At 42.7% G+C, this 144,179-nt stretch overlaps 2 protein-coding genes across 6 annotated transcripts in view; one reads left to right on the top strand and one right to left on the bottom strand.

Moving 5' to 3' along the window:
• LOC114067106 (transmembrane protein 271-like) overlaps positions 1-3,474 on the top strand; it is a 5,822-nt gene extending 2,348 nt beyond the window's left edge. The window contains exon 1 of the mRNA XM_027902364.1: positions 1-3,474. This exon is cut by the window's left edge and continues 2,348 nt beyond it. The gene's annotated coding sequence lies outside the window, so the exon portion shown is untranslated.
• A 36,890-nt stretch (positions 3,475-40,364) lies between these two features.
• PIGG (phosphatidylinositol glycan anchor biosynthesis class G) lies at positions 40,365-120,807 on the bottom strand. 5 transcript variants are annotated; one of them, XM_027901964.1, is made up of 13 exons: positions 120,560-120,807; positions 117,108-117,313; positions 115,935-116,144; positions 114,263-114,451; positions 112,597-112,735; positions 108,861-109,073; positions 101,282-101,499; positions 98,320-98,601; positions 91,401-91,858; positions 84,045-84,236; positions 76,219-76,528; positions 67,664-67,827; positions 40,365-40,659 (listed from the first exon to the last, which is right to left on the bottom strand). In XM_027901964.1, exons 1-13 carry the CDS (start codon positions 120,717-120,719, stop codon positions 40,428-40,430), a joined length of 2,973 nt encoding a protein of 990 aa, XP_027757765.1. In that variant the 5' UTR covers positions 120,720-120,807; the 3' UTR covers positions 40,365-40,427. The 5 variants fall into 5 exon arrangements, 4 of the variants coding, with proteins under 4 accessions (XP_027757765.1, XP_027757849.1, XP_027757927.1 ...); XM_027902048.1 differs by lacking the exons at positions 67,664-67,827; positions 76,219-76,528; XM_027902126.1 differs by lacking the exons at positions 40,365-40,659; positions 67,664-67,827; positions 76,219-76,528; positions 84,045-84,236 and adding an exon at positions 90,706-90,992.
• Between the last annotated feature and the right edge of the window lie 23,372 nt (positions 120,808-144,179).

Raw genomic sequence — 144,179 nt, 5'->3', positions numbered from 1 at the left:
GCTAGGATATGGCAGTTAAAAAGGAAGTCCAAATGTCATACACATTCCTTTTTGTAAACAGGTTCTGTGTTTTTAATGCAAGGCAGGATTTCTTTTTGTTTTGCAAAGGTGAAGGGTATAATTCTATTTTGTACAACTACATGGTTTACCTTGTAAAGAGTTCCATTTTATCTGTTACAATTCATCAATCTGGTAAGCTTGAATAGTAGAAGTTTTATTTGAAAAATATATATATTGTAAACAGCCTTAACTGGTGCAGTAGTCACAGTTTTAAAGGAGAGGGAAAAAACCATCTTGGAAGACATCTTCCAAATGTGTTCTCAAAACAGTATTTATACTCTTATTTTAAAGTACGGATTTTTTTGTTTGTTTTGTTTTGTTTATTTAAAGAAAGGCCACTATGATTTCTGAAGAGGGGGAGGGGAGATGTAATGGGATTGTATTCTGTTAACTCTTCATGAACTCAGAAGTATTAAAAAGGTTTTCTGCAAAGAGAAAAAAAGTGCTAAATCCTCCTTTTGGATTTTGCTGTGGAATGTCACTACCAGATAGTATAAAAAAAGTACTAATCAAAGAAAAGCAGGTATGGCATATTTTATAACATCATTTGAGAACAGGCAAAGGCTTGATTTCATGTCGCACAAAGAACCAAAAAGCAGCTCTCTTGGTTGCATTTGGTTCAGTACCCCCTCCTCCAGTTACATCATACTGAAATGAAGTATTACAAAATAACCTTTTTGTTAATCCTGTGTTTGGAGCCTGCTGCATAATGCCAGTGTATCAGCTACCCATAGAGAGAGGGGGAAAAGAGAGAGTGAGTTAAGGGTATGCAAAGTTACAGTCTATTTCTGTGGTTGATGGAAAATTATTTTGAACTTTTTAGCTGCAGAGAGGCTGACGTAATTTGCAGCCTTAGAACTGGAGAGAGAAGATTTTAGCTTAAAATATTCAAATATCTCTGCACTGTTTTGTTTTTTAAAATGTTTTGACTTGCACACTTTGTATAATCTAAAATGCAGAATGCCTGAGAAGTCTCAAAGTTGCAAACTGATGTCTGTGAAGCTCACAATTAAAGCTCTGATCTAGAGAAGAGAGTAAAAAGCAGCAGTTGCCAATTTGCCAAGTAGTTCTAAATAGAAATTTAAAATAGAGCTCCTTTTGACCAGCAGATTTCCTGGTGTGGAATGCCAGTCTGAAACATATGCCCTAGCTAATTCCCATTTTAGTACTGAAGACTGGTTTTATGCTGCCTCTCTGCAGATGCATCTCCTTAACCCATTATGGGAAAGGGACTGGGAAGTCCTGTAATCTTTTCCTGTAATATTGATTCAGGCACAAGACCGATTCTGTAATGTATTGCCTATGCAGATGAGATTTTGCAAAATCTCTAAAGCAAGGAGGCTAAATGCTTATGTAGGTCTCTAATTGGATGAGTTTATGAGACAGCATAGCACCCGATACTGAATTAAATGGGAACTGCTAGACTGCACGGTGATTGTGAAAAGCAGACCAGCTAGGTGCCTAAATACAGATGCAGACATGTAATAATGGTTGTTGGTTTTTTTAAAAATTGGCTATACACACTGTAGTTCATGGAAGTTGTATCCTAGTTTTACTTAAGGAATTGATTTTTTTGACATAAAAAGACAACATTTTACTTAAGATAACTATTTTAGGAATTATGAACTAGACAATTCTGAAACTCCAGATGTTCCAAAGATCAGTGCTCAGGGAAATAAATGGAAAGTCAAGAAAGCTACCTATTATGCTCAATTGTTTAAATGTAAACAATTTTAGACTATGGATTTTTAAGATTGTTAAATTCATAATTTTTTTTGTGTGTGTATGTGTGTGTACATGCCTGTGTAAGTGTGTTTGTGTTTTATTTAAGTCTTTCCAGAATGCCATTGAATTAGAATATTTATTTGTTGCTCAGTTTTAGTTCCCAAATTTCTACTTTTCTTCATTTGGGCTTTTATCCCCTGTAATAGCTTAATTTAGTGGTGGACAGATTGCCAGAGTAAAGTCCAAGTTGGACTCCCACAGAAGCCAGTAGGCATCATTTCATTGACTTCAGTGGATCTGGGCACAAATTATATGTAACACCTACTCTAAGTAATCTTCAAACTAATCTTGATCTTCTGGCATGACAGGATGCAGCAGTGGCATATTATTTCTCAGTTATTTGTGGTTTGTATGGACAGCAGTATTAAGGGAGGTCACCTATGGCATTATTCACATTTTTTTAAAAGCAGGAAAAAAAAATTGGCAGGCAAATTGACCAAACAAGCCATGTTTTCTTAAAGATGGTTTATCAGTGTTTCAGGTATCTGGTGACTAACTTTTCTGATAAAACACCACACGAATTTATTTCTCAGTGAGAAGAAACTTCTAAATACAGGATACAAGATGAAGCTTCACAAGCATGATTGCAGTATTGTGAAGCTGTTTTTAGTAAACCTGAATCATCATTCTATCTTCTGAGCAATAATGTTAGAGTGTATAAACTATACTGTGCTGAAATTGAAAATAGGCTGGGTGTGGGAAGCATTGAAGCTTAGGTTAATTACCTGACAGGACTCATACTGTCCCTTTTTTTACCATTCTCTGTCACATGATTGTCAAGGGGAATGCAAACCTGATCGATTCATGTCACTGGAGGATGTTAACTGCAAGGCTTTTGCCTTAACTAGCAAGACCAGGGAGAACAGAAGAGAAACATCATGTATGTGCTATCAAGTCTCCATTTTGCCTAGCTGAAGCACTGACAAGACTGCTTTTTGCCCCTTGGCTTGCTGTTTTAATTCGCTTACAGCTTTACTCTCATCTGTTCAAAGGGAGGGAAGAATAGACGCAATACTGCTGTTTTGGTCACAGTGGAGCACTGATTTAGTAGCAGACTGCTCTCAGCTTTCCTGTCCCTTCTGCAGGTAATGGGGGACTAGTCAAGGGATGAAACAGTGGAAAATCAAGCCTGCTGTCTTTGATGAGACAGGATTTTCCTTCATGTGGAAAAAATGTATTCCCACCAGCCTATTAGCAATTCACATGAATTATTTTCACACTCCAACATCCTTGCTTAAATCTGTTACTTATACTTTGCATTGTAATTGACAGACAGAATATACATAAATCTGAAAACAGCTAAAAATGGTGTTAGAGGGAAATTGTATTCAAGTAGTACAGATTTTACTCAAAAGTTTGATTTTACTGTAGGACTTCTTTGGTTCACCAAAAAGCGCTATGGTGGCTGGTACAACTTAGATATATTTCAGACATAATGTTTAATGATCAGAAAAGGTTTCTGAATGTTCACCTGAGAACGGCAATCTGTTTCTGCTTTTGGATATAGTACCTATGAAAACCTTTTCTTCATTTTGCCATTTAATCCAAGATTGATCCTCAAGAAAATGTCAGTAATTGATCTTGTAACTTTAGGATCAATAAAATAAGTTTTAAAGCACAGCATATCCTGTAAGAAAAGCCTAATGCTCTTCATTTCATATTCTTTATTTTCTTAGATGGATGTCTAGTAGTACAACTGAAACTAGTATTTGATTACCATTTTCATTACAAATACTTGTTTTTCAGGGACTTACAACTAGTACAAATGGAACCGTGACATAAAATTCCAGCTTTTACCATGAAATTGTAAGTCAGATATTTCTCAGTTACAAGATGTTAAAATATTTTAGGTTAATTCTGCTGCTAAAAATCTGTTAATTTCTTATGATGGCACTCTTATAGTGTGCTAAAGTTATCTCTTCTTAATACAGGCCTGTATTTCCAATTAACATACATAAGGGTAAGATTTGAATTCCTCATGATCACTGTCCGATTATCTCTCAGTAATTAATGTGACTAGTGCTTAGTACATGTTCCAGAATCAGCAACAGGTGGTCTAAATAACAGTTTAGCAGGTAATAGATGGTCTCCAGGAAGTCCACAGGCTAATGGAATGCTGGACAAGAAAACTTCAAATTCCTGTTGCAACAATTCAGCATACAGTGTTTCCTGCCCACAAGGAGGCATTGCCCAAACAAGGCAACTAGAAGAAATCTTGAGAGTTTAAGTTGGTTGCATGGAATCTGTGTGTTCTCATTCTTAAAATATCAGTTCTGAAGCTCTCCCTGCATAGCTTTCAAAGAGTGAAATCGCCAAACTGGTGTTCTAATGACAGGACTCAAATAACTGCCTCACTTTCTGCTGGCCAGCTGTGCCATGTGCTTTCTGCCCAATGCTCAGGCACATGGTGAAGTTCAGCTGAAGTTTATGGCTGTGTCACCCTGATGTCATCCAAAATAGTCTGTAACTGAAGATCAAGTCTTTTAAGAAGCCATAGGACTCTATAACGTGTATTTCCTTTACAGGAGAAAAAAAAGTCCCGCTGTCCTCTTTCATTCCTTCTTCAGACCCAGCTGCCTTAAACTTCCATGAGGTTACTTTGTGGTAGGAGAGGAGATGACAGTGCAGATTGCTGCTACTTCTGTCATGGAATTTTAGGTGTCTGGAAGACCTCCTTAAGTTTTATGGGAGGAAACACTTCTAGTGAAACACAGGTACTGACTCATTACCAGAACTCAGAAGAGTCAGTGTCCTGAGTGAAACTATCCAGTAGAGGTATTCCCATAGTAATACAACGTAGCAGAATCTCCCAGGGTTTCACTTACAGAATTCTTCTCCTGGCATGGGTCTGTTTAATGGGGAAGTTCATTTCATGATCTTTGCAAATGAATCATTTGTTTCACTACAGCAGGTAGGATTTAAGCACCTACTAAATACCTCAAGCATCTTCACTAGTTGGTCTCCTCTGTGGCCATTGTTAGCAGAGGATAAAGTGAAGTGTGGGAGGAGAGAAGGCTTATCGTGATCCTCTTAATGGGTTCAGAGGACTAAACGTTCCAAAGCATTCATTGGTTTTATATTAAGATTTGAGAATGGAAGAATACCTATAATATCTAAAAGGATTATTTCCCAGGGTTTATATTTTTGGAAACCTAATACTTGGGTTTAGAGAAGGTTCTTTCACAATTTGCTTTTTCTCGCAGGTTCTACATTTTAAATGAAAGCTTATCTCACAGAAATACTCAGTGAAATCTCCAGGCATTTAAATTATTAAATTTAGGGAGATTAAGTAGAGCCATCCTACAAATTACTGAGTGCCACCAGTTCCTGTAGAGGTCAAATAAGGAGTTTGACACATGGTGCGGGTGAGGCCTTATGTGCCAACATCCAAATTTTGGCATTTCCTCACAAATGAAGGATTAAAATGAATGCCTTCGCAAGGGATTGTCAGTCATGGATCTGAGTAGAGGCTGGTAGTGGTAGCTCTAGGTCAGATGGCTCCTAGAAACAGGGAAAGTCTTACCAAAAAGAGCTCATGCTTTCACTGGAAAGGAGCCACTGAAAAAATTCTATTTCCTTGCTTTTTAGAATATTTACCATTTCCTGAATGACACAGAAGCTACTGGTGTGTGCAGATCATCTAAATTAGGCTCCTGGGAAAACAGAGGAAATGGAAATACAAGTGTTGAAAACTACCTAATCTGTCCAAAATCTGTTGATGTATAATCAAAGGCTGTGTTAATTCCAGGACCAGAACCTCCTTCCCTGAGCGCTCAAAATTACTAGCAATTGAAAAAATTACTACCACCAAAAAGAGACTGGGAGATTGAAAAAAATCGTACACTGCTTTCTGATCCATTTTTTTTGCTCTAAATCAAAAGGAAAGAGATCCTGATACAGCTCTGTGTGAAACTACTGCTAAGAAGTATGGTTTGTTATGCTGAATGGAACATAAGGGTGCTTCTCTCAACAAATTTGGAGCAGATAGCTGCACAGAAATGTATTTGGCTAGCACAGAGACTTCCTCTTCAGTAAAAATCCTTGGAGAGCTACCAGAAAAATGTTGAAAGGCACCATCATCACCCAGGTTTACCTGGACTGTTGAGCTTCGTGTTCCCCTGCTCAGTGTACCTGTGTTGTCTTCTCAGTGGGAACAAGCAGCTGTCTCTTGTGAAACCACTGAGTCAGAACCTACTGGATACGTGCAAGGAACTTCTGAAGCCCTGGAAATGAGCGCAGTGTGGCACAGTGTGTTCTGTGCGTGTGTTGAGAGAAGGTAAGGCGGGTCGCACTGCAGCCCAGGTGAAACGCTGTCCTGCATTACAAGAACGAGGAAGACAGACTACTGTCACACCTCCAAGGCTCCAGACTTGTTACACAGTGGCACTGGGTGCGGCAGACCTAGGTTGCATTTGTGAAACTGCTCCCGGGTCGCTTTTTTTCTAAAGCAAGATGTTCAAGTCAAGTGGAGGGGTGGGGGGGAGGGGGGTGGGCGGGAGGAGAACTCTCTCTATCCCCCTCCGAACAAAACAAAAGGAATCCCATTGCAGACTTTTCACAACAGTTCTGTCTTGGGTTCAGTATTTATATTCTGCTCCCTCTAGCAACTCCTCCAAAGGAACAGCATGCACACAGGCTTAGGATGGCAAAGTGCACACTCTTTGTTTCCTCTGTGCTTAGGGGGATAGCCTATTAACAGTGCACTGAATTACTCATTCAGCTGGTGGGGCAGTAATTAGAAGTGAGCAACAAACAATGTTTGCCACATTACAAGAGCCGTGAGATGCTCTGGGCTGCCCTTTGCTGGAGGGCTGTGGCAGTTCTTACCTGTTTGAGGTCTGCAAGATCCAGAGGTCCAAGAATGAGGATCCCAGCTGGAAGTTTTCCTGGAATGATTTGTCTCAAAAGTCAAAAAGCGACCCTGTTTCAGTAAATACGTCTTGGCATCCAAGCATGAAAAGAAAAAAAGCATAAACAGGGCAGAACTGTTCATTCATTCATAGTTCATTAATTTTTCATCAAGGGCAGCAAAAAGGCAAACATTAGTGTTAACATCTCAGATCCAGAGAACTGTTTCATTGTAAGAGGTTTTGAAGCTGAGTGATAAGGAAGCAGCAGAATGTATTTACACCAAAAGAAAATGGATATTTCACAATTCTGCTGTCAGACCATTCATAATGTTAGCAAAAGCTACCAATAGCAAGAATTTCAGCTTGCCTTATACATGCAGCTGTAAATGCTTCAGATCTCCAGATGACTATTCAAAAACTTGTACACATGACTCTACTAGACTTGCAGTCTGGTACCTACTGTGTTTGTAGCTGCGTACTGGGAGCTTTCAGTCTTGTGTATGTGTGGCAAAAACACGTATGTTGGCTGTGGAGACAGGGCCATCTTCATCTTTCCTACTGCCGCTGCTGAGACAAGCTCACCCATTATGTTTGGCTCTGCAGTGGAGCATAAGAGCCCCCACTCAGCCACTAAATCTCAGCACAAGTGCAGGCACTTCCAGCATCGTGGAGCCACATCTGACCCTTCCCCAGTGACACTCCAGGGTGGGCCCTCGCGAAACCTTGCAGTTCTGCGGGCAGGAAAACACCAGCACATGCTTTTTCACAGGTCTCACGAGGAAAAGAGGCAAGCTGGGGACTGTTAAGGTCTTCAGCTGCTCACCTTAAACTGGAGACCAGTGAGATCCTCACTAGCAGAGCCTCAGTATGCCGTGGGGTACAGCACACCAGAAGGTCAGGTGCCACAAGAAATACCTTTCCTCCCTGAAGGAGGTATTGCTGTCGCAAGGCCACACAGAAGAAAGACTAAAGCACTGATGTCCTTGACTTACAGAGTTGTCCGATTTGAGATACAGAGGGCCGTGGTGCTGTGCTGTTGTCCCCAGGCCCTGCAACTCCTCATATAATGCACACAGATACATGGGGAAGTAGGGAGAGTGCAATGAGAATCACACATTTAACCAGTTAAACACTGGATGGACCAGCCAAGGGGCAGGCATGGAATCGTAACACAGAGGCAACCTAATCCCCATTCTGGAAAATTTTGGTAGGTAGGGATTTTGTGGGGAGAAGTTCTAACTGCATCAAGTGGAAAGAACACCCCTCTCTACAATGAAATTGTCAGGGTATTTCTGGTAAAAAAAAAAAAAAAAAAAAAAAATTCACCTTGTTACAGCAGTATGGAAACCCAAAAGAAATTCCCAAGTAAGGTAGTTCAGGAGGAGAAATCCAATTTAAACCCACACAAAGAGAGTAGAATCTGATCTCTTAAAATTTCACACTTCTTCTTTCTTTTGGAACAGTCACGTCATTTTGTTCTTTACATTTTCAGCTTCAGCTCTCAGGCAAGATAGAAGCTGGTAGGAGGCAGACACTGATAAAGGCTGTACTGGCAAAGTGTCAGGTAAAGGGAAACCATTTTTACATTTCTGCTCTGACAAGAGAGGACAATATATTCTAGCCTGGAAGCTTAGATGGCAGAAGCAGCAGTGATTAATTGCTCTAATTAGGGCTCCAAATAGGAAAGAGTGAGTTTCCTGAGCTATTGAGTGCTAAATTTCCTCGCTTCTATGAATAACTGTATTGCTCAGAGGAGATGGGCATCAAAATGCATCATCAGAATAAACATTTACCCACTTCAACTTGGAAATACCACTACAACCTCAACACAAATAACTAATGCAGAGAGACAACAGGCCATTTCAGCACCTGGGAGGCAGCATAATAGCCCAGTTCTTCTGCTTTCCTAAAGGGATTGATAAATCATAGAATCATAGAATCACAGAATACCCTGGGTTGGAAACATCAGTGACTTCCAACCTGACCTTGAATACTTCCAGGGATGAAGCATCCATAGCTCCTCTGGCTAACCTGTCCCAGAGCTTCACCACCCTCACAGTAAAGAATTTCTTTCTTATATGTAATAAAAATTTACTCTCAGTTTGAAGCCATTCTTCCTTGCCCTACCACTACATGCTGTTGGAAATCACCTCTCTCCATCTTTCTTGTAGGCTCCCTTCAGGTACTGGAAGGATGCAATTACGTTACCTCGAGGCCTTCTCTTTTCAGGCTGAAAAATTCCAGTTCTCTCAGCCTCTACTTACAGGAGAAGTGCTCTATCCCTCTAATCAACTTGGTATCCGTCCTCTGGACCCGCTCGAACAGGTCAACATCCTTCCTATGCTGGGGACCCCAGAGCTGGATGCAGAGCTCAAGTACTCAAATGCTTTGCAAGAGAAACTGTACCGAAAATGGGTGAGTTGCTACCACACCACCACTTGCTGATTTCAGTGAACTGCCAATTTCTGCTGGCCATTTCAGCATTAACAGGAGATTTTTCTGCAACAGGGCTGGTACCTTAATCCTTTTGTGTTCTTCACTGATGTTTATTCCCTTTCACCCCCACCTGCCTTTCAGCCAACACTTTGTGCCACCAGTGGATAAGTGCCAGGTCCTGATTCTGACCTCTCTGCTGTGGACAGATGGAAATAAAACCACTACAGTCAATAGGATTACACCAAAAACTACGTGTTATCTCCAGAAGGAGAGAAGATCATATAAAGTGCTGACTGTCAGCTTTGCCAAATGCATTATGGGAAATTCTGATTACATTTCTTCAGAAAAGAACTGGAAGATGTTTAGCGAAATAAAACCTCAACGTTTTTGTTGGAATATATCCTCCACAGTCCCGGACTCATCCAGCTTTAGCAACACTCTTCTGTCATATGCAGAAAAAGCTTTTGCTTCAGCTGAGTCCAGCTGCTTCTTATTGACAATCAGATGTACTGGCACAGAGAGCATCTAATCTGGATTGTGGCCATCTACAAGTAGCTGGATACACACAAATAATAACGGTTCATCACTGCACGCTGATTTATATGAGGAGGGCAGTGAGGTGCATATGTCCATTATTTGTGTTTCAGTCTTTGTTTGAACTGCTCACTTGCCTGGCTAATAAAATGCACTGATAGAGGCCACCAGGAGAGGAGGAGCTTAGCATAGATGCGTGCCAGCAGCAATTCACATTCAGCAAGTAGAAGACTCCTTTCACTGCCTGTGCCTGTCAGAGAGTTTCTACAGTGCTACATCATTAGAGAGCCCGCCATCAGGGCTGCAGAAGATTGCAGGCTGGTCTTAGAAGTGTTCCTACTGGTGATGGAAAGCAGAGCAGAAATACTCAAAGCAAGTCTCACTGCTGATTGTACCCTCTCATTTGTATGCTCAACACTCTTCCAGTAATGAATCATCAGCCCAAGTTCTGCTCAGCTCATCATGGCTGGAAATGCTGCAATAGCACCAAACTGGGTGTGGGGACACAGCTTCATCTCCAAATGATCAAGTGGAATAGATGCTGAATGCCAATGAAGCTGGCAAAGTTATACCCTGCTGACATAATACACAGGTATCCATAGCAGAGCTGAATTGGGGAGAGAGAAACCATGACAAGGTGTCTGCAGTGCAATGTGCATCAGTGGTAAAGCAAACGTTATTCACCTTTAGAGTGCTCTAGAAAACAGCAGAATTACCCAGCTATGTCCCTGCTTCCTCTAGTGAGGAAAACTTTTCGTGTCAAGACAGGGGAAAGCAATGTAACCCATGGGGAAGGCTCCATCCCTTTCCTACCATCAGGACATTTGGGGAAAAAACACTATGTTTTAGATAGAATGCCTCATACATTCCCAACCAGAAAAGCAAACCTTGTTCCAGGTGTCTGCAGCTCTTACCTGAGCACAGTGCCTGGCAATTACACCCTGAGGAGCAACAGAAAGGAGCTACGAGTGCCATGGACACCTGGGATCAGCTATGAACTCTTTCCCAGTGATCCTGTCTCTGGAAGAAGATTCACCTGTGCCTGCCAAGAACAGGGATTCTTGTGCCGTACGTGGAGATAACAGTGTTACATGGTCATTTCTTTAGAGACTTTATGAGGAGTGAATGAGGAGGGGTTTTTGTTAACAGCTCAGTTTCGGTTATAGATGTGTCAGCCTGGCCAAGTGAAACAAAGCTCAGTGCTGGAAGATCTGGAGGGACACACCAACTCTCAGATATCCTGCCTTCATCTGAAATTGAACACATGCAAAGTTCACCTTGTCTTGGTGCCTTTCAGGGGAACAGCATCAGGTGAACAAATACCAAATGCAGAGGAAATTAAAGATGCACTGATGCTCTATATAATAAAGAGAAGGCATGCCTAAGCCCAATTTCAAAATTAAAAATCTAAAATCTATCTCGTAAGGTGACATTTACACATGGAACCATTTGTCTTTCATGTCAGTGTTGTCTCAGTTCCTAAAGGACTTTAGGACCTTCTTGTTTTAGAGGGTTGCATTATGTCTTTGAAAGCTTTACTGTCAAGGAAATTTGGGATCCTTTATAAATCTAATCCTGAGGGAACATGGAGGGTATAGTTTCCTGTTTTCTTATGATCCACTTAAAGCAGAGCCATAAGAGAAACAATGGCAGGATCCCATGTGTCATCTTCAGAAACACAGAAACATTAGATTTGGGTGAAGAGATGATTAAATGGAGATAGAAAAGGAGAGAAGGAACCTGAGAAGGTGGATTTTTAGGAGAGCAGGGAGAATGCAGAGGTCACAACAGTTTTATTCTGTAAGATACACAGACTTGCCCTGCATCTCAGTTAATGACTGGAGAAGAATTTCCTTGCTCATGGATCAACCACGTGGTTCCTTAGACCATGTCTACTCCTTTTCCTCAGTTCCAGAAATTGCAGCCTTTCCCATTTTTGCTGCCTGTGGAATGAGGTAGAGGCTCTCCATTCCATTACAACCAGGACAGATAGTGCTCATGGGCCAATAGCCCTGAACAAACACATTTGCTTCAGGAATTAAGACACTTGCTTTTCCTGCTATATTGTTGCTAGGGAGCTCCTGAGGTTCCCCTGGATACCGTGCAAAGTATAATAAAATGCTGTAGTCTCTCTGAACTGAACAGTAACTGCTATCATCAGTTCCTTTTGCCTTCTCTCATTTTGCCTTCATTTGCTTTACTCCTGATTTGTCCCCAAAAACAAGGTGGTGCCCAGGGTTGGAGTAAACAAGAGAGCAATAAAACCATGTGCATTAAGCCTTGCCCGCTGTGCAGACACTGAAGCAACACTGAAGCTGTTGTGCATGTCAGCAGCTTAGCCCAAACCTGCTGGGAAAGTCAGGGATGTGCTCAAGGCTGTGACCTGATGTTTACGTCAAGCCCAGGTCCTCCTTACATAATACAGCAGCATTTCCAGGGTGCACCCACGGCACATCCTTGCCTCTTAGTCACTCTCCTTGCTTGCCTGAGGTATCTGCTGACCTGCACCTCAAAATGCATGTAGTGAATTAGTGTTTGAGATCAAGGCAAAGAAACCTTCTTGTGAATCACCTGGACCCATGCTTTGCCTGTGAGGACCCAGACTGGGGAACAGCAGGTCTGAAGCAGGAGAAAAAATGTCACATTGGCTGGAATTATGAAGTAAAGCCAGGAAGGGGAAAGTGCTCCAAGTACAGCTGCGTTTTCTCTGCCAGCAAAATTTGAAGATAGTTTTCATCTGTTGGGTTTCCAAATGAGCCAAGATTCCAACATGCAGGATTACTGAAGTCTTATTCATGTACCTTTCAGCTTCCTGGATATCTCATCGTTTTTCTGTACCCCCCAGTATCTCATGTTCAAATCATACCACCAATCCTATCTGCAGAACCTGCACAATGGAAAAACTGCCTGGCCAGAACAGCAGGTACAGACAGCCACTGTATCAGATCTAGCTGAGACCACGTACCAAGGGTGATTCATCATGTCAGCTTAAGCAATAATAAAAAAAAAAAAAAATGTCTGCCCAAGGCTCTCGTTGCCCTAACATATCTCAGGTATACTAAAATCTCAGCAATATTAAAATAATTGTATCAGCCAGCTACAAAACCTCCTTGATACTCTCCCGAGGCCACTCAGCCCTTTCTTGAAGGCAGATAAGCACATCTCGAGCCTTTCAATGGAAGGCATACTGCTTACCCTCAAAGCCTGTGAAAAAATAATTTCCTGGCTCTCTTCCAGGGGAAGTGAACTTTCTTGGAGTCCCCAGGATCAGCCTGGAGGTAAATCAGAATGAAAGGTGGCGTGATCCCTCATTCAATGGATTTTTCTACGCCAGACCAGAGATGTTGACTTATACTTGAGCTTCTGTTTTTCCTTTGCTTTTCATCTGCTTTTCCTTGACCTGTGACAGGACTTCCTGCAGTTTTCCTTTTGCAGCAACTTGTCCTGCAGAAGAGTGACACCAGCCCCCACCTTGGGACTGGAGCACAGAGCCCAGACCTCAGAGCACAAGTGGGGTGAGGCAGTATGCTCTGTGCCCAGCTTCTGTCTGTTTGCTAACCATTGCCCATAACACCCTCTGAGCTCCCAGTGGCACTCCAGAAGGGGTGGGCTGGTTTGCCTGGCAGAGAAGGAAGGAAGTACCGGGTCACAGATCCCAGCAGGTCCTTAGCTACTGGTGTCTCTCAGCAACAAAGGCAGCCGCTGCAGCAAGATCACACTGCAGTAAAGCTCAGCAGAACATGTGGGAAGATACCTTTCCTCCTCAGGGGCCAGCAGGCAGTCAACCCCGAGCTCAGGAGGAGACGTCTGCCTACTGCACTCAGGTCTGCCTCGATCTCTGGCAGTGTATTCACCAGTTCAAAGACTCAGTGCAGCAACTGAGGTAGGTTACCCAAATCCAGACCAACAGTTATCCAAAATCCAAGCGAGTTATTGGGAGGATCTGTTGACATCCTGGAAGGCAGAGAGGACCTGCAGAGAGACCATGACAAACTAGAGGGCTGGGTAATCACCAGCCATGAGTTTTAAGTTTAGCAAGGGAAAGTTCAGCTCTGGTAGACACAGGGTTATGGGACAAAATCTTCTATTTGACAACCAGAAGAAAATAGTCAACATCTGCATATTCACTGCATCTATATTTACATCTTCACTACATAAGTAGTATCTTTCCTCATGAGTAGTATCATCCCTCAAATTGAGATAGATCCCCAAATGACTTATCCTTCAAACTGGGATAGGTCCCCAAGCAATCTATTCCTCAAACTGGGATAGTTTCCCAAATGATCTATCCCTCAACAGTCCTAATCCAATCTTTCTGCCCCAGCCCTGGCTGTGGGAGCCTTGCACTTGCTGGAAGTCCTTGGCCCAGAGCCTCTTTTCCCCTTCATCCCTCACCTTTCCAGACTGATGTCACATGGTGACTCGCTGTTGTCATGAGGTGACATGCTGCTCTGCACTGGTGTCAGGTCTGTCCCCACGTCCTGCTGTGGGTCCTGAGGTTTCGTGTTGATTGCGTTGCAGTGCCCCGTGCTTGGGATGGCTTTGGAAGTCTTGGGGACACTGCATGGGGACATCACTGGCCAGTGAGATGTCAGGGATACCTGGGGTGGTGTCCAAATCCATGGGCGTGGTCCTGTCTGGGGGGCTGCCACTGTCCAGGGGTGTCCCTGAGGAGTTGGCTGACACCAATTTCAGGATGGTGATGGAAAAAAAAAAAAAGGCTAAAGTAAAAAAAAATATATATATTTAAAAAAAAAAAATCTGTACAATGAACTGGTTTTTTATACTTCCCCACAGATCACCACTGGTGAAAATGGCTCCTGAGAATACAACACCAAGAATTCCCTGCAGAGAAGGAAATCCAGGCAGGTCTTTTTAAGTGTGATTAACACTCATGTCAACACTGCCCTGATCTTTTCTCGTCCTTTATCACCCTCAGCCTTTCACTTCATCTCCCATTCCGTTTGCTCAGCGAGGCTCATTCTTGATCTGTGTTTCCAAGACGATGCCTGAGACAAGGCCAGGAATAATCAGTAGTATATATACAGCATCACCTAACCTAGGTATGTGAGCTGGAAGCATATACCCTGCAGTCATTAGGCAGAGATAAAGGCTCTTTCGAAGCACAAAGCAAGGCGGGAACCTAATTTAGTTGCGCTGAATTGCCCTCTGGAAAAGAACAAGGTGTTTGACGATAAATCAGGAAGATAATCTCTCTAGATAGTTGAGGACATACCCAAAATGATGTGGCATGCAAGCTCACAGGCACGCAGTGCTGAAATGGAGACTGGCTGCTCGGCACAACGTTGATGGGGAGCTCACCTGTGGGATGGGGCACTGCTCTGCTCAGGCATAGCTGTGGTCTCCCAGCAGCTGAGAGCAGAGGTCCACTCACAGCCCCAGCCCCTGGGATGTCCAGCAGGTGCCCATCCGTGGCCGAAGTCCCTCAGCATTTTTATTCCCCTGAACTCTGGCTCAGGGGAGGCCTGTGCTGCAGCACGTGTCATCATGCAGCACTTGGAGATGAGGCAAATCAGCAGGCAAAGCTCCGATCCACTCCTGCTCAGCGGCTGCTCAGAGTGTGGTTTCCATTACTGCCTGACCCCCACGGGCAGGGAAGTGGAGTAATCCAGCTGCCTAGCTAAAAATAGGAGAAGAGACTTCCCTTTCTGCCTTTGGCCTGTTCAGTGAAAGCTCTCCACGCTGATTCAAGCCACTTTAACAGCTGTCTACCTCTTTCCTTCCCCAGATCTGACCTGGTATTCTCTATCCCTAACTTTCACACACAGTCTCCCCACCTCTTCTCTGCCACGCCCTTTCTGCTTTCCTCTGCTTTGACAGCTGCATCCTATCCCTGCAAGTTCACCTTCCCCATCAAAATCTGTAGTGGCACATTCAGGGCATCACACACGCACACAGAGTGTATGTGAGACCACCACTTTGAGTACAGACTCATTGCTGCCATGCCCTCTGATGGCGGCAGCTGGCAGGAGTCTAGGTCTGCTGTAGGCATCTGGGCTGGTGGCTCCCAACCTCTGCAAAGCTACAGATCAAACAGGGAGCCAAAAGCAGGATCCCACACACAGCACCTGCCCTCCTGTGACCAGCACAACAACGTGGGGTTAGCACTGGAGAGCAAGGCTGAGGGAAGCGGACTGAGGCATGTGGTAGCTTGAATCAAACTGAGTTTACAGTAGCTGTGCTTTGACTAATTTTGCTTAAATCCTTGGGTTTGCTCTGCATCAAAATTAATCCAAACGAGATCATAATCTGGCCCTGCATGTGTTGCATGGTTTTTTTCCTTGTGCTATTGCATCATGCCTTCCAAAAGTCTTTAATTGTGCTTGAAAATACAGTATCTGATACTAAAAAAATTCCAGTGGTGTATCCAGCAAAAATCCTGTGGCCAGAATCCACTGCTCTGTGAAAAGACGAATAGGTCTTGGGCATTGGGTTATTACAAAGTAAACTGCTTGCCTCCAGGGAGGCTGAAGGATGATCTGTGCCTGAAAGCATAGGACTAAATGTGCTGACGGCTTTCTTTTAACTCCCTTTTATGATTTAAGGTGAATGCCTGTTTTGTCCCTGTTTACAAAAGTTCTGGGCTAAATGTTAATGAATATTTGGGAATGAAGTTACTGGAATGATCTGTGCCCTCCTCACCAGCTTTGGCACAAAGGAGTCATCATGGAGTTTCCCAGTCATTAGAGTACCCAACATCAAAATTTGTAGGCAGGAAGATAACTTCAGAAGTCAGTATTCTAATCCCAAAGCTACCACATCGTTCTTATAGAAGGAGTACTGATCACTTTTACGGAAATTAATTCACTCTTCTAATGTTTTTCAATATTATCAGAACTGGGCTGTACAACACAAAACAACACGAAACAAAAAAGGCAAGTTTATTGTAGTCACACTGACATTGTTCTACTGAAAGTATAAATCACAGCATGTTTATTCCAGATCTGTCCTGTTCCTTTGCAAAAATTGCTGTGAAAAGCAGAATTTACACTAGTTGAAGCAAAGCAACTCTGGTGTAGGAGATGCATAACTACACTGAAAATATATCTCCCAAAGGGAAAAAAAACAACAAACCTACAACTTGTTGTTAGGTAATTGTAGATACACGTCATGAGACGTGTTATCTACCCAGTGACTGAATGGCATTCATCCCTCCCGAAGGTGTGAAGGTAGAGCTGCTCCCTGGAGTAGCTTAATGGTTTACCACATCTCAGGAGAAAATTAAAAAGAAAATTAAAAATCAAAGACTCTGTGTGGCCTCTGTGTTGCTGATTCCTTTAAGGCAAATTTCTGGAGTCTCCCATAAAAATGGTCCCCCATGTAACTATCCAATAGGTTTTTGCTGATTTTGGAGGGAAAGGAGTTTTCTGAGAGAGGCTTTCTTTTACTTTTACTGGGTAAAAGAAACATTTTTACTGGAACCCCTAGAAACCCTGGAATTTTGTCAAGAGGTTAAGTGTTTCTTTTGATAGTTTAAAATTCAGGAATCACATAAATATGGCTTTTGATCTCAAAGTTTCTATTCCTTCTCATGTACATGAAAATTTGAAAAGCTTCTTAAATGTCCTTCCACGTCTTCTCCCTACCCCCAATCTCCCACCCCTCAGAATAAAATAAGGAGAGAAAAAAAAGAGAGACCCACTATGATTTTTATATCTCTGTCGTAGTATTTTTGTGCCATTGTAACAATATTTCTTGGTGGAAAATTTATGAAAATTTGTTGCTACCATTAAACTTACATTCCTTGATAATAATTCAAGATATTAAAACAGATTTTTCCTTACATGAAAAAGACTGGAGCATTTAAATTAGCCTTCAAGTATTAGATAGAGATAATTTTCTCTAATTAACCATTCCAATTTCTTCCTAAATTACTTCCCCCAGTAAGTCAAAGATATTTCCCTGCTTAATTCTGCTGCTACTGAATCTAAAATAAGTCTACACTCAGTTTTACCTTTCATTTTCTGCTACAGTGGATCTAATAAAGCACCTGATTCACAGAACAGAATGCACAGTGCTTTGGGGGCTGAGGGGAGAGGTTGTCCAACCCATTGGTTTCAGAGAGTAATTAAAATTTACTCCCTCTCCAGCTCACAGAGGATCAGAGGCATTTTGCAAGCTCACTCTCCAAAGGTCAGCAAGGAGAACTATGACTGGAAGTAATGGGACGATGCTTGAGGTGAGTGAGGTGCTATGGGGATCACAGAGCTGGGAAAATGAGCAGTAAACCCTCCTGCTCACACGAGGTGACCTGGGGCTTGGTGCTGCACAGGTGGCCAAGACAGTGGGGCCAGGGAAAGGACAGGTTCCCTGGGTGAGGACAGGCCACACAGACTCCAGGTGAGAGCAATAGCTGGGGGAGGTGGCAATGGTCGTGGAGTGGCAGAAATCACTGCTCTCACTTCGCAGAGCAAGAGCGTCACTGAACTCTGTAGCAGCCCACCCACAAAATAGGAAAAATTCTATTACTCAACATAGCTTGGCTGTCAGAGATGTCGAGAACAGGATTTTAGGTGAATTGCCAAAATGTCACCAAATGTCATCTCCCATATTATCCCTGTCCGGTAGAGCATTTGTCACTGGTCAAAGTCTGGATCCTGGAGCTGGGTGATCTGTGATATGTGGTCCCAGTGAAGCCTTTCCTCCACCTGATTTATAGACTTCACATGTAAAAGGGAGATCTTAGCCTCAGGGGGGAAGATAATCTCTCTCATTTTGTGAAGTAGAGGTTTTCAACAGCCTGTTAACCATGAAAGCATTTTAATCATTCAGTCTCATACATCTTCCCCCCAAACAGGCCTGCTGTGTTTCTCCTCATACAGGGTTTTCCATAAAAGAAATCATGTCCATGCATAGAGAGAGACTTTTTAAAAGGGCATGCAGTGGTAAGACAAGGGGGAATGATTTAAAACTAAAAAAAAAAAAAAAAAAAAAAAAGGAGAGATTTAGATTAGGTATTAGAAACAAATTCTTCCCTGTGAGGGTGGTGAGACACTGGCAGAGGTTGCCCAGAGCAACTGTGGATACCCCATTCCTGGTTGACTGGAACTCTGAGCAACCTGGCCTAGTGAAAGGTCCCTTACAAACCCAGACCATTCTATGATTCTATGGCTCTATGTCCAGCTCACTGCACAGAACAAGTCCCACCTTGGACAAGGCTGTGTAATGATTCCCTGGTGTCCTGAGTGACTTTCTCTACGTCGTGTGCAAAAAGTTCAGCACATTCATTTCAGTGTGTAGGACATGCCAGTTCATCTGCAGTGCACAGACTTTAAATTTCTGTGTAACAACTCTGACCAGGCTGCTGAACATCTGGAAATATAGGCAGGCATCCAAAGAAGGAAGATCTCAGCCAAACATCATTTTCAGCAAAGATGGCATATCTGGAAGAGCTGGAAGCGTAACAGTTTTATGATCCCTGAGACAACCCAGAAGTGAAATCTCCTACTCACTCATTATAAAATCAGTTTCTCTTACTACAGAAAGCAAGTCTTTCTGAATTTTGTTACAGCATTTCTTATAGAGGACATCAGAAGAGCGATCTCTTTCTTTTATCCCTGCCCTGCTCAGGTACTAACTCTCTGATTTTCCTTCCCATCACCACTGGCCTGACTTTCCTTGCCTTGTTCAAAGCCAAAAGAGTCGCTAAAATTTTTTCTGCTGATTCAAGCCCTGAGCACACACGCAGTCTCCAGAGAGTTTGTCAGGGAAGGATTTGCCTTTATCCAGTCCAAAGCTGTTTAGATTGCAAACTCAAGAGAGGCCTCTGGAGTCAATAAAAGGAAGCTGCAAGTGTCCCCTGAGGCCTGCTGTGTCCCAGCACTTGCTGCCTCCTCCCTGCCTGGTGAAGAAGTACAGACATGAACAGGGAGGTGGGGAAAGATGGTTGCCACCGTGGGAAACATTAGGAGTAAAGAAAAAGAAAGATAATCACAGGAGCTGCAGCCAGTCTCTACCCACACTCCAAACATCAGGGGAAACGTGGACAACAGGGAACATGCTTTCCTCCAAAACACTAATATGGCATACACAGCTGTGGGGCTACTGGATCACCTGGGTCTGCAGCTCCCAGGCTGAAATGTTTGTGACAGTGGGATAACCAGTGTTAGAACTCTGGTTAGAAGAACATTACAGCTTTTGGTATTAAAAGCACCCTCCTTATTTTCATCTCTGAGGACAATTGACAACTGAGTGTTGAAAAGGGGGAAAAAATTTGGTATAAAAGCAACTTGTATCACACATGCAAGTAGTCTTCTCATCTACCTCCATGGAAAGAAAGGTTGAACCCAAACAACTTTGAAAGTTTTTTCCTGTCAAACAAAAAAGTCTCCTCTTTAGAGCACTTCAGTGTTACAGTATATTTCACAAAGAAGAGCAGAATATCCCTTCCTAGGGAGAAGCAGTTTGCTGTTAACAAGTGCAGTGCTTAGTGGGGCAGAGCTCATGGAAAATCTGTGTGCTTTCCCTTTTCATTCAAAAAGTCATAGAGTGTCTCAGAGACAGTATCTACTACGTTTGTAGCTACTTCCACAGCTGTGAAAAAGCTGTGCATAGCTGTCTGAACACCAGAGTTAGTCCTTGGCATAACAGTGAAAATTCAGCCATTCAGCTAGCAAGGAACCCCCTTCTGAGATTTTGTGCAAGGTCTTATAAAACATTAATAGAGCCAATCACAGGAATAGCAGTGAAGTAATGCTTCAGTGCAGCTGTAGACAAGGCCACATCAACAAACCAAGTCCAGGCTCTGTCTTTTTTACTCCCAAACTCTGGTCCCAGATTCTTAGCAATGATTTCATTCAATTTAACTCCCTCCTGGAGGAAACATGCAACAGCTGACAGGTCAATTTTTCCATTATCCTCTCCAAACAGACAGACAAGCATTCTCGGGTGCCTTGTGCCCAGGACAGCTCCCTGTGATCATCTTACAGATCTCCACCCTCAAAAGGTAGCCTGTTTCAGGGGCCCAAAACAGAGCATGAAATCCAGAGGGCAGGAGAGTTGTCTGCCATGAAATACGGATGTGCTTGTCCCCAGTAGGAGAGACACAAGTCTCAGTCAGCTTGAGATGCTGTTTCTTTTATGAAGACCACCTAGAGAGGTGGCAACATAGACAACCCAAACATGCATGCTACCAAAACCAGGCTTTGACTTTATGATCATGATCCTACATGTCTTGCCCATTCTTCTTCTGTCCATGGCCTTCCTTGACTAGGCTTAAGAAGTGTTTCCTGCATAGCCTCTACCTCCCTGAGGTAGTATGGAGGAAAGAGGGACCTGGCATCCAGCTGTGGCCCTTTCCCCTCTGTTTCTCCCTCTCCCTTGTGCTTTCACCAGCATAAGTCAAAGCAGCACAGACTTGCCTTGCACTTGGATCAGCCAGGTTTGGGCAGAGGGTGTTTGGGCACTGAACTGGCTCCCAGGGCAGTGATCAGAGCACTAAGCCTGACAGAGTTCAAGAGGCATTTGGATGATACCCTCAGGCACAGGGTGTGACTCTTGGGGATGATCCTGTGTAAGGCTAAGGGTTGGACTCGATGGTCCCTGTGGGCCTCTTCCAACTCAGCACATTCTGTGATTCTGTGATCTGCAGTAAGTCATTGTGGGGAAGAAGACTGAGCCCCAGTGCAGCCATCCACAGTACTGCATGACCCCATGAGTTAAAGCAAACCCACACTGCCCTGCCAGGCCTCCCCACGTGAGGGGAGGAATTGCTCCTCCACCATCTCCACCTTCCATCTGGCAGGAGTGCTGAGGTTCAAGGGCAACTTTTGTCATGCTGAATATGGGCTGCCTTCTCTGTTGGCAAGACCTTTGTCCAAATGGTTTGTCTGCATCCAGCTCATATGGGTTCCAGGTTCTTTGATATAGTGACTTATCCCTATCCAATACAGCACCACATCCCACAGTTGCCTGGCTCTGTAACGTGGACATCCATATCCCTTGTCTTCCTAGAAACATGGGCAGACCTATCAGCAATGGGTGATGTGTTGGCACACATTCCAGGCCATGTCAACAAGTTTTGTCCCATTAGCTGTCAGTCTGAGAGGAGTTCCTGGGCAGATGTTACCAGCATTCCCACATCATAATTGGCTGAAATATGCAAAACCAGCCAGAAGAACCTCCCGAACAAGGGATTTTATCCAGGGCAGAGTAGGACTTTGGGCCCCAGCTCTGCACCATGTTTATGAAAAGCAAGGAAGAGGGGCAGTGGTTCCACAGCCACGGCCTCACCACCACAGAAGAGCGGCACTGCAGGGGGGATCCATACTCCTGTCCCCTTGCCATGACTGCTGTGCCAGGCTGCAGCTGTTCCCTGGGCAGTGACACAGCCCAGCAATTTCACATCATCATGTGAGTGCTGAAGTCCTTACAAGGAAATTGTATCCTCCAGCATCCACCTCATTTTAGGTTCCTGCATCATGACCAGTGCATATGCCTTGAGCACCTGGAACAACCAGAATTTGACCAGGCTGCTGGTCTCCAAACCTGTGTCATGCCTTCATCCAGCATCTATCTGCAGCAAAGTCACAATCACTGCTGTAAAGTTCAAGGTGGCTCCTCGCAGAGTGAGAGGAAAAGAAGGCAGATTAACATTCCCTCTCTGTGCCTAGCTGCTGGAAAAAAACCTCAAAGGTATTTCCAGATGTTTAACGTGGAAAGGGTCTGTCCCAGCTCTGTCCCACAGTTGTGTCCTGCCCAAAAGAAACAGGAAGGGTGCCTCCATGTGTTGTGAAAGTGAAGCTGTGCTTGGAAACCTCGCCTGGGTTCCCTGACCTGTCATCAAGGAGTGTTAATAAAAATGACCAGTCCATGATCACAAATAGGACTTTTCTGCCTCATTATCGTTTTCTCCAGGGCACCTATTTATTGCACATTTAAAAATTTTGCTTAGTACTAATGTGAGCCCAAAAAAGCTCTGAGGCGTTGGGATATCAATGGCACCAGGAAACATTTTTTAGACAAAAAAATTGTTTAGTGTCTTTTCATTTAGAGGGTATTTTGACTACAATTTCCACAGTGATGTATTCAAACACCCTCTCAAGATCCATTTAATGTGGGCCAGATAAGGCATGAGCATAATGGGTTTCAGTTTGGTTTGGATTGATTTTACTGCCTTTCCAGCATTCTTTTTTGTTAACAAATGTCCGCTGTATGAACTTTTCAAACTAGAAAAGTATTTTAACACCTGCCAGAAGCTGTTTGGCTCCACTGCTACTCAGGACACTCTCAGAAGCCTCACATTCCATTAGATAAATATGGAGGAACTGTTGCAGGGCACTGAACACAACACAGACGAACTTGAAGGCTGATGCAATTTCTTGTAAGGAGAAAACCACAGGACTCACCCTTCATTTCTAACAGCATATCTGTCAGCTCACTGCATAAAGAAGAGAAATTAATTCAGTAGACTAGGGATCATTTTTTTTTTAATAAATGCAGATCAGATATATTTTGTTTTGGGTTTTGGATGAATTTTGTGCGTGTGTGACGTGTGTGTTCACATGTGCATGTGCGTGTCATGTGTGTTTGCATCGAATTTCTTGGCTAAGTAGCAGCAACTTCTGTAATGAGGTGGACTTAGAATGAGCTTCACCACCACAAGCAGTGGACAGAAAAGTTGTCCTTCAGGACTGAGCAGTCAGAGAGCTATGCCTAAGCTGATGACTCCAAGCAGCAGGACAAGCAAAAAGGAAGAGCATCACTGCCCTGCTTTCCCAGGGTTGTGCATTTGCCAGCTCCTCCTGCCTGCACGCAGAAAAAGTGTGTCAGAGCTTGAGGGTGTTACTGCACTAGCTGGAGCTCCTGCCCCAAATCAACTGGGGACCCAGAAGCTCCCTGGGGTTTTCAGAGAAGAAAATATTAATGCTTCCAAAACCACAAGGCTCCCATGGGGCAGTAGGGTGGCCGAAGCCATGTCTGATAGAAATTCATCCCTCTGCATCTCCATCCAGTATCATGTGGCTTTCTCTAGCACCTACCCCTCCATCCAAAATGAAGACACTCTGCTGTGGTGGTGATGGTGGTGGTGGTTAATTTCCCACTGAAAAGAAAATATCCTCCAATGTACAAAAAGAGAAACAATAAAACCAACTATATAATAACAAATAGCATCATTATTTGCTTTGAACTGTCTGAAATGAGTATCTCCATGAAGTTCTCAGATCACAGAAGCTGACTCTTAAAGTGAATAACTTTTAAATCTGTTCTGTATGCACCGATATCAGTAATGCTACAGCAGTGGTCTGAGAGAGGGCACGCAGAAACACTTAATCCTAATTCAGCACACATATATGGTGTCAGCTCTCTACATTTCCTACTCTGTATCTTTCAACCGCAGAAGTCACATTATGATCACTTCCAACTCTAGGAATCTTATTTTGGAAATAATCACTTCAAAATATGTTAATGCTTTAAGCATCCCACACAGAACTGGTTGCTCTGAGTTCTCCATTATTCTTTTAGCATAGTGAATGCACACTTAATATTTCCTAATAGATACTAAGAAGCTCAAGGGAGAAAAGGCTTCTAAAATAACTCATGCTATTTTAAGAGGATCCAATTTAAACAAGTGCCAGCTAAAATATTTCTGGATTGAAAAGTTTTCTACAGTAACTTGCAAATGCAAAATCAGTCACCAGGACAGTTCTAGCTGCTCTCTCTTTTGTCACAGCCTGATACTTATGGCCAGTTAAAAATTCCTGGTTTGAAAATAGAAAGGTATGGGATGAGCAGTGATTTTTATCCAAACATTTAAAAAACGTGTTCATGTCTCCAAAACACAGCTTACAGGTAAGATCAAAGGATAAGTCTATGCAGGAGTTGGTGCAAGGCTCGCCAGAGCAGCTGCTGGAGGAAAATGAGCTATAACTTCTGAACACAGGATTGATGGTCAGGCTCCTGCCAGCTCAGGTTGTGGTCAAACACAGACTTTTATGTGGATCTCATAGATCTTGTGCTGAAGCGCCCCAGACAAGTGCATTTGCAAGATCAAGAACAGAAGACCCAATGCATATATTTTTCATCCTGGCTCCCCCTTTAAATTCTCCCTAAAAAGTGAAATGAAAATTACTTCGTGGTGTGAAAGGAGGAAAAACTGGACCTGAGCATAAAAAGGAGGTGAAAAATAGATATTAGATGTACAAATCTATTGGATGGTTTTGTTGTTTTGTTTCCAAATGGTTTCTACTCAAGCCTTTGGGAAACCTCATAGTCTCTGCCCCTCTGAAAGTCAGGCTGCAGATCTCAGGCTCCACGTGAGATTCCTAGTATCAGCCTTTAAACAAGTAGTTTCCAAACTCCGGGCTTTTGTCACAGCTTCATGTGACTCCAGTTGTCCTCACCGTGTCCACCCAAGTCAAAGAATCTGTTGAAAGAAGGTATGGACATCCAGGTGTGAGTCATGTGCCTAAATGCCCAGGCAGTCAGGGAAACGTGACAGGTTCTCTTCAAGATGTGCTGCTCCTGCAACGCTCCTGCCCCCACAGCAGTGCTGGGCTGGGCCAGCGAGAGGGCAGCCCCTGCACAGTGCATCTGGCTCCCTGGCCACAGGCTCATGCTCATGCTCTGAGCAACACCTCCCCTCAGGCAGCAGCTCGCCATGTCCCTGCATCACTCCCTAAGCTCCCCTGCCCCTTTTCCGTAGCTCGTTCCTTCTATTTAGCTGCTTTGCTCATAACACCCAAGATTGGTCCCTCTGGGGCAGAGGATGAATTCTGTAAGTGGAAGCAGCAGGTAGAATTGCCTGTGTCGAGCAGCAAACAGGGGGAAACAGCTGCTTTAGCCCCAAAGAAGTGGCTGTCAAGCAGTGACAGCCCCTTCTTGGAGAGATGGAGACTGTAGAGGTGTCTAGCACATTAGCTGCCATACAGCAGAGCTCAGCACACAGGAAGACTTGAAAGCCTAGAAACTCAACAAGATCAATTTCACCAGGGGTGGGGGAGCCAAGGCAGAGCACTGAATAAGCACCCACATGCATCACTTCTTCCTCTGGCTCAGCTGGGCAGACAGAGCATGAGCCATCAGGGAAGTTCACACACTGCTGCTTTAAATAGCAGCTAATCCACAAAGTCCACGACTCAACAGAAAGCTGCCTGAGGAAAAACATTCAACAACCTGCAAATCCCAAATTAATTCATTCTGATTGCTACTGCCAAATTATCTGAAGTGGATTAATGGCAGCAGATAGCAGACGACCAAACATAAAGGCTGGGTTTTAACTTGTTCAGTTCACCAGAAGACATCACAGCACAGTCTCCATGCAGGTAGTTCCAGCTGCTCCAGTCCCTGAAGCAGCCTTTTTAAGGCAGGAGGCCAGGGGCTGGGGCCATGATTCCACAATGTGTGTGGACATGCATCTGCTTTCAAAGACATGTTGAAAATCCACAGAAACCACCCTGTGGAGACCCAGGGCTGAGTTTTACACCTTCATACCGTTGCAGTGCAACTGCCTCGGCATAAGCAATGCAACCTGACCTCATCCACCGACGGCTGCAGAGGTTGGCCTTCTCACCAAGGACCTCAGACATCCCCATGACTTACCTGCCTGGTCAAGCTGAATTGGTCAGTGGTGTGTGAGGACCCCAAAACAGACCTTTGTGAGGCAGGAGCAACAGTTACCTCCAGGCGGTGCTAGTGCCCAACATCATGGGTATGGGGTTTGTCTTCCCTCACAACCCATCTGTGCCAAAATTCCACATTCTGAAAAATAAAATCTCCTGACCCAGCACGTAAACACACAGGAAAACAGTGTTGTCTTTCTGTAGAGTGGACACTAGCCACAGAAATCAGAAGCTCCCCATCTTCCATTTCAGTTGGGAGTCTCATCCTTTGGCACACCTTGGCTCCTGGAATCAATGTCCCCAAGTTGCTGCATGCTCACCTGTCAGCACTTCATCTTTTGTTGGCTGCAACTCAGAGAGCAGCATGGCCAGAAACCTGGTCCCCACGGGATTAGACACTGCAGATCCATGCACATCTTCAGGTTTTAAACAGTCCACAAGCCCCTTGAAACTCTGGGTTGCTTTTCTTACAGGTTTTCTGTCTGGACAAGACATAACCCTTCTCACTCCACACAAAGTTAAGAAAAATTTTTGCCTTTTCTTCACAGATTCTCTTTGAGGTCTGGTCTTCATGTCAATAAAAGAGTCTCCAGAAGTTGGAAGGAACCATTGAAATGTCACTTCTCACGCACCAGAGGAGCAGACACAACAGAGAAATCATTCCTGTCTAGAGAATTACATGAACATGGACCTTCAGAAGTCTGGATGAGTCTGCTGACCCCTATCTCAAAGGACACCAGTCTCAAGGAGCATGAGGTGAAAGCTTCTCATAGAGCTGCAGGAATTGCCAAGCCCGTCTCTCCTACACATCAAGTGGGAGTTTCTAGGGCTTTGCCCAGCCACTTGCAGTATAGTAATCTGGCTTCTTCCACAAACCCTTGCAGATGGCCGCATCAGAAGTTGTCATTAGTCGTGGTTTCTGGAAGGTGGCACATATTTTTCTTTGGCTTCCCACCCTGCCTTTTACCACTGATATTTCACAGGTATATCCTTTGTATACACATGCACACAAGAAGAACTTGCCTGATTTTTGCCTCAGCTAACAAAATTTATCCTTCCCCCTTGAAACCTTGACTCATTCCACTCAGCCACATTACAAGAAGTCATGTCCTTTCCAGATCTGGCCTGCAGAAGCTGCCTTTGTGCACACAGACACGTTACCTGGATGCCTGCAGGTCACACCGCAAGCTGTGCTGGGGGCAGCCCTCCTTGTTTTCCCAGCAGTTCTTCAGCTTCCATAAGTCATGCAAATATTCACAGCACCCAGAGGAAGACAGCTCACTGACTGGTGGGGAGGGGACTCAGCTCCAGTGGACACTCAGCTGTGTCATACAAAGGAAAAGATTGTCAGCAAAGAGGACTGTACTGGGTTTGAATGTCGGCAGAGGGGCTGCAGGGGTGGCTTCTGTGAGAAGCTGCCAGAAGCTTCCCCCATGTCCAACAGAGCCAATCCCAGAATGGACCCACTGCTGGCCAAGGCCGAGCCAATCAGGAATGGTAGTGATGCCTCTGTGATAACATACTTAAGATGGGGGAAACAAAAAAAAAAAAATCAATTTGGGCAGATGTAATTGTGGCTGGAGAAGAGCAGAGTGAGAACATGTGAAAAACTCTGCAGACACCACGGTTAGTGGAGAAGGAGGGGGAAGAGGTGATCCAGGTGCTGGAGCTGAGATTTCTCTGCAGCCTGTGGTGAGGACTGTGGTGAAGCAGCTGTCCCCCTGCAGCTCACGGAGGTCTATAGGGGTGCAGAGATCCACCTGCAGCCCATGGAGCACACCAGCACTGGAGTAGGTGGATGCCCAAAGAGGGCTGTGATCCCATGGGAGGCCCACTCTGGAGCAGAGTCTTGGCAGGGACCTGCTGACCCATGAAGAGAGGAGCCCATGGTGTAGTAGGTTTTCCTGGTAGGGCCTGTGGCCCAGTGGGGGACCCACTCTGGAACAGTCTGTGCCTGAAGGACTGCACCCCATGGAAAAATGACCCACATTTTGCAGCAGTTTGCAATGAACTGTTGCCCGTGGGATGGACTCATGATGGAGAAATTCATGAAGGACTGTTTTCCATGGGAGGGATGCTGGAGCTTGGGAAGGACTTCTCTCTTTGAGCAGCAACAGAAACAATCTGTGATGAACTGACCAGAACCCTCAATCCCCATCTCCCTGCACTGCTGGGGAGGAGCAGGTAAAGCCTGAGAAGGAGGGAGGACTGAGAGACATTTTACTTCTCATTATCCTGCTCTGATTTTGGTTAGTTAATATCCCCAAGTTGAGTCTCTTTTGCCTATGTGGATATTTGGTGAATGACCCCTCCCTGTCCTTAACTCATTAACCTTTCATTTTATTTTCTCTCCTACATACTCTGACTGAGTAAGTGCTCCTGACTGCTTAGAACTGGTAGGACTCAGTCGCCTCATCTTGTCCATGCTCTAATTAGAGAATATGATGGAGAAAGAACTGCTACTGCCAGTCTTCAAGCCCATTTGGTGGTGACTGATCTCCAAGTTTTCCACATCCCCCTAAAACCATAAAATGAGCACTGGGAATTTGGGCTCGACTGGGGAAGCTGAGGATGGGTAGAAGCTCATTTTCCTGTGAACACATTAGTCAGACACGGCAGGGAAAAAAGGGTAAGCTAATTCTTCCCCTTTTGCCCTCCTCATGCCTCCTCTTTGCAGGACCAGAATCTAGAGCAGCTGTAGTTTCCAGACCTCATCAGTAGCCAGACTCAAATACTCAAGTTTTTGTAGATTTCATACAACAGACAGCAGTTATGAAGAAGAATGCACAAGAGGATGAGTTTGATCTCTGTCATTTAATTTGGATAAGAATTTAATTTGTTATTTAGTGGAAGAGGATCACTTTAGTGGAAGAGGACACTTCCCCCCACCACACTCCACGTGTTTACATACCAAAAGGAAGTAATTGTCCTGTGGAGGTACAAGTACAACACTACCACCTAAAAGAGCTTTTTTTTTTTTTTTTTCCCCCTCTTGAAGCCTAGTTTGGTTTCTTTCAACATATAGCTGTGTGAAATGCAGAGGATGAACAAACACATACACAGAAAGGCATGCATAAAGCTGTGAGATGCACCTTTGAAGAGACATGATAGTGGTGTTCCCACAACCTGGCTTGTGTGCAGCTGAGTGGTGCAAAGACCCAGAAGCTGCAGTAGTTGTAGCAAGAGAGAGTAGAAGCTGCCTGAAAGCTATGAGTGATGTCACAGAACTAAGCAAAATGAGCAAATATACACTTCCGTTTGGAGTGGTCCTGCATGTTCCTTGGGGAGGTTGTGTTCAGAAAACAAGGAATTTCCAGATATATTACCTCTTCACAGGTTGCTATGTTTTTCTTTCACCATGAAAGCCCATGAAAGCAAAGAAATTCCCAGCCACTTTCTAGAGTTTTGCTTGGTCCTTTGTAAAACAAGCTTCCCTCCTTCATTCACAAGCTGTGGGCGGACCTTCCTTTAGATGTTAGCTTCAGGGAGCAAGAAACTCTGTGAAGCAGGAGCCATAAAATGAGTGTTTTGTAAAACATTCATGCATGAAAAAGGAAATTGCTCTGTACTATCAGCTCTAGCAATGCTCAGGGTATAATGTCTGTGGATTTTTGTACATTACATTTACAGCTTTCCCACCCTTTTCTTACTCTTTCATAGCATGGTTTGGCTCAGAAGGGACCTTTAAAGACCCTCTAGTCCAGTGTCCCTGCAAAGAGCAGGGACATCTTCAACTCCATCATGTTGCTCAGAGCCCTGTCCAACCTGACTGTGAACATTTCCAGGGATGGGCCATCGACCACATCTCTGGGCAACCTGTTTTTCATCATCCTCACCATGAAACATTTCTACTTTATATTTAGTCTAGGTCTCATAGAATCATACAATATTTTGAGTTGGAAGGGACCTTGAAGATCACTCAGTTCCAACGCCTCTGCCATGGTCAGGGATACCTTTCAGCTGACCAGGTTGCTCAGAGGTCCATCCAGCCTGGACTTGAACGCTTCCAGGATGGGGCATCCAGGGGTTCTCTGGGCAACCTGTTCCAGTGCCTCACCACCAACACAGTAAAGAATCTTTTCACAATTCTAATCTACCCTCTTTTAGTTTAAAACCATTACCCTTTGTCCTATTGCTACAGGCCCTACTAAAATGTTCATCCCCATCTTTCTTACAAACTCCCTGTAAGTACTGAGAGGCTGCTGTAAGGTCTTCCCAGAGTCTTTCCTTCTCCAGGTTGAACAACCCCAACTCCCTCAGCCTGTCCTCACAAGAGACACGTTCCAGCCCTCTGATCATTTTTTATGGCTCTCCTCTGGATCTGCTAGGCAGATCTGCTTAGGTCCAAGTCTTTCTTGTACTGTCCTTCTACCTCCACTACATCAAGACACATTGCTCTGAACACATCTGAAGCTGCAAGGATGATCATGACAGGATCCCCTGAAGTGCTGACTAGTCAGCAAGCAAGGCTGAAGATTAATAGGCAACGCAAAACACTACGGGCTATGAGACCTCAGCACCCTAATATTGTAATATGGGATGCTGCTTATAAGAAATCCTCCAACGTAGAACAGGTTAAATCTTCCACAAAATGGAGAGGGAGGGTGCCCAGTAAAACCAGTCAGTTTGAATTGGCAACTCTTATAAGTGCTACTGGTCTTCAGACTAGACTGATTTTCCAGCACTGGTCATTTTATCCAGCCTATGTTTTCATATCCTCCTTTATTTCCTTTGTGTTTCAATTCAGGAATAGAGTCCATTGAATTTAGCCACAAGCCCTCTACAAACACCTTGAAAACAAATTTCCACACAGCTTTTTCACGTTACCAGCCAACAAGTTGAAGGGATCACTGCCTGACAAGGGATTCATGTGCTTAATTCTTTTTCCTCTGTTCATTTGTTTCCTGGTGTTCTCTACGGCCCATCTGGCGGCCTCCATCTGATTCCAAGCACTCCATCCACACTGCTCTTCTCCTGCCTGCACCTGTTCTCACCATCCTTATCCTTCCCTCCCACCAAACCACTCCCTTCTACGACCAGCACTGCTGTGTTCTTCACCCTGTATCCATCTGCTGGATGCAGACCCCAGCCTTGAACACATGAGTTACTGGATGTGTGTCTCATCCCTTGAGAGGGCTTTCGCATTTTCGGGATCTGGAGCTTTGATTCCCAGACCCTTGAGTCAGAGAATGCATCATTCTCTTTGCACGATCAACAGCACTTAAGGCAATTACACTCAGAAAATAATACTCAATATGCATATGCCTACATAAAAGCAGCATGACACTGACAATTCAAATGCAGAATTAAGACTGATTTGGCCTTTATTTTCTAAGAGTACTTAAGAAATCTTAAGCAGTACAGCATCAGGCAAACAAAAGACTCCAATGATGGCAACTGGAAATTATTTGAAAGTTAGGGCTCTCTTGGCAGTGTGAGCCAAACTCCCCTGATTTCAGTGGGAATGGAGCTAGGCCACGAAACGATAAAATCAAAAAGCCCATTCCAGGGAAATGGTATGTTTAGAGGGTTTTTCTTGGGATGTCACATGTAAAAATACAAGAAAATCCAACTGGACTGATGAAAAGAATCCAGCAATTCAATTTAAGCATCTTACAGCAGGTGAAACACTTCCAGGGAAGTTACACTTTCTCTGTATTCCACTGAGACATTTTCAAACTATCACATACCAAAATACAGACTAATTATAATCTTTGCATCAAAGAGAAAAAAACTGCCCAATCTCTGAGCTTTTGTTTCATCTAATCTACGTTCACTGCACTCCTCATGCAAATGAGCACATTTGTTACAAATGGAGTAAAATTACTTTGCTGATCGTCTAGTATTTTATCATCTGAGTCTTGGGCTTTGAATATTTTGTTTGTGCATACCCGCGTTGCGGCTGTAGCTAAATAGGAAGGGTTCTCAGCGAATTTTTTTGCACCGCCAGGTGATTCAGAGCAGGGGGGACTGCACCCCCCCCGCCCGAGCTGGATGGGGGAAGACTGTCCCCAGCGTCTCAGGACATGCTGGAATGGTGGGTCCCTGAAGGGGAGCATCCCAGGAACTCAAGGGATGGGAGGTAGGCGGCAGGCACATGCTGGAACTGCCCTCCTGGAGCCTTTTCCCAGAGCCCACCCTGCCTCATCTGCGGCATCAGAACAAGGTCTCCCTGACCCCAGCAGGCCAGCCACAAAACCAGCATGGGACTTTCCTTCAGGCGAAGCATCCTTCCAGGTTTTGTTTTGAGCTAGAGGAGAGGTGATTAGATAGGTAATATTTTTCTGCTGTTGTTGTGGGGCTTGTCTGTTCATTTGTTTGTTTACTTCTGGGGGTTTTTTGGTAAAATTGTTATTTTTCCTTCTTTATTCAGACTCCTGGTAATTTTTACCTTGTCTATGCTGGAGGGAGGGGAATTTAAAAAAAAAAAAAAAAAAAAGAAGAAGAAGAATAAAAAAAAGGAAGGTTCATCCCATCAGAGGTCTCACCTCCAGAACATATTGCCATTAAACCAAGACAACCTGTCTCCTTGCCATGGTATAGCACCTGGTATACTTTCAGTATCCTTGTGTTTGCCCTGCAAAATTCACCCCAGGGCAGGCGAGCAGGCTCTACACAAGTGTTATCCAGGAAACACGAAAAGTCTGACCTTTGGCTTTATGTCTCTGCTGATCTGCAGGCCAGGAGAGTACAGTGTGTCCCTTCTGGAAGTAGACAGCCCCCATTCAGGTCCCCACAGCACTTTGTGAAAGAGAAAGTCACCGTCCAAGTCCCAGGCAGGCTGTGTGACACGCCTGGCTCTGTTTCTGTTGAGATGGGAATCCAGTGCAGGCAGTGTCACATACCCTGTCAGATGCACCAGTGTGGAGGAAGGATGGAAAGGGTGACTCATTTCTATCCTGCACTTGTACTCAGGAACCAAAACAGGCAGCAGCTGTCCAGACTCCACCACAAGGACGCTGAGGCACAGCTGCAGGTGTTGGCCATGGCCTTCATCAAAACCTAGAAAAATTCTGCTTCTGAGGCACATTTGCCTGATGACTCTCTCTCTGAAGAGTAAGAAGGACCTTGTAGTAGCTTCTTCATTATGCATTTAAAGACCAGGGAAACTAGCAAAGCCGGGACTCAACACCTATTTTTGCCTAAAGCCTACGTGCATGAACTGGTCAGGCAGCTGCTGTTATATGGATGGACACTAGCTAAGTCCTGACTACCCAGTCTTTGCAGAATCACAGAATTATTAGGGTTGAAAGGCACCTCTTGAGACCATCTAGTCCAACCCCCCTGCCAAGGCAGGGCCTCCTACAGCAGGTTACACAGGAATGTGTCCAGGTGGGTTTTGAACATCTCCAGAGAGGAAGATTCCATGATCTCCCCAGGCAGCCTATTCCAGTGCTCTCTCATAATCAACATAAAAAAGTTCTTCCTCATCCTGAGGTGAAATTTGTGTTTTAGTTACGGCCATTGCTCCTTGACCTATTGCCGGGCACCACTGAAAAAAGTCTGGCACCATCCTCTTGACACCCACCTTTGAGATATTTATTTGCATTATTGGGATCCACGCTCGATCTTCTCTTCTCTAGACTAAACAGGCCCAGGTCCCACAGTCTCCCCTCATAAGAGAGATGCTCCAGACCCCTACTCATCTTTGTGGCCCTCTGCTGGAACCTCTCCAGTAGCTCATTGTTCTTCTTGCCCAGAGCCCAGCACTGGGCACAGCACTCCAGATGTGACCTCACCAGGGCTGAATAGGGAGGAGGATCCATTGACCTCCCTTGACCTGCTGGCCACTCTCTTCCCGATGCACCCCAGGATCCCACTGGCCCTGTTGGCTGCAAGGGCACACTGCCAGCTCATGGTCACCTTGCCATCCACTAACACTCCCAGGTCCTTCTCTGCACAGCTGCTTTCCAGCAGCTCGGCCCCCAACTTGTCCTGGCACTTGGAGTTATTCCTCCCCAGGTGTAGAAACTACATTTGCCTTTGTTGAACCTCACTAGGTTTCTGTTTATCCAACTCTCTAGCCTACCAAGGTCCTCTGAATGGCAGCACAGCCTTCAGGTGTTTCAGCCACTCCTCCCAGTTTCATTTCATCAGCAAACTTGCTGAGGGTACAGTCTATCCCTTTGTCCAGGTCGTTGATAAACAGGTTGAATAAGAGTGGAGCCAGTGGGGGACACCACTGACTACTGGCCTCCCACTGGATCCTGCTACACTGATTATGGGCCCTCTGAGCTCTGCCAGACAGCCAGTTCTTCATCCACCTCACTGTCCTTTCATCTCACCCACATTTCATGAGTTTACCTATGAAGATGATAGGGGAGACAGTGTCAGAAGCCTTGTTGAAGTGAAGGCAGTAGAAGGATCATGCCCTGAGATCTCTGTTCGTGACACATTGCTGCTGTTTAGCTGAGATGTGTGAGAACTCAGAATATCCTATGACCTCTGCTTTGCTCCAGGTTGCTCCAGGTTTGATTGAAACAGTCAACTGAAACAGGTCAGCAGTATGAATAAGATCACATACATTTTCCTTCCTTATGTTCCCCATTCTCCCCCACCAGCAAAAATCTCTGTAAGATGTTGAGATGAAAGCATATTGGAAGTCAGCTGTTGTGAGCTTAGGTGTAGTTGAACTATTGCTCCCAGTCAGGTAACTGTCTTGATTGTTATAGTTGGGGTTTTTTGTTTGGTTGGGTTTTTTTTGTTGTTGTTTTGGTGTTTTTTTTTTTCTTTTTTTTTTTTTTATTCTGGGGTTTTCATAAAAGGGATGCATTTTGGCCTGCTCAGGGAAGCTGCATCTGTTAAGAGGGCAGATGGGATGAACAGCACCTAGGTATGATTCAGCAGCATGTTTTCTTTAATTTGATCTTATGTCCAGCTACCCAAAGGATCTACAGACGAACCCTGCTCAACAACTGCTGTACACAAATGGTGACAAACCAACTTGTGCCAAACCAGTAAGCCTGAACAACTGCAGACACTACACCACACTCCAATGCTGTGTGACCACAGACTCAGTTTTTTGAGGTAACCACCCCAGACAAACAGCTTTTGCAGGTCAGCAAAAGCTTGAGACCAGCTAGGGCTATTTTGACTTACTGGGAAATTCTACAGCCTCCGAAAACAGCACCCTTCATTCAAGCAGCTTTTTCTTTTTTTTCCCTTTTTTTCTTTGTCTATTACCTGGAAAAGTTAAGTTCAAGTCTTCCAGGCTTATCTTATCTTATCAGCAGAGATAACCAGCTCTCAGGGTAACAGCTGCAGGGTCTTCTGAGTGTTTTGGACCTTGTGTCTTCCTGCTGGTGACCAGTGCACCAAACACACAGTACTGGGCGCACCTTTGCTGTGTGAGCTGTGCTGTGTCATGTTCTGCATCACCAGCAGTCTTTGCAATAGACATCACCCAACAGGCATCACCTCTCCTTCCACTGATGATACTTCTATATCTAAGGTGTAAATGCACAGCTATATAAAATAAAACTGAAATTAACAACAGTTTTCAGCTGTGATGCTTCTCTCTTCCAGAAAAATAAAACATGACACGTTTTATTTTCTGTTGGTTAATTTATTTATATTTTTATCATGAAATCAGTGACAAAGCTCTTTCACTTCAGGAAGTAGCCTAAAAAATTGGTCAGTTAGAAATGGCAGAGACAACTTCAAACACAACACAGAATGCTTGAAAAATGCTGCTTGGAGGAGCCCTCTGGAGCTCACACAGTACAGCTTCCAGCCAACAGCAGGGGCAACTAAATGAGGCTGCTCCAGTGCTGGAAGATCTCACTGGCCCCCATCCCAGCAATAAACACCCAAGTGAGAAAAGGGGCCCCTTTGTGACCTCTTGGCAATGTCCCGTATTGAAACTTGTGCCTGTTGCCTTTGTATCTCTCCCTGTGCCCTTCCGAGAAGAGTCTACCTCCATTATCTCCTTGCCCCACCTCCTGGGAGCTGACTGCAGCCAAAAAGTCTCTGATGCTTCCTCAACCCCTGACTGGAAAAAGGCACAAATCACAGTGAACTTTGGTAATTAAAGTCATGGTTACACAAAGGTCTGGTGAGGGTGAGATGGGAGAGAAATGCTGAGGATCTCTGCTAACCTAATTGCTTAACCAGCAATTTATAGTAATTTATTTAGGCGACCATCTAATTACCCACTAAGAAATTAGACAATTGTCCTTGGTGCAAAGCCCACCAGGATTAGTCAAAGAAACTCCTCCCACTGAAGACCTTGCAGACTGAAGGAGCACAGGTCTCATGGGATCCACAGAGAAAATCAATTCAGGATTCTGTAAAACCTATGGCATGTTTTTAAGGGGCTTGATAGAACATGTTAGTCATTATGTAATACTTAGGGAAAGTACCAAAGGTAGGGAAAAAGAAGGTTCAAGACGGCTCAGGAAGGAATAAATGTGGGAAAGTAGAGGCCAATGTGGATAAAAAGGGCTGCCTCAGTATAAACAAGCTTCTGTTTATACTGAACAGTCAGTGCTATTTCTCTGTGGGAGTCCACTTCATCACTACTGTGTGCCCCATCCTCTCATCAAACCCTACTTCTTTGTGAGTGCACCCTCTGCTCTTGGCAGGTACATGTGAACACCAGTGAACTTCAGTCTGGAATCAGATTGACAAAACTTCTCTCAGTGAGAGAAGAGGTCTGGATACCAGTAACAAGCACAGCTCATGACCTCTGTGGTTCCCTTCTCTGGGTGCCAGCAGCAAAGCGGGCCAGTGGGATTTGGGCCAGGTGCTGGACAAACTATCTGTGCAAATGAGTGTGTGTGTGTGTGTGTTTTTCCTCCAATACTGATCAGCTGGGGAACAAGATCAGGCTGTCAGGGCTGCTCACAGTCTCCCTTGATGCCCACTGGGTCTCCAGACCTGTTCACCAGCCCACAGGCCCCATCCTGCACCATGACCAGCCAGGGGTGTTTGCTTGGATGGTACAGCAGGCGGTCAGCAGCCCTTTTCTCCAGAGCTCCAAGGTGCCTCCAAAGAGTGGTCCTCCCCCCCAGCATATACACCACTCCTCCAATTTGGTAGCATTTCCAGATTTGCCCTGGTCTTGCCCTCCCCTCATCCAGCTTGAGAAAGATTTTAAATTGCTTTACCCCTAGCACTGCACTGCTGTTTATCAGCCCCCTGGGGGACCTGAGACCACTGAAGGCAACCCTCAGAGCTCAGAGATCCAGTCCAGCTTCAAGCCCATTGATCCACACCTCAACACGTGGCCACCAAGCACCCAATGCTAAAGGCCTCGATAAAGTTGTCCAGCATCCAGTGCTCTTCCCTTCTCCACAGAGTCTAGGTGCAGCAGCCTAGCACACATGCCTTGCCTGCTGGAAAGGCTGGGGTGCACCCTGTGGATCTTCCACTGGCTTATACAGAGCCAAGAAAAACAAGGTGGGTTTTTTTTTTCTAGAGAGCAGAAATACAGATATACAGAACCTGAAATATGAATAGATTTAATTTTTTTTTTTTTATTAAACCTGAATTCATTTACAAGAATGAAGCTCGAGCTTCATCATGCTCTGACTCTGTAGGACTGATGACATGTTACCAGCTTTGAATGCCAGTGAGCTGAGCTGACCGAGGGTGACCTAGTAAGTCTTGTAAAGGAACCTACAGACCACTGTAAGTGGCTGAACCTGGCCCTGACCAACAGTGAGGGTGTTGAATGGAGAAATTTAACATGTCAAAACTTTCTCCACACTGAGAAAACATTCCTGCTCAGAAGGTATTTAAGGAGGCGTCTGTGCCCATGCACAGGGTGCACTGCCAAGGAAGCTGCAGCCCAGGCTGATCCCACACCAGAGCAGGGACTACAGATGAGTTGGACAGAAGGAACTGGCATGCTCAGAATGGCAAAAAATAGCATCCCTGCTTCCCACAGCACTTGTATCCTTGACTGAGGGTCTGGAAAATGCAGAACATGATGTGGGGAGACTGGATGAGAAGGGAGGTGGAACAACCAACTAGTGAGGTAAGAATTTGTGTTGAGACATTTGCATTCTCTGTACATTCAGATCAAATGCCAGAATTTTATGTTGATTTAAAACAAAACTATTTTTACATAATTCCCCGGTTAAAGTCTGTTTGCCTGTGGCCAGAACCAACTCATTCCTCCACTGCCTGAGTTTGGCATTGCTATAGCCCGTAAGCTGAGGAAGCTACAACTTCATTTGCCTATGCCCAAAGAGAAGGGGTGAAAAAGAATAAAAATGGCAATTCTGAAGTAGAAAATACCATGTATCACCTAAACTGTGAGTTAACCTAAGACAGAGGCATGGTGTCTTCGTCTTCCTTCCTCTCCTGGTCTTGAAGATCTGAATAACACAGTTTTCCCAGGACCTTTTATTTTAGCCCAGATGCAATCTGGACATCTTCCAACTTCAAAGGAGAAATTATTATTTAACTAAGTAATCTGAAGAACTGCAACCTTAATTCACATACAGTATTTAAAACTCCACTATTTGATAAAGTGTCCAAATGTACTAGAAGCAAAAAATATCAGAAGGAAGGAAAAGAGGATCTTGTGAATGTCATCCCACATTGTTTTAGGATTCTGTACACCAGAAGTGACTTCTTCTTCACCCCTTCCATCTCTTTATTAGCACTCTTTCTGTCTGAGCTAAACACAACCTGTTTGAATGTTAGGGATAATTGCCTAGGAATTAACTAAGTAACCAAAAAGAGAATATGTTGGTAATGCCCACATGGTTGCTCACCAACAGGTAACCAGAAGAATACTGAGAATGATAAAAATGGTATATTTGTACTACATTCACATACCATATTTTGCAGTGAAAAGTGATTTATTAGTATTTAATTTTACATCTTTTAACAGCTCACAGTGAATGGCAATATGTTGCCAGGGTACTGAACTTTGTGGTTGTTCTATAGTTGAAAAAAAATTCATTATTAGTGTTCAAGACGGCCTGTTATTAATACATAAAAACTAAAGGCCTACATTTTGAGATTTGCTTTATCTGAAATATGAGATGCAAAGTGTATCAGTGAGTCTAACAAATGGGCTATCAGCTATACAGGTCTTGAAAGCTTTCTTTTTCCAGATTTATGACAAAAGTTAAGGTTCTCTCTATGCTTCTCTTCTGCTATGCCTCTAATACATTTAGACTAAATCCTATCAGCTACTAACATGGACAAAAATATGAGGCAAAGAAACACACATTAAGAATATTGATAGTCAGTGTAGTCATCGACATATATCTTCTTGACAGAAGCAAGGAAAACAACATTGTTAGGAATTAATTACAGCACATTCAAGTGAGATGGCTAAACTGGTCACGGGGGGAAGGTGATGCAAACTGCAAACATATCTTTTATTCTGCTGGTAACTTAGTCCATTAAACTATTTTCCTATTCACTGCTCACAACTCTCTACCATCGTGTGCAAAACAAGACCAAATGTTCAGCATGGCTGCCACCAACCTGATTTAACATTTATACACTGATAAGAAGAAACACAACATTTTAGCAGTGGATGGACTCCACAGAAGATTCATTACTTTGTTGGACCATAAGCATTTCTTATTCAGTGCCTGAAGTGCGGATCGAAATCCATTACAGATAATGACTGCACTCACCTTACAAAGAAAATGCTGCCTTTAAGTAGCAATGCTTCCTGCCCATGCAAAACAAGCAAAATCTCTTACCTGGGATATTTGTGCAATAATAATTTAGTCATAATCTAAATGCATCCCCTAGAAACAAAACAAACACAAAAATCCCCTGAGGCTAACAGACAGAATATCTTGTGAACAGCACCAAGAAATCCCGAATATTTTTAGGATCCTGTAGTCTAAGAAGGTAAAAAAACCGTATGTGCAGAAGATTTTCTCAGTGCCCACAAGGCACTGTTCTGTATTTATATTAAGATATACATTTTAAGGTTCAAAAAATGTAATATCACCATTCTGTTATTTGGGGAGCTCTATAATGGCAGCTACAGAACATAAGTTATCAAAAAACTAGTTCATTTCAACTCAACATTTTTAGAGCAAACTCAATTTTAACACAGGACAGACCCTGCAAACCCTGATCTTGACCCAAACAAACAAGGATACTCTTCAGAATTCTACACAACAATTTAAAGCCTTTATTTTCCTTCTTCCATTCCGGTGGCACCGGGCCTCGCGGCGCAGAACGGGCACGCCGCGCGCGCCTATTTCCAATCCTGCGCTCTGTGAAGGTGGTTCTGATCCATGGCTGTGAAGAACAGGCAGACAGCGGCCGTGATGAACACGTGCACTCCCTCGTACAGCAGTTTTGGAGAGAAGACGCTCCATATGAACAGGTGGTACCGCAGACCCGTCACCAGAACAACGTAGGCGGCAACCGGAATCGAGCGCATCAGGGCGTAGCAGAAACAGCCGTGACCCACCGCTGCTGAATTCCTGGGGACGAAAACAGAGCACTTTATCTTATCCCCAGGCAAAATTAGTAAAGCTCCTCCACTCTTGGGCAGTATTTCTCAACACAAGGAATACTCACAGGTCTAATACTTTGTGTTAGAAGGCTGATGATTGATGCGATTATGTAACTAATAAAGCTTGTTCTTATCCCCTCTATATATGCTATAATGTGTAAGTATGTTAGGTGTGAGCATAGCAACTCTCATTGCAGTAAAGGTATCCAGCAGTTCACTTCACGCTTTAATGGTTCTGGGCTTTAATATATTTTGTTCTAGTTGTTGAAGTCTATATTAGCCAGTTTCAAGATAGCTGTGTTTCCTGTTGGCCTTCCAGTGCCTTTCCACAGAATCTGAATGTTAAGAGGAAGAGAACAGACTTCAGTTCTCTTCACGAAGCTTCCTAGCCTGTTCAGTGGGTCACCAGATGGAGTCTGTGCCCCTCGTAAAGAGCACAAAACTTGCCAGAGTACACTGCTGCCCACAGCCAGTAACACTGTACAAAACAACATAAAAATCGTGCTGCTGGAAAGCTTTGCAGAGCTAGCTGGCATAAGGTTCTCCAGGGAATACCACATTCTCAGGCCTGCAGGAGCAATACACGGCGTTCCTGTCACAGCCGCTTTAGCTCAGCTGGGTCCGCTGTATCGCAAGAAACACCTGCCCCACATGCGACCCACGTGGTCCAAAACTGCCACACTGATGTTGTGCTCTGGTGGGTGGCAAGAGTCAGGTGAAAATGGAAGCGAAAGGGTTTTATGCACTCTGATTGTTCTCCCTCTCCTGAGGTGCCAACTCGCAGCGACGGTGCTGGGTTGGCCCCTGTCCAATTTCCCCAGACCACATCTGCAGAGGCTAATTCAGGCCAAACTCACATGGTTACCTGTTCAGACAAAGGGAAGCAATAAAGGTATTTTGCTGGAATAATAAGAACATTTTCCTCTCCCCGTCAAAATATTTAACACCATCAGTTCCCAAAAGAACTCGCTGGCAAAATGCAGAAATGTTTTACACTGAGGTCCTGATCTGAGAATCTGTTCTGCTCCTCCCAGTTTTTAATTCTGATCTTGTTCCAAGTAATGAAAATTTAACATGACTAGCACTTCTGTGAGATGTAAATTAGTCACTTATGACTAAGTTAGCTACAGAATGCAGTATTTTACATAAACCATTAAATTTCTTATTCTTTAAATAAAAATAAGTAGGATACAGCCCTGTTTTCCAGTGAAGCCAAGATTTAAATTCCCAAGGCTTTCAGCGCAAGGAAGAACAGGTCGTGTTGAAAGCAGAGTTGAAAAACCATCTAAGAGCAGCAGGCATGAATGACTCCAAAACATACCTTCAGTTCACAGAAAACTATTTCCCTTGCTGTTTAGCCAAGGAAACTACGACTTGGGAGTGAACTAGGCTCCTCCCTGCTTCTGCATAACTATCTTAGTCTTTAGTGAGCTTGTGTAAAAAATCAGCTTTACATCTAATAACTAATTCTGTTGACAATGATTTAACAACCTGCAGTTCACTCAGTCTTAGCTACTTTCATGCTGAGTGAAAACAGTATTTGTAGTAAAAAAAGTAGTTGTTGGATGCCACAGCGGAACGGACGTAGGAAATGGCTTTTGAGTCACACAGGCAAACAGCTAATTTTTAAACCACTTTCTAGAGTCAAAAAATGCACTTTAGACCATCTAGACGAAGGCTATCAGTGGTTGTGGCTATCACATTTATTGAGCTCAATGATGGGGTTTTAGACGGAACACGAAAAGTGAGTGCCTACAGACTTACACATCCAGGTCTTTCAAAAGCCTTGTATTTCAAAATTAAATTTCAGTTCATATATTTTTCCCTAGTTTGTGCTCACCTAGCAACACATTTAGTGCTTTATGGTGAAAAAGCTCCTAAACATAAATCAGTGGTGTTTAAAATTTTTTAAATGGCTATTTCTTAACTATGAAGAAACTCTCTGGAAGCTTATTTTGAATTAAATCTCTAGGTGTTCATTTCTTTGGCTCAAAAATTAAGTAAACGTAATATTTTAGATATTTCATTTTATACTGAAATGAGAGCACACAGGGATCTTTACTAATAACACTTAAATTTTGCATTTTCATATTCTGGTTACTGGCAAAGTATCCCCAAGTCAATGATACAAAACATTCTGATATCATCAAAATGATGGACTGTTTTTTGCTTATATAATGGCTTCACTTCCAAAGGGTCTCATTTCAGCACTCATTTCACCTCTCAAAAAAACATAGACAGCTACCAGCAGAGGGAAATCTTGGCCAGTTTCACAGTATAATGCAGTGGGGCAATTTAGAGAAGGCAACAAAAGCACACTGTACCCACAAGGTTAAACTGTCAATGGGGTTTTCAATAGTAGAACAATTAGGTTTATTTTGGTGAAATTAGGTTTATTTGGTGAAAGGTTTCACACGTGTTGTTCTTGAAACAGCACTGGAATGACTGAGCACAAGCCAGCTAGAACCTACTTGGCTGTTCTGACGCTACAACAACAACTTACTTCTTCAAGCACATCCCCATCCTTTCTTTTTGCTTCAGCCAGGGACAAAATTCACTGAACAGCTAAGAGTAATGACTTTGCGAACTCCTTCTGCTCATTCACTGCACACAGTGACCACAAGGAACCAGGCCACAGGGAAGGCAGCAGCCAGGGAGCAGCCTGCTTTTGATAATATCACCATGACAATACAGTTAGTTCAGCTGGTTCCTGAGTTATTCTGAACGGAGTCACCAGAAGAACACAGAAAGCTGTCTGTGGCATGCCACTCGTGTATCCTACTGTTCATGGTCTGGATCAGCCAGTCATGAATAACCTTGCAACGCCTCAGTGCTGTTTCAATAAAAATAATGGAAGACCACAGGACAAATCTAAGGCATCAATCCGTAAACGCTCCATACCAAACTGCCTCTTCAACAACCAAAGCCCTTCTTTATTTAAAGGAGAAGAGCACAGAGAAATGTAAACTGTACACACTACATCCATGTTCTGACAAAACCAGCCCAATTCTAAGGCCTCTGCACAGAAAAGCAGTAAAAAAAAAGGAATAGTCAGCCTAATACTGAGCTCCTTTAGCAAGTTCCCCTACGAGGACTTGAATAAGAAATCCAAGTGTTAAAGCTAACAAAGCATATCCAAACTTCCAGAAAAAACAAACAAACAAACAATTACTTTGGAGAGACTTTTGATGCAAAGAACACTACAGATTCACACCACTAGACATGCCATTTTTAGACTGAAAGCATCAAGTATGCTCTAGAGCACATATTGTCTTTCAACAAAAATCATCTCTTTTAATTGAATCCTAAATACACAGAAAAACCGTGCCCAAGAAATTGTGCTATTAATAGGTTTTCTGCTTCTCTGAATATCCGAAATCCTGATTGCCAATGTTTTGTCAACAAATCTTTCACCTCTCAATCTGTCTCTAAGGTACCATTAGAATGGATAAGTACAAGGCTTGCAAAATGAAAAAATTATGGTGCCAAAAAAAAAGAAAGAAAAATAACTTTTCTTGTGAAAACGTATCTCCCAGTTATATAGAATACATGGCAGATGGTGGTAACAAATTTTGTAGTTTAAAAATCAAGCAAAAAGCTCCATAGACGGCTCAAAAAAATGCATCCACAAGGAATTTTAAAATACACTGCTTTACAGTGTTCCAACCCTTGTTCCAACCCACCAAATCAAACAAACATTTTAGAAACATGCAAGCATATGAGCAAGGAATACCCTAGAACTGCAATTTTTCTAGAATTGGAGGAGGAGGATTGTTTCTAGAGGGTTTCAGCTGAATACTACCGCCTAGATAATCCCTTATTACTGAATTTGCCTATTTTAAGGCAATTTTTACTGTATTAACATTTTTTCCTGTATTAAGTGGCACTTTCCAGACATTCTGCAGTTTCAGCGTGCAAGATGTCCCTTTTTAGTGCTCACTGAAAAATAGCTGGCATTTTGTTAATTTGTCCTGTACATATTAATAAAGGGTTGCAGTCAGAAACAAACCCTTGTAGCACTCCAAGTGTCTGCAACATCTTGGAGCATCTGCAATCTGTATGAAATTTCTCTGATCTAAGCAAATACCCATCAGTTTAGCAGCAAGAACAAATTTGCAGCATCTCTCCCCCATGTCCCACTCTCACCTAGTTTGATTCTTACAAGGCTTTTTTAGACTACAGCACAGAATCCTGCATTGTCGGGAAAGACACAGTTCCAAAGGAACCAGGAGTCCTTTGGAAATTTACACGATCAACTCTGGCCCCTGAAAACCATTCTGAACGAACTCCCTAAATTGCACATCTATCAAAGATTTATATTAGACTGTAAGTAGAAATCCAATTACGCTGGCATTGGGCCAGAAGGCCTGAACAGCCACTTTGAATGCCTACTATCATCATTTAATTGCTCAGGTAAGAAATCAACTGTATGTTTAGTAAAGGCTTCTAAAAGCACTTTTCTTGGAAATTGCGCTCATTTCTCCAAATACTGATCCTGTGGCAATCAACTTAAAAAGTACTGGAAACTCTCTGCTTTGCAGCTTCACTTGGTTGGTCTTCACCTTCCTGTAAAGAAATGAGAAACAGCTCACAAGCTCAAATATCTGAGTCTTTTTCAGGACTGCAGACAAAGAAACAACTAAACTGCACTCTAGGCAACAGGGCCACGCAATCTCTAGGTTTCTTCACAAGAAGCTACTCTTTTTCAGTAGGTAGCTCTGATTCAGGAAACCAGCTTTCTCCATGTAAGCTATGATGGCTATTGCTGATTTCCAGCCATTCTTCAAACACAGGATTTGCATGAAATCCCAGGTGCTATGTTTGATATGTTTTTCCTCACTACCCCTGTGGTGACCCACGCTGGTATCTATGCAGTGACTGTTCCTGCCTGTTATCATGGCTCCAAGCATTCCCAGAAGTCTCTGTTCAGGTTATCTTTAGCATGTGTTGTTCTGTTCAGGTCCAATAAAAAAAAAAAAAAAAAAAGAAGTAGAATCAGTCTATTTATGTTGTCACTGGCCCAGAATTTAATGCAATAAGATATAACTAAATAATCAAAGTTCCTAACAAGCAAAATACAAATAGTAAGTATTTCAAAGCATAGGTATTCCATTTTCTGCAAGCATTCTTCCAAAGTTCACTTAACATTTCGGAAGGCTTTTGGTAGAAAAAACCTGAACCACCTTTACATTAGCATCATACATACAAGGAATAACAATCACATTTATAACTTGATTTTGTGTTAAGGTGCATCTGTGGCTCCTGGCCCATCTTTTTAAATAGTTACTAGCATGGAGAAATGTGATCATCCCACTCTACTCAGGGCTTGTCAGGCCATACCTGACAAGTATGTTCATAGTACAATGTTCAGTTCTGGCCCCCACCACTCCAAAAACACATGAACAGACTGGAAAGGGTCTGAAGGAGGACTGGAGAGGATCAAAGGGCTCTGCAAGGTAAGACTGTAGGAGTTAGGTCTTCTTCTCCATAGAGAAGGCTCAGGGAGACCTGGTCACAGCATTCCAGTATTGAAGTACTTAAAGGTGGCTACAAAGAGGATGGAGCTGCTCTCTTCGCCAGGTAGTACATGGAGAAGACAAGAGGCAATGAGTACAAGTTGCACTGGCAGAGATTTCATCTCACTATAAAAAAAAGACATGTTTTACAGTGAGAACAACCAATCAATCATGGAAACAATCTTTCCAGAGATGCGGGGGAGTCCCCATCGCTTCAGATCTTCAACATGAGACTGGAGAGGATGTTGGAGGATCTCATGGAGTCTCCCCCTTTCCCATGAAAGGCTGCACCAGGTGATCTTTTGAGGGTGTTTCCAATCTGGGTTGCTCTCTGATTCTGTGAAGCAATGCTCACTCTTCTGCACTGAGGGCAGAGTCAATTCTTTTTTCTATTTTTCCATTACAGTAACTATTTTTAAACTTGTGACAACTAAAATAACAGCTCTCTCCTCAACTTACTCCTGCCAGTCCAAAACCACAAACGCTCGAGAAGAATTTGTGAACTTCAAGAAAAGGTGTGAGAAAAGGAGACAGAAAAATCCTGGATAAATACAGAAGGACAGTACCTGATGTACAGTCCTATCCACAGCTACCAGAACCAAGGATTCAGTTACGGTGGCCACAGAACAGAGGAGTATGGAAAACTAATGGTGAAAAAGTAAAAAGCCTGTAAGAAGAGTAGAACAAGGCCATTGACAGCAAAAAAGTACAGGTTACATCCAGAAACGTGTCTTCAGTGAAGAAGCATGGAAGCAAAAGTCTACAAATACGTATCTCCTTCTGGAATTGTTCCTCTGAATGGCTTTGCTTCTGCTTGAATAGCAGCATAAACCACTGAGAGGCCAGCATCGATAAGCAGCTCTTAGGAATTTAAGAGAAGAAACAAAGTTGGTACTATGCTCCATTTCAGAATTAAGAGGAAGGAATAACCAAAGCACTGAAGAGAAAGGGGGGACAATTTCTTCAGTGCACTGTGTATACTTCATGCACTGTATCAGAATACTGCCCTCAACTCTCTTCATAACTTTTTCTGGCACAACGCACAGCAGATTCATCTTCAGAGACTCTTTATTCCTTGTTGTGCAATGAAAGGTCTTCCGGGATTACACAGGGATACTCTTAATAAGCCCAAGTATCGTACACACTTTTTACTTTGGCAAGTTTAAAGGAGTGTTGGACTTACAAATAATTTACACGAAGCTGAATTATTAAAAAGAACAATACTCATCACTGCCATAAAGACTGTAGAGCCCCACACACTTTCTCTTGGGAAAAAAAATGGATTACAGCAGGATCTATATACCCATATCCTAGAATCTCTGCAAAGGAGGAGACAATGCCAACACTGTGAAGCACAAAAGGAACAGTAAACAAAAATGGTTTCATCTTGGCAAGAAATTAAGTGCAAGACCAATTTGATTTCTGAGGAAGATACCTTGGTATAGTAGCTGCAGACCCTCTTCCTCATTGGACTCAAGCTGAGAAGGCAGACAAATCAGCACAGGATTTTTCATGCCATAGTTTGGTGATACTGTAATAGTAATCTTGGCTCTGACACAGAAAACGTAAAGCAAACAGACAGGACACAACTTTCAGAAGACTGTAGATGTTACTTTGCACTCTGAGTACGTTCAGTAGGGCCAAGGAACTTAAAAGACAGCTCTGAGGAAAATGTGGACATCACCTTCTAGAGAGAGAGAGAGAAAAGGAGACAGAAAGAACGAGGGTAATAGCAAGGGAAGGGGAGAGCTTGAGAGCAAAAAGGGGGGCAGGGAGCAGAGACAGCAGAGTGCAGGAGTGGGAGAGCAAGGGAGAGAGGAAATAGAATGAGAGGAAGAGAGGGGTACAGGGAACAAGCAGGGTGAAAGAGGAGGGAGAGAGGACAGAGGCAGGAACAGAGGGAATGCAGGAGAAAGAGGGAGAGGTGGATCCAGATGGAGATACACAGAGAGAGAAAGAGAGGACATGGGGAGAAGTAAAGAAAAAGGGAGAGGCAAGAGAAGAGGGACAGAGAGCAAGAGTGGAAGAGTAGAGGTAAGAGAAAATAAAAGAAAGGTGGAAACCCAGAAAGGAAGGCTAAGGAGGGAGGCAGACACAGAGGGGAAGAAACACACACAGGGAAAAGAGTGAAGGAGGGCAGGGAAGAGATAAAAGGTTGGGGGCTTTATGCAGAAAGAAGGTGTGGAAGCCAAATATTGAAAAGAGGAGACAGAGACAAAGATGTGGGGTGAAAAAAACAGGGGAAAGGGCAAGAGAGCGACAGGAAAGGGAAAAGACAGAAGGATATGGTGGGGAGAAGACAGTGGAGAAAGAACCTTCAAAGAGAGAGAGAAAGAAGGAGAGAGATAAAGAGAGACTGACAAAAAAGGGTGAGGAGAAGGCAAATGGGAAAAAGAAGGGTGAGAGAAGAAATAAGAGAGGGAGGAGAAGGTGGAAGACAGAAAAGGAAGACAGATAATGAGGACAGAGAAAAAGGGACAGAGAGGGGACAGAATGGAAAGAGAATGGGGAAAATAAATATGACAGAGAAAGGCAGAAGAGAGGGAGAAGTGAGGGAGAGAGAAAGCAATAAAATGAGAGAATGAGGACAGGAAGGAGACAGAAAGAGGACTAGTAATAAGGGAAGATAAATGGAAAGAGAGGGAATGGGAACAGAATGAGAAAGACAAGGAGGAGGAGAAAGAAACATGGGGAATGGGAAAAAGAGTAGAAAAGGTGGAAAGAGAACATGCATGAAGGAAACTGCATGTACAGTGGAAATAAGAGAAGGAAACTAGAGAAAGTGGACAAGTGAGAGGGAGGGACAAGAAGGTTGGAGGGAGAAAGAGAGGAAGACAGAAGAATAAATGTTGGCCTGATACGGAGATGAGGTGAAGACAGGTTGAGAAAGAAGGGAGCCCAGAGCAAGGGGTAAGAGGGAGAGCTAGGAAGGCACAGAGAGAGGGGCAAGGAAGATAATGGATGGTAGTGCTGTGGGTAGCATGACATTGGGAGAGACCAAGAGTGAGTAGAGGGAGTGTGAGAGAGATGAGGGGACTGAGGGGAAAGGAGAAGCAAAAATGGGAATGAAAAAGAGAGTAATAAAGAGGAAGATACAAAGATGGAGTGGGACAGCAATGGCAGAAAGAAAGAACAAGCAAGACAACAAGACATGCAAAGAAAAGAGGGCAATAGAGTGACAGGGACTTGGAAAGGGGCATGTGGGATAGACAGAGTGAGGAAGAGGCAAAGAAATATAAACAGAAGCAGGGTAAAGAAAGCAGAGTGTGACTGAGAGAGAAAAAAGAGTAGACAGAAAAAAGTGAGCAAGGAATAAAATGAGTCAGGCAGAGAAAAAGGAAAGCAAAGGTAAGACAGCAAGCAAGAGGGAAAGAAGAGTGAGAGGGAAAGGGCAAAGCATAGGCAGAGATTGACAGGGAGTGAACAAGAGAGAAGGATGCAGAAGAAAAGACATAGTGGGTAAGACAGCGAGGATGACATGATATATAGAAAGAAAATTGCTCAAGAGATGCACGAAGAAAGCCCAGGACAGAAAGAAATAGCATGAAAGAGAAAATGTGCACAGGAGAGAAGGAAAGCCCTCACATGCAAGTAAGAGGGAAAGAACATGACAGAAAGAAGAAAAGGCACAAGAGAGAGGGAGTACAAGATAGAAGAGGAAAATTACACCTAAGACAAAGGGACATGTGCATACATGAGAAAGAAGCACCCAAAATTAAGGGAAAGAACACACAAGAGAGCAGAACCTACACAAAATATATAAAGTGGACAGATAAGAAAGTGTTAAAGACAGAGCATGCATGAGAGATGGGACGAGAATGAAAAACAAAGTGTGTACAGAAGGTAAACATGAGATACAGAGAAAGCCTGACAAAGAGAAAGTGTGTAACATGAGGGAAAGTGTTAACAAAAGGAAGTGCAAGGCAGACAAAGAAAAAGTGAGAAAACCACATGTAAGATACATGAAGTGCAGGGGAATGTGAAGACAGGGCATGAAAATGGGCAAAGGAAAAGGGGGGGGGACATGAAGAGACAGCAATTGTGGTAAGGCATGTGACAGAAAAAGGGTAAATGTGCCTAAGAAAAAGAAATCAAGGGAGAAAGAGCAGGAAAGTGCATCGATGAGAGAGGGATGGTGAAAGACAGAGAGGTTATGTACTGTGTGCCAGAGAGGAAGAGAAAGCTCACACATTAAAGGAAGAGTGAATGACAGAGAAGTGGTTAGAAGAGAAAGGGGAGGAAAGACAAATCAAGACATTATTGAAGAGAGTGAAGAGTGTCCAAGAGAGGAATAGATGCACAGGACAGAGATAAATCACATAAGAGAGGGAAGGAAACCTCACACGACAGGGAGGAAGAGAAAGCATGCAAGAGGGAGTGAAACAGAGCGAGAAAGATGTTCAAAAAAGAAGGAAACTATTTGAGAGGGGAAGTAGGTAGAATAGGGGAACATATGTTGAATGAGAGAGATCGAGAGAGCATGAAAGTGATAAACATGCACAGCAGAAACAAGAAATACTTGTGCAAACAAGAGGTAAAGTGTGCGTGAGAAAGTGAAAGAGCGCATCAGAGAGGGAATGTGCATGATAGAGCAGGACACTGAGTAAGGGAAAGCACCTGGGAGAAATATGACGAGCATGAGAGAAAGATGAGAAACTTCAGACACCATAGAGAGAGAAGAAAAGCATGCATGCAAGAGAGGGAAAACTTGAGAGAAAGGAAATGAATGGGAGTGTGAGGAAAAGAGAGAGGAGAAGCACACACAAGAGAGGAAAGTATACATGGATGATCAAGGAAAAGTTCATTAGACAAAAGAAAAAGCACAAGCAACAAAGTAAAAGCATGCACAATAGGGATAGCATTCCAGAAATTGAAAGCATTAACTAAAAGGAAAGCGATGGAATGTGTGAAAGAGGGACAGAAAGCACGAGCAAAAGAGAAGAGGGGAAGTGAAAGACCAGGTGAAGGCGAGGGAAGAGAGAGGCAGTGTGCATAAGGGTAGAACAAGCAAGAGAGACTGGGAGACTGTGTAACAGAAACTAAATGTGGTAAAGGGAAAGCATTAAAGACAGTGAAGTATAAAAGAAAAACAAAATGTGTGAGAGAACTCACAAGAAAAGGAAAAAAAACGTAAGGAGTGCAGTAGGGATAGGAAAGAGCACATGCAGAAGAGTAGGAGCCAAGCAAAGCATGCTAGGAAGGGAAGCCCTGTGAGGAAAGTGCGAGAAAGCAAGCAAGAACGTGAGAGAGGAAAGTGTGCGATAAAGAAAAGGAGGCAGGGTGTGAGAGATGTCTGATAGGGGGAGCCAAAGGGACAGTCAGGGTGGGAGAGGAGGGACAAGTGAGAGAGGGGTGAAGAGAGTGCATGAGAGAGAGAGACCCCGAGAGAGACACAGTGACAGGGGAGGAGCATGTGAGAGTGACAGAACCTGTGTAGGTCAGTGAGTACAAAGGTATGTGAGAGGCAAAGAGAGGAAGAAAGCAAGAGAGGAAGCGCTGAGAAGAATTTCAGAGGGAAAGTGAGGGGGCAGCAAGACGAATAAAATTATGGAGGAGAGGAATGCAGAGAGAGGGGGAACTAGCAAGTAGACAGTGAGATGAATGCCAGTGAGAGACAGAAAGCAGCAGTGAGAGTGACAGAATGTGCAGGGGGTAAAGCGAAGTGAGAGACGGTGAAGCACACGAGTGAGGGAGAAACTACAAGAAGGTGAAGAGAGACGGCATGATGGGAGAAGAGCATAGGGAAGATGGGGAAAAACAGGAAAGGGTGCGTGACGGAAAGGAAAACAAGAGGAAGGGAAAGCAAGAAGAGATAATGAGAGATCAAAAAGGGACAGCACAAGAGAGGGAGGAAAGAAACACGGGCAACTGACAGCAGAAGTCAGAGAGGAAGTGCAAGCACAAGAGAACTGTGTGCCTTGTAAAGCAATGCAAGAAAGGGGGGCAGCAGAAGAGCAAAGTTAACACAGAAAGGGCAAGGTGTGCAAGGGCAAGGTGACAAAAGAAGTGAGACAGACACAGAAAGCAAGAGAAGGGATCAGTGTGCATTAAAGACAGAGGGAATGCATATTCAAGAGAGAGGACGTGAACATGCAAGACAGTAGTAAGGCCATATGACAGAAAGGGAAACATACAGAGAGAGACAAAGGTAGAGAAGAGCAGCAAGTGGAACAAGGACTGAGAGCAATAAAGAGTGAAGTAGCAAGCTAGAGGGGCAAAGCCTGCGCCAGAGACTGAAAGTATAAGTGAATGCAAGAATGCAAGAAAGAGGAAAAATGTGAGTAAGGTGGGAAAGCATGAGAGAGGAGGTTAGTGAGAAAGACATTACATGAGATAAAAAGGGAAACAGCAAAGCAAAAGCAAACACATGCAAGGGAAGCAAAGCAAGAGAGAGTGAGCACAAAGACAAAAAACACATGCTAGATAATCAAACACCATGATGGCAGGAGGGAAGATGTGTGTGAGAGAGGGGATATGAGGTGGAGATGGGAAAAGTGTGTGTGAGAAAGTGTGAGGTGAGGGGAGCATGAGATCGGTAAACAATACTAAGTTCAGGAGAAGCAGATGACAGAGGGAGGCACTGCAGGGGAGTGGGAGGCAAATCATGTGCTGCTGGGAAAGTGTGTGAGGAAGAGGAGGCAAGTGACAGAGAGGGTGGGAGTTGAAGAGAGAGGTAGGGGAGAACTGAGGACAATGTGAAAGAAGGAATGAGATGAGAGGGGGAAAGCTAGAGGAAAAAAAAAGAGAGAGCAAGATAGAGAGAGAGTGCCAGTGATAGCAGAAGAGAGGGAAGAATGACACTAGACAAGACAAAACGCATGAGTGACATTGCAAGTGCAAACAGGAAGGGTAATTGTGTGAGATAGCATGCAAGAGAGGGAGAAAGACACAGAAATGAAGAGTAATAGGACATGTGAGAGAGGGGAGTGCAAGAGAATGAGCAGCAAGCCAGGAAAAGCACACAGGGGAGATAATGAAAGCATGACAGGCAGAATTCATGTGAGAAGGGAAGCACATGAAAGAAAGGGGGATGCACGCAGGAGGGAGGCTGTTGAGACAGACAGGCATAAGATGCACCACACAGAGGTAAAGGGCATGACTGAAAGAGGAAAAGCCTGTGGGAAGCCTGCAAAAGGGAGAAAGTGTGAGAGACTAAAGTAGAAGTGCAGAAGAGAGAAAGAGGCAAAGCATCAAAAACGCAAAGCAAAAAGGGATAGCAGGAGGGGGAGGAAGAAAAAACACAGGTAAACATGCAAGCAAGAGGAAAAATGCAGTCAAAAGAGAGAAGTGTGTGAGAGAGAGATGAAGCACAGAGGAGAGGGGAAATGCAAGATGGAGAGTTGAGAACAGACATTGAGACGAGAAGCAGCTGAGAAAGCATAAACATGCAGGACAGCAAAGGTACACGAGAAATGGCAAACAAGTTAGGTAAGAGGGAAAACACTAGAAAGAGGGAGGTAAGGTGGTCTGAGAAAGAAAATAGGGAGGTGTGATCCATGACAGAGAGATATGCAGATGTGATGGCAGAGACATGAGGAGTATGCCAATTAGGGACAGGGAAGGGAGAGAAGGCAGGGAGAGGGAAAGGGATTGAGGTGGGAGAGCAGTTGTGGGGGAGAAGGGACCACAGAGAGGGTGGCAAGAGATGCAAGGGGTAGCATGAGAGAGAGAAGAAAAGCCCACCTAAGAGATTGAAAGCACAGGCAAAAGGGAAATCACATGAGGAAAGCAGGAGCAAGCAGGAAATCACATCAGAGTGAGGGAAGTATGCCAGAGAGAGCAACTCCACGTGAGAGAGGCAAAGCGAATCCACAAGAGCTGGAAAGCATCTGAATGAGGCAAAGCATGAGCACAAGAGAGGCAAAGTGCATACTGGAGATGAAGCATGTCAGGTGGGGTGATCAGGACAGGGGGAATGCTTGAGAGAGAAATCTGGGGGAAAAGGGGAGAGCAAGCACATCAGGGGGAGAGAAAAGGCATGACTGAGGCAATGGGAAAACGATAGAGACAAAGAGGGAGGGATAGCAAAGGGAAAAGAGAGAGATACTTAGGGAGAAGTAGGGGTAGCAAGCAATAAGAAAATGGACAGCAAGCAACAGAGGTAGGGAAAGCATGAACAACAGGGAAAATGCATGCACCAAAGTACAAAAATGTGCCCTAGACGGAAAAGCACCCACAGGGGAGGAAAGAATGACAAAGAGAAGAGGGAATGGTGAGAGGCAAGTGCAGAAGAAAGTAGCAGCACTCAAGAAAGGCAAAGCATCCAAGAGAGAGAGGAAGGTCATGACAGAGGTAGTGTGAGAGAGGCAAAGAAAGTAAAGAAGAAGGAAGAGCACATTAGAGAGGGAAAGTGAATGGGAAAAGTTAAAGCAAGGAATGTGAAGAGAGATACAGACTGGGGAGATGGGAATGTCCAAGGAGAGACGGAGTGAGGGGGAAGGGAGAGGAGGAAAGAGGAACCAGAGATTGAGAAGTGAAAGCGAGAGAAGAAGGAGATTGAGAAGAACTGACTGTGGGAGTGAGGGATAGCGTGAAAGAAGGTGGGGAAGCACAAGACACAAAGCACGAGGGAGGGGAAGGTACCAGCAGGAGAGAAAGGGATTATGCAAAAGAATGCATGCTAGGGAGAGGGGGAGAAGGATAAGCAAGTGCAAGATAAAGAAGCAGCACATGCAGGGCTGAGACACTATGGAGAGATGCAAAGTGCATGTGACAGGGCAAGGGCACCTGAGAGAAGGCAGGCTAAGAGAGAAGCAAGCATGTGACTTTGGGAAACTGTGGAAAGGAGAGAAAGTATGCCAGAGAGGAAAGTTTATACAGGCAAAAAGCATTTGAGTGAGAGGGTAAAAGAAGGGGGAAGAGAGAAGAAGTGAAAATAGAAGGAAAATAAATTGAGATGGGAGGGAGAGAAGAGTGTGTGTGGGGGGAGAGAGAATGGGAGAGTGTGAGAGTGAAGGGGGCAAGCAAGATAGATATATGGATAGTAAGGGTTAGCAAGGGCTGGCAGAAGAAAGGAGGAAAATCACAGGAAAAGTACAGGAGGCATGAGCAAAAGGAAAACTGAAAGAGGGAGATATGAGCATTGTGCAACAGGGAGAAAAGCATGCAGCATGAGGAAAGAGAGGCAAGGCAGAAAAGGAAAAAGCACAAGAGTGAGAAGGAAACACAAGAGAACAAAGAAACAAACAAGAGTCGAAGCACATGAGACACAAAAGGATAGCATGAGAGTGTTAGAGTGTGTGTAAGGAACTGAAATGCATCCAAGAGAGACAGGGACAGTGAGGGGCATGCTGTGCATTAGAGGAAGGGATAATGAACCACAGAGAAGGGAAGGCATGAGAGAGAGACTGAAAGCATAAATGAGAGAACATAATACTCAGTAAAGGACAAATTTCAGAGATGGACAAGTGTGCAAGGAGTGAATAAAACACAAGACTGAGCAGCAGAGCAAAAGAGAGGGAGGGAAAGTGAGGAAGAACAAGGAAGGGACAGGGTAATGGGATTCAGAAAGATGAGAGGGAAAGTGAGGGAAAAGGGCAACATGAGAGAGGGACAACAACACATAGCAAGGAATAGCACAAGCAAAAGAAAGCGCAACTGGGAAAGTGAAACCAAAAGAGGAAAACTACAAAAGCAGGAACATGTTAGAGAAAGAGGAAAAACCTATCAGAGAGAGAAGGAAAGCACATCTGAGAAAGAAGGGGAATTTGTGGCAGAAGAGAGAAAAATACGTAAGAAAAGTGAGAGAAAGAGAAAGCAATGGGAAGACACCAGGGAGGAAAAGTGCGGAACACTGAAGAAACAGAAGATAGAAAAGAAACATTCAAGAGCACAGATGTTCACAAGAATGTAAGAAATAAGGAAACCAAGAGAGAGGTGATGCACGTGGTGAGGTAACATACGTCAGAGAGAGTAGATATATGTTTAAGGTTGTAGGAGAGGGGAAGGGTCTGTGAAAAAGGAGGCTGATCCGAATGGGAGGGAAAAGCACATCTACAGGAGGGAGACTGAGTTTCTGTGAGAGGGGAGTAACAAGGCCCAAGAGATGGGGAAAGGTTTGGAGGCCAGAGGGAACTAAGTGAAAAAGTACATTGCTAGGAGGGAAAACATATCTAAGAGAGAGAGACAAATAGAAGGGCAGAGAGAAGGAGTCCAGAGAAAGCTCAAGGCAAGCAGAGACAAAGAGGAAGAAGCTAAACAAAGAGAAGAAACATAAAAGTGAGACTGGGGGCTAACTTGTGAGGGGGGAGAGAGAAATACAGCTGTGCTTTGTCTTAGCACATCTAAAACAAAGGGAAAGCCCAAGAGACAGGTGGATAGGAAGGGGAAGAGAGAGTGGGATGCTGAGAGCAAAAAAGAGGGAGGGGGAGTAACAGAGAAATAGCAAGTAGTGAAGGGAAAGCACAGGTGAGAGATTGAAAACATGAGAGAGAGGGAAAGTGCTTGCAAGGATGTGGCAAGAGGTGGGAAAGCACACAAGGAATGGAGAAAGTGCAAGACGCAAAGCTAGGCAGAATGCAAAAAGTGAAGCACAAGAGAAAACAGATCATGGGAGAAGCAAAGTGAGTGAGGGAGAGAGGAAAACACCTCTGAAAGAGAAGGAAAGCTGTGGAGCAGGAACACAACAGACAGACAAAGAGCACATCTCAGGGAGAGTGAAAGATAGAGGAGACAGAGCAGAAGAGATGGAGGTAGCAAAGGAGAGAAGCCAGAGATAGACGGAGACAGAGACTGATGGTGAGGGGAGAGGTGAGAAGAAAGAGATGGAGAGTGAGATGGAAAGTTCAAGAGGGAGAGGAATGGTTGGGGGGTGTGATTGAGAGGGAGGGATAATGAGCAGAAGAGAGAAGTATAGTGAGACAAAGAGTGGGACAGCAAGTGAGACAAGGAGGATTGTGAGAGACAGAAAGCTTGAGGGAGACAAAGTGCTAACAGAGAAAAACCAAAAGGTGGAAATGCATGAGAGGGCAGGAAAGAACATGAGACACAAAAGCAAGGTAGAATAGGAGAATAGAGTGCCTAAAGTGACGCACTGACAGCAAAGCACATAAGACAGCAGCAAAATACAAGAGGTAAAGCACGAGCACAAAAGACTGAGGAGAGAGAAAACATGCATTCATGCAAAAAAGAGAGAAAGGCAAAGTACACCCACACGAGAGGCAATGCGCAAACGAGGGAGCAGCAGAGCACACGAAAGGTAAAGCTCACGTGAAAGGCAAAGTGTGTGAGAGAGAGGCAGCATGTATGCAGAGAAGACAGCATGCACAACAGAGGGAAATGTACCTAAGGGAAGGGAACACAAGAGGCAAAGGGTAAAGCACAAGGGCAAAGTGACAGAATGAGAAAGGGAAGTACGGAAATACAAGAAAAAAAGCACATGAGAGAGGTTCAGTACAAGATAGAGGTGAAAGGCAGGAGAGGCAAAACATGAAGGAGAAAACAAGCATCACGTAGCAGGGCAAGTATGAGAGGAACATACGTGCAAGAGGTAGAGCATATGGAATCATCTATGCTGGAAAATATCTTAAGATCTTCATCTACAACCATTAACCCAGCACAGCCAAGTCCACACCTAAACCATGTCCCAAAGTGCCACATCTACACATCTAAATATCTCCAGGGATGGTGACTCAACTGCTTCACCGGGCAGCTTGTTCCAGTGCTTGGCAATCATTTCAGTGAAGAAATTCTTTCCCAATATCCAATCTAAACCTCCCCTGGCACAGCCTGAGGACACTTCGTTTTGTCCTATCATGTGATACGTGGGAAAAGAGACCGACCTGCCTTGCTAGGGCTTTCTGGTAGTTGTAGAGAATGGCAGCCTCCTTTTCTCCAGGCTAAACAACCCCATTCTCTCAGCTGCTCCTCATAACACCTATATCCCCACCCCTTCACCAGCTTTTTTGACGTTCTTTGGGCACGATCCAGCACCTCAATGTCTTTCTTGTAGAGAAGGATCCAGAACTGCACACAAACTTGAGGTGCGGCCTCACCAGTGCCAAATACAGAGGGACAATCCCTGCCCTGGTCCTGCTGTCCACACTATTTCTCATACAGGCCAGGATGCCATTGGCCTTCTTGGCCACCTGGGCACACTGCTGGCTCATGTTCAGCTGCTGCTGACCAGCACACCCAGGTCCTTTTCTGCTGGGCAGCTTTCCAGCCACTGTGCTCCCAGCCTGTGGCACTGCATGGGTTGTGACTGAATTTTAGGACCTGACACTCGACCTTGTTGAACCTCATATAACTGTCTTGGCCCATCAATCCAGCCTCTACAGATCCCTCTACAGAGCCTTCCTACCCTTCCGCAGATCAACATCCCCACCCAACTTGGTGTCATCTGCAAACTGACTGAGGGTGCACTCGATCCTCTCATACAGATCATTGATAAGGAAATAGATGAGGAACAGGCAAAGCACAGTAGAAAAAGGCAAAGCACGTCAGAAAGAGGGAAACACGGGTGCAAGGAGAAAGAGGGGGGAAGCCTCAGGGTGAGAAGGAATGTGAAAGGGGGAGAGAAGTGGGAAGAAACAACAGAGAAGGGGAAGAGGAATACGGGGAGACAATGACAGAGGGAAGAGAGGAGTGGAAGCCACTGTGTGTGTGGAAGGACTTAAGAAAGCTTCAAAGACATAGACAGGAAATCCCTGAGGGAAGGAAAACGCAAATCTGAGGGGGACGAAGATCAGGTTCAAGACAAGCCAAAAGCAGGGTATGGCTGGGAGAAACTTTACAGATTTAGAGGAAAAGCTATACAGACAGAAGGTACAGAGAGCAAGTGGGAAGGAGAAAGCACAAGAGAGATTCTGCAAGCTTAAGAGAAGGAGAGTTCATGAAAGAAAGAGAAAGTCTGTCAGAGACTGGAAGCATACAGAGGAGAGAGAAAGTAAGATACAAAGAGGCAAAGTGGCAGTGAGGGAGGGAAGGGCTAGGGGAAGAAAAGGTATGCAAGAGAGAAGAGGTGGGAGAGGAGAAGAACCCAGTTAAAAGATTCAATGTGTCACAGAGGGAGAGCGCAAGGAATCTGAATTTGAAAGTGTTCAAGTGTGTGCACAAGCTGGAAGATCTGTGAGACTTGAGAAAGCATGCAAGAGAGGAGAAAAGCTACAGAAGGGAAAGGAAGACACAGAAAGGAAAAACATGAGACGAAAGATGCACAAGACAAAGTCACACATGAGACCAAACATGCACAAGAAAGTAAGCATAGGAAAGACAAGCACATTCAAGTGAGAAAGAGCATTCCCATGTATGCAAGAGGGGAAAAGTGCATGCACAAGGAGAATGCATGCATGAGAGCAGGAAGCATGCAAGGGAGAAGCTGCAAGGAAGTGAGAAGCACCCAAAGAGACTGAAGAGTGCCGGCCTAGGGAAGAGCATAAAAGTGAGGGAAGCAGGCAAGAGAGAGGGAGAGATGCATGTGAGAGAAGGTGGAAGGCTGTAGGAGAGGGGGAGAAGTGCATTGGAGAAAGTGGAAAGAGCACACAAGGCAGGGAGAATGCACATGTGAGGAGGAGAAAGCATGACTAGGAGAGGCAGAAAGTGAGCATGAGAGAGGGGAAAAACATGATGGATAGTCACGACAGGAGGAGTCTGAGTGAGAAAGTGTGAGAGGAGGAAAGCCCATGAGGAAGCACAAGATGGGGGTGGGAAGCACGCTTGCAAAGGGACAGAAGCATGAGAGGGACAGAAGTGAACTTGAGGAGGGAAGCACGAGAGTGGGGAAGCCTCTCTCACAGGAGAGAGGAAAGCAACTGCAAGGAGAGGAAGCATAGATGAGTGAGAGGTGGGAAGGTGTGCACACAGAAAAGGCAGGGAACATCCAAATATGAGGGATGATGAAAGTATGGGCATGAGAGACAGGGAGCGTGCACAGGGAGGGCAAGTGTCTGTGAAAGCAAGAGAGAGGAAAAGCTGGGGCGGGGGGTGCAGAGAGAAGGCAGGTGTAGTGCAAGACAGAGAAAGACAGAGAGAGAAACTGGGATAGCAAGACAGAAGCATGAGCAAAGGTGTAAGAACCCTGTGTACCAGGTTTGGCTGGGACACCTCATGTGCATGAATAAATACGTACTCTTGTAATTCTATGCTTTCTGTCCTGGTCTCTCTCCTCAGTCTACAGGGAACAGTCTTGTCTTGCCACAAGCGTGAGAGGGAGAGAGGCAAAGCATATGCAAGTGAGAGGCAAAGTATGAAAAAGAGGCATAAAGTGTGTCTAAAAGAGAAGGGAAGCTTGGGGCAAGATGGTGTAGGAGTGGTGAGGGGATAGCGAGAGGGATAGGGAGGACACCAAGCAAGCTAACAAAAGGGATACTGAGAGAAAGAGAGAAAGGATAGCAAGCAAGAGATTATGAAGGATAGTGAGTCAGAGAGAGAGAGAGAGAGAGAGAGAAAGAAAGGGAACCCACACAGGAAAGTGCAACTTCATTTTATAGCAGCACCAAGCTTCACAGCCCTTCCTCTACTATCAGCTGTGTGGACTAATCAAAATCTTCTTAGATGCCAGCACAGACAAACCTAATCCCTTTCATCAGAATTTACTAAAATTCTGTACCCTTACCTACAGTTTTTGAAAATAACATGCCCCATGACCTCCTGTTATCCTGCAGTTCTGATGAAAGTTAGCTTTCCTCTGTTATGTTCCAGTAGCTATGGCTCAGAAAAAATGGGAAGGACTGCTATAAGTTTATTTACAGACACAGAACTTAACCAACATTCCTTTCATTATTTTTTCACCTTTTCAGTGTCTTTTTCAGCCTTTCTAGAGTCCTTCTGACTAGACTGTCATTACTCTTCAAGGATACTCTGTGTGCTTACCATTGGATCAAAAAATTTCCCCTAGGTTACTCATGCCCAACGTTGTTAATGTTGATTCTCTTAATATATTCAATAAGCTTATGTGTGTATTAACATTTAATGAACTTTTTTGTGTCAGCAGCATTCGGAAACCTAATCATACAGGATGGCAGAAAAATATTGTCTCACAAGACAGAGGTTCCAAATAAAAATAAAGGACAAATACAGCAAAGTGATACTGCATACCTGCAGTCTAGGTAGAGTAAGAGACAGTCTGCAGCTCTACAGATGCAATGAAAACTGGAAGACTGTACTCTCAACTAAGCCATACGCTCTTAAGCATAGTTCTGTAAGTCACATGAACACCAGAAGAGCAAGAGGAAGAAGACAATGTAACCATGACAACCTCAAATCAGAGCCTGGGCAGAAACAAGAAAGATTTTCCGAACGCTATCAATTCTTTACTACCCACAAAGAAAAAGTGATAGACCACTTAAAAAGTGGTCCATGGAGCAAGAGGGTGATGTTTGTTTTGCAAACGACTTTGAAGCAGCTAGTCATTTGTTTATAACAGAGGCATCCCTACTTTGGTGGATCCCTTTCTAATAAGAAAATACTTTTCAGTGCTAAAAGTCATAGATGCCTGAAGGAAACCTCAAAGGAAAAGTTAGTGTCTCCCCAGTATGACAAAGGAATGAATGAAGAAGTATCCATCACAGAGCGGTAACTAAGTCTAAGAGGATTCTTCAGCCTACAATGGCTTCAGCCTACTTCATCTACAATGACAGTATCTAAGGAAATACTCTTCCAGCTTGTGGCAATAAAACCCCAGCCCAATTTTATCAAATCACTTCCAGTTTTCCATGCACATCAACAAACAAGTAAATAATTTCTTCTGCACTGGTTTTATTTATTTAGAGAGTGGGGCTGCTGGCAGCACAATAGATAAAAAGAATTACCATTCTAGAGAATGCAGCAGTGAATATTCTTAGCTGTAAATATTTTTTTCAGCTTTAATTAACCTAAGAAGAGGGAATGGAGTGAAACTCAAAGATTAAAAAAGTACTTGTATAAAATACTGAAGGGTTCACTGAAAAATATTTGTATCATTCCTTTGTCTTTAAGGAAGGTTGCACTTTCTGCCTAGGACTCAAAAAAACCAAGTATATTGAAACACTGCATGTCCAGCTTATGTCAGAAAGAAAAATATTAATGTTAATATATTAACATGGATTGTGAATGGGACACTCAATGGATCAAACATGAGGCTAAAAATGGCAAAAGCTGATATTAACTGCTGAAATTCCTTTAGTTAGCATGCCTTCCTAATTGTGTATAGATCAGTTTTATAAAAGAATTCATTGCGAAACTTTAGTTTGCTTTGCTGGAATTCTACATTAAGAAAGTCAAGGCATACCATTAAAGTTATGCAACTAATTAACACCCTCCTATTGGGCATAACTTCCGTTTTCAATATCTGAAAGCCATTTACTAACATGAGAGCACTGTTACAGCTTTGATCAGCGAGGAAGAAATGCCAACAGGCATCCAGCCTTCAATGCCAGGAAACAGCCACCTGTTCACCCTGACACTTAACTCATTAAACCAACTGGAACACAGGTTCCAGTGCGCAGGTAATCTAAAAACTATCATGATGCCCAAAGAGCTGGAGAGTTGTAATTACAGAATACTGTGAACATCACCCACATAACAATTTTGTTTGGGTAGGAACTTGAAAACTGAATCCATCTGGAGTGTACTGCACAGTGAGGTCATATAATATAGTCCAGATGATCCAACAACATGGCCCCTTTCCAGTCAAGGATCCAAAAATTACTAAGTTCTACTTCATATCAGACCAACAGAGTAGTCACTGTAAAAACTACCCTTTACATGAATGAGGTGCTCCCTGGAATTTATGCAAGTCACACACAGAACACTTGGTTAAGTTCAGGCATCAGTTTAATCAGTACTCCCTGTCTCAAAAATAGTTTCAAGAGTTATTGCACAGTTTCCATGGAGACTGAACCTAAAGAATTCTTCTTTCTATTTCTGTCTGTGAAAATCCCATCACATTTAAGCTGCCAAGTTTCTCAGGAGAGCCTGAAGGATTAAAAGTGGCAGTTTATATCCATGTTAGTGTCTATCACATGCCACTTAATTATTTTGGAAACATATTTACCTTTCCATATGAGGAAAATAACTTATAGTTTCACATTTTTGATCAGATGGAAGCAAATTATTTAAGGACTTCCAACTACATTTCCACAGAAAGTGTATTATCTGAAAACCTCCTTATTTTCTATTCCATCTTACCCTACTGGCCAAAAATATATGAGCTACACGTGTCTAATGCACTTTCACCTCACAGGTAGGCTCTTAATGTCTCTCACTGCATGCCCACAGGCAAACTGATGCAGCCTAGGCTAGGGAAAGTGGACAGTCAGGTGGAACTAAAATTATTCAGATACCGCACGAAGTCCACCTGCAGGCCAGTCACTACTGATCAGCAGGGTGTCACACTGGGGCCAACACCGCTCAGTGTCTTCATTAATGACCTGGGTGACAGGGCAGAGTGTCCCCTCAGCCAGTCTGCACACAACACAGAACTGGGAGGAGTGGTCTGTTCAGGAGGTGGGTCTGCAGATGGGTCTGCTGCCACTCAGAGGCAACTCAACAGGCTACAGAAACGAACTGACAAGAAGTTTAACAGAGGGAGATGCCAAATTCTTTCACCTGGGGAAAAGTAAACCCATGCACCAGAACAGGCTTGGGGCTGACCATCTGGGAAGCAGCTTGGCAGAAGGCATATGTTACTCCTGCCAGACAAAAAGCTGAGCACGAGCATGCAATGTTCCCATGAAACAACCCAGGGCTGTAGTGGGAAAAGTAGAGCCAGCACGCTGAAAAAGGTGATCTTTCCTCTCTGCTAAGCAGTGCTGAGATCACATCTGGTGTTCTGGATCCAGCTGTGGGTTCCCCAGTACCAGACAGACATGGGTGTACTGAAGTGAGTCCACAAAGATGATTAAGGGGTCGCAGCATCTGACATATAGTGGGAGGCTGAGAAAACTGGGATTGTTTAGCCTTGAGTAAGCTCAGTAGGGTTCTCACCAATGTTCATAAATGTCTCACAGGCAGAGGTGAAGATGATGACTCTTCTCACTGGTGCTCAGTGAAAGGATGAAAATTAATGGACACAAACTGATAAACAACAAACTCCCCTTAAACACCAGTAAACAACTGGTTAACTGCAAGTGTTGCCATACACCGGAACACGTTGCTCAAGGAGGCCCTGGAGTTTCCCTGTTTGCTCTACCTGGCCTTCCTTTGGACAGGAGGGCTGGACTCCAGACTCAGGTATTCTGTGGTTTCATAAATGCAAAAAGAAGAAAGAGGGAAAGGTATACATGTGTACCTGCCCTTAGGAAGTGATGCCCAATGGAACAATTTTCATCAAGAAGCTCTGGTAAGCCAACACAACTGATGCAGCTATAAATAACATGGGCTCTGCTAAGTGGCTGGAATAAACAAAAATAGCCCTGAAGTCAGTTTTCTCTGTCTAGGTCAACCTCGTCTTTTAGAGCAACAGCTCTAAAAGAGGCTGCAGGATGCTAGGCTCTTTGCTAAGAACAGTACTGCTGTGTAGTTCTGGGCACGTCCACTCATCTCAGACCAGGATGCGTCAGGAATCCTGACAACATCCTGTGGCAATCTAGTGGGACCCACTAAATGAACTCCACAAACAAGGCCAGATGATTCTTTCACACCTTCCCATCTGGAGGAAGCAGGGAAAGGATCTTCATCTTGCTCTCAGGACCTTAAAAAGGAAAGGGTTTGAATTTCTATGACCAAGGTACATTGCAACATCCTAAAGCGTCTACCAGTTTTTTAAAGAAGTTCAGTTTCCCATACATTTAAGAAAACATATGAAGCAGATGACCCTCTGCCTTCTGCACTTCCAGCTTTGGTTCCAATGAATATCAACAAACCAATGGGACAATAATTTGGACAGCAATGACAGAGCACGAGAGTAAAATAAAAAGCATACAGACCAAGTTCTGAGCAGCTTAACATACCAATTTAAGTAAGTCCCAGGAGCTAGAGATTCCAGTCCACTTTTGTGCACTGTTTCATAGAGGAAACAACCTTACCAGTTGACCCAAAGGAATCTTAAAATGGCCAGAGACACAAGCTGCTCAATGGAATCTACTTACATAAGTGATGTGGGTATTACAGGCCGTAGCTACCCACTTGAGCGCAGGTTAAACCAGCACTGTACCTGGCAACACTAATAGCTGAGCTTTTAATCTGCAAAAATTCAACCAAGAAAACATCAGAACAACAACCAACACCACAGCAGAGGCATATGATTTGAAACAATATCAAACAAGCACAGACACTCAAAGATTTTGTTACAGAAAGTTTTTCATTATTTTGTTAGAAGAGGTTTCAAAGAACATGCTGTATGGTATAATTTTCTCTTCATTGTATGTTAGTGTTCATCACAGTCTGCTGTCTAGGTTTTAAACAACATTAAAACTGCAGCTCTTTAAATTATGGGAACTCTAACTCTTTCCCCCTCCCTCCTCAGACAACAGAATGAGCCGTTTACTCTGCTGTGCTCAGAGTCCTCCAAGCACAAGCAGAAAGTGTCAGTTTCAAGGCACCTACAGTGTAATAGTGAAGAATGGAGAGTGGGACTGCCAAAAAAAAAACCCCAATATGACAAAAACATGGCTGTGAACAGTGAAACCATACAGAACTATTTTAAACAAAGCATGGCAGAGGCATAAAGAGGAAAAACAGGACATTAATAGAATGCAAGCAATAACCAGGTTCATGGATCACATATTTCCTAGAAGACAAGTGGCAGCACTTTTTCTATGTACATGAGCACCCTTCTTAAAGAGAGCTGAAAGAATGGAGGAAACTTGGATAGCTTGGATACTAGAAAAATGTAATGATGGAGCAAAGGACTAACTAAAGCTAAACTGAGGATCGTTAGAGTTAAAACTTAGTCTGGTGTCAAGTCACTAGGTAGCAAGGAAAATTCAAGAGAAAGATCTCTTATCTCTTAGGATAAAGACATCAATAATTAGTGTATTTCACATCTACCCCTCCTGAAGCAAAAAAAAAAAAAAATACCTGAATGAACAGAGAAAAGGCCAGCTTTCAGAAGTGTTATACAACAACACCAGTACTTAGAAGATGACTTCAAGCTAGCTGGCCTCAGGCTGAGAGGTAATGTTCTACAGTGAGTCTCAGTCCCCGCTAAGGAAGGCATTACTAGAACAATACAATGACCCAGCACTGGGCTGCATAATTCCACAGCAACCAAGCAGAGTGCTGGACATCTTCAGAGACCAACACAGCGGACAGACAAGTCAGCCAATAAAGGTTAATCACTGCGGATACCTGTGAAAGGTGCCTGTTAATACAGAACGACGGACACAGTGACTGTGCAGTGATTTAGCCTGTTAGAACAGGTCCCCGCTGGCTCAAAAACCTCCCCTAGACGATGCAACTGGGCGGGCTGGGGATCCCCCTTACACCTTTAATGAACACACACCAGCCAACCCAAGTTCACAGTGAAGGCACAGCCCAAAACAAACAAGCAAAAGACAAAAGTCAAAAAACAAAAAGCACTGACATGATGAGACTGGATGACACTGTGCATAAAACGGAGTCAGAGGTTCACAGAGTATGACAATGCGTAAGGCAAAAAGCTGTGATAAACTAAATACTGTCTAAAATCCCACCTGCCAAGCCTACTGCGACATTTTCTTCATCAATAAAAAAGGAGTGCATTTCAATTCCTCAGATAACAGAGAAAAGACTCTGAGATAGTAAGAATTTAGTCACTGTCAAATGTTATTTCTGTGAAACTATATCAAGTTTTTGAATTTGGGCACTGATACAATACAATACAGAACTCACAACTCCTCTGCCTATTTTAACATACTGCATCACTTCCTTTGAGTACCCTGAATGATAAATTAAAAACAATTTTAGAGAGTCCAATTGGATTTTACATGCACACTCTTAAATTACCTAGCATTTTTCAACTGTCTTCTTAAAACTCTAATGCACTAACTCATTTTAACTTATCCACCACACAAGATACCCAAAGCACAAATATTTTATCTACAAATGACTGCAATAACCAGTAACATACAATAATATAAGTATGTTTTATTCATAAAACGTTGCATGTCACTATGTCAAAGAAGGACAGACATTCAAAGAACATCACATTAGTTAAGTTTGAATTCTATACTTTTAAATGTCCTTCTCAGGTGTCTGACTTAATAGGTTCCAAGAAGAACGTTTTTAGGCAGAACATGCTGTCACAACAAAACATAATAAAATTTTAAGTAATTTAGCACAGCAAACTGAGAATGCATTCAAAGAAAAAAAAATTAGTGAAACATACATGCATATTCCCAGTGCGAAACTTCTGCAGGTAAAAATGAAACTGGAAGGGTTAGGTGATACAAATCCATACCAAAAAAAAAAAGAACATGCATTTTCTTAATGGAAAACTTCCAAGGGAAAAAAGTTACGTGAACAAAAACTGTTTCTTTGAAAAAATATGCACTTTGTGGATGGTATTTATATCTGCAGTACACAGAGGAGCATTACTTTAGTTCAAAGCATGATTACCTGCTAACTTCAGAACTTAAGTAGCACAGCAGATGAATGGCCCAAAGAAAAGGTCCCGCGTATGTTGCAAATGCCGTAAGGAAGATAGCTGGTATCTCCACATAGCTCTCTAGTCCCACAAAGCCTGCTGAAACATCCACAGTAGCAATGCCATTTGAATTTCCCTGAAAACAGAGATAAAATTGCAAATATTCAAGTATCCCCAAAGATACACTTAGAATACATTAGAATAATATTAATTATTGCACCATTTTAAGACTTACTCTTCAAGCCCCTTTATAGTACAGCTATATTCTTTACATCTGAATTTTAATAAAACAGCTTACCAAACAAATGCTTTTATTTAGGATTTACAGACTAATGAAGGCATAAACAGCATGCTATTTTGCATATTTTGTCTGCAAATAAACACAACTATTGTTTAATCAATTACATTTAAAGCAATTTAAAGAAAGCACCTACACTTGCTGATTTCAGTTGCACTAATGAAAAAAAAAACATTTTTCATCACACACGCTTCAAACACAAGATTTTAGGCCCGCTGCCTAAAATTACACCACGAAATAAGTATTTCTTGCCCTTAGAGACAACAGGACTCTAATTTAGAGCTGTAATGGAACACTACATCGCCCACCTGCCTGCCTCACGGCACAAGTGTCTGCACGTAAACAGATTAAGACAGGAAAATTTAGAAAGGTTGCTGCTATCCGAGTCTTATATCACAAAAGACTGCACTGAAAGAGACCAAAAGGCAGCCTAGATAGCCTGAATCATCAATAAAAGACATTTAAAACTTAGTAAGCGAAAAAGAGAAGAAACATACAGAAATTAAAATATCAAGACTTGTGTATTTTACATAGTTTTCCAGTGACCAAAACCACTAAACAACAAGGAATAATATGAAATTGAAGGAAGTGTTTTTGACTGAAAATTCCCAAGTATTTAACTTTATTCAAATACCTAAAGTACCCTGTGATTAAGGCAGAATGGCCAGTTGCCCCAGCAAGGTACCTCACTAAGCAGTCACTAGGTGACAGAAAAAAGAAAAAAAGGAAAAAAAAAAAAAAAACCACACCAAAAAACCTGTTCCTGAAACAGCTCTAAAATCTAAGAGGAGAAAGCCATCCATGTTGACAGAACCTTCAGAGTTCATTATGAGCAGTCACTATCCCCGTGGATCCTACCATGAAGATATCTTCAACATGTAAGGGGAGTCTGAAGATGGAAAGAGGGCAGTAAGGTATGAATTTTACAAAGACATCATACACTAGAAAAAGCTTGCCTTATGACCATCAGTCTTCCTCATTTTGACTTTCACCATGCACCGCTGTAGTAAATTACAGTTACACTGCACCGGTGTAATAAATTACTGTTATGCATTTAATGTAATTTTCAGCAATGACAGAACCAAATCAAAGAGTGGTGAGCAGCTATCTGTGCCCTAGAACCTGTAGATGAGACTGGAAAAGAAAGCTGTAAATTAAGGCTACTCCTCAGGTTCAAGGGGTGTAGACCGAGGTCATGGCAAGAGCTGAAAGCACTTTCAAAGCAGGGCAGGGTGCTGCTCCTCAACGAACAAAGGTTTGTCAGGGACAGGCAGGGAGAGAACACGCTTTCTTTTCCCCCAGTCCCTGTCCACAGCAAAAGGTCTTTTCCCCACCAGAAGTTATTTTTCACTCCCTTCCCCCTCTGCATGATGAGTGCAGAATAGAAAAGCTGAGACATCAGGAGATCGTGCTCATGTCATGAAGAGCTGAGACGTCTCTTCAACACTGTTTACTCCACCTTGTTCTACAGCTACATCAATCTGAACAAAGACAAAGACAGAGGGAATGAACCTGGTGTAGAAGCAATCCAGGTAGTCAAGGAGAAGGGCTAGAGCACTCTTCCTTCCTGGTTTCTTCTTGGCCTCACTACCTTCCCAAGGAGAGTACATCTTTTCGCCCTATTCTGCAGTGCTGCATTTATTCTTGCTCATTCTCGCATGCAGTGGGATGGGGACATGCCCCAGAATGCCAAGGTTCTGCTGTCTGCAGACAGACCCTTGCAGGTTTCAAGACCCCAAGCAATCTGGTTGGACCTCACAGCTGACAGTGCTCTGAAAACAGGATGGAAGTATGGGCCTTCTTGAGTCCTCTCCAGTGTAAATCATCCTACAATGCTTTGAAATCATAACAAGAGAAAGCTACAAGGCATTTGAAAACATCGCTCAGTCCATCTCTTTACCTAGAGGAAGACGAATTAGATATAAACTAGATATAAATTAGATATAAATTATTCTAAAAATGTACAAAGCTATTCTGTTTTCCTTCAAGGATAAAAAGCACCAGAAAGCATAAACAAGTCTTAAAGGTTTTGAGACTGTATTGAGACTGTATTTTAATTTCTCTTGTTCTGCAGATATGCTGCAATAAGGATGGGAACAAACCCACACAAGACTAATAAATAAACATGTGGAATTTTTGTTCATTTATACGCTTTCACCCAAGGTAATGAAAATATTTTTAAGACATATTTGCTGCAAAATAGATTTTTTAGGAGCTGCTTTAGTTAAGAGAAACCACCAACTTACCTATTTCTATTCTCACTGCATTTGAAGGGTAAGTGGCAATGATAAAGATACAGCGTACTTTCGAGAAGTTACTAATGAGAGATGAGATGCGGACGACAACTCAAGAGCTTAAGAGAACACAATCAACCATTCAAGCTCATTGAAAAATTCAAGAGGTTCTCGAGCTTGCAATAATATCTTGATAAATAAGTAGCATTCTGAAAAAAATTATTAATTTCATATATTTTTGACAATACTGGAGTATTTTTAACTTTAAACTTTTTCACAAAGTGATAAATAAAGCAAATACTCTACTTATTAAAACAAGATGAAAAATTGGTTTTACCCAGTTCCACATAAATAACACAGCACCTTATCCAGACAATCTCTAAAAACTTCCAAGTATGAAGACTGTACCTGTGTGATTGAACAACCTTTTCCAATGCTTACTATTCATAAAAATCTTGCTAAAAGGCTGGAAAAATGAGATAATGTGTAGTCTTCCCATCTTAAGTTACAATTGTTTAATAAATTTGCGTTTTAGGTTCAAACTGTGAGAGAGCAGAAAAGGCCAGCTAGTTCTGCAAGGGAAATGAGCATGAAAACAAGGCAGGTGAGAGCAGTAAGTCAAGACTGTTCAGTGGCAATGTCCAGGTCAGGGTTGGATCTGGAGACGGTGATCAGGGCCAGATGCAATCCAGGGATTGCAAGCCTGTAGTGAAAAGGCAGGTCCAAGATTAGGCCAAACAGCCCAGCCACCATGTTCAGGTCTAGGTCAGGATCAAGAAAGTACAAGACAGGTACAGACACACCTGCCCACCCAGTTGTGGTACAGCACAGAGAGTAAAGCATCAGATTAAAGCAGCTCCCAAAAGGAAAGCAGTGTCAGGCCCTTCTAGCTTTTCTCCCAACAGCTCTCTGCGAAGGAGATGACACTGAACTCTCCTAACTAGAGAGAAGATGCAATCAGGGTCCTGAGACAGATGAAGCATAGAACGCAAAACCAAGTGTAAGGTCAAGGCATTTGTTTCCAACCTGCCCTTAATTTGGGGTGTTTCTTTCCTACTTATGTTCAAAATAAAAAAATTACCTTCCACACCCACGCACTTCATTTTTTACCCCACGTTCATCAGTTGTACCAGTTGATTAACGAAAAATAGCATCTGCTCCTACGAACCTTGCTTACTCAGTACACTTAGGATTTTCACAGCTCTCCTTCCATAAAGTCTTGAAGGACCCTATGGTATTTTTTTGGAAGAACACTGCCTTATTCATTAAATACGCTATCCTGAACAAGGCTATTTTTAGTCAGTATCATATTCAAAAGGCCAGCATTTCCATTCCACACTCAGCAAGACAGAGTTACTGCTTTTGTCATTACGCACCCCCTTGTCTACCAAGATTTAATAAGGCTCAGCAACATGGGCAAGAAGTCTCATTCTTTTCCTAATCAAACCAAGACATGTGCAAAAAGCAGTCCTCCAACTCTCTCTCCTATTTCCAGATGGAAGCGCTTCATATTTAGTTTATATTTCTCTTCTCCTGCCTCATTTAGCTAGCACAGTTTAAATTTAGTATCCAATCTGATCGACATCAACAACAAATTTCAGTGTGAATCATAAACCTGCTATCATTTTTATATGCTACATTAGATCTTTATGACTGCCTGGAAATTAAAACCCTAGCACCACTCCAAACCCAGTCAGTTTCACGGTGACAGCTCTAGAAACCACAAAACCTGAGGGAAAAAATGTTGGGGAAGAATTTAAATCTATGCCAGCAGCGCACATGATACCTAAAAATACACTTGTGCTTCCTTCACGTCCTAGAATTCCAGCATCAAAAATCAGCCATTCAAAACGTAAGGCCTCAGTGCTCATGGTCGTGGTCATGGACAGGACAGGTAACTGCTAAATCTGGTGCAGCTGCACATCACTCAGTAGGAATGGTGGCACTTCACTGGAAGGCACAGAACTAAGGAGGGGATCTGTAAGCCATCACCAAGCAAAGACCTTCCTGGTTTTCCCACAAGGTAAAGGGAAAAAGATTAAATGGCTTATTCAGGCAATTAAAATCTGTTACTAAACCAGCACAGGCACTTTCAGAGTTCCACCTTTCATCGTCCAGTTAAGGAAAAGCTGGAAAATCGTACAAAACCACATGAAATCACCTCTGGCTTCACCCAGGGTCACTTGCCTATGGTATGCCTGAGATATACAATGGATATACTTAGAGTTTGACTGCCTGCATTTGTCACAAGAGGTGTGTGCAAACAGGAAAACTGCACTGCCATGAGAAGAGACTGTTTGGAACACACCTGAAGGGGAAGTTGCCTCTTTGTGTTTCGGAGAGGGCAGTCCCGGTGCAGGGGATAGATTTTTTTTTTCCAAAACTGGTATAGAAAATGGTGCAGAAATTGGTAAATGTTCACCTGTTGTATACCTGGTATGGATCTTGCATCTGTAGTTCAGTGACTGACAGTTAATTATCAAGATATAATTGTCAGTTAATTATGTGTCACTAATAAAACAGTAAGACACTTCAATCCTGACTTTAAGCTACACAAACTGAGCAATTTTTTCCTTGCAACAAGTCATTCTGAACTCAAAGGAAAGGGAATAAGAAACTTAAATGTATACATATTTAAAAAAAAAAAAAAAAAATTAATGAAGCAGTGGTTGTCAGCTTTTTAATTTTACCTGGCAGTGCAGATCAGAATGCTGCATAGTGAGTAAAACAACATAAAAAGGTCATGAAATGAAACATAATTTCTGGAGGAAGTTTCTTCTATTCTTGGATCTACAGTCCCAGACTGGAAAAGCTATTCTGAGAATAAATTGAGAGAAATTTACCAAATGAAGAGAGAGCATTAATTAGATTTTGAGGGGCCTTTGTAAAATCCGTAATTTTATGAACTACCAGCTCAACCATTCTGCTTTTCTATGCTAATATTCTGTACATCAGATAACTGCTTTCAATTGTGAACAGCTAAAAAACCTCTCCCTCTAAGCCTTGTATGATTTAATTTGTTTCTTTGCATGCCTCCAGAACAGTTGTTTTGTCAGACAATAAAAGAACAAAGGTAACATCCAAAAACTGGTATTTTGGGCAAACTCTTAATCTCCATTCTAAAAAGAGCATCTAATGTAAATGTACTTACAACACTTTTAAAAGAGAACTGAAAACTTGTTCTCTAAGGAACAGGGGGTGTGAAAGAAAATCCCATCTGTCTGGACTCTTAAAAGCACTTTTTCCTTTAGCAGAATTGATTTCTCTATTTCTGAAACATCTCTAAGATGTTTTGAAAACAGGAAAAAAAAAAAAAAGAAATAGAGATAAAGAGAGAAAATAGAGAAATAGGCCCCAATCACAATTATTCTTTCTGTTCTACTACAATTTGTTTGCCATTTTAATCCGTCTTGGACATGGTGACTGCACACACACACTCCTTAGTTTTCCAAGTAGACAAACATAAAAACTATTTTTTTGTAAAAGACTGTTTCCATGTTCTTCTAAAATCAATACATTTTTAAAAACTCCTATGCTAAAGAGAGTTAAGAATTTGTCAGAATTTTTGCTAAGCTGTTGCTAAATCACAGAGTCACAGAAGATACTGAGTTGGAAGGGATCCATAAGGACCATCGAGTCCAACCCTTAGCCCTGGAAATGGAAAGACATATCAAGCTCTAAGAAATCATTTCTGGAAAATGAAAAGCTGTTCCAAATTTCAGGTAAATCCTTCCAGAAAAGTTATTCCCAAATTTTTGGCATCACTTAGCTCAGAGAAGATACAAAATTTAGCCACATTACACTTCCATAACAGAACCATTTTTTCAGGAAGTCCTTATTTTCTATTCCATCACACCATACTGGCTGCAGATACATGGGCTACATATATCTAATGCACTTTCACCTCACGAGAGTGTTTAAGACCATCTCTCATCAAATCCCCAGGGAGAAACTGATGCAGCCCAGGCTAGGAAAGTGGATAGTCAGGTGGACTTAAAATTGCTCAAATGCTGAGCTCACAGGGTTGCCATCAGCAGCACGAAGTCCACCTGGTGGCCCATCACTAGCGATGAGCCACAAGGACTAACACTGGGGCTGATACTGTTTAACATCTTCACTAATTACCTGAACGATGGGGCACACTGTCCCCTCAGGAAGTGTAAACACAATACAGAACTGGGAGGAGTGCTTGATACAGCAGATGGGTCTGCAAATGGGTCTGCTGCCACTCAGAAACACCTTGACTGACTAGAGAAATGGACTGACAAGAAACTCAGGAAGTTCAGCACAAGGAAATACCAAATCCAGTACTTGGGGAGAAATAAAACTATGCCTTTCCTCACACTGGGAACTAACTGTATGGAAAGCAGCTTGGAAGAGATCACCTAGTTATTTGCCCCTTGTGCAGAGCCTCACTAGCTGGTTGAGGTAGATGCTCTATTCCTTCTGCTAACCCAGATCACATTTGGGTGCCTGGGTTCAGTTCTGGCCTTGAAAAGCATGCACTGGAGAAAGTCCACTAAAGCACCACACAGAAATGATGATGGGAAGAAGGAATCTGTGATACAAACAACTATGTAGAAGAGCTGGGTCTGTTTACTCTCAAGAGACGAAAGCTCAGGAAGGATCATAACAATGTGTATAAATACCTGGTGAGGGGGTAGTACAGAAAATGCAGTCAGACTCTGACCTTCTAAGTCACTCAAGAGTGACTAGCAAAAGGATAAAAAGCAACACATGCAAACTGAAATACAAGTTCTGTTTAAACACCAAAGAAAGCTTTTTTACTAGCTAGGTTGGTCAAGCACTGGGACCAAATGCCCAGAGAGCTTGCAGAGTCTTCATCCTTTGAGATATTTAAAATGGGGAGTGGACATAGTTCAGATCAACCTAATTTATTTGACCTGCTCTTGGATGGGGGGAGGTTGGACTCAGTGTCTCAGTACCCTTCAGCCTCCTACCAGCCACATGAAGAGCTGCTCTCAGAAGGCCATAATCAAAGCTGACTGGTGAACAGTAACATTCAAAGCATGCAAAAGCCATTCAACTAGGAAATGTTATGATCTCTGAGCAGGAAAACTGGGTAGGAAGGGAAGAATCATGATGATCTTACCAGCATCAGCAATATCCTATCTGGACATGTACTCCCAGAGCAAAGTCAAGCCAATCCTCAGTCTGTAGTTACAGAGTAGGACATACCCTAAGCCTGACCACAGTTTTAACATCCACAGCCATGGCTTAGAAGCAAAGTCAACACAGGTCACACCTTGAACTTTTGCAACAAATACAAAACCTCTCCTCCCAAACCAGAAACAACCTGATTCCCAACCTAACAAATTTAACTCTAGATAGCCTGCTACACTGTTTCCAACATTATTACTGCAGAAAGATCGTGTTTAATGATAAAGGTCCTTTCCTTCCACGCTCAGGAAAGTTTTTGTGGAATTTCAACTTAATTTGCAATGCAAACAACTATGTTATAGAAATCAGCAAGGCTCCTCAGGAAAGAAGATACAATTTGATATAATAAGAAAGAAAATTAGTTCTGATACTGACAAGAGATACTACATGCCACAGTCTTAAACTGCATGTAGGTCTATTTCGATCCAGCTAAAGGCTTGTAATGCTCAAGAATCAGTGACAAACAGCCATCTGCCTTTTACTGGTATTAATCAACTTGGATAATAACTTTTAATTAATTATCACCTGAACAATATTTATGAGGCCCATTAACAGACCAAAATCATGCTGGTATAGGTATCTGATCCTTGCAACACTTTGGAAATCTATTTTGAGGATTAGACATCAAGGTATGCATCTTTCCTTGATTCTAAAAACACAACGTCAATAAAACAATTAGAAATTACACCCTTCTGAGAACTGACTAAACTCTTCCACCCTAATATTTAGTTAGCATTTTATTTACAATGGCCAACACCTCTTTGAAAAACTATCCCCCCTCCCACCTCTGCAGCACAGAGGGTATTCAGCTTACCTGAAAATAGAAGAAAGCTTGGCCAAACCAGTAGTGCATGATAGTAATCTGTGCCGCATCGAACTTCAGAGGTCTCCAAATGTATTTTGTCATCATTGTCTGAATCAGCAGGCAAAACACCAAGACTGGCAAATTGTGGGGTCTAAATAGAAGGGCTGCTAGTAGAACCAATCCGCTATATACTTCCCATAATCCTGTGCTCTTCGCGCTGGAGTCTGCAGAAATAACCTGTGACTTTAGTAAATCTTTAGTGCCAGTGAAGACTATGCCAAGAACAAAGACATAAACAAAACGAGCTTCAGTGATCCCCCTAAAGAGAAAATAAAATTGGGAAAAAAAAAATAAAATAAATAAATAAAATAGAAAGATGAGTTATTTACCAACACCTATTTCACAGAGCCTTTCAGGGGAGGTCAAGACCAACCAGTTCTGCCGAACAGATCAAAATCTAATGCTGGTACTGGCCAACTTCATGAGAGAGTTTTCTCAAATACAAAAACCCTAGGAAGGGTTCATACTTGAATTAAAACAACTCCAAATCAACTTTAGCAAAGAAAAAAGCTTGAACTAAAAAACTAAACCAATCTAAACTATAAAAATAAAATTGTATTTCACAGATTTCACAGCATATTCTGAGTTGGAAGGGATCCACAGGGATTATCAAGTCCAACACTTAAGTCACTCTCCCATACAAGGATCGAACAACTAATGTAACCAAAATAAATTTCCACTAATACTATTCAAGATCTATATTCATAAATATATACATATAAATATGTCATTTATAGAGTATAATGAATGTTAATAAAAAAATACTCCGCGAGATATGGAAACTATTTCAGAAATTAAATTGACTTAAAAATTCCTCTATCTTTAAAGCTGTTCAGCGATTTTTCACAACCCATTCACACAAACATGTTTCTTTTTAGCCCACTAAAACAACAGTGATAGTATTTGAAGATCCTTATTTCAGTCTGAAATCTTTGCACACTTCAGGTAGACCTTACACAGCTGCATAGATACACATTGGTGCTGGCTTATAACAGCACATTTTTACCTTGTTAAGTGCACAGACTTTTCAAATCCATTTGAAAAGCAATTCCATTACAAAAAAAAAATTGAATGTTTTAAGTAGTAAGTGTAATTGGCATTTATGCTATTTTCCACCTATTAATTCATTTGCCTCCTAATTACCAATGGAAGGCAGCTTCTGAATAAAACATAGCATGTAGTCCAAAAAAGCTGGCAAGGACTAGTAAGCTTTAAAACTGACCTGCTATTCTGGAAGTGCAAGGTCTGACAAACTAAGAAAGTATAAGCAAATATCCATCAAAATGTGGTGACATTCTCATGTTTTCTGGGCAAAAAAAAAAACCCAGATCATATTAGTGTAGGCTAGGCTAGCAATAATCCATTGAATTCACCAAACAAGCACATGAAAAAAATCTGTGGTTACAGATCTATTTTATCTTGCAAAAGATAAAAATGCACATTATCTACACACTTTATCTGTAATTTAATATACATTATCCTTAGGTTTCACAGGATCACAGATTCAGAGAACAGGTCAGGTTGAAAGGGACTACAGAAGGTCCTCTGGTCCAGCCTCCAGCAGGTTGGCCCTCAACCAGGTGCAGGACTCTGCATCTGCCTTTATTGGAATTTCAGAATATTCTTCTCTGCCCGGCTCTCCAACCTGTCAAAGTCCTTCTGAAGGGCTGCACAGCCCTCTAGGGTACTGGCCACTCCTCTCAGCTTTATGGCACTCTGGGATCTGCGTTCAGCCAGTTCTCAATCCACCTCACTGTCCTCTCATCCTGTTCACACTTCCTGAGTTTGCCTATGGGGATGTCATGAGAGACAGTGCCCAAAGCCTTGCTGAAGTCAAGGTAGACAATATCCACTGCTCTCCTCTCATCCATCCAGGTAGTTATCTATTGCAGAAGGCAATCAGGTTTGTTAAGAACAATTTACTGTCAGTGAATCCATGATAACTACTCATGATGACCTTTTTTTTATCCATGTGGGTAGAGATGGCCTCCAGCATGAGGTGTTCCATCACTTTTCCAAGGATTGAGGCAGCCAGTGAAGCCCTCCTTGAAGACAGGCCTTCTTCCAGCCCTCAGGCACCTCTCCTGATCACCATGACCTTACAAAGGTCATCACGAGTGGCCTCGCTGTGGTGCCCTCCAGCTCTCTCAGCACTCAGGGATGCATCCCATCAGGGCCCGTGGATTTGTGGATGTCACATTTGTGTAGGAGTTTTCTAACCCAATTCTCCTTGACCAAGGGAAAGTCTTCCTTTTAACATTGCTTTACGCTGGTCTCCTGGGTCAGAGATTCCTGAGGGCTGGTCTTGTCAGTGAAGACAGAAGTGAAGAAGGTGTTCAGTAACTCTGCCTTCTCTGCATCCTCTGTTACCAGCGTCCCCCGTCCTTTTAGGGATGGGCCCACGTTATCCTTTCTTCTCCTTTTGTCATTGATGTATTTGAAGAAGCCCTTTGTTTTGTCCTTGACATCTTTGGACAGATTTAATTCCAGGTGGGCCTTGGTCTTCCTTGTCTCATTTCTACCTACTCGTGACAACCTCTCTACATTAATTCCAAGTGACCTGGCCCTGCTTCCTTCTCCTGTGTATTTCCTGTTTACACTTCAGCAATGACAGGAGTTCCTCATTCATCCACATGGGTCTCTTGCTCCTTCTCCCTGATTTCTTGCTCATCAGGATGTGTCATTCTTAAGCCTGATGGAAGTAATCCTTGAACATCAACCAGCTGTCTTGGACCCCACTGGGCCTGTGGGATACTTCCAAGATCCCTAGAGAAGCTAAAGTTAGCTCTCCTGAAGTCCATGACTGCTTGCTGCCCTGCTTCCTCTTCATCCAATAGTGAATTCCACAAGCTCATGGTCACTGCAGCCAAGGCTGCCTCCAACCTTCCCATCTCCCTGTTTGTCAATATGAGGCTGAACATCCCTGTGGGATCCTCCACTACCTGTGTCAGCGAGGTGTCATCAGTGCTCTCCAGGAACCTCCTGGACTGTTTGCTGTATTTCATCTCCAGCAGATGTCAGGGTTAATGTCCCTCACAAGAACCAGTGACTGTGACCTTGAGGCTGCTTCAAGCTGACTGAAGAAGTTCTCAATCTCTTTCTCCTCTTGATCAGACAGCCTGTAGCAAACACCCACAATGTCACCCTCACTAGTCTGCCCTTTTATCCTCACCCATAAGCTCTTGATTTGTTTGTCATCCATCCCAAGGTAGAGCTTGATACATTTCAAGTGTTTGGCTAACACAGAGGGCAACTCTGTCACTCTGCCTTCCTGGCCCATCTTTCCTAAACACCGTGTGGCTCTTCAGGACAACATTCCAGTAATGTCAGCTATCCCAACACATCTCCATAATAGCAGTGACATCAAAGCTCTGTGACTGCTCACAGATCTCTGGTTCCTCCTGTTTGTTCCCTACACTGCACTGGTGTGTAGGTTCTATATAGAAGTATTTTTCATATAGAAGTATTTGATTTGTGTCATTATCCAAGTGGGGGGTGCAAAGGGACAACCCATAGTCCTGTCCTGTGGTGATGTATTTGGTTGCTTGTGTTTGCCCAAGGTATCCCCTCCTAGGACTCCTTTTGCTACTTGTGTGGTTGCTATAGTCCTCCCCTTCCTTTCCACACCTTATCTCTGTCAAGCCCAGCTATGTCCCTGTCCCCCTTGAAGTCTAGTTTAAAGCTCTCTCAAGGAGTCCTGCTAACTCCTCAGCTATGATTTCCTCTTTGAGATTGGTGGGCAGGTGTTGCCAGCAGGCTCAGTGTCATATAAACTAGTCCATGACCAAAACCCTCAAAATTCTGCTGGTAACACCAGTTTCAAAGCCAGGTGTTCATCTGCATGATTTTCCTGTTTCTTGCCCTATCGATCTCTGCAACTGGCAGGACAGATGAGAGAACATGGCTTGTGCTCCAGATCCCTTGACCAAGGCCCTGAGATCCCCTGAGATCTCTATTGACTGTCCACAGACTTCTTGTTAGAACATTGTTGTTATCTGCCTGGAAAACCAGTAGTGGGTAATAATAATGGCTGTACCAGGCTGGGAAGTTTCTTGGTGATGTCCCTTACCTGGGCCCCTGGGAGGCAACACACCTCCCTATGGATTGGGCCAAGTCAGCATACCTCCATTCCTCTCAGAGAAGATCACCAGTACTACTACCCTTCTTTTTCTATTAATTGAGGAGGTTGTGATGCAGGGGATGAACTGCCTTGCCCTAAAGCAACCTCTTCCACCTGGATGGACCTTCATTCACATTCGCATTTCTCTGGTCCTCAGATTCCAGGGCCTCTTATCTATTGTGGAAGAGATAAGGTAGGTCAACAACCTGGGAAGATGAGGTAGGTCAGGAGGACATTCCCCTGATACTCGAGCAGAAAGCCATTTGCAGTGCCCTCCATCCCTAAGTTCCTTCTGGCTGCTGGCGAGAGGGTGGGAGATCCATCACCTCTTGTGAAGTGGATGGTGGCTCTGTTGGTCCAAGGCATGGCAGAGTGCAGCTCCACCAGTCAAACTCTTGCTATCAGTCACTTTTTACACGAGTAATGAGTGAACACGGTCTCTTACAAAGTTAATATAATTCACTCAGAAGTGAGGACTCTTGAGTCATCAGGACTTAGTAATATATGGAGGATTAGACCAGGACTCTACAAATAGTAAAAGTATAGTTATACTCATCTAAGCAGTGTAACTAGCTGACCACAACAAAACTCCACTAGTCAGAATTTCTAAAAATAAGTTTTATCAATAAAACATAATAATTTTATCAAGAATTAAACTTTAATTATTTTTCAATCTTTGGAAGGTCATCACCCTCAACCAAATACTGAAAAATAAGCTTGAATTCAATCTTCCTTTTCACAAACAGGAAAGAAAAAGCAAAAGGACAAGTAATAAGCAAGAGCATTTTCACATTCAGTTTTCTTTTTGCATCCACAGAACCAAGAAAAAAAGGCAAAACCACCACACAATACTGATGTGGCCCTCCTAAACCTGAATACAATACACTGTTCTGTGGTTTAGGTTTCAAAGGTTCACATTTATACCTAATGACCCTTGTAAAAAGGCTTTACTATTTTATTCCTTAAACAGCAAGCCTTTGTAAAATCCCTATATGGCCCACTGGCCTTTTCCTTTAGGGGAAAAAAAAAAAATAAAAAACAGTGAAGTTTAGAGAGTTCTTCTGTTTCTGGCTAATGCAGAAACTCAGTGCCCTTTTTCAGTGTCTCTGATAACTCTGAATATTTATATTTCATGGTAATAATTACATCAAATATATTCATATGACTTAGAAATAAAACTTTAGGAATCAGCTTTGGGTATAGGTCTATTAAATGAGTTAAGTGAGAACAGAAATTAAGCAGTTGATCCAAATTCAAATTAAAAAAAAATTTTTAGCAGCAAATGCACTACTATTATTTTGTGTTAGTACAGTATATACTCATCTTTTTCATTTCTCAAGCTATAATTTTTAAAAATAACTGTGAGGAAAACTTAAAGCCAAATTATGTCTTTGCATTTTTTAGTTTAGAGGTTTTTGTTAGGGTAAGCCACAGAATATGTAGAACACTTAAATTGCCTCTTCTCCCTCATCCACCTTCCAGCAATTGTAACATTTAGAGAAAATCTGCAGTAAAGGGTACAGAAGGGGACTGTTTCAGAGCAAAGAGTCTCCATCTTACAGAAGGATGAATTATGCATGAAAAATGCAGTGGCTGCCTACAGCTTTTAATGATATTACACAAAACTACCTCTACCTTGCACCTGGATCAGGAGCTATCCCAGATCATGAATGCACTAACAATAACTAGACACATGTAAAAGAAAGCCCTGAGTTTGTTCCTGGTGGCATTTTAAGTAGGCTTTTACCAAATATACCACATCAGGAACATAACAGAGATGACTTGGCATCACTATGTCGACACTCCACCTATCATCTGAAACCTACTAAGTTGTGTCTACCATCTTTTTTGATGTGCTGTCCTGGGAGTCTTGCTGAAGGTGAGTTAATCATCTTGGGCAAACCAGATCTCTCTCTGTCAGGCCTCGTACTTTACACCTGAGGAGCCCACGTGCTAGCACGAGTGGTGGCTGCAGAGGACCAGGCTGGAACAGCCCTAGGCCAGCCTGTGTTGTGAACTGATAGGTACCAGGACAGAGAGAATGTTCTGACCTGGCAGCAACAGACACATGGATTTGTTTTGGATTGCTTGGTGTTCTGCTTTTATGAAAGGCACCATGGTATACGGGAGGGAGGTAGAACCTCTCCTCAGATGGGACCCGTGTGCCACAGTGTGCCATGGGAAGATTCTTCCGGGGTTTATATAAAGCTCTGACACAATTTAAGCAAATCACCACGTGAACTATTTATTTAAGGTGAAATAATATAAAAAGCCCTTATGCTTTTTGTAGTAATGTGATCAATGTGCTGACTACAGAATGACCAGGTTTTAAATAAATGTTTGACTTCAGTATTGAAGTACTCCACTTATTTCTCTAATCGCATTTTATTTGTGGCTCAATTGCTGTATTTAATGTTCTGTCCCACGATGCAGTATTTTAATTCTTATTGCAAGGACAGTCTTATTCTCTAAGGATTTTACCCAAACACAAAGCAAAACTAGAGATTACACTCAAAAATCAAGCCTGTTTCAAACACAGAGCCAAATCCTGCAGACTAAGTAAAGATTATCATTATTTTCTCATGCAGCAGAACTAACACACAATGTTAACACTAGGATACAACCAGAACTATCTTCAATATTTGGAGAGAGACTGTATGTAAATATATCCAGACACACATATATCCAAATATTTATTATAAAACATGCCATGTTAGCAAAACTGATTTTCCATATGTCCTAAGGTCTTACCCTGAAGGGCTTTTTCTATCTCTGCACATCTTGTGAAGCTCCAGTGCCTGACTAAGCAGCTCCAGCAGAAACCATTTGTGTCCATATGAAATTCAAAATGAGTGCCAGAGGAAGTTTATTACATCCAGAAGACAATGGTTTCAACAACGTCTCTTCCATTATCTCTTCCCCTTCATCAAACGTTGTAACAGACTCTGGAAGTTTTTTTACAGCTCTCTGAAATTTAGCCAAACGAGAGGCTGCAGAGCCTCAGGTACAATCCAACAGTGAAAAGTATGATAAGAAAACTGAAACCACTTAGCCACGTTCCAGAAGGGGTCACTAGTAAAAGAGCTAATAGCTTCCTTGTAGTTACAGACTAGCTCTCTAAGAAACTTAACATCAGCCTAAAAATCCTTAGTATGCACTGTGCTGTGCACATGAGACCTCATGAAGGACATGGTTACATCTTGAAAGCCCAGATACTACAGAAAACTCAACTGGAAAAACAAGGTATGGAAAAGCAGCTCTCTGAACTACTGCCTAAGCATTTCTGAAACTAAGAAGTAGCTAAATGAGCTTGGCATGTGCTCTGCTAAACATGGCAAGTCCATCTAAAACAAGAGGAGACGGTGCATTTGGAGTCTCATTTTAGCAAAAATATAGGGTATGACTACTAGATTTTCCTCGTATTAATTTATATCTGACTGGCTTCTGATCTGTCACAGTCAAAAGACACTTAACTTGGGCTTAAAATTAAGCACACGCAACAAAAACTGAGTGCTGGTCACCTACACAACTAGAGTTCCATTCATAACAATGTAATTCCAACCCAGACATCATGTCCCCTCCACCTTCACCCCCGGATATCCAAAGTGTTAACACCTTGCTAGAAAGAGTGTTACACATCTCTTGATTAACTTACTTTGAAATATCTTTGCCACCATGTTGCCATGGAAATATGACATTTCCAACAGCTGCCCGGTAACTGTAGACTCCCAGGAGCCCGAGTGCCATAGCAATTTTTGAAACCAGGGAGCATCTTCTTTGAACCAGAAAGAAGATCATAAGTAGGGAGACTACAGCCAAGAAGGAGAGTTCAGGTTTGTGTTCAGAGCTGGGAAAAAAGAAACAAACAAAAAACCTCCTTTAAAACATAAATTAGAGCTAAACACATTAGCTACAGCAGCGTATTAATCAATTAATAAACTGTATCAATTAATGCAGCACCGAATTAATCACTGCACTGATATTTGTTATGAAGTTGCTGAGAGGTATGGTAAAATATTTTAGTATTTCTAGAAAAACAGTTTTATTAATAAGGTTTTCTATTCAGGTATGCATATTTAAAAGCATAATTATTGTGTTCCACCATATGCTAGTTATTCTGTTAATTATATAAAAACTGAGCTGCATATTGCATCATGAAAAAGGGTCTAATGCTTTTAAATTATGGTTTTGTTGTTTATACATTCTGAAACAGTACACTTGGTTTATACTACAGCATTTTATTTTCCATCAAAATGAAAAAGATTTTTGCATTGCCAGATTAGAACTATTCTGTCTTCTGAAGTAACAACACACGTATTTGATTTGTTTAATTAATTTTAGACACAGAACACACTACCTACCCAGAATGTTATATATATTTATAAATATACTTACATAGTTTACAACACACATATACAAATTCATTAGCACAATGTGATTCCCTAATGCAGCTACAGCACATTGTAGTATTTAAGAGATAAAGGCACAAAATTTGCATCATTGACAGAGACTATTAGAGGTACAGTTTGTTTGTTCCTCTGCATCCTAGATAGAGGTAACACTCATTCCAGAATCAAGGGTATTTCCCCGAGCATGCTGCCAATGTCGTGTATTTAAATTTTCAGTAGTATGAATTAGTGCTGCAAAATCTAATGGGGTGAAGATCTGCACCCAATCCGTACCACAGCTACCTACACACTTGAACAAAGCCCACTGCAGTCCAAGAATTGCCAACCCATGCCTACTGCAAATATTCCCAGTATCCCAAATGATGTAAAACCACTGATTTTGTTAGATTTACCTTCTGTTAAGAACATCATGTGGATGGACTCCATCTTCTGCCTTCCACATTGAAGATTCCAAGATAAAAAAAATCACTAACTTCAGAAAACTAACAGTGAGCCTGGGCTGTCATCTGCGTTAAATACCATCACACTTGTGAAACTCCAGTTTTATCTCTGATTTAATAAAATTACTATACTTCAAAGAGGATTACTTTCCTGTTCCTAGTATTTGGTGTATCATGTTTGACCAATAGCTGTTTCAGCTATTGCACTTGGAAAGTCACAGAGGAAAGGTTATGGGACAGAAAAAATGCCCTGCTAATCCTCCGTGCAGGACCCAGTCAAGTAATTCATAGAACTTAACAAGACTCCCAAGAGACGCACTGCTCTCTGCAAGCCAGTGGAGAAAAGTGAGAGGAATAAGATCTAGAACACCTTGGGAGACAAAATGAAGTCTTGATGTTTCTCCTCACAATTCTTCTTTTTCTACATAAGGAGTCAGCAGAAGAAGTGAATGGATTCCTGCAGCAACCCATGAAGACAGTGAAAGCACCATCTCTTATGATCAACACATAATTAACTTGGTAGCCACCTTTCAAATATACATTTTTGAAAATTTTAAGTTTTCAGGTAGTAATCTCCTTGGCTACTCATTGTATGAGAGCAAGTCACATCACGAATAAATAACATCACGTCATCATAATTTTATCTCTTTATCTAAAAATGAATACACTTTTGTCAAGAGACTCTTGCAGACAAAGCTAACACAGCAATAAAAAAAAATTTTAAAAAGCCATTTCTGTCTTTAAGAAGTAACTGCTATTGCCATTTCAAGCCAGACACTCACTAACAGCTGTAATTCTTGCAGTGAACATCTGAAATCATACTCTAATACCCTCCCCCTGAAAAAATAGGGGCACAGCAAAGGTATATTCAAAGACATACATTCTCAGGCATTGGAATGGCCTACCCAGACAGGTGGTGGATTCACCATCCCTGGAGGTTTTTAAGCAGAGATTGGATGTGGCCCTTAGTGCCATGATATAGTAATTGGAGTTGGATCAGGGGTTGGACTTGATGATCTTGGAGGTCTTTTCCAACCCAATCTATTCTATGATTCTATGATTCTATGACATGTGCACATCAGTCACATGGCTTTGCATTCTTGACTGCTAACACAGGGGTTAGATACAAATCCGTCCAGGTTTTCAGGTAACAGTCCTCTGTGATTTCTTTTGGGAATTTTTTTGAACCATATAAATCTGCTCAAAAAAAACCTATCCCAGTGTTTCATAGTGTCTGCTGAAGAAAGAAGAAATGGATTTATAGCAAGTGAAGTTAGATCAGCATAAATCCTCCAGTTAGTCAGCTAAAAGCACATGTAATTAGCATGTATTTTGAAAGGGGATGGTAGATGCTCAACACAGACACAGAGACTTCAGTCATTTAGCAAAATTCTGAATTATTTTGATAGTCTACTTAGAAATGCAAGCACAAACATGCTACTCTGATGTCAGCCGCAATGTAGTGGGTTTTGCCCAAACCACAAAATGAAGAACCAACAGCTTCCCGAGAGAAAACCTGGTGAGAGGGGAAGGAAAAAAAGATCACTTTGCCTGTATCTTCTTACTGTAATATCTTGTGGTCTAAAGTCATACTTCTGGTAACAGAACGAAGGTTGAAGAAATTTCCTTCCACTGCTTTGACCTCACCTCATTACTGCAAATACAAGTAGAGTGAAAGGAATTATAAATGCGCATGACTAATAGTGAAGTGGATAAGGCCTTTTTTATTTGTTGACTTTCATTTTACTGTGTATAGCTGAATATGCAGGATTCACAAGGTATGCTAGCTTCAGAAGAAGGGAATTTGGGGATGGTTAAGTTATTAAGTTATTAAGATAATTAAAGGAAAATATTAGAATCTTCCCATGATGGTGCTTCTTGTCACTTCTCTTCAGCTGATGCTGCCATGTAGCAGCTCTGAGACCTTTCAAGTATCAGTTCTGACCAAGATCACCAGCTAAATGAAGCTAACTAAATACCAACTAATTAAAAAGAAAACCTGACTTCCAGTCAGATTTAAATTATATTTTCTCTTCCTCTACTTATTTTCTTTTGCTCCTTTTCCCATCAAAGTATTTTTTCCTCTTTGTAGCAGATTTCACAGAGTCTGTCTGCAAATAGCAAAGAACATTTTCCTTATTTCAGCACTGCTGAATGTATCCCCAGTAGCCAAATTCAACACACTATAGGCACATTGATTTTCTGTGTTTTGGTACTTATATTTTTCTGTGGACAAACCTGGACAACAGTCTCTCTGTCTCAAATGCTGAGGCCACTAAGCACTGTCCAGATAAGCAAAATATTAGTCTGAGTATGAGCACAGATGTCTAAAAGGTCAATAAAGGGGAATAAAAAAAGAGGGCAGTTTGTTCATTAATTCATTTTAGAGACAAAATAAAAGACTGGCTAGAAAAAGCCTGAATAGCTGCAACTCAAACTAACAAGGGTACCAACGACGTGAGTAAGGTTCTAAATACTTATTAGTAAAAAGGGAGCTATTAAGACATAACTATGCAAATTAAACTCATGCTAAAAATAAAACAACAATCAACCTTACAGACTAGCAATGCATTTCGGGAAGAGGAATAAGTGCTTTATGAAACTCAGCTTATCACTAACTTCTAATTCATGCTGTTAAGGAAAACACATCACCTCAATCTTGATCAAAACACTTAGGAAACAGACATCTCTACCACCCTGTTCTCTTGTAAAGCAGAAGGAACAAAAACATTAAAACCTCTAACCAAAGAAAATGCAAACGTGTTTGCCAAATAGGAATTCACTGACACTTTACAAACCCCAGGATGTGTAAAGATTTAGTTGCATCATTGACTGATCTTCCTGAAGCTTGTCCAGTGAATGACAGAACTCAAGAACTCAACTACCATCCCATCACTTGAGTCCAAACTCTGTATACTTCAAATGCTGCTAATCTTTTAAACCTATAAAACAATTAAGTATACATCAGCATGGTGACATATCGTATTCTCCTGCTAGGCTAAAAGCTGTTCCATTGTTAAAGTCAGGATATAGCTCCACAGCAGCCCAAACCAGGTTGTGCCAGGGCTGCCAGGGTTCTGTTCTTTCCCCTGCTGCCTAAACATGTCAATGAAAGGGAGAATGCTGAAGTGTGAGAGCCCTAATCACATACACTCTTAGCTTGCCACAGCACTCTGGGCTCCAGCATAGTGTTTTTAAGCCCCCCAAAATACAAGTTTGTGAATCACTGCTTCTTTCTCAACCATATCTGAAAGGCATGCAGGTTCTTGTAAGGAATGCTTGACAATGGCAGAAAGAAAAAACTGTTTACATCTGCAGCGCTTCAAAAGATGCAGATACTTCCACATTCTGTTTCTACAGTAATTCCAACAACAGCAGCGTTGACTTCCCTTCCTGCATTCCTGTTACAAGCCAGCCCATTTGCCTATGAAGCCTGATGGTCAATCAGGCTTGTGATCCAACAGAAAGCCAAGTGTTTCCCATGCCATCTTGAACTATTTTTCCAGCCACATCTATTCAGTGATTTAGTTCACCATACTGACATGCAAACAGGTGAAATACAGGGCCAGTGAGGGGAAGAGTAAGAGAGCAAGTACCTTGCTTTGTGTGGCAAGAGCTCCTCCAATACACTGTTACAGCCAAACAATCAGTCACAGCCTAAGACTGTAGATGTAGAACCTCACCCAAGCAAATATGCCCAGTGTGAGGCCACAATTTGATAGAGAACACAGGGAGCAATTCATCTGTAAAATTCTGAAGCTTTTTGGCTTTTTGATATCTAGCTGCTGTATTTCAGCCTCACTGAAGGGGGAGGCAGACAGCTTCAATAAGAGGGTTGTGATGGCTTTATGAAGGAGAATACTCAATCAACCTGACAGACTTCTGTGATGAGGTGACAAGCTCAGTGGAAGACTGTAAAGCAGTCAGGTGGACTGAAAACTACTCAAATGCTGGATTCACAGGATTCCCATCAGAAGCGCAAAGTCCACCTGAAGGCCAGTCGCTAGCTGTCAACCCCAGGACTTCACACTGGGGCCAGTAGTGTTCAGTGTCTACATTAATGACCTGAATGATGGGGCGGTGTCCCTTCAGGAAGTCTGCACACAGCACAGAACTGGGAGCAGTGGCTGACAGAGCAGGTGGGTCTGCTGACACTCACAGGTCCCCCGACAGGCTGGAGAAATGGCCCATCAGGGATTTCACGAAGTTCAACGAGGGCAAGAGGCAACTCCTGCACCTTGGAACGAAGAGCTACACACATCAGGACAGATGGAGGCTGACCCTCTTTTCAGAGGTGGTTCTGAGCATCCTGATGAACTCCTGACTTGATAATCAGCATTCAACATGCCCTTGCAATAAAGACAGCCAACAGCATTTGGAGCTGCATCATGAAAAACATTACCAGAAGACTGAGGAAGGCCGTTTCTTCCCCTGGTGTTCAACCCTGGGTCCAGTTATGTATGGGTTACTCAGTACAGAGAAAGATAGGGACATATTAAAATTCACACAAATTCCAATTTATAGGGACAAAAATGAAATGCAAAAATAGCCTCCTCCCTCCCTTCTCCCCACTCCTTCCTCAACAACAACAGCAAAACCCCAGAGGAAGCCAGAGCAGGTGTACAAAGCCCTGGGTTTACCTGAGTTGGTTGCTTGGAAGTTCCTGACAGGTAGTAGGTGTTAGACCTGGGTATATAGGATTTCCCAGGATTCCCCACCTTTTGTTATAAATCAGGAAGCCCTGGAGGCACCTGCTGTATCTGCAAGATATGTTCTACCTGCGCTATCTCCCTGAGGCCCTACAGCCTGAGGTTGGAATAGGTTTTATTGCTCTACAGGCATACCTAGCACTGTGAAATCAGAGGTTGGAGCACATTAAACTGAAGCAGGATCTTTGGAAGCCAAGTCCCATTGTGTACAGAACTTTTAGAAAGCTGATAACATTTCCAAGAGTCAGTAAACATTCCCGGTGCACCACACGAGTAAAAGCACATATCTGAAACAAACACAATTTTTTCAGCTGCAGGAGTATCAGGTCCTTGCTCCATGCCTTTGTGGCACCAGCACATTCCAAAGAAAAGGCCTGACAGTCTGAAGAAAACATCTGGCTCAGGATTAACTGTCAAAATTCTCACAGTCGCACCAAATCACGCCTCATCCTGCTCACACACTGGCTTAGCTCATATCTATCATGTGGAGCTGATGGAGAATATACAACATTCTCTCCTCAATCCCTCGCCTCATCTCAGGAGCAGGAACGCACAGTGAGACCTCTGGTACAGAACAACAGTGCGATAAATTCCCTCCTAACTCGTGTCTTTCAGCACTCATGCCTGTCACAGCAATTAGCATTTCATCTCTGAGGCTGCCAATAAACAACAAGCCTCATATTGGTCCATTTGCTCATGTCGTTTTTAATGAATGATGAATGACATTTCATCCATGTGTTGTAAGATACTGGCGAGAAATCTATTTATCTTACGCAGCACAGCCTCTTCATCTGCTGCCTGCAAAACCTTGGCTGGGAGGTCACAAGGTATTGCCTCTCCATCCACCAACTGAGGTACAGAAGACAGTTCAAATCTCATGTACTTTTTATCGCTGAATAAAGACTGTAGTTCTGCAAAATACTAAGAGGTATTAGAAAAAACGAAGCTCTTCTCTGGTGTACTTCAAGCTACAAAAAATTCCTCTTCTTGTTTATCATATTACACTTAAAAAATTCCTTTGGTTTTCCACCCACACGTTAAAAGCCTGTGATAGACAAGGAAAAATTCTACGTGAAGCATCTTCTCCTGTGACTTCATAAAGCTCGGAATTATGCAGAACCTTCATCTCTTAATTTCAAGGGTTTAATTCTATTAAGCGATTTTTAATTTCTCCAACCAGACACTCCTGACTTATATACAGAAAATATTTACTTTTTGCTTCTAATAAACCTATCGTGTATAATTGGCATTAATTAGATAAGTCATGGCATGGGGCAAGGATTATGAACTACTGATAGTACACGAGGAATTTTACCTCACTATTTATCTGCTTTGCACGTTTGCAGCACCTTCTAATCACAGATTGCATGGAAACACATATGTACTCCACCAAATGAAACACACATTAATTTTCAAATAAGGCAGAAGGAGTGACAGTAAATCAGATACCCACCTTGTCAACCAGTGCCCAAAGTCTGGCCGATGAGCCCACTGGACACCTGTCTGATTCAAGGATCGAAGCAGCCGACAGCAAATAAGGATGACCCATGGAGTTGCTAAGCTTATCCACTTATACGATCCTTCCATGAATTCAGATGAAGACGTGGCCTTGTCCAATTTTGAACCACCTGCTGCTGGAATGTCTATATTCTTGCACTCAGAGGTTTCCCCGAGACTATCAAAATTTTGCTTCACATTGGTGCTATGTTGAAGGTCACACTCTTTTAGAAGGAAATTATTTCTACAGAGCTCCTGACACAGCACCAAACAAAGCGTATTGATAAGAAAATACCAAGTCTGATGCTCCTCTTCTATGAAACTGCTTGCCCCCAAACTCAAAACATGGCCAATTGTTCCAGCCAGAATCAGCACATCTATTTCTGACCAACTAGAACTGGACACGACTGGATTCTGAAAACAAAAAACAAAACAGGAGTGGTGAAAGGGTATAAAAATCTATCTTGTGTAAGTATTCATACTGTGCTTACAGCAATTTCCTCTAAGAAAACAAAATAAATAATGAGACAAGTTATTTCTATCTTAACAAATCTCAAAAACTTACACAAGAATCATTTCAGTGTAGCATATTTAGCATAGTAATAATTTTTATAATTGCATTCTGTTTAGGGGATGAAACTTCTCTATGAATAATCATCATAACTGTACAGATTCCCTACCACCCTGTGACAGAAGGTTCTAAACAACTTCACTCCCTGTTGCACATTTGCGGAAGCAAAAATAGAAACCATGCAGAAATCAAACTTAAGATATAGATAATAAGCAATTTTCTAATAGTTTAAACCTGTGATATCCTCAACTCAATACAGTGACAGCCTTCACTACTCAAAATAACAAAAGTTGCTGTCTGATGGCACCCCTTAACCTTGCCTAGCTTAAAATGTGTCTTTCATCATAAAATCTACTTTAAACCTCATCCATCTATTATTTACTTCACAGACTGTGCCTATCTAAAACCACAATATTTTTTGTCTAATGCCTCCATTAGTGCAATTTCCTGTTCTCAGCGGATAATTGGAATTGCCTCATCATCACTACCCCCGATGATAGGGCTAAAAAAAGAGCGTAAGGGCATGTGGAAGTTGTTGAGAGCACCCAGTTCATTGATGTTATCATGTAGAGAACCATTCAGCACACAGGGAAAGCCATAAAAAGATCACACAGAGACACAAACATGATAAGTAACCACTAAGGGAGACCACAAAGATGACCAAAACTCTTCAGCCTTTAACTGACAGGCTGTTAGGAAATCACAGGCATAGCTCTGAAGAGCTTCAGTCTGGACTTTATAACAGATAAGGGGTGAGTGACAGACCATGGGTATTATGGATATCTGACATCTGGCCAACTCCTTAAGCAATGATTCAGGAAGTTGTTACAAGTGGGGAAAAGGGGGTGATGGGGAACAGGATAGAAGCAGAGAGCAAAGTGAGAGAAGAAAGGGAAAAGGAGCCAGTTACACATAAGCAGGAGCCAGTCAGTGCACTCTTCTGACTGAGCCTGGTCACTGTTGTCCATCCTGTCTTATTAAATCCTTTCCTATCTTTGCAACTCCCACCTGTGAGTGATGCGAGGTGCCGCTGCAAACAGCTGGGAACAAGCCTGCATGTCAGCAACTTGAGCCCAGAGCAAGTAAAAGCAAGTGCCAGCAGCTGGAGCAGGATCATGGATCATTGGACCCATAATCTGCAGTGCCAGTGACCGCAGCACATGGCTGTCCATGTGACAGAGTGACTGGAGTGGGGACCACTGGTCATCAGGACTGTGAGCCCTCGGTGCCAGCAGCTGGAGAGATCAGAGTGCATGCAAGACAGGTCAGGGTGTCAACAACAGGAAAAGTGACCCTGGATCACCAGAGGCAGGGACAGCTGGGCTCCAACACCAAAGCAAGACAAACACTCCAGCCCTGGAGGACACCAAAGCCAGTAGGAGCTCCTTAACACACCTTAACAAGCATTGTTACATACTTCTGAAGTATTTTGAGAAAAACACAGTCAAAATCATCCATTACTGTTTTATTTTCTCAATTTTTGCTCTATTAGAAAATATCACAAACTACTTCTTAAACTGGTATTTTAAGCACATGATAACAATTTAAAAGCCAAATCAAAACTACTGCATGCCATTTTTACTTCAGAACAAAGATCTCTGAACCTACTGTCACGTTCATTTCTTTAACCGCATATTTCAACCACATCATCCTCCTACATTTGACCTATGAACAAACTTTAAAAAAACATGGTGAATATTCACAGAGACAAAATTCACAGAGGAAATACTCTCTTAAAAAAATGCACAGTGTACTACAATTCCTGAACTGTTTCAATCATAGATTAGAAGAATATCGAAACTCACTAATCTTGGAGCAGGTAACAAGAAAGCAGGTGTAAAAAATACAAGTATCTCTGAGAGTCTCAGGTGCAAGTCTCACTTGTTTTTATGACTTACAGTTTATGACAGCAGCATATGTACTTTTGTTTAATAAGCAGGACCATGCAATATGGAGAAGACAACAAACACACTGATGCAAAAGCCTAGTTAACCCTCTCTGGAATCAAAATTTTATGAAAGAATGCAGGAGGTATAGTTACAGTTATCACCTATTCACAGCCCTTTCATTTCCTCTGTTGTTAAAGAATACACTACACCAAATTCACTTCACTTAAAAAAAAAAAAAAACAACCAACTACCCACAACCAAAAAAAGTCCCCATAAGGTTACACACAACATAATAGGGGGAAAAATATTAATAAACTGAAGAAAATGTCCAGGGCAAATCTAAATTTACTAGTATTTGAAATTTCTTTGGTACTCAAAAGACCACTCTGGTTTGTTTAGTACTCTATTCTGAAAAACAAATACCATAAGCTGGTATTTGGAATAAAAGGACAAGGTATTCTGCGCAAAGACCAAAGAGCATGAAATTCACAAAGCTGAGACAAGAACAGTACATGACTGAACTACAGAAAGTTTAAATTCCAATAATTCCATCATGCTGACCTTAAAGATCTTGGCTAACTAAATAATGAGCATGTAAGTATTATCTGCTTGAAGAGACAAAGGAATCTGAGATCCTCAATAAATGACAATGAGCAAGTCTTTGATATGATTCATCTTCTTTATAAGACATAACAGAAAATCTATGGAACGGTTGGTCTCTTGTATCTGGTTGCTGCAGCAACTGGTACGAAAACTGAAGAAGTGATGCTTTATCAATAAGGAATATACAAAACTCTCATGAAAACAATGGCACTAGTGTGAAATGTCCCAAGGTCAAAATCTGTATTTCCTGCCTGCTTGTCTCTCACAACTCCAGTGAAAAGAGAAAAAAACTACTCCTACATTCACATCAAAGGATTAAAATCCAATGCATTTACTGATAAACCACATTTCAGATCAGAGTTAAATCACTACGCAAAATCAAAAATTAGGTTGCAAATTACAATCTCATGAGCCTCAATAATCTAAGAAATTCTGAAGATATCTCCATCGAGGTTTTCTAAATATACTGGCAATCCCTTATACATGAACTGTGCTTTATTAGGTATGAGTCTGGTGTCATAAACAGTCTGACCTTAGAATATTTAAATTGTACTTAGTTCTTAGATGTGGTTTAAAGGCACAGAAATGCAGGTCTTACTCTGCTATTCACAGCTTGTCTTTCTAGCTGCTGAACAAGTCCAACCCTCAGGAACTCAGCAGACACTCCAGACACTGGAAGACCTGTATGATTCTCACTGATATCTCGGCAATCAAACTTAATAGAGAATCTTTTGCTCAGAAATTTATAAGTCCCAGGCTTCAAATCTAAGCATATGATCTCCCAAGCCAAGGCAGCTTTAACAACTGATGTACCAGCACTGGCAATTAATAGAAACTGACCTCTTGCCTTGTCTTTGAACATATCTTGCTGGCTCACAGAAATGCCAGTACATAAATGGTAAAATATGTGAAACTCTGACCAGTAAATTTTGAAACTTCTTCAATTTGAAATAAAACCTCCTGTAGTCTATCTTCTGCTCAGCTCAGCCAGACCCATCACAGCAAAGTACTGCAGATGACACTTGCTCCTACATTTTCAAAGCAGTTTAGGACCATTCTTGAAAGCTATCTGGTAAAGACAGCACCCAGTCACCTTTTTCCTCCCTCAAGTCAAAAAATGCCAAAAAAGTTTTAGGTGTAACTCCATAAAAATGTATCACTGTTCAATTAATCAAGAATATCACATAGGGCAGGAAACCCAAAAATATTGTAAGATGAATAGGGTACTTCAAAATAAACTGAAAGTGGAACCATTTCTTTATGCACTAAAAAACCACTGTAAGTCTGCATAATGAAAATTCTCAAGAACTGTATTTGACAAGCTCTAACTTTTGTGGTCTGGTTTCAAAAAAACTTAGTTTTTATTTCTATCAGAAACAGAGAGAAAAAACCCACAACTAGTAGTAGTAAATATGATACTTATGTCAACTACCAAGCAATTACAGTGAGGCTATGAACAAAAAGTTAAAATTTTTGATGATTTTTTGGAACTCATAAAGGGCTGCAGAACTATTTAAAGCCTTAAGTATCATTAAAAGAAGGGACTGGTGCTGCTAGAAACATAGCAATCAGAATATATAAATAACAGTCAGGAAGCAGATGTTAACACTGCCTGCACTGGTCTTCAGAAAATTCATGAACTTGGTAATCAGTTTCTATATTCAGCCACAGTGGGAAAAAAAAGGCATTACAAATGAGAAGCACTTCAGAGGAATCTTTAGAAGTGAGCGGAAACAATTTGAAGGAAAAAAGCTCTGAAGCCATTAACAGGAGAGCTTATCTTAATTACTTCTAAAATACCTACACTTTATCGTACAGCTTGAGCTTGGAAAAGGTTTTTCAGCCTTTTTTAACTGGCAAAGACCATGATTCAGGGCTCCACTCCTGCCATGGGATGATCAGGGCTTCACAGCCCTTTCAGAAGTGGGCCCCATCCACAGATTCTCACAGTGGAGACGCGCAGGTCACACACACTTGGATTTAGAGTTACTTTATCACAAGTGGTACTCCTAACTCACACAGAAGGCCCTCCAGGATCAACACAAAGCACACAAAGACAACCAGTTTCTCCCCCAGAGTCTAGGCATTCTTTTGGAAAGGGGGAGGAAATGTTAATCAAAACCAGGTCACTGATTTTATCCATGGCTGGAATGAAGCCTACCTGACTTTGACAAGATGAGATGCATATCCAGCAATCCAGCCACCTATGGAATAGGACTGAAGACAGGAGGACAAAAACATATTTCTACAAGTCTGAATACAAAGTCACGTCTGCCCTGATCAGAATTACTATTACCTTCACTTCATAAGAAATGTTTAAGCTTTCCACATTGTTAGATAAATCTCAAGTAGGAATATGATCACAGACAGACCTGGGATGGAGAATTGAGTATTTTTTATTTCTACCTGCCCCAGCCTTGAAGAAACAAACACACACAAAATCCTGGAAAACATTGCTGAAAACCTCCTCATTTGTGTACTATCAACTTGAAGCAGTTGATCCACTTCAGGTGAGGGTGGTGAGGCACTAGAACAGGTTGCCCAGAGAAGCTGTGGATGCCCCATCCCTGGAAGTGTTCAGTGCCAGGCTGGAGGGGCTCTGAGCAAACTGGTCCAGTGAAAGCTATCCCTGACCAGAGAAAGGGTTTAGAACTGGATGATCTTTCAGGTCCCTTCCAACCCAGGCCATTTTATGACTGGAGAAGAAACTTATCACCTATTGCAAGTGGTCTCAATGCAATTGAAGAGGAATGCCTGTAAATTTTATGCAGGTCTAGAAAGTCATCATATTTACATTCCTATTGTCTACCAAAATTTGAAAACCTTGTAACAAGATGGAAAAGAGCAAGTAAATGTGATATTTCTACAGAATATACTGAAGCATGAATTATTCCAATGCCGACGTCTACATGCATTCCAAGGCCATATTATTTTTCTTTTTCCAAAACTTATGTCTACCTCATTTACAATAAAATAAGAAAGCTAATAAGAACACTAAGCAGAACAAATCAGAAGTGGCAAAAGTGAACTAAGTCCATTTAAAAAACAGCGCATCCCCACTTAAACAAGGCCTGTGAGGAGAGACTGAGGGAGCTGGAGAAGAGAAGGCTCAGGGGTGACCTCATCACTCTCTACAACTCCCTGAAAGGAGGTTGTAGCCAGGTAGGAGTTGATCTCTTTTCCCAAGCAGCTACCAGTAAGACAAGAGGGCATGGTCTTAAGCTTTGCCAGGGGAGGTTTAGGTTGGATCTTAGGAAGAAATTCTTTACAGAGAGAGTAATCAGGCATTGGAACGGGCTGCCCAGGGAAGTGGTGGATTCTCCGTCCCTGGAGGTTGAATGTGGCACTGGTGTGGTAATCACAGTGGGACTGGATCAAGGGTTGGACTTGATGACCTCAGAGGTCCTTTCCAACCTGGCTGATTCTATGATTCTATGATCACTGGTGCGGGTTGTTGCAAAGTATATACATATTGCTTTAACTGCAACTGCAAAACATCACCGTATAACACAGAATTTGTAAACAGCATAACTGTTTCCAATCTCATGTAGTCAACCATAGAATATTTTATAATATTTACAACATTTCCTCAAGTAATGTCAAAATAAGCACTTCTGTGATCTTCATTGTGGCAATCGGTATCATGCCACAGTGAAAACACTGCACTTCAATTACAACTTTAAATTATTCAAATTACACTACAAAATAAAAATTTCTTTAGGCACTTAGAGAGAAATACTTAACAAAATTTTAACTGAAAGCACACCACGAAAAGCAAAACATTTTGAACCACAATTAACACGTGCTCTCACCTTCAGCGGAGGTCGGGAATTCTCAAAGATCTTTGCAATAGCAGATAAAATACCGCACATGAGTGCAGAAATCAGCATCATCACTCCAACTGCTGTTAGCCAGGACATACTGCAGAAATAGCACAAACTTTCTGCCGATGTGCATACAATGACATGAACTGCACACAGCATCAGACACATCAAATAAAACAGCAGAGAGAATAGTGGAGGGGAGAGGGGCACTTCAAATTCTGCCCGCTTGCTCAGGGCTTTTGGAACACTGAGCAAAAGCAGCAGCAGAACCTAGGGGAAAAAAACAAGAGAATTAATACTTTAAAAATTGGGGTTAGCTAAAACATACAGTGAGAATTCACACAAAAAAATCATGCTGTTGTCATCCATGGCACTCTGCTAGTACACATACGTCACCGAAAAAAACCCCTGTGAAGAACTATGCAGAGTTTTTTTCCCCAGTAAGATATTTCCATGTAAATGGGAGAATCCAAGATAGTGTTTTCATTTATTAAGGGCTTGGACACACCAGTTCCCAAATGTAATAAATTACCACTTACCTCCTCACCTGTGGTAACTGATAATATGTATGATCTTTATTCCCTGTAAAAGTAAGAGCTTTAACTCCCAACATCAAAATAGTTACTAAGCAAAAAAATTTGACCCATTATTTGTCGCCTGTAAATGCCTGAAGTTACATCCACTCTATCAAAAGCAATTTACCTCCTGTATGAGAGATACACATATACAAGATCCTGCTGAGTTAAACAGCTTCTCAAACCAGAGGAAGTTCTTCTACTATCACACAAGTGTATGCTGAATTTCAAGCTTATGAATTCTCCCAGTATTTATTTTTTTTACTTCTCCTCATCCTAATATGATTTATTGGTTTTACTTTAATTTTGCCCTAACCTGCGCACAGATCAGGCAGAATTCCAAGTTTTCTTTCAGGTAACTGCAGCAGTGGAGATGAATAATACAATAAAAATTTCTGCTACTCATGTACAAACCTTTACAAAAAATAAGAAACTTCAGCCACGCGCTAAAATCCTTTGCAAGCTGAACAGATGGAGCCAGGACTACACTGACCTCAATCAGCCTCTGCTAGGGCAAGATTAAAACAAATCAAGATAAAAACAGACTACTGCCAGCCTGTAATCTTTCACTATCACTTGTGAAGACCTCTGCCTAAATTTTTCCCACATTACAGTGAGATGCAGCAGACCAAAAATTATCAAATGCATTTCACTCATCTGTTGCTTCATCATATTCTACTCTACATTTCATTTAGTTATGAAAATATAGTTTCAGAGTAGCAAACTGGCTTGGGTCTTACATTTCAACATTTAAAATTAAAACAAACCCACTGATGGTAGGAAGGCACCAGTTATCTACAAAACTAAATTTAGGTCTTTTGAGAAAGTGCAGTACTATCAGTCCATGTCCCAGAGGTATCCTCCTCATCCAATAAACAGCATTTCTAGTGTGGTGTAGTTCAAAGTGACATGTGAGTTTCACTACTGCTATTTATTCAGCGAAGGTGGAAAATACGTATCAAAACAAAGAGATTTTGGAAAGCAAGGCAGTTTCTTGAGTATCACACTGGATAAAATAAAAAAACTCCAGCTGCTTTGCACCAAGTCTTGCAGTGATGCTGAGCACGCACTGCTCAACGAAAAAATTGAAAATTTCCATGGTTAGTAAGCTGCATGTGTCTTTGACAAAGGCCCATTGAGAATAATACCTAAGATTTGTTTTCTAGAAACAGTAAGCATTTACAAACATTTCAGAAGGTAAAAAATAACCCAGTGCTTCAGTTGCTCACAGCTTGAATACATAGGTTCCCAAAACAAAGGAACAAGAAAGAAATATGAGCACTTCAGCTTTGCACTGGACTTTGTCCACCTCCAGATCCTCCACCTGTAGAGTAGAAACAGAACCTACCACCTCATCTACCCAAGGACACAGTGGAACTCATCCCTTTAAGGTGATCAGCAGAGGGACAAACCCCACCAAGCAGTCTAACCACAAAGCCATTTCAGAAATACTCTGTATGCAAGGAGCAGAGCACAGGAGACAAGGCACAGATAATTGCCAGGACAGAGGGGACTCAAATATTAATGAGCTGCTCACATATTGTTATCTATTCCAGGTACTGAACAGTAACAGAGTCTTGTACAGCACCACATTCAAGGACTAAGTTAAGCTTCTAGTAGGTACCTCCATCCTAGGGAAAAATGCTTTTACTTACAAAAGTTGGCAATGTTGTAATCTAAAAGGTCAGCGCAAACTTTGGTACATATAAGTTCGGTGTCCAGGCATCCTACTCCTTCAGCATGGTTCTCAAAGCATTACACTATTTCCAGGCTTTTGAGGCTATTTCCAGCATTTGAGTTTTGCCCAAAAGATCAGTTGAAGAAATTCACTTAAAATTCCAGACATGGCATATCTTATCTTTATTCCTAAGGGAGATACAATGTGGCAACCCAACACCTCACAGCAAGTATTTATTTCAGGGCTCTATACTCATCAGTACAAAGAACAATTCCTGGAATTGTGAAAATTGTCCATATAAGGTATTGCCTGTTTTGAGCAGCTATACTCATAGATAAAGAGGAATGGGTAGGAATTTACTTGATAGACCTTTTTTTTTTTTTTTAATGCAGTAAAGCTACTCAAAAATAGAAGGCCAAGTAATATGGGAGAAATTTAAATTGTAGTAGATCTGCATATTTACTGTAACTAACTATACAAAAACATTAGTAATTCATATCAAAAGTACTCTTGAATCATTATAAAGGCCAGATTATTAAAAAGAGTATTAACCTCATCCAAGCAGAATGTCAGCCAATTCTAAGAATTCATACTTGGTAATTTTTAAGACCAGTAAGTGTATACATTAAATAGTCAAAACCAAGACATTTTTACTTTTGTACACTTAACCTTTTCACTGAAAGATCTATTTTCATACCTCCATAATGATCACAGTCCCCACCATCATCGAATACATGTCATATTGTGCCACTTGTTTGCTTAATGAAGAACTCAGAGTCTTGAGGGCCTCCAAGTATTGCTTCAGGACCTTTTTGCCAAGATTTAAGAGTATTTCTGAATTATTCCCCTCTAAATACAGTTTGATCCAATTACTGTGGGATTTTTCTGCTATCTTAAAATGTTCATATCCAGGATCTGGGCAGTGGGAGAAAAGAAAAGAAGCAAAAGGACGCATGAACAAAGGAGGATTAATTAGAGTTGTGATCTTATTTTTATATTTGCTTGTATAGTACATAAAAATATATAATTGCTATGGGGGTTGAAGCTTTTTTCAGACCTACAAAGTTATAGCATCTCCCTGTAGCAATACCATGATGAGCCAGTTACTCAGAATAAAAGCAATTAATCCCTAACTTAATAAAATGTCAAGGTCTCTAACAATTGACAAACTTATTTAAATATTCATTCACTTTTACAAAAAGTTTCCAGGACAAACAATTCAAATGCTTCAAATCCTGTTTAAAAAAATAAAAAATAAAAAAAAAATCAATGTTTTCCACTGGAACCACTCACTCTCCTGGGCATATTGTACAAGCTGAGTGGGAAATGATCACCTAGCTGACCTTTGGAAGAAACACCAAAGGAGACACACCCACTGCATTAGTTGATAGTGTAGGTTGGATGAGTGGATGGTGAGATGGATTGAGAACTGAAGGAATAGCAGAGCTCAGAGGACTGTAATCAGCAGCGCAAAGTCTAGTTGGAGGCCTGTCACTAGTGGTGTCACCCAAGGGTCGATACCAGGTCCGGTGCAGTTTGACTTGTTCATCAATGACTTCGGGAAGGGGCAGACGCATCCTCAGCAAGTTTGCTGACAAGAAAGCTTGAAAGAGTAGCTGATACCCCAGAGGGCTGTGCAGCACTTCAGAAGGACCTCGATGGGTTGATGAGACAGGCAGAGAAAAACCTTCTGAAATTCAACAAAGGCAAGTGCAGGGTCCTGCAGCTGGGGAGGAACTACCCCAGGCACCAGCACAGGCTGGGGGCCGACCTGCTGGAAAGCAGCTCTGTGGAGAAAGACCTGGGGGTCCTGAGGGACAACGAGCTGTCCATGAGCCAGCAGTGTGCCCATGTGGCCAAGAAGGTCAATGGAATCCTGGGGTACAGCAAGAAGAGCCTTGGCAGAAGGTCGAGGGAGGTGATTCTGCCCCTCTACTCAGCTCTGCCGAGGCACATCCAGAGCTGTGTCCAGTTCTGGGCTCCTAAGCAAATAAGAGACAAGGAGCTCCTGGAGCAGGTCCAGCATAAGGCTACAAAGATGACTAAGGGACTGGAGCATTTCTCATGTGAAGAAAGGTTGAGGGAGCTGGGCCTGTTCAGCCTCAAAAAGAAAAAACTGAGAGGAGACCTTATCAGTGCATACAATTATCTGCAGGGAGGGTGTGAAGAGGATGGAGCCCGATGCTTCTCAGTGGTGCCAAGAAATAGGACAAAAGGCAACAGGCAGAAAAGTGGAACACAGCAAGTTCTACCTAAACACAAGGAACTCCTTCTTTACTGTGCAGGCAATTGAGCACTGGAATGGGTTGTACAGTGAAGTTGCAGAGCCCTTCTCTGGAGATACGCAAAAGCAGCTGTCTGGACACATTCCTGAGTAGTGCTGTAGGGGACCCTGCTTGAGCAGGGAGGTTGGACTAGACAACTGTAGTATCCCACTCCTAACTTACCCAATTTGTGATTCTCTTTTTAAAATATTGATCACTAAGCGCAGTAAGGATTCACAATACAAATTCAGTTGACAACACATGGAAAGCAAGAGCGTAACTTTCAGAAACTTGCATCTCACTGAACATTATGCTGTGCATGAATATTCACATTTATCTGTGTTTCTTGCAAAAAATAAATATTTACTTTCACTTCAGATTAATAGTCCTTGCTATTTCCCTGCAATTTCACTTGAAAGTTACAGATAACCTAAGTGTAAAAGGGTCAATTTGGAAATTTTTATATAACTTGCAATTCTTCCCTTCTTAGCTAAAGGTGAGGTAGTACATTTGCTGTACAGTTTCAGGCAGTAAAGGTTAAAGCAATAACTGAAATAACTTTGGTGACACGAAGTCTTAAGTTACAGCTCATTTTCACTCCTGGTAGATGAGCAGTATATCAGACGTGGGAAAAAAACACTATATTTTTTGCTAAGCCTTTTCAGCAAAAGTACATTATTAAATCCAGAAACATTTTTAATTTTATTTCAAGTGAATGAAGATGAATGAAATATGTCTATTCACAATTCTTGTACAGTTATGAAAGAATTGTGCCTACCTCTTGTAAGTCTCTTATCATACAAGACGCTTTGTGATCTACTGAATTCAAAGGGGGCATTTTAGAAACCAACCTTTAACTCACAGTGTCCAGTCTGTTCTCCCAAGACTTCTAGCAGACTCCAAAGCATGCTGATCCTGTGATGCAGGAGGCTTTTAGGTATCTGCTAGAAAGTACAATTCAGCCAGCAGCAAACATTTACATATCAGGAGAGCTGCCAGTACAGGGATGATTTTATTTCCTTCCTGTAGTTCTCTGAAAAATGAATTCCCTGTAAAGTTTCTCTAACAGTATGTTTGAAATAAGAGTTAAATATTCATACTTTTGAGGACATCCATAAAGGATCATCTAAAACGAGCTTTAATCAAAATGAGATTTGACATGATACTATTTCATTACACAGAACACCAAAATGAGTTCAAGCCATATTTTGATACATAAATAAATTCCCTCCACATCTTCTGCTCCCGTTCTGCTCACTTGTCATGCTTCTTGCTCAGTCTCCCCCTTAATTTCTTTTAGCATTTTTATTTCATTCTCATCTACCTCTTTCCGTGTTACTGCCCACCAAACTCATTCTGCCCATGTTATGTAAGATGACTGTTTAGTCAAACCCACATATGAGTGAGTGATTTAAAGATCTTGCAGACAGGAATAAAGAACCACAGTTACCAAATTTCCCTTGAGAACTCCTATGATACCTGTTCAGTGGTACGTTTGTACATAGGAAGTATAAAAGAAGGGTCACAGGCACTAAGTGTTGGTAACTGGCAGGTAATACTGGCAGGTCACTCCTCCACGGGATACTTGTAAGACAAGTTAAACTTGAGGTAAAATCCAAAGTAAGCTTGCCCAGTTACACATTTCCCAAAGCACTAGCAATGGCTTACTTGCATAGTATTACATTGGCAATTTGTGCTTCATCCTCACTACCATCTGATCACAAGCAGATGGCTGTGCTTCACAAGCATCTGTTTGACAACAATTCCACTTAGTTACAGTCACAGGCAGCAATCACTTAAAAAGAGCTCTAAAAAAAGATTGAATAATGTAAAGGTGACTCCTGCACAATATATGTGTCCCAGTAACAGTCAAATTATTCCAATCAGCACATGCATCTAATAAAAGTTCAGGATCAGTCCCAAATTGAAAAGCGGGCGCTCATTTTAATAACAACATCCAACTTGTTCTCAGGCATGACCCTTCAGTCCATTGCAAAGTGCCTTTCAAAGAAACAGTCCTAGTTTATCCTTCCAGTGCACAGTGATAAGTTCAGAACATAAGGCAAGCACTGCTAGATAACCAAAGCTGCCCAGCTTACACTGAGGTAGGAACTTGCTAAAAAACCCAAAGTGTGTTTTTAGATACTTCTCCTTTCAGCTTCCTCATTTTTGCCAGCTGTTTTTATTCTCCTCTTTCAGACTTCTTCCTTACTTTCCAATGTCCATCTCTATCAGAAGAAACTTAAGGTCTGACATTAGCATTTATTAGTATGTTTCAAAAAGTTGTTTTTAAAACAATAAAGCCCTTAGTCAAGCTCCAAGTTTTTCATGTAAAATTTAATTTACTTGAAGATAGGTTTAAATGTGAAGATTCCTTTGTTATCTCAATAAATCAAAATCTGATTCCCCTGAAATGCTGTACTACCTCTTGGCCAGAGAAACCATGTTTGTATAATAAACACTAGGAGGAAAAAAAAAGTTACTGACCTGCCTTCATTCTGCTCTTTATTAACAGATATATTTAAAACACACTTGGAAGATATTTTTGTGTACTCTTCCAGTTTACTCCTAACACTGGAGCAGGTGAATCCAGGGAAGTCCACGGCTTCTTCATGAAACAGCTTATAAAGGTCATTGTGCCTTCCCATCTGACTGCGATTCAACTCAGTTGACATCTGACTTCATCTTACTGCATTAAAAAGGAGACTCATATTGCACCAAAAATGAATGTGTATGTTATGCTATAGCTTACAAAGGATAAAACTTTTCTTACTATGACTGATTCAGTCATCATCCTCATGGTGCTAATAGCTGGTGTCATAACCTCTGTGCTGTAAATCAAAATATTCTCCACAGGAATCCCATGTTTTCCCCTTCAGAAGAGCCTACTGCATTTGACCTAAAGAGTTGAGAATAATAATAATATCAAGGTTTAGGCTACCCTGCAAGTATCTTTTACTTTAAACTCCAATCACAGACATTTCTCTGAGCATTCAACTGAAATGTTATGATCCACCATTTGTTACCAGCTGAGAATCTGCGTTGGAAAGCTTGAACCTGCAGCAGCAAATGCAAGTGAGATGTCTAACTGACTTCTCTTCTGGGATTTCTTTCCCTCAAAAAACCTGGCAGCAGACCTTGTCTGTGGAATTCAGAAATTTTATGTCTCAATACCTGTCAGTACAACTCTGATGAGCGTCTAGATGTTCTACAAATAAAAATCAAAGGCTCTGAGCAGGATTAACTAAAGCAGATTGCTCAGATCTGTGTCCAGCCAGGTCCTCATTGTTTCCAGGCATGAAGTCTCCACAAGCTCTCTGGGCAACTCATTCCAGTGCTTGACAAAACTTACATAAAAAAAGTTCCTTTAATCCAAGCAAATTATTTTTGGGGGGACTACCAAACAGACACTGGTTCAATCATCTTTGTTCCCTCCCATCACACACTGTTTACATTGATAAGATCCTTGTTGAGTCTTCGCCTGTCTAAGTTGAACAGTCCTATCAGCTTCAGCCTTTCCATGACAAACACTTCAATCCCTTCATCAGCCTTCATGGCCATTCACTGCTCTCACTACATTATACCTGTGTCTTTCTTGTTCTGGAGAGCCCGTAATTATACACAGGACTCCAGATGGGGTTTTCCCACAGCTGATAAGAGGAAGGATTGACCTGCTGATGACTGTCCTCCTAATGCAGCCTTGCAGGCTATCAGTCTTATTTCCACAAGGGTGGAATTAATTGCTGGCTGGTGTTCAACTTGGTGACCCCAAGGACCCCTTGGTGGTTCACCACTGAGCTGTTTTCCAGTCAGGCAATACCCAATCTGTCCTGATGTATGGGGTTATTTCTTCCCAGGTGTAGGGTTTGGCATTTCCCTTTGCTGAACCTTAAGAGGTTCCTGCCAGCCCACTTCTCCAGCCTGTCAAGGCACCTCTGAGCGGCAGCAGACCCACCTACTGCATCAAACACTTCAACCAGTCATTTGTACTGTGTCCTCCCCTCGCTGAGGGTGCACTCTGTCCCATTGTCCAGGTCACTAATGAAGATGTTAAATAGTACTGCCCTGTGTGGACTTTGTGCTGCTGATCACAATCACATGAGCCCAGCAACTGAGCAACACTGCCCACTTACCTAGCCTGAACTGCAACAGGGGGCTGAAGCACCATATCAGCACCATGGATGATGAATATGAGGCTTCCTCTAGCTGTTAGAAAATCTACTAATTCTTCAGTCCACTGATGGGGCATCTGCTCCGTTACAGGACACTAACTTAGTCAGGCCCAATCTGCCCTTAGCAAAGCAGTGCTGGCCATGTCTAACAACCTCTCTTGCCTTCCATGTGTTTGGACATGTCTTCCAGGAGGATCTGTTTCGTGATCGTAGCAGGCACAGAGGTGAGGCTGGCTGCTAAGCAGTTCCCAGGGTCCTCCTTTGCAAGCTTTTTAAAAACAGGGCAATCTCCTCGAACATGAATCAGATTATGGAATATGAGCACTTCTCTGCAAGATAACTCTTTCTACGGGAATCAGACATGCATACATGTGTGTGTGTGTGTGTGTGTTTGTGTGCCTGTAGTGGGATGGGTGGGATGGCATTTATCTCCACTTAAAAATCATGCAAAACAAAAGGCCATTCATGCATGCTTTTAAATTACATACATTAGTCACTGAGTTAGGGACCTTTTCTTTAGTATTTCTACGGTCTGAAGCATCCACATCAATCAAACAACATTAAACAAACAGCACATAACTTTTCCCTGCCAATCTTAATCATACAGACCAAATCATTAAGCTACAGCCTTGCATATCTAGGACACTCTAAGAAAAACAAGACTATCTGTGAAGATATAAACTAGGAGCTGGTAGAAACTTCAGTCTGTTTCACCAGTGCCTGAAGAAATACCATCAGATGGAGTTTTGTGATAGAAATTTTCACCAACAGAGGCATATCCTGAGCCCCCCCAACAGGGCAAGTTCCTCACTTGACAAATGGGTTAAGAGAGGAAATCTGTGCAAAAAAAAAAAAAAAAAAAAATCAAAGTAGCTGGATCATGGGTCCTGCTATTGACATGTTGCTACCACAAGCAGCAATTTTGGTTGAGTTCCTGGACAGGGTTTAATTATGATTAGAAGCTGTGATGTTGAAAGATAATTGATTCTTGACCTACAGTGATTATCTTGCTAAAATTTACGTTGCTATCCACTTTAATTATTCATAGCTGCAACACAGCTCTGCATTCTCATCTGGTTATTTTAATGATTCAACAGATTATAAATCAAGTGACAAGCTTCACAGCCACTTTAATACATCTTCTAAGGTCTATGGTAAAATATTCTCCTTCATCCTCTGACTCAATTTTTTTCACATAATTATCATATTAACTTCTTTATTTATATTGCAGTTTGTACTGTGCTTCTTAACGAAATACTCCATTTTGCTAGATTGGGGTTATTTTTCCACTTTTTTTTATTCTTTCCTCCAAACACACATACATGAATGTATTTTTAATAAGCAGCTCTGCAGTTCTTTAGGTTCTCACTCTAAATAAACTCGTACCTAAGAATGAAATAAAAAGATAACTTACCCTAAATTATTTCCGAGTTTTACTTGAAGCATCTTTTTATTTAAACTAGAAAATTCACTCCGCTGTGCTAATTCTCCAAATAGCTCAGAGTAAGTGCCCTATGTAGGACACCTCACAAAGAGCAGTTAGGAAACCACTGAGATTTAACCAAACTGGCAATTTTCCTTTAATCTTACTCCTTCATCATTATTTCTGCTCTTTTGCCTACTAGGAGTATTACTGGTCATTAAAAAAACTATTCAGAGGCAGTGTATCAAAGTAAGTTACTGCAAAGGCTGAACTCGGTATCATTTCTCTGAATACTGCTCTCAAATGAATAGCTACTTCGCAGCTACTTTGCTATACTCTTGAATCTGAAAGTCCAAACTGTTTAATTAACAATCTTCTTTTAGGATCTACATGACACTTTTTGTACAGCTGGATTACCTTTTTCATAGGCAGGTGTATTCTCCTGCAGCAACCTGCTAAGCTGGAACCCGTTCAAGTGCACAAAACGTAGTTGTTCTCTCATTGTCTTGCCTTCGACAACTGGCAGAATAAGGTTCCCAACACTGTTTCTTGAAATTGGTAGACCAAGACCTACTGCCAGAGTGCTGGCTAAATCTGTTTGTTGCACACGTTCAGGTTGGGTTAGAGGACCTAGGATCAACAAAATAAAAGAACGGGTGGGGGGAAAAAAGAGAGAGGTATGTCAATGAAAGGCCCATTCTATTTCTCCAGAGACAGCTGGCACCTTATTAGTTTCAAAATTTTTTCATTGCTGTTAGCTCAGCTATTTCAAGTGGTCTACAGAGAGCTGACTGATCTTTTTTCAGCCGCTGTCCTCTGCTGCTGTAAATCCAAAATTTATTAAATTCTCAGCCAGTATCACTCTTCAGTGCTAACAACTCCTGTAAACACAACATGAATGTTATGCAAGTAAGAAAACAGATGGTCCAGGAGATCACCTTAACATCAAGTTGCAGCCTACATCCTCAGAGGGTTTCATAACTTTTACATTAGAAAGAGCAGGAAGCACTACAGCAGACTAATTTAATGCATGAACAAAGAAAGAGAAACTAAAATAATGTTGACAGCATTCTAGAAGTTTCTCAATATAATGACAACAGCTCAAGATTCAATTAATATCAGGTTGCTAGGCAAACAGAATTAGAGATCAGGTAAAGAATGCTGAGGCTCAAAATCTGCAGCTACGTGCAGGCAGACTCAGTGATTTTTAAGGAGTTCTGTGCAGGATCCCATTAACTTACTGCAGTTATCAGGATTAGCCTTCAGTCCCACAGATATCTGTCCACGGGAATGACTTCACTAACATAAGTAACCTTTTGTTTAAGATTGCTGAGCCAATTGTTCCTTTGCATGTTGAACTAGTTACGTAGCAGTGTTTTTCTATGATGCTTTTATTTCATCCTCTTTGTAACTCCAGGCACTGTTTTAACTTAAGTAGACTACAGAAAGAGTTCTATATACTCTTTATTATTCTCAAGGCTTCCCCTTAAGAGCATTAGAACTTCTCTCATTTCTCATCTATCTAGCTCCGATTAATCCCATATTTGTACGGAATGCCATCCATAATCCGTAAAGCCTCTTTGCATGAGTGCCTGTATGTCAGCAGTTTTCAGATTTTATCTTTAAAGGCAAGCACTTAACTGGTTAAAAAAAGCCAAACTACCAACTGCATTTAGCCAATCATGGGTGACGCATCCCTGTGGAAGGCTATACGAGTAATATTCTGACAGCATACTAAATGCAAAAAGCCCACAGGATTACTATTTTGAGGTCTACCAAATTAACCACAGTACATTTTGTTTACCGTGGGATCATAAGGAGCAGCCACTAGAATCCCAATTACTGTGCCAGTGAGAAGTAAACTGCTGGATATTTACAAAGGCATAATTAAAAATCACGAACTCTATCCCAAAAGACAGGTGACGAGACATATTTCACTGCATTGTAAGAACAGCAAGTTTAGTTTAAACCTAACAGAAAGCAATCCCACTGAAAAGGAGACTGCATTTACAGAATATACACTCTCATGGCCTTGCAGTCAACACATACTAGTGAAATTCATAAAGCAAAAGCTTATCCAAGAGCTTTGGTCCACTCTTGACTTTGTTTTGTTTTTCAGGCCCAAGAAGAGTTCAACAAGTCCTCAAGCAGTGCTTTCAGTTGCAGTTGAATAACAGCTTTATAAATGACAGATAGAAAAACGTATTTCCACTGTGCTGCAGGAACCTCCAGCAAGATAAACAAATGAAAGTTCTGCAAACAGGCTTTAAAAGCAAAGAAAACAGATGGAAACGAGTAAGAGGCAGAATGAAAGGCAGAAGAGGCATTATGAGGAAGATATTCACTTCTGGTGTGAATACATTTCACCAATTCACTCAGTCAAGGAGCTTCTTTAGCACTACTATAGAAATTAGACTAAAGATACTCCACCACTCCATTTCCTTCTCCCCTCTTACCTTAAGCCATCTTACTTTTATCTTTCATTATTATCTACAAGTAGAAAATCAGTTTCAGAAACATACCAACTCACATCAATGATATAAAATCACCTACTTGGCCGATACAGTAAACACTCTCATGCTCCATATTCTTTCCGTAAGGCTTAGCAGTCAAGAGTTTTCACTGCTGTCACCTCTCACCCCTTCCCAAGAGCAATTCTTCCTCCTGTCTGTTAACTCTCAGTGTGAGAAACTGTCATTCATTTCTCTGCCCTAGCTGTCTGAAAGGGAAGAATGGAGGCCAAGGAAACATTCTGGTAAATGAAAGACAAAACTTAAAATCCACTTCAAATAAGATATTGCTTCTAAACCTATTCATTTACCAGTAGCCCAGGATCCTCACAACAGATCTTGTTAGCTCTCAACACTCAGGTAGGGCAGTACTGTAGAAAATTATCATCCAAAAAACACAGTTCTCTCAGTGGTTACAAGGCTTAACTCGTGGTTTCATCATGATATAGATGCCAGCTTTGGCTAAAACCAGAGTTTTGGGTCACACAGAATGGGCCTTCTACAGCCAGACAGCTGTAGAAGAAACCAAAGAACTTTTTGGGAAGAATTCTAGAGAAAATATAAATTAGAGTTGCCAGTGTGTTCTTGGCCTGGTTTCAGCTGGGATAGCACGGATTTTCTTCCTAGTATCTAGTACAGGGCTGTGTTTTGCATTCAGTGTGAGAATAATGTTGATAACACACTAATGTTTTAGCTCTTGGTAAGTCCCTTAGCCAAGGACTTTTCCATTTCCTGTGCTCTGCCAGTGAGCAGGTACACAAGAAGCTGGAAGGGAACACAAGTGGGACAGCTGACCTGGAATGAATAGTTTATACTACAGAGCATCATTCCCAGTACACAAACGGAAGGGAGCTGACTGGGAACTGTCCACTGCTGCTTCGGGGACAGGCTGTGCATTGATCAGCAGGTGGTGAGCAACTGTACTGTGCATTACTCATTTCTCTTGGGCTTTACTCCTCTCCCTCTCTTCTTTTCATTACAATAATAATTATTATAAACTACACATAATTATTACTGTTGTTACTGTTACAGTCATATATGGTAGTAGTATTCTCAGACTCTTAGGGTGCCCTATGCACTGGTATCCACTGGAGCCTTATACTAAGTGCCATGCAACCCCTCATCCACTCACACCCCCCATCCTGGCAGGGAGGAAAACTGGAAAGAAAAGGTAAACCTCCTGGGTTAAGATAAGAACAGCTTAATAACTGAAACAAATAAAATATAATAATAGTAACAGCAATGAAAAGGAGACAGGGAGGGGAATAAAACCCAAGAGAAAAAAGTGATGCACAATAATATCACTCCCCACCAGCTGACTGATGTCCAGGCCCTTCCCAAGTGGAGACTGGCAGCCCCCAGTTTATATACTGGGCACGATGCTCCATGGCTTAGCCAGTTCAGGTCAGCTGCCCTAGCTATGCTCCCTCATGGCTTCTTTTGCACCTGCTCCCTGGCAGAGCACGGGAAAACAGAAAATTCCTTGATTCACAGTAAGTACTAAAATTATCAGCATGTTATCAAAGTTATTCTCATACTGAATCCAAACCACAGCCCTGTTCCAGGTACTTAGAAGAAAATTAACACTATTCCTGCTGAAACCAAGACAGTTCTAAAAAAGGTCATGCTTCTTTGATCCTTACCACTTCTCTTTTCAAAAGCAGAGCTGATAAACAGCAGAGGTGTGTGCACTTCTCCTTCTGAAGAACCACCATGACTACCTGTTTCAGACATCCCATGATCCCCACAAACAACCAGCAAGTTGGGCAAAGGAGCTTCGTCCTGCAAATCACAGACGAAAATTTAAGTTACCGTACTAACATGATTCATATATATCACTTCACTATCTGTATCATTTTCAAACATGAATATGTCTCAAAGTGAATTTAATTTTTTTTAAACTTGCTCACAACACCTGGGGGGGATAACAAGAGCTGTCTGCAAATAAATGTTGTGCAATGATATTATTTTTTAAAAGTTAAGGCACATATTTACTAACACCTTTGTCAAAAAGTTACAGGAAAAAAAACACAAAGACCCCCCCTAAACTTAAAAAAACACTTAATTTACAGTCTCAAGAAACTCACTGAAAGATTAAATAAAGTTTATCACACTGTGGGAAGAAAATCAGGAGTCCAGGAACAGTAGCATTAACAGAGAAGTATTTCCCGCTTCATTTCTTCATTGAGTTTTTAACACACATGCTGAATTATTAATATGGCAAATATTAAAATAATATCAATGTAATATGAAAAATAATCCTATTCCTAATGCTCTCTAGTGTCTCAAGTGCTTTTGGGGTTTAAATCTGACAGGACTGATGTTAAACGATGCGTATGTTTCTGAATAAAGAGAAACAGAAGCATAAGTGAGGTCTGTTCAATGATTTTGAGCTAACAAATCAAAGATGTCATAAAATAAACAGTCAATCCACCAAAAAGTAGTTTGTTGTTATCTCTAGTTATTACCAGTACCTGTTCTACCCAAAAAGTAAAGTGCTTTTATTATTCCTGTATTCTAAAACTGAGACAAAGGCTTTCAGATGACAAAAGCAAACATACTATAAAACTGTAGCAAAACCACTCACTACAACATTCATGAAACTTCCACACACAGGATTTAACCTCTCTTTTCATACAACAGTATCTAATTTCTCTAAAAATACAACTGAAATTTTATGAGCAGCTATTCTGAATTGCAGTTGCCAAAAGCAAACATGAAAAAATACTTCGGGCCACCTGGAATTAGGACTTGGTACTTTAACACCCAGGCTGTCTAGGTAAGTGACAACCTGTATTCCCAAACCTAAAAACAGGTTCAAATGTGCTAAGCATAAGACAAATTTAGCATAAGACAAAATGTAGTTTACAACCACCATTTCCATTTGAATTTTTCAAGTATTTAAGAATTAGGTATGCCTTCACTACTGTAGATATTAAAGCCATTAACTATACACGCCCATTGCTCCTCCTGCTGAATCTCATTACTAGAAATCACACCAACCACCGTCCTAATTCACAAGTGGTAAAAGAATTTTGGCATGCATTCCTCTTGCTGCACACCAAGAGGGAATTATTTCCCACAGCTGCTCAGAGGAGGCTCTTAACAGATGTTACTAAAGTCAGCCAGTAAATCCTTACAAAATGCTACGCTGTAGTGTTAACTGGGGAATGGCCTGAGAAGGGAAGGAAAAGAACTGAAGAATACCCACTTTAGTCCAGGAATAAATGAGGTACCATCCCCAACCAGCAAGCATTTTGATGTCAGTCCACAACTAACAGACACTGATCCAAGAGGAAGCTACATTACCTTTGAAAGAAGAGCAATATGAATCTTCTTCAGTATGTTATCCATTTCACGAAGTTTTGGTCCCACTAATGGGCTGTTTGGCCCACTAATATGTCCAATATGGTCCAACCCCAGGTAATGCAGTATTAGGATATCCCAGTCTTCTCTCTTTAATACTCTATCCAAATGCCTGGTAACATTATCATCAACCTCAAAGAAAAGGAAAACAATTTAAAGGTAAAAATAACTTCCCTCTTGTAAAAAACATAGAAAAATTAGATCGCGCTAGCCATGAAAATTCTGTAGACGTCGATGAGAAATACAGTCACTCATGACGTTAATGAGAGAAAAAAAATCAGATTGATTAGTTCAATGTCAGATATTCAAATATATTTCTCTTGCAAAAGAGATTCTTCACCCCATTTACTTGTTTCTGGTTACGACGCATCAGATTACATACAAACAAGGCAAATGGGTCACAAAGCTTCTAAAGAAACTTAAAATTGTTTCAAGAAATTTTCACTCACTTTCATCCTTCACACTCCTGAATTTCTCACCTCACAAACTATCAAGTACATCAAGTATCATAAGTACAGGGAAAAGCCTCTGTTTAGTGCTTGTAATCGCAGGAGAGCAAAAAACCCACACTTGCTTTTTCAACTCAATTTTTGCTACTGTGCAAACACAAAAAGATTGCACTTGCTGTGAGTGAAAGAACTGGCAACATAGCGAGAAAGAAAAATTATCTGAAAAGTGCTATTTCGACCCTTACTTACCTGTTTTCCTGCTTAGGTTGACTGCATTTTTAGTTGCATATTTTCTCCCTGGACATTAAAAACCCTTACAATATTTCACACGCAACATCACTTCGCTGACTCTGGATATAACTACCAAAAAAATCTATAAAAAGCTGTGTGTTTAATGGACTATATTCAGATACATAAAGAGCTTGAGAGTCACATAATCACAGATACAGCAGCATATTTGCATTTTTCCATTCCATGATGAAGCTTTTGCAAGTCTTATTAGTGTAACCAGTTAGAAGTGTCTCCAATCCACATTAGACCTTTCTAATTTCCTTACACACGTTAATAAAATATGTCAGTAGAATGAGGTTTAACAAATCATAAAGGTTCAAAAATGAACTAAAATTGCCAAAGTTACTCTTCTGGTCTGTCCAGAGTAAGAATTTTCACAATTTGTTTCACTTATTTTCTATGCTCCCTCTTTGATAACATAATGAAACACTATTCCTATTGCAATTACAAAAGTGATGGAATATTACAAAAGTATGCCTCTAGGAGACCAAGATAATCTATTAATTGGGCCTCTTAAAGATGGCACTAACTAATACAAATATGACAGCAAACTGGATAGTGGAATTTTTAAAAAAGCAAGTGGTCTAACTTCCCACCACAAGAAGTTTTGTAAGAAAATCGCACCTTGAGGAAAGTTATACAGTAATACATTGATGGTTACTGCATCATCCATACACTTCCCACAGCATATGCGTGAAGGACTGAAACGCTTAGATCGCATGTGCCCATACCAAACACACATGTAAATCTAAATTCTATTTAATTGCCAGGTGCCTATTTCAGAACAAGTGTAGTTTCACTCATTCACTCTTAGAGGTTGCCACTGTGTGTTTGTATTCACTTTATTTACCTTGGGGTCATACAAAGCCTCTCACCTCTGTAAAGTCTGACACAAAAAACGACGTAGTTCCATCATATTCCACAAAGTGCTTTGGGAACAATTTAACCCATGTGTCGTCACCATAAAAGATTATTCTTTTTCCAGCTGCTTTTGCCTGCCATATCAGGTTGTCATCCAGCAGAGCTGGAGAATTGAGGTTCACCACAACATCAATGAAACCAGGTATGCTACCCGTCATCAAGGCCTACATGAAACAAGAAAAGAGACAACATTAAACAAGAACTTTCCAGAGATCAGAAGACAGTAGCAGTGTAAGCAGGAGGAAGCAATAAACCAGACGTTTTTTTTCTTCACTTTCAGTAAAGAAACATAACAAAGTAAAAGAACACAAGCCGCCCTGACACATAACCTCACCTGCCACAATACAGTGCTAGTTGATGTCAGAAACAAAAACTGCTTTACAAAAGGTAAAAATAATCCTGTTTTAATCAGTGGACAGCAAGATTACTTTGTGTGACTGAAATTTGCTTCACTTACTAGTCATTAAATCACCGAAAAGAGAGTTTAGAAGGTCTAAGTAAACTGACTCAACATTCAAAATGATAGCACATTTGAAACACTAAACAAGAAATGTCTAGGAAATGAAATGAAGTCCACCTATGAAGAGTTTCCAGACTGTCTCCCTCTCATTCTCTTACTGGTTTTCTAGTTGACCTACCGAAGATCACTCCCCCAGCTTCTTCAATGCAGAGGTGTCACTCAGATCCTGTAGTGACAAGCCTGGATGATCAAGTATTCTGATGACACCTCCACAATTCATCTTTTAGTTATGTGGAACTTCGCACAGTTTCCTTTTTAAGCTCTTCAATAACGTCCTTATGACAAAGCAATTTAATACTAAACTGGATTTTCTATCCAAGTTACAAGGACACAGAGAAATACCAATAAAAATGTTCTTGAATGGAAGACCAGCTTGACAACTGAGAGGTTACTGGTCTTCCCATGTCTACAAACAAAAAGATTATGCACTAGGGCATTAACCTCTGGGCAATGGTAAATCAGGACTCTGTCACATGTACTATTACAGCAAAGAGAGATTGCACTAACACAACAACACAACAAACCTGTCCTTTATGCCAACTCCAAGCACACAAAACAAACACTTCAAACTTTCTCAAAGGAAATGGAAAAAAACAAAAACATTTACCTTAATTCGAGGCATGGTCACAGTAGGAGGCTTTGCCTCAGCAACGAAGCTGTAGGAAGTCCCTTTCTCAACAACTTGTGTAGTATATGGCATGAACTGTTTCCCTTTGGATCCAAACACAAAGTCATCTCTCAAAGCATCTATCAGCACAATGACAACTTTGCTGAAAAGCGGTGCAGGAATCTTGGTCCAGTTAGAAACCATTCCTAAGCAACAAATACAGGGTACACAAAAGTCATTAACAAATTTTACCAAAGACCAGATGGAAGTCAAAAGGATACCTTCACCACAGAAATGAGTGCTTTCAAGTCCTTTCTTATTTTTACATTTGGAAATGAGAAATTGCAAACAACAGCCAATATGAAAAGCAATCAGAGGGTGCTTGGTTTTCAGGCTATCCAGCACAGGATTAACACAACAGGAACTCCAACACAGCATCTAGGAAGTAAAACAAAATTTGAATGGAATGTGTGATGTGAAATTGGGAAAACTGAGGAAAAGCTTTGAAATGGGAGAGTGTTCAAAGCAACAAGAAGGGGTAGCTGCTACCTTCTCTCTTGTTAATTCATTAAGGTTGAACTACATATATCTGACAGACTTTTGTTAGAAAAAAGATGCTGCATTGACTTGTACTAACACACAGTTTTGCACATCAGAACATAAGCAATGCCTCTGAATCAAATCTCACCATCAGGTAACAGGAAAATTACAAAGAAATAGACAATTTCACTGAGACTTGAAGGTAAAAGATCTGTGCACACTTGCCCCCTTCAAGGTAGAAGATTGCATGCCAGGCTAGTTCAGTGATGGCAGCTGCAGGGTCAAAATCCAATTCCAGAATTCCCTGAACATGGTACATGGGTGGGCGCAGCAAAATCCTGCTGTGCATCAAGCAGTAGGCAATGTCACACCTCTAGGGCCATCCTTCTCTTGCATGGACTTAATTCTGCCTGTAGCAACTCCTGATCTGCTTTGAGCTTGGTCCACATGGTGACATTTAGCTCTAGGCTCACCCTCTGCAGGTCTCATTTCTTTACCAGGAAAAAATACAGAAGGGTAAAATGGAAGCAGAATGGATCCTGCCCACAGACCTCTACTCAGACAAGATTGTGTTCAATCAACTTCTTGGTACATGCATTACATAATGTTAGGGGGTTTACACTCCTTTAGAATAAAGTTTGTTTCTGCATAAGCGGCTGACAATTTGGAGAGACCACAGATAATGGTGTGTCTAACATAAGAATCTCAAAAAAAAAAAAACACACCACCACAACAACAACAACAAAAACTCAGAAACTGCATTTTGGGTACAGATAAGCATCAATAAACTGACATTCACAGACTCATTACTGCTAGTGATTTTTCCAGATCAGGAAGTGATGAAGAAGGGGCACAGCAGGAATAAATCTCAAAAAACAACAAAATGCTAACTGCAAGCAACCCTAATTAAACTGATAATTTTGGTTTTCCAGGACTTGAATTATCAAGTAAAAGGCATGCTTTGGCTCTCCATGAAAAACAAGAGGGCACCACTGGTAAAATCTTTCTCATAATTTACTCCTATCCACTTGTTTAGTGAAAGAAAGCTTCCTGGACACCAAAAATGATCAGATCATAAACACATATACCCTACTCCTAAGTTCCTCCTGCAGTGTAATTCATCAGTAAGTCAAAGTACTGAGAAGTTCAAATGAATTTTGAGTCACAAACCATCTGAAAATACTTATTGTAAGACAGTGAAAGCAACACATTGTGCAAGTCTTGGCATGTGCCACGCTTATTTATGGTTACTTACTTAGAAAATAGTTACTTTAAACACAGTTGAATGTCTGCAAGAAGTGAAGAAAACCACAGGCTCTTTATCAAAAACTTCCCACAGTGATGTGCTGCAAGGATTCACTATTACAGCCGTCCCACAGGCAAGACAGCATGGAGTCAATGGCAGTCAGGACTCACAAAATGAAACATGCAGGAAATGCCGAGGCACTGGGGAATAACCTTTCCTGAATAGACCTAAAGTAGGTTGAAAGCCTTCTGCACCACATATTTAGTAAGCAATACCCTTCCTTTAGACCTTTTCGTCCAGACCATGAGATCACTGTGCAAGCAAACCATGACCCAAGGACTACAAAAAGTGTTCTTCCACTGCCACTCCATTTTTGCCTGCTACAACTGGCATTACTAGTGACACACCTAAACTTAAACTGCCTGTAGAGCCCTGAGGTGCACACTTACACTCTCCAACACAAACCAGTCCTTTCAAAAACCCAGTTTTCTGTCACCTCCCTCCCACCCAAGCAGTCTCCCTCTACATTAGTCTCCAGCCAATAACCACACGTGAATGCCACATTTCAGTCACAGCAGCCCATCAAACATCTCTGGCAGTCTTGGTAAACTCCAGTGAAAAAGCAACCTGCCATGCAGAAGAATCCACTCAGGTCTGTTACCAAATTTGACTCTTTCAGTGTTCCTGCTTAACTGGTATCAGCACATCACACTAAATTACACAACTTTCTTTTTCTTCCACTGTGTCTTGCAATTTAAGTAACAACTCAATGAGCCTTGTGGGTCCCTCCCAACTCAGAATATACTGTGATTCTGAAAAAAAAAAAAAAAGTTACATACTTTAGAAGAATAAAAACAAATAACAAGCAGCTGAAGACCCAGTTTGGCAGGTACAGTCCTCTTCCCTAAAGTTACTAAGTTCATAAGTAGGTGTCCCAAGCAAGAGCTTTGTATGAGCAAAATAAATTCTACTCGATTCACTGCCCACTGAACCTGAAGTTTCACCCCACAAGCTCCAAGGTAAAGAACACTCCTTCAAGTGCATAGTCCTCTTCTTCACATTCCTCTAATACAACCTGTGACTGGACATATAAGAAAGTTATACTATTAACATGACCTCCACCGACTCCTCATTAAAAAGGTGCTGGGAAACTTTTTGTCCACTAGTTCAGCTGGGGAATAGAGCAGGACCTGTAAAGAGGGTGATTTCACAGAAATGGCAATGGGACAGCAGTACTGTGCACGTTGCAACGTGCATTGCTACAGTCACTTTGTCACTACTGAGGTCCTGAAGTCCCAGCAGACAGGATGGTTTCGGGGACAACACAACCAGAGAGTTAACAGGGTAAGCACTCGGGCGTTTTAACTGAGAGGGCATCATTTAATGCAGACAACTTGCCATTAAACAGGAGAGGTATGACGGCAACATCAACGTCAGGGAACGGGGAATAAAAGGGTAGGAAAGCAAGCCCTTCAGGGATTTGACAGCTGACGCTGTAAGCTTTTTGCCACCGTGAGCAGATGCTGCTGGCAGTGATCGACAACTACATGGAAACCAGCTAAGTTCTAAACTACTCCGGAAGCAGTTGTGGAAGCACGAAGGCGTTTCCAGAAAGGTGTCCCACGGCACCGAGGGAGGGGGCGCGCCGGGCGGCTGCTCGCGTTACCTGGGCCGGGCGGGGCCGGCTCGGCGGGAGGGTCCGCACGGGCCTCTCTGCGGGGCAGAGACCTGACGGGCACCGGGAAGAAGCCGCGGAGGAACAGCGCGACGCCGAGGGCCTGCACGAGGAGGCAGGAGGAGGCGAACACCCCCGAGCGCAGCCGCATCCTGGCACGGCCCGGGCGGCAGCGCCGGCACCGGCCACAACCCGTCCCGGGCGGTGCTGGGGGCGGCTCTGAGGGGCAGACCCGCCCGCGGCCCAGCCCTGCCTCCGAGCCCCGCCCCCAGGCCCACGCCGGCCAACCAGCGGCCACCGCTCGCGCCCGCCGGGCTCCGCTATTGGCCAGCGTCGACCCCGCCCCTCCGCGCGCGGGAGGTGTCAACGCCGGGCCGGAAGTAGAGCCGCGCGCACCGCCCCCTCAGCCCCCAGCGGGGCTCCCGCCTCCCCATCCCAAATCCTTATCCCTCATTCTTATCCCACCCCGCATCCCGGACCCGCGTCCCACCCCCGCGTTCCGCACCCCACTCCGTGTCCTACTCCTTGCGACCCACTCCCGCGTCGTACCCAGCCATCCCACCCCGCGCCTCGGCCCCGCGCTCCCCAGCGGAGGAGGAGCCGCTGGAGCGGGAGGTGAAAGGAGACTTTATGTAACTTTCTGTAACGTTGTCACAAGCAGAGCGTGCCAGGTGAGGAAGGACCCCGAGCCGGGGACTCTTCCAGTTGTTTGGCGAAGCAGAGCCTTCCCCCTCCGCACATGCGCGCGTTTCTTAATACAGCCGAATAGTGATAACCTTTCAGTCTTTCCCCTGGAGTGGAAAAAGACTGGAGCAGGTGGGTCACGGCAGACGAGTGGGAAGAAATTAGTTTTAAAGGTTTAATTTTCTGAAACCGGGAGCTGAAGACACTGCGAAGTGAAGGAGTTTGTGCTGTTCTGGTGTGGCCCAGCATTCCACCAGCATGGTGTGGTGTTCCTGCACCACCTGCGAGCGGCACCTTTTCCCCGATCCCACAAGTGCAATGGGATCCCCAAGGCTGCATCCGCATTTACACCTGGGCTTGGCTGTCTGTGGTCAGTCCCGGGATGAAGCTACCCTGCCGCTCTTTGCAGCCCTCGCCCTCAGCTGTGCGTGTGGGTGTGACACTGCGAGCGACTCCAAAGAGTTTTTCCTACTGGACCTTTCGCCTCAGCGCTAAGTGTTACCTGCTTTGTGTGAAGGCAGGCCGAATACATTGTGCCATGCTTTTAAAAAATGTTTTCTGGCTTGAGTTTGTCACTCTGTGGTTTTACTGCCAGCTTTTGCTGACCAGCTCTCCAAGCTTTGCAACAGCTGTGGCAGGACAAAATTGTCCTGATGTGAGAGGCAGGTGTAAGTGGATTTGGGATAAACACCTTCTGAAACTTCATATTCCTTTTGACCTTTCCTAGGGCCTCCAAGCACAGAGAGAAAAATCAAGGAGCCTCGTGTCCTGTGGGTTCATGCTGTTTAAATGGAAGATTGGGTAATAGATTCCTGAGCACTGTGATACCTTTAGGCTTCCTAAGTGCTTTTTCTGGTCACTCTTTATGCATTATGCTCCTACTCAGACTGCTTCTAATGTTTTAATTTCCTAAGGAGATCCCAAGCCATTACGTTAAGAAGAAATTGCATTTTCGCAGATACCGTTCACTTGTTTCTTTCCAGAAGCATGACTGTCAAGGCCCATGAAAGTTGCTATTCAGTATTTAACTGCAGATCACTATGGGCAGCGCAGAGAAATTCAGAGAGAACATGTAAGGCTTTGGATCAGTAGGAAAGGAAAAAAGCAGACTTTTGGCCATTGTGTTCAAGCTTAAAAATGGCTTTAGGTAACGTGCCTCAGAGTTACATTATCTGTTCAGAAAAGCTGTGTTTGTTGCTTTTCATGGGCATTTTCTGCTCTCCTTTAAACCTTGAACTAATAAGTGAGACTCTTCAAGCAGAAGATAAAGATTCACTAAGAAATGTAAAGCACCCTATTGTAGGCAGTGTTTATAAATCACAAAACAGCATCTAAGAAACATCTGTCTTTTGCTTTCATGGACAAATATTAGCTTCTCTTTCAGGAATAAGGTGGAAATTCCCCCAAACACTGCATCTTTCTCCGTCATTTACACCTTCAAATTCCCCCATAAGAGCATAATTTCTGTGTTCAGGCAAAAGGATCTCTCTACAGACATAGATACACCAGCTGCCAGGAGTGTACATCTGGGCATTTATTGACTACCAGCATCATTTTGGCAGGTTACTGCAGCAACATGCTTTCAAGTCCACTGCAGGGATCAAAGATAGGGAAAATCCAGAGTGCTGCACAAGACTTTAAATCTGATGGAGTCTATGAATCTATGAGCATGTCACAGCATAGTATACTCTCAATCACTGCTATGCAGTCCTGGGGCCATTTTACAAGTGTTTGGGTATAACCTCCTCTGTTGTGCATAACACATTTCTGCCTTGTGAGAGCTGGTGATTTCATGAGATTTCAGAGGAAGTGTTTGTGGGCTCCCTGGGTTTTAGGCACACAGCTGGTGTTGTGTGCATCAATTAATGTCAAAGAGCACTGACTGACTTAAATAGCCTTTAAAAGGTTAATGTCAGAGTGTCAGGAAAGTGCAGTAAAGTGCAATTCATGTGATTCAGGAGACTGGAGTGTCATCAGAGCCAGCAAGCATTTTAGAACACAGTGCAACTCATCCCTGTGGGAGATGAGTTTGCATCACTCCTTGCAGGAGCAGCATATTGCTACTGCTGCTGTTGTGAGGATCCACTCAGGCAAACTTACCTCTCTGTGTCTTGAGGAAGAAGATGGAATTTAAGGTCCTGTGCAGGGCCCTCACTAGAGACATTGCTCCAACTCTGCTGAGAAATCAGCTGACAGAAAGCCAACCAAGCCTTGTCTTCACCAGGTGTACCTAGCACTGGTTCATCTAAACCACTAGGACACGTTTTGGGGAGTTTCTTTGCAACCAACATTTAAAGCAGCTGGGTGATATTGTTAATCTCTCTGGCATACCTCAGGGCTTTTCTTTACCAAGGCAACAAGCAAAAAACAGATAAGGCAAAAATTTGGTGTGTCCCATGAGAGAGAAGCATACCACCTTTAAACAGTCAGTGTGGCCTCAGCCAGCGCTTAATGAAATGCTGCCCTTTAGTCAGCACTGAGAATGTCTGATTCCCCAGCTCCTTTTCTCCTGATTCTTTGACTTCTTATGTTTCTCAGTTTGTCTAGGATAAAAGGCCAAATCTTCCATTCTCCTCTAGTTTCAAGCATAGCCAATATGGAGCAAATTTTCTTGGTATCTATTTCTTCTTTCCCCTTCTCTTACTTAACCTTATTTTGCCTGATTCCCTTGTAGTTTTGCTCTCAGGTCTCTTTACCTGCCGCTAATAACTTTTAGGGGTGTGCAGCTTACCACCTTGGTCTTTGAACTGCCTCGGGTATTCTCCCTCTCGGGGCCTAATGTAGCAGGATTTCACACCTGAGCGTGTGTGTTTATGTGAAACCTCCACATTTCTTCTGACCTTGCCAAGGTCAGATATGTGAGCATCTCATACCAGTGGTTTAAAGAAGCGTCCTTTTCTGTAATCAGAGCGATACCTCTTAACCTTGTTCCTAATACATTCAATACTGAATTGGGGAACACGTAGGGGAACAAAGACAGTGGCAAAATTGGCATGTATAAGTAAAAGCCACCATTTTTACACACAAGGGGTGTGAAGCATATCAGTTAAGTGAAACAGGGAAAAAAAGAAACAAAACCAAAACCTACTTCACAAGGTGATCTTAAACAACAAAAGTACTACTACGTAGTTTGAAATCTAGAAGGACACACAGAAATTCTTTTCCTGCTATCGTTTCATTTCTCCATTCTTCAGTACATGGCAATTTGAATGTATGTCAGGTCTCTGCTGTATTTAGCCACGGTAAAACATCAAAAAAGGTTAGCAAAGACTGCCTGCTGAAGTGTGACTCTCTCTCCTCCATCCTGGTGCACTGCTAAGTCTCCGGAGGTTTGTAGTTGCTGAGCAAAAAACAATGCAGAAATGCTGTCATTGTAAACCTGCTTCTCAAATCTTAGGCTGAATAGGAACCTCTGCATATAGAGGAGAATTGAACAGAAAAAAAAAAAATCAATAGCTTTATCCACATCAAATAATTGATTGTCTGTGTTTACAGACACACACGTGCACGCACACGCACAGAGGATGCCTTCAGATTTAGCTACTTTGGAAACTATGCTTGCAGAGCTTATGGGATTTGAGATTGAGGCGACCAGGGATCACTGAAGGAGATAGCCCCTGATAACCCCTGAGGTGGTGAGCTGTGGGAAGCCAAAGTCTGGTTTGTTTCTGTAGAGACTGCAGACTTGCTGCTTTCCTGCAGTATGAAATTACTTGCTTTTGAAGGGGAAGCAAAGCTGCAGAGCAAGAACTAATTGAAGTTAGAGGCTGCTTGTTAGTTTCCCCCAGAGCCCTGCACTCAGAGCTTACACAGCTTAGTAGCAATATCTGTATCCCCCTGTCTCCGCACAGGGTTGCACAGAGATGTAAATGGTCATTCTTGCTTAAGGAAGCCCTGGCTTTAGAGCTGCATTTACAGTGCTCATCCAGGCAGGCTCTCTCAGAGCTGCAACCATACACTGGGATCACTGAGCGTGAACCTCACACGTGCTGCTAGTTAGAACAGATCACGGGATGCTGTGACCCCATGTTCATTTTTTGTTCAGTCTAAATGGGCTGCATAAAACATAAACAAAGAGGGGCAAAGCCTCAAGGAAAAGTTCCAAAACCACTTAAGTAAATGGACTGATTCTGACAGTAAAAATGTCTGAAGGCCCTGTGAAATGCCAGCAGGCTCCACCAGTCATCTAACCTTCAGGGCAGGCACCATGAGAAGGAGCTAAATCAGGGCCCAGCTAAAGCAACAGCTTTTCATTACGTGTGAAAACTAACCATAATCTCTCCTCCCTAAAATTTTACCCCCTTAGCTTGCTGTCTCCTCTTTTAATCCCATTTTCTTTCCTAATCTGCTTCTTTTCCTAAGGCAAAATCTTTTGCAGCTTCTCCTGCTCTTCCTGATAGACTTAGCTCACTTTTAGAGAGGCAGTGAGCAGGGGTCACAGTGATACGAGGTTCTTCCAGGTTTAATGAGAACCTGTAAAGAGCAAACAGACTCTGTCAGTGCCCCAAGAAAACTGACCCCTTATCAGGTGCCAAATAATCCACAGGACAGCAGGAGAAAAGGAGCATGATATGGAACATCCTGTCCAGAACACATGGAATAACCACATTCGCATCTTGGTTACCAGGGAATCCAGCAACTGCATCCTGCAACTGCAAGAAACAGGACTGCTCCTTCTCCTGCTTAGCTGCTGCTTCTCCATGACATTAGTACATTGTCCCCCGCATGCAGGTGGTGGCTTCAACTCCCTCTGGCCCTCATTGTTTGCCAGATCTGCCTCGTGCTATAGTGCTTTCATTATTCACATGGTCTTTGTCCTGAGAATTTCTCATGGTACAGAAATCCTCTTTTCCTGGGTCTCTCTGAGCAATGGTGATAAACAATTATAATGCTGAAGTAGGAAATGTAGTTACATTCTTCCATGGCATATGAGTTTGCTGAAATAACCTTCCTAAGAAATCCTAGTAAAGATTCTTTTTCTATCTTTATAGCCTTCTTGCTTCACATCTCTCCCTTCTCTGAGCCTAAGTCTTCTTTTTAAAGCGAACTAACTTCAAAATTCACCTGCAGGTGCCAGATGTTCAGTAACACTGCTTTAAACCTTTTTTTATTGACATTAAACCCAGATATTTATTTAAAAGCTAAACACCACGTTGCGTTAAAAAAATACCGGGTATGTAACAGCAGCACTTCTTGTTTTGTAAACCAGCTTCTTCTCCCACACTTGGTACTGCACTTGTTTACAGGAAAGAGGTCTTTATGGGTTTCTTTTCACTGCTGGGAATTGCCGTGCTCTACCAAGCCAAGCATCGTAAGCCTGCTCATCTTAGTGCTCGGGCACTATCTGACAGTCTGAGTTAAGAAAGAAGAGAGTGAGAAAGGCCAGCAGGCGTTAATGGTGTGGGCTGTTGGTGCAGTTGTTACCTGAAGTGTGCACTTTGTCAAATTTTCATGCTGAATAGCAAAGCCATCGCCAAAGGAGAACCCAAACCTTTACAAGGAGCCTTAATAAGACATGTCAGTGGCAGTGCTGGTGCTGCTGTCGTGGTTTTGCATGCCCTGTGAAGGAGCATAGGATATCAGAGGGAACTGAGCCTGCCTGGATGGTCTTGGCAGGGAGCCAAGCCTGGTGCAGTGTCACCCCTCGGAATCTGGTCCCTGAACACAGACTGTCTGCATTATCAGCACCACCAAAAAAGTGGTGGTTTGCCAGGTGGAAAACCAAAAGCTTTTAGGTTTCCTACAGTTTCATTTCTTAGGGTGGCTGGACCTCTTGCTTCCCTTGCCATTGAGGCAATTATGAAGCCCCCTGGATTGCTGAGGTCTAGTGAACAGAAGTTTTCTTTCCTGCTTCCCTTGTTCTCGTTACCCGTTGTGCAGCACCAGCTCACACACCCAGGCGAGATGTTTCAGTTGTTTCATTCTGGTTTGCACAAAGCAGGGAGCTGGGTGGTAACCCACAAAGGCTGGCTCCTTGATCATCGAACCCTTACACTATTTATACATTTTAACAAATAAAGGCGTCAGCACCAATCATTGCTTACAGATTACATGACTTTTTCATTAATTATTACTCAGACCCCTACTGGCTCATTGTATCTCTCACTTCTCGTGCCAATTAGTCTGCTTGCACAGTTCTTCCCTCCATTTGAGCCTGGGGTCTGTTGTGAGTGGGTGGTCATTGAGCTGGTGGTCACAATCTTCCACTGCCAGGTTTACCTTTTCCCCAGTTACTGCTGAGCCCCAGTGACTTCACTCCTGGCAGGTCTCATCCAGGCAGCCCATTCACCTTGGGATTGTCTACCCTTTTCCTTAAAACAAAACATCAGCCAAGCATACAACCCTGGCAGTCCAATTGCTTAGTTATAATTGTTTAGCTCCATTTACCAATTAACAACCAAAATAATTGCGAAGTTTGATTCAGATCTCGAGGGGTTCAAATCTTGAAGGGCTCAATACCACTTGCAGCCTTTCACGGGTCCTCCCCACTTTACTCAGCCACCTGTTTCCTCAAGTCATGCAGCACTGCTGCCTCTCTGCCATGTTTCTTTGTACTTAGTAAGGGGAATAAAATGTTAAGATGGACTGCCATTGACATATAGAGACACTATAAGCTTGTAAGTCCTATTTCTAGAAGCAGTCAGTCAAGAAGTCCTTCCATCTTATTGCAGTCTCTTAACCTTGTCTGCATTAGCAAACTGAAAAAGTTTCCTTGTCTGAGCTTTGTTTTCATTTCCAAAACAGCTTCTGACATATCCATCAATTGAAGCAATCCTTAAGCAAGATTTCTCTCTTACTTAGGCTGTACTCAGGGCCTGTTTTCTCAAAATGTAGATGGAGAGTGAGACTCGGCTCACAACAACACTGAAACTGGATGATCTTTTGGAAGATTTTCAGAGATCACCAGTGTTCCTGATAGCAGAAGAAGAAAAAAAAATAGGACTATTTTGTGTCCATTTTAATGAATTTTGAAAGCTTTCAGTAAGCACAATAATTACTGTAACTAAGAATCAAAAACTGTCAAGAAGATTAAATTTCTGTATAACCCTTAGTGAGAATGGTTTCCCATTCCTTGAATGTCTGTACTATTAGGACAAGCATCTGAGTACCCTCTTTTATTGAAGCAGAAATATTCCATTACCTACTAAATTATCAACATATGCAGAACACCAAAACAGCACAGTGTAACAGCTGTAATGGGAGGTCAAGATTTTTTTTTAATTTGTTTTTCCCTTTGTTTTGTTTTTTGGGGTTTGTTTCTGGTTTTTACTCAGTCACAAAAATTCTTCAAGGAAGAACGAACTGTGAAAAATCACATCTCTTTTTTTTCAAGAAAAATGGCACAGAAGCAGGTGAAGAGGGCACCCCTCAGACACTGAAACCATCCCTTTCTATCATCTTACATGCTGTCTTCCTCAAACCTGTCACACTCCATCTTGCAGTTATTTGGGCTTCTTGGGTTGCTGTTCCAAGAAGATGAGCTGCAGTTGCTAGAAGGCTGCAAATTTCCACCCTTAGCATTTTGGTGATCTGCTGTTTATGTGCCAGATCTGCATGTCACTCAGCTTAGCTCTTCTCACTCCCAGCAGGTTTTTCATTCTGAGGACTTTGTAGGGGACCCTGTCATTGCGCTTCAGCCCCTTTTGGCTGTGCTGCTCTTGCCAAGGTTATAGTTTGTCACACTGGGCCTCATTTCAGTATTGCAAGTGACCAGTGCTGCGCAGAGAGTTCTGAAGTCCTCAGTAGGTCCTGAGTGACCCTGAGAGTCTCTGTCCTCTCTGCTGGCAATGGCCATGACATATGGGCAGAGCTCCTCCACAGTGTCCCACCAGTACTCTGATCATTTTATAACTGGCACGCTGCCACGTGTTTTGCTTCTCCTGCACCGCCTCTCACGTATTTCCAGATGAGGACAAAGATTCTATCTGCTGATTCTCGAGACCATGATCTTACTGTGTTAGGTTACTAAAACTCATGCTGTATCACCACTCTCATCTCCTTAAATAATCCAGTTCTACTTCTTTTGTCAAAAACTACTAGTAAAAATGTAAATAAGTTCCCCTCCATGGACATGGCAGATCAGTCCTGTCTCTAAATGGCCTATTATAGTCAGCACCTACCACCTTTGCCCTTGCTTCTCGTAACCAACTGTTCCTCAGCATCTCAAGCTGAGCAACAATATGTTTGCCTTCCTCACAGTGTTGCTTTAACATAGCTTTACTGGACAGACGTTTTCTTCCTTTCAAACCTCATCATTTCCCTTAGTAGATGAGAAACTTTCCACCTAAGAACAGGTTTCACTGCCACTGTGCCCCTCTCCCTGAACATCTCTCTCCACCGTGTTGCCCTGTTTTTATCTGGTTCTCGGTCTGCTCCCTGAGTACTGAATGCAACAAAAAAAAGTTGTTTTTTGTCTTTTCCTTAAACTATAACAGTAGCAATCTTAGTAGTTTAGAAGTCCCTTATTAGCTTGTGACTCTACCTGGACAAAAAAGTATCAAAGTCACATTTTCTTTTAAATAGTTGAAGTGTGACTAAAAAAAAAAAAAAAAAAAAAAAAAAAGGGAAAGAAACCCTTGACAGAAGAAGTATGGAAATCTAGAGCTGCAAAGAAAGCAGGTTGTGAATATGATGCTTCAGGATATACCACCTAAACAGGTATAGCAGTGCCTTGCTATCATTTTCTTGCTGCCTACAATGCTTGAAGAATATTAAAGGTGACAAAGAAGAAAATCTGTCATAAGAGGAAGGGGCTTGGGGAGAGCAGAGAGTTGAGAAACACTGACATTCAGAAAGAATGAAGCTACTTCTATGGGGAAGACTAAAAATACAAAGAAATAATCAATCCTCTCATCAAGCCATGGTTCCTATGAAGTATCCCCTTCCTTCTATGTGGAAGGAATGTATAGCATTTCTTGGAAGACTGTACACTGCCTCTGAACTTAAAATAAAAAAAGGAAAAAAAAAAAAGAGAGAAAAAAATCACATAAAATGGCCAAACAGTGCCATCTGGGGACAGTTATTGTAAGAATAGGATGAGCAAAAGCCAGTAAAGTTAATCAAGGACCTGCTTTTCCCACTGAGAATGAACAGAACTTTATTCTGTGGGGAAGTTTTGGTTGTTTGCATAGGGCCAGTCTCGGGGTCAGTCAGGCACTGACTGGTGCACAGCACGTCATTAACAGTCAGGAGAGTTCCAGAAAATGAACACCAACACACCTCTAAATTCAAGAGCTGGAGTCAAGCAGCAGCTTTGTTATATTTTCTTGATACAAAGAATTTCATCGTTTGAAGCTTGTAGAAAACAGGAGACTACAAAGCCTCTAGAGCACAGTGTTCCCCCATTTAAACCAAGTATATTCAAGTGAGTGCCTGAGGCATTGTTCAAGGACTGCAGTGAAATCATAGAATGGTTTGGGCTGAAAGGGACCTTCAGGATCATCCAGCTCCAACCCTACTGCAGTCAGCTGGGAACTGTCCACTAGACCAGATTACTCAAAGCCCTGTCCAACCCCTGACCTTGAACACTTCCAGGCATGAGGCATCCACAACTTCTCTGGGCAACCTGTACCCTCACCACCCTCACAGTAAAGCATTTTTTCCTAATATATAGCCTAAACATACTTTCTTTCAGTTTGAAACCATTCTCCCTGGTCCTGTCACTAGATGCTTTTCTGAATCGTCCCTCCCCAGTCTTCCTGTGAGCCCCTTTAAGCACTGGAAGGCTGCTGTGAGGTCTCCCTGGAGCCTTCTCTGCTCCAGCTGGCAGCAGCTGACAGGCACCTTTACTGAGGCAGTAACACTCAGCTTGAAATCCTGTCTGTGCTGGGAGCCACTGCAGTGAAGGTGGTTCACTTCTGAGACAAGGCACAGGTGTTTGCACTGGTGTCACACACTACACAGAGGTGTGACACCACCATGTAGCTGTTTATACAGGCAGTGGGAATATGCCTGTTTTCCCAGCTGGTGCAGCTGGCAGGGAGGGAAGGACAGCTGTGTTGTTTCAGAGCTGGCATGGGGCAAAGGAGGCTGCAGGGGCAAAGCACCTGGTACTTCCTTCAGACAGGCAGATTCAGACTGGGCTCCTGCAGGAATGCAAGCTTGATGGCTGTCTGGAGAACACAGACAAGGTTTGCAGGCTTTTTAGCAGCATATAGGAAACCCAGAGACGGACCAGACCTGCTGATTTGGGTGTTGTGCAAACAAAAACAAAGACTAGCTGCTTTTATCCCAAAGTTGCATGAACAACAAAGAAATAGGAAAGTAACAAAGGCAATAAATTTTTGCATTTCTTTCAGAGGCCTTAGATTAATTTGAAGGATTATGAGTATTTTGTTAAGAACTTCAGTTTAAGCTGGATCAAAGAGGTAAGAGGAACCAGAGAACACGGTCTTCAGTAAGAAGATATGGAAGTAATACAGATGTTTCTGTTTTTTTCACTCTCAAACTATATACAAGCCAGGCTGGTTCTTGTAAAACCAAAGTAACAAAACTGAGTTACATCAGAAGTCTGTGCAATGTTTATCTACCCATCTGTGGTATTTTAACATGTTCAAGATTTCAGCATGTTTGGTACACAAGTATTCCCTTATGTTATATTTAAAGGATTTAGATCACATGCTATTTATTCTATTACAGCTCGCTCATTTCAATTCACCTGCTGCACTACACAATTCTTTTTCAATACATTACTTCTAGTTTCAGTTCCTTTGCAAAGCCTGCCTTCTGTTGGGCTAATCCCTGGAACCCAGCTCTTATCTGGAGACCAGAGCACGGGAAATCTGCTAAAACAGCTGCACGTGCTCTGCATCCTCATGAAACTGCCTGACATCTAGGGTCACCACCGAGCTGATGTTATGCCTGCTGAGACTGGAGTGACAACACTAGGTATCGACCTCTTTCCCTCTTATCTATGAAATGGAAGCAGAACAAGTCATCCCACCATTACTGCTGGAGAGACATCCACTTTCCCACCTTCCTACTCAGTCTGGACAAACCTAAGCAATGTTTTGGCCATCTCTCTATTGTGGCTACACTCGTCATGGTGCAGCCCTGAAGAGACCGTGAACCTTACTGAGGATAGATTTTTGTCAGAACAGGCACTAGACAACCTGCTGTTGAGGAAACTCATCATCAGAGGAAGAGGAATAGAGGCATAGTAGGTGGATTCCCTCCAGCTCACAGCACTTTTGAGGCAGGGTAGGTAGTTTCTGGCAGGCACAAGTGTCCTCCCAGCACTCAGTAACTCACTGCAGCCAGAAGCCCCAGAGGTCCTTGGGGAAGTTTCTGTCAGCCGTGGGTCTCTTCACAGCTGCCCTTTAGCCCATTCTTGAGCTCTCTTGCACCCTCTATTGCTCTTGCTTCTTGCACCCAGCTCCCTGGACAGTTTAACATCCCTCCCCACCGGCATGTTTGGTTGTTTCCACATTGATGCTGCATCCTCTGTTTTCACAAAGCAGTGTTCTTTAAAAGGTGCGTTGCCGTAGACAAGACAGACGCTTGGCAAAAGATGGCTTTTGCTGGTAGAGCTTCTTTTGGTTGCTTGGAGTTGCAGAGTCCCTGCAGTGCAGGTATACCAGAGGAACTAGACTAACAAGAAAGTTTTGAGTTAGCCCCAATACAAAGTGCCAAAAAAAAGTCATCATTTCTTTTATTCAGTTCTTTAAACACAAAAGAAATATGTATTCAGCTCCTTTAGGAATTAAACCATTGACCTTTCTGAATGCCAGAGCCTAGAAGTAGGACAGGAGGAGGGTGATTATCATATCATTAAAACAGAAGAACTCCCAAATCTACTTAGTGTGAGACCTGACACTACCTGGGGAAAAAGGAGGAAGACAGGATGCTGTTGTTAGAGCAGGATCTGCTGTGGGGGGGTTTGCACAGAGAATCCAGGCTGACACAGGTTTCTCTGGTGTTTTGGGAGGCATTTGACTTACTTCTGCATGACACCAGCAGTAAGTCACATCCTTGCCATGGTTGTTTGCAAAATGCAGGAAGCAACACTGACCCAAATCAGGGGGGATTTCTCCTTGGGAGAACCCTTAGAAATGTGTTTCTGGGGGAGGTGCTCAGGCATATTTTCTCCTGGACACTGGAAGTCCCCCTGGTGGAGGGATGCCAGGAGTGGGGCACATATACTGCTGCCAGAGGGCTTGGTCTCAAGGGCATACCTCAGCTCCAGGGCAGACAATGTAGGGTCTGGAGGTGCCTGGTTTCTGTGCAGCATGGAGCACTTGCACCTGGAGGAAGAAGCGGGTTTGATGCTCAAATATACAGGGGACTCAAACTCTTCAGAAACTTTGTTCCCCTGGACAGCCAATGGATTACCACAAGCCAGCTGCTGCAGTGAAGGGAAATGTGGAGAAGGCAGCACTATTGGGAGCCCATGTCTTAGGTAACTGCACCTTCATGCCTGTAGCTCCATGCACTAGGCCCTGCATGGGAGGATTACAGTTGAAATACAAGCAGACACCTCTGAACCACTTGTGGAGTCCAGGTTGTCTCAGAAGGAACAGGTTCTTCCAGTCTGCAGCTGAGTCTGCCCGCCTGACTCACCAATGCGTTGGGAGCAGCCAGGGCAAGGCAGGTGCCAGGAGCAGCAAACAGCTCCAGCTGTGGCATTCTGCAGAATGCTGTGGCAGACCAGGGTGCAGCCACTTGTGGAGATGAGGACCCCTACATTTTCATTGTGAGAGTATCCCACAAGTGTCGTCCCAGGGCTGAATCAGAGCCATTTTGGGGAGCCATCCCAACTGCAGTGACACAGTGACAAGGCAGGCATTTCCTTTCACAGGCCAAGAGCTAGTCATCATTTATTTATTGGTGGCTTCTGTTTCCTCAAGATTGTATTGATGGTAACCAGATAACATTTATAAAAGTGACCTGACCCTCGTGTTTTGTTTGGTTTAGTTTTTTTGAAAGTTTCATTCTGCCTTTACTGACACCTGGCCCATGTGAGAAGGCATGTCCTGGACTGTGACGGTAGCAAAGATCATCTGTTTTCACAGGAAGATATGACTATTGTACAACTCATGACAAACTAAAATGATTTTGGAAATTAAGGACTGCTAAAGACTTTTGGTTTCTGAAAAACAAAAACAAAAACAAAACAAACAAAGAAAAACAACCAATCAACCAACAAAAAAACCAAACCAAACCAAAACAAAACAAAAAACCCCCTGTGTTTATAACCAGTATGGTAACCAGATTCCTTTACCAACAGTGGTGAGAGATATATATATCTATATATATATAGATATATCTAGATATATATAGATATATAGAGAGATATAGAGATATATAGAGATATATAGAGATACATATAGATATATTTGGAAGGAGCTAGAATGTAGAAGTGGTGACAGATATCTGCCAGATCTCTGCCAATTTCTCTAGCATAGGAAAAGCTGCTTCCCAGGGTTTCTGTGAACACAACTCCCATTCCAAGCTGATATGGCAGCAGATGGGTGTTCGCAATAGGGAGCTATCGTGTCACACTCAAAGGGGCTGAATTAAGACTGAATAAATATTCAGACTCCCCTGGTTTAGCAACTGACTCTTGCTTTGAAAGGACTTCTCTGAAACTCCTGAATCCCCTGTGTCCATATTCATTGTCAAGCAGCTCCTCTTTTTTTTGAAAGTTATTGTGATTCAGGTTTGGTGATTCTTGCAGTATCTCTTACTGCTCAAATAGCAACACAAACCAGAGATACATGAACAGCTTTTGCACTCCTACAACAGTTTCTGTGAATCTGCTGAGGAACTGCTGGGTCTCACAGCACTGCAGTTTATCTCATCTTCTCACTGCCCTGTATTTCTGAGGGGAAAAAAACAAAAACAAAAAAACAAAACCAAACCAAAACTCGCAGAGAGCTTGTGGTGCAGTCCCAAGGGAGAGGCTGTCCAGATCATCAGTAATGGTGCATTTGGATTGCCAAAGCTGAGGGAACATCCCCGTGTGCATGCAAAAAGCACTCTCCCTCTGGGAGTCCATGGTTCATGCACTTCTGTGCATTGTGACAGACGTACTTAAGGAAGGATTAGTGGCTACCTAGGAGGTCAGTTTCCTAAATGAGTATCTGTCACTTCTGACTCCAGTGGTAGCGATAGCTGCAGGTAACCAGCTACCAAGGTGCATTTCAAGGCAGGTTTATGTTTCTGCACAGCTATACTACCTGAGGATGAACAGGGAGTCTTTGTATCCCCCTCCCTCCCAGCTGCTGTTTGCTTGCTGGTGTTCTCTCCCTTTCACCTGGATGCAGCATGGGAGAGTGTTGTGTAAGGTACTGCTTCCCACCTCGAGGTCAGTCCAGGAACTCACATAATTTCTGTTTCTGCACAACTAACTCCTACCCAGAAACCTACTGAAAAGGGGGAAAAAACAAAACCTCTTTATTCCCATCATCAGAAAGGAGATTTTGTAAGCTGCTAGGTAACAGGTGCAGGGGGGTGGTGAGGAGTTACTATGATAATAAGAAATCTTTTTTTTTTTTTATTTTATTTTTTTAACAGCTGTGTGGCTTATAGTGTCGCTTGAAACAATTGAATGTGTATAAGCTCTGCCCCCTGGGGCTCTCAGCGACTAATCCACATACAGGGATCCAGAGCACACCTGAAGCTTTGACTAACAGCTTTAGGCTTTTTTGTGTGGTGAATATATAAGGCAGTTCACCTCAGGGACTACTGTGCTGTCATGGAGCTCTAGACCATCTGAGACCTGCAAACAGCTCTCCACAGAAAGACTCGCAACACCATCTGGCCACAGTGCTGAACGGGAGCTCAGATAAAAGTTGCCAGGCTGAAGATGAACAACCCTCTGCAGAAATGTGTGTTGGTCCTCCCTGTCCAGCTCTCCACTGCTCTCCTTTTGTGAGTCCCTTCCCAGAAAGAATCTGGTTGTGTTTGATGGATACAGCAGCTTCTCATGCCTCAGTGGCCACTTCAAACACTGTGTTTGTGCTGATCCCCCATCAATCTGCAACAGCATTTTGGGCATGCGTTGAGAAACATGGTGCCCTGGGTTAGCCACGGGAGAACAGGCTCCTTTTTGGCTGTAAAGCAAATCCAAATCCCTGGGCAAAACACCTTCAAGTAGGGAAGAGAAGGAAGCAATGGGTTTCACTGGAGGTTTTTGCTCCACCAGCCTGGGGACAAACTCTCTAGCAGGAACTAGTTTCCAACAGTGGAGAAGTTGGGTTATGTGCACCTGAGAGAGAAACACCTCTCTGCCGTGTTAGTATGAACCTTGGACAGGCAGATCAAGCATCCCCATGCTCAGACCCATTCCAGACCTGATGGCCCCAGCATATTCCTAACACCAACTAGGTACCAAATGCTACAGTCTTAAACCTCCATTTTCTCATGTGGACAAGTCTGCATAGAATTGCAGATGTGCTTACCACCTCCTCACACACACATAATCCCTTGACAGCTTCAAATGCAAGTGCAGGGAAGAAGGGAAACCTTTACAGTGTGAGACACTCTTCCGAGATATCTGGTTAGGCCGATCATGTCAAATGTTGCAGTGATATGAAACCATTTCACTCAGGTGCCACTTCAAACTGAAACTCTAAAAACAGATCAGAAGAAAAACACTAAAACGCTTTGCTGTTATCAAACTCATCCAGAAAGCCAAAACACAGAGAGAAGAGGTTTGCTTGCATTAGCCAGGAACAGAAAGAGCATATGACCAAAAGGAAACCTGGAGCCAAATCCAGGTGATGAGAGAGGAGACTGATTATAAAGTCTTTCTTGAATCAAAATGCAAACTGAAGTGTGAGCAGCAGTGAGTACTTCTTTAAGTCAGCCATGAAATGTCCCTATTTTCATACACAATTAGCCTCACTAGAGCACTAAGAGCTGCCTCAAGTCTCCTTAATGTAATCATTGCTTGTGGAAAATTTCCTCTTGCATCTTTGTTACAGTTTCTACCACAACATATCTCCCTGAATAGGTGATCATTTCAGTCAGAGAGTGCGAGGAGACATCTGGGCCCATCTGGCTCAATTACAGTGCCTTGTTCCAAAAGCATAACCCATCATTTTCTGTTCATTTTGTTGTATTTTCACTTTTGTCTGAAATTAGGACACGCTCGGAAACGCTAATTATTTTATGAATCATCTAGCATCAGACTCGATACATCTTTTTTTGTTATTGTTGTTATGTAAAATCCTTACTTTCGATTCTTTTGTCCACTGATACCAACATAACGCTGTCTGGCTTATCTTATTTCACAGGCACTAAAAAAAAAAAAGCCTTTTCCAGCAGTAAAACTGGCCATGCATACGGCAACGTGCTCTGAATCCCCAACACGTCTGTTTGCTGGCAAATTAAGTCTCTGTGCCCTCTGGCACACAGAGGGAGAGCAAGGAGGAGACAGATCCAGATCGTGCTGTGCAGGCAGCAGAAAGGTGATGCTGTCAGCCCCTTCCAACCCAGGGCTCTGCATCATTTGCAGCCCAACAACCCTTTCACCCAGACAAGCAGCAGGGCCCCGAAGAACAAATGTAAGACCTGTTCTAGGGACAAAGCACACTCAGTGCCTGGCCCAAACCCTGCAATATCCTCAGGTGCAGGATGGGAAGCTCTAAAAGGTGTTGTGCCCCGCAGCTCAGTCCAACTGTCAGGTGCAGGGGAGCAGGAGGGAAGCCTATGGGAAGTGCCTGTCCCTTTGTGGTACCAAGGAAGAACCAGGCTGAACAGCAGGGCCTCTTGCACTGTTGTGTTCTGCAGAGATGTGTCTGTTGTACAAGGGCACATAGAAGGCAACGAGTGCAGCTTCGGACCATAAGTAGAACTTTGAGTCCCATGCTTCTTAGCTGCTGTGACAGGAACAGGAGCAGGGCCAGGCCTCTTCAAGACATTTCAGGCAGGATTTACAGGATGCACAGCAATAGGTTGGTTCCTCTGGTCTCCTTTCCAAACATGAGGTATGTCAAGGAGAAACAGCAGGAGCAAGAGAGCTTGTCCCCAGAGAGCTGGCAGAAGGCACCCAGTTCCTTTTATTCAATTCGTTGTCCCATGGCACAAAAGGGTACATTGCCATGACATGAGACACTGGAGAAGGGCAGATCCCTTCTGAACTGTTAGACCAGTGCTTCAGGCTCACAACATCACAGACAGTGTATCAACCTTTCCAGAAACCCCAGGGTCTGATCAGCTCTGGAGTCACAAAAGCAAATGCACTGAGACCCTCCTCCAGGGGCCCAGATCACACAGGACAGGTGGGTCTAGGACAGGGCCCCCAGGGGCAGCACTGTGCAGATTCCCAGCTATCACGGGCCATGTTTCCAAAAGGTTTGCTTTGAAATCAGGTCCAAGACCACAGCAGGTACCCAGAACCACGGAGCTGCCCTGCTTCTGCAGCAGCCTCTGCAAGCCCTAGAGCAAGCTTCTACAAACAGTCCCCTCTGCAGCGATGCAGAGCCAGCTCCCTTGTGAGCTTTTGGTGTTGAGTCTGCAGCAGCAGCAGCAGGAGAATCAATTCTGCCTAGAGAGGTATTTCTGCCAGCCAGCACAAACCCAGTCACCAGGCTGTGCAGCTGCAGGCTGCTCATGCAGAGCCTCATGGTTCAGTTGGCCGGCAGTGGCTCCCACTGCACAGCGTGCTCCTGATCCTGGTGGCTGTGCAAACCACGCCACTGCAAGCAGGGAGGTGGGAAACAGCTTGTACCACCTCATCCTCTACGTCCCTGGGGCTGAAAGGTCCTTATTGAAAGCAGGAAAAATCCTAAGTAGGTGTGTTATTTGCTAGGGATCAGTTACAGATCAGTGTAAACAGCTGATCTCCCACTGAATTCACTTCTTTATTATACGATTTATTAGAGGATTATTCAGACAGCTCAGCTGGATCTGACTAGCACATCAATATTTATTCTGCCCTTTAGCAAGATGCAGAACTACAAAGCGTGATTTTCTTATTAAACTCTCCTGGGAAGGCAGCACCTTGCTAATGCCACAGAAACCCTCTCTCTCCTTCATGAAAGCTTATGGCCCAGCCCAGGAGCCCAGCTCAGGAAACACAGGCACCACAGTGCCCACGTGTCACAAAGGAGGCTCATGTGCCCAAGCCAGGCTCATCTCTGCTGCAGAAACCCAGCCTGTAGCTAAAAAGCTAAGTGGAGACATGACTGCAGTTACATTTAATGCCAAGAGAGACACTTCAGATTTCTAAGAATGCCATAGAGAGAAAAATAGATAAATCAGATGATTTTCAGATGACTCCGGCACTGGAGTCGCAGAGATCAATAAGCAGATAATTCTGAGAAAGCCACGTTATCTGAAAGCAAGGCTCTGCCTCAGCACACATTTGCCTAGAGTGCCAGACTGCTTTCTTGTTCATGCTCATTGCTCCAAAAATAAATTGCTTCAGCATCTATAACTGGATGTGTAAAACAAGGGCAAACATTATCTCAGGCACAGACGCATCAGAAAATAGGAACTACATGAGGCCTGTAGGGCCTCTACTAAAGGTACAAAACCTTAAATTTTTTAGAAGCTATCAAAGTTATTACAAGTATTGACCTCTCATTGCAGAGTCCTTGGTACTGTAGGCTGTTTGAAGGACTTCATTCCTTGGAAATTCCTTGCAGAGGAAAGTGGGTGTTTGTTTGCCACAAACACTGGCACAACAGAATTTTCTGAAATTTCAGCTCTTAAGAGGCCTTGGACTTGCCTTCTCTTACCTAGAAATTGTAACCTTGCAGCTCAGCCACACTGTCATAACAGACTTGAGCTTTGTAAAGTTGTTTTATTGGACCTCAGGTTGTGTCACGCCTTAAATCTACCTTGGCTTGATTTTAGCCATCTCTGCAAGATCTGTTAAGATGCATCACCTGCAATTTACCTTAGGATTAGACACATTCTGCCTAGCTTGTCTTAGCTACAACAGCAGAATTGTCTCATGGCCAGTGCCTGTTCTTGTCCTGTGGTTTTGAGCTTTATTTTTTTGAGCTGTCACCTAAGTCTTTTAGTGTACGTTTTGTTCAGCCTGTGCAATTGTGTAGTTCTTCCCTCCTAAGAAACACCAAACCTGAATAATCGTGGTTTAATTAACCCTGTGGACCTGCAGGAGGCAAGATAATATAATCTACTAGTACATGTGAGGTTGAAATATACAAAGGTCATCCTAAATATACCCAAGAACGAGAGGAAAAATATTATCCTCTATCAACAGAGCACTTTACCAGAAACAGGGCATGGCATGCCAAGGAGCAATGCACAGGAAGGGAAGGCAAGATACTGATGAAGTAACTAGTGCTAGAAGGATAAACTTTTTACTCTTTGCCTTTCCTTATGTTGGAGGAACCAGCTCAGATGCAAAGCTGTGCCTGCAGATGAAGCCAGGACGGGTCCAGGTCCTTGGGTTCCAAAAAACTCTAGCTACTTACCCTCTCATTACATGCCTTCGAAAAAGGTCCCTTTCTCCCCTTTTTGTAAACCCCCTTCAGGTTCTGCAAGGCCACAATGAGGTCACCTTGGAGCCTTCTCTTCTCCAGGCTGAACCACCCCTGCTCCCTTGGCCTGTCTCCACGGGAGAGGCGCTCCAGCCCTCCACTCATCTTCGTGGCCTCCTTGGAAGGAGGTCTACAGCCTTATGCTGGGGGCTTCAGAGGTGGACACAGGACCTCGGGGGGGGTCTCACAAGAGCAAAGCAGAGAGGGAAAACTGGTAAAACCCAAGCCATTTCTGAAAGGAGGGGATTTAAAAAAACACTTGGTTTTCTTCACCTTGAAATCCAGTGACTTCCTGGGAGAAAATGCAGGGGTGGGTCTGGCAGGAGGACACAGGTGGATGTGAGCCCTATCCTGTGCTTTGTCCAGGTGGGGATCATTCAAACTGATGCAGCCTCTGTCCTGTTAAGGGATTCAAAGCTACTCCAGTTTCTGCAGAACTGGAGCTTCATTTCACAGTTCTGGATAAATGCATGGTCTTCTGACATCTCCTACCTTGTTTGCTTCTGCAGAGCTGCAAATACTTGTGCTAGGAGAAGCGTCTCTGGGAAATGCACTTGCATTTCAGACTATCTATGGAAAAGGATACAAAAGAATTAAATGTCACCATGGATCACAGCAATAGATCTTCCAGTCTATGCTAAAGATCTGCTGAAAGATTCAGCAGATTCTGATCTTCCAGCATTTGGAGTCATCTTCTAATACTATTTGCATAGTACTGAAATTAAAGAACTGCATTTTTAATTTCTCAGTTGAAGCAGATAAATCTCATTTGACAGCAACAGAATTAAAAGTTGAAGCTCATCTGATTTTATTTACCTTACACAAAATGCTTGATCATATTAAAGATGCAGTTTCCAACCATTCCTCCAGGTAGAATTCTAACTTTGCTTTTGAGGTCTTGCTGGTATCACCTCCTTGTGAATTGCTGTCACCTAGGCTAAATTTTATATCTTCCTGCATGTGACTAAATAAATGCCCATCAATTTCTCTTTGAAGCTGCTGGCATTTTTTTTTTTTTTTTTCAGACTAGGAACTTGCCAGGACAGAACTTGATTCATCACCTGAGTTTAAGTATTTAACACGCTGACCGGATGAATTTTGTGGCATTCATGGTGGGGCACAGGAACTCTGGTGAGAGATCAGCCTTTTCTACGAGAGCACTTGTTAAGGATGAGACTTGTGCTGGACAGTGCAGGCAGGCTCCCCTTTGGAGCCACCCAGGAACCTCACACCCAGCCACCCCAGCAGCCTCAGCGCAGGTGAAGCAGCCTGGGCTGAACAGTCGGTACAGCCTCAGTTCCTGGGAGCAAGGGCAGGACAGCAGCTGGCACTGCCTGGAAGCTTTGCATGCCTGGTCTGTTCTTCCTCCTCCCACTGCAGGCATCTGTGCCTGAGTACCTGCACTCTAAATATTTGCACCTCTGTACTGAAGTCACACACATACAATGCACAGCCCTGGGATGTACCCACTTACTCCTTAGCCCTTTAGTCTCCTCTGCTGTTTTCAGTCAGTGTCCCTGCCCGTCTGCGTCCAGCCCCAGCCCAAGTTCGGAGATTCCTGTGGCACATCTCCTCTTCCTCATTCTCCAGCTCTAAGAAGACAGCAGGGATGGAACACGAAGGGCTAAAGAAGTGCCTGTCTGGAAACAGGAGCAGCTGCACAGCACAGTCCCCAGCAGAGCTTTGGGAGAGAAGTTGGGTCCCTCCGCTGCTATTCCACCTCCAGAGAGCTTTGAGCTCTGCCTCAGGCATTGTTAGCCTGTGAATTCAGACACTGAAAGGCAGCCCTTTTCTGCAGCATTCACACACAAGCTACGCAGAAGCATTCAAAATGGTTAGTGTGGCTCAGGCTTGGTGAAATGGTGATGAACACGTCATTCTGCCAGCAGATGGCAATCAAAACAAAGAAACAGGATTACTGATGATAAATAATTCCATGTGCAGTCAGGTGCCTTTTATTCAAGGGAGCAATGCAGCTGCCACCCACTAAGAGGGTATACGTGCCAGAAGGGTGGTGGGTCCAAGAATGGCACCACATCAGGTCCCGTGCGAGAACCCCAAAACCCAACATAGGCAGCCTAAAAAACTGAGCTGCCAAATCCCAGAGCACACTGCAGGGACACCCCTCCAACAGAAGAGACGCTTCTGAACAGAGCCACTCGGTTCCTAACATGTTCAGCCAGCTTGAACACGCTAATGAGAACCATTTCTCTAATATATTGTTCTGAAAGGGGCAGTGGAAATGCTTTGGGTGTTCTCCCTCGCTGAAGAAGGAAACATACAAAGTCATGTTTTGCTTGTTTTAATTGACCACTGGTTAGGTTGTAATACATTTCAAAGCAAAATATTCTGTTCAAGGACATTGTAACCAAACATTAAATCTACTTTTAAACAAGGCTTAATTTTACTATATTACCTTTATATACATACAGGTATAATTTTCATTTCACTAGTAGCAAAATTACACAATACATTGCATTTTCCGAAAGATAGCAAAAGAAAAAGGACTTGAGTGTCTGTTCTGTCCTTCCACACACCCCAAACCAGAAAAAACCCACAAGTATAAGAAAGTACAATCACAACTACAGATAAATACAGTAAGGACCTCAGAGCAAGCTAAGACCTTATCAGAGACGACAATCACTTCTAGAAGTCTACGTTGCAAATATACAGTACATTCCACTAAAGAGTTTTGGGAGTTCTCACGATGCCTCTTAATCCCCTTTTGGTAACAAAAGCTTCTATGACAATATGTATCCTTCATAAAAATAACTGAATTTGTATTTTTGGAGCGTATGTTGGAAGCTTAATGCAGTCTAAACTGCAGCCTACAGCAAGCTCACCCAAAAAAAGAGCAAGCAAGCATTGCAAGATTGATCGAGGTGAGAACCACAGCTCAGCTCCCTGGTACTGGGCAACCGGTAGCTTGAGCTGCTCTGACCAGGGACAGGCTCGGAGGGTGGGAAATGATACATTCCTTTTACAGCTTTGCAGGTCAATCACCTGGAAGCTCCTGACAGAAAATGTCAACTGACTCCTACAAGGTTAATTTGAACTTCTTTCCAAAGCAGTCGTTACATTGCAATTGTTAAGACAATTAAGGACACAGCTAAGGGGCAGCAAAGTTCCCACATTTATCCTCTCCCTGAAATAATCCCGTGAACAGCAGAGAATGCAGCAGCCAACAACTACGCGAACACACTGCCACTGCTGGGGAAACTGGCCTGGCCTGGGAGGTGGGAGGGTGCACACAACCCCCAGAGGGCAGATGAGATTTCAGCTGCACTCGAACTCTGCCTTGGTTTGTGCAGAATACTCTTCTTGTGCAATGCAAGCTTTGAGACGCAGCCTGCATTCAGAGAGGAACTATTGCTCGGCAAGACATTAAAGAGCACTCTCTAGAATTATCAAGAAAATGGAGGTAAACAAGGCATTTTTCATGAGCACTAGTTACCCTCACAAGTGCAACA

Source organism: Empidonax traillii, unplaced genomic scaffold (assembly GCF_003031625.1).
Source record: "Empidonax traillii isolate 1590-97213 ecotype Southwest subspecies unplaced genomic scaffold, ASM303162v1 scaffold2:size4533513, whole genome shotgun sequence".
Taxonomy (NCBI): Eukaryota; Metazoa; Chordata; class Aves; order Passeriformes; family Tyrannidae; genus Empidonax; species Empidonax traillii.
Note: the sequence above shows the minus strand (reverse complement) of the source record. Positions and strands in the feature narration are given on the sequence as shown.

Coding starts and splice junctions, on each gene's coding strand:
- PIGG (XM_027901964.1), bottom strand. CDS start 120,719: ATGCGGCTGCGCTCGGGGGTGTTCGCCTCCTCCTGCCTCCTCGTGCAG. Junction 114,452..115,934: donor TTGTGTCAGACTTTACAGAG/GTGAGAGGCTTT, acceptor CTTTTCTTTGAG/GTTGATGATAATGTTACCAG. Junction 91,859..98,319: donor ATTCCCGACCTCCGCTGAAG/GTGAGAGCACGT, acceptor TTTTGTTTTCAG/AATCCAGTCGTGTCCAGTTC.